The sequence below is a fragment of the Haemaphysalis longicornis genome, unplaced genomic scaffold, assembly GCF_048455015.1.
Source record: "Haemaphysalis longicornis isolate Haplotype H1 unplaced genomic scaffold, Haemaphysalis longicornis Haplotype H1 scaffold_4, whole genome shotgun sequence".
Taxonomy (NCBI): domain Eukaryota; kingdom Metazoa; phylum Arthropoda; class Arachnida; order Ixodida; family Ixodidae; genus Haemaphysalis; species Haemaphysalis longicornis.
Window position 1 is genome coordinate 26,974,497 of NW_027526361.1, and position 102,430 is coordinate 27,076,926.

Below are 102,430 nucleotides of genomic sequence, written 5' to 3' on the forward strand. Positions count from 1 at the left end.
CTATTTAGATATAGGATGTCACCCCGACAATCGCTGACCTTGGTATCTCCTCGTGCAATGTTTTCGTGTACTTCACTTTTGCTTTATGCTGGAATAAATTCAATTCACCTTCCTTACTTCCTACATCGAGATCCCTTCTTTTAGACCTGTCTCTCGCTATCCACTCTAGATCAGACCTGTCTCTCGCTATCCACTCAGGATCAGTTACCCTGGTGGTCCATGGAAAAGCTGTAATTTCCGTTAGCAGCAAGAACACCACAACCGGATTAACGCCACAATCGCTGGATCGTCGCGTCTAAAGTGGAATTTTCATGCAGCGAAGGTTGCAAGTGTTGCAAGTCTGGAGCTTTCAGTCGCTCCACCAAAGGCGGATACATCAGGTGATAATGAGACTAAAAGCGCCTAAAGCAAAGGGAAAAGCAAATTATGGCGAACTGCAGCATTACTGGCTTACATCTTAGCCCAGAGGACTAAACTGGTTATAGCACAATCTCATTGTCATTTCTCATACGGTCCATATTCATTTCTTTCTCATTTTGTCCTCCGCACCATGCCCCAGCGGGAAGTAAGCAGCAAGCTTAAGATCTGTTTCTCAGGCCAACCTCTTCTTTCAATAAACTTTTATTTTCCCTCTCTCTCTCTCTCTCTCTCTCTCTCTGGTTACAGGCTGCACAGTTCTTCCTACAACTTCAGTTCCTCCAAGTGGTCCGCGCAACAGAGGCAATGTTGGAGAGCAGAGCGATCTTCACTTGCTTTTGACACGGCCGCGCTTTTGAGGAACTCTATGCAGCTGCGGGGCGCAGCATAGCGGCGCCACGATCGCTAGGTTTCGTTTTCGTTTTCGGCGTTACAGTCAACGTTTTTAGAAATTCCGACAATTCACTTTGATTTTCTTGTGGTCTTTAGTTTTAGAACGATTAGTTTGCAACAAATGTAGCTTCGCTAAACGCTAGCAACAAAAACGCCGTCGCTATGCGCTTTGTTTATTTTTATTTTTTGTCACATGACTTCCGTTATGGTTCTCGCGGTGCACATGGGATAGCATTCTGCTTTGCTTTTCCAGCTTTTCCTTCCTCCATCGTGATTGTTGTGCGTGTGTTGACGTACGAGCTATCGTTGTGGTCTTGTTAGCTATGCGTTGATACTGATTAGCCACTTGTCGCGTTTCAAATCAACACCCCTTGTCCCACTAAAGGCGCTTTTTGCTCGAGCAGCCAACAGGTTTCGGTAGGGGTTTTTTTGGGGCATGACTGTCGAGAAAGCTGTGAAGTCGGTTTTTGTGTACAATCCGCACGGCATGAAGCAATACCCATGATTGTAATCGACTGGCTGCGACCTGGTGATTCACACAACTGCGGTTCAGCGTGCAGTTGTTTTCATTGAACTTTGGCCACACCTACCAGCGTCCATGCTTAGAACTGTGATCATGAATTAGCGACTTTAGCAACTGTGATGGATACCAGCTTCTTAGGCAAGTGTACCACCCATTTGTTTTGGCATTTGTTTTAGTCCACTTGTTTTGAAAATGTTGTCGACATAAATGCACTATGTGTATTTATATCTGCTATTGTGTATGCTTGGGTCTTACCTATTTCCTTCGGCTACTAGGATTTGAACAAAGTTTCTGTTCGGGTTCTTGGAACCGGGTCTTTTCGTAAACAAACAAACAAAAAAATAGGGGAGGAGGCGCAGCTTTCCACCGGACGCATACTTCAGTGACCGCGTAACTTCTACACATTTCACCAAAACAAAACTAGCCGAGTTGCGTTCCGCTTGCACTAAGCACAACGTACTTCCGCAGACATAAGTGAAATTCTTTCGTTGCTTCCAAGTACATTTGTCAGATGGCGGATTTCTCGTGCGCATCTTATTTGTGGTCCAGCGCTTCTAACTAGAAGCAAAACAAAAACGTTCGGACAAGTGATTAATTGGTGGAACGCAGCTGCCGAGTACTGTGTGGCCCCGTTTACGCGACGGGAGCGGGTAATTCCAGCTGCATGCTCAAATCTCGGCACCCAGGTGAGGCTACCTCTCGCAGTCTAAGGCAAAATTATGGCAATTAGCAATGTGTCAAGAAGTGCGAAGTATTCACGTGCCCGTGTGTGTGCGGTTAAAAAAGACACTTTACGTTTGAGGTTCGGAAGAAATGTATATACATTTCTGAGTCGTCAACACCGGCATCAAAAATACAGCTGCTGTGTACAGTACAGGGCAAGGGTCTTGTAAGTGTTGCGAAATCCCCCCAACCCAATCAAACCAGCATCACACCTGCTTTTTAACTCTCGGAAAAGAGCAGTCATGATTTTTGCCCAACCAGCCAAGCGGCGACGTTTCAGAGTCGCTTTCAATTATTGATACAATTCAATGGTTTTCCCGTTTTTCCATGGTTTCAGTCGGATTCCTCACTTTGGGTGGGGTTTCGACCGTACATATCCATTACTGGAGTTATGTCCGGTAATCCGTAATCATTAGTAATAACTGGCAATGAGCAGTAATTTTGGCTGGACACTAGGTGGTAGCAGTTTGGCCGGTTAAGTAAAAGTCGTGAGTTGGGAAACAGGCAGGGCACTGGGTTGCCGGGATAAGAGACACTTGGCAACTCTCACAAGACCCCACCCAAATCAGCTGGGCCCCTTCAATGCAGTTGACCAGAGTCTTTTTTGATGTACTATTGCAAGGTGTTCCTCGGCGATCCTCGGCCGAGGCAATCCTATTGCAAGGCGATCCTCGGCGATTACGGTGGCTTCCTTATTTGGGATAAGGAGTTACCTGAAACAAAGAACAGCAAAGCTCCTTGTCTTAATAGTCGTCTTAACACAATCCTTGGCACCGAAAATGTTAATATGGGCGCAGTTACCACGTACAGTTTTGTGACTGGTGTTTGTTTTTAACCGTCCCATTTTGAGCATGTACACGTCATTTTTAAAGTAGTGTAGCTGCAAAGACAATGATTTTACAACCCTTCAAGGGCTGCATTACGCATTACATTTTGGCGCACATCAATTTTCAGCAGTGCAACCGAAGTCTTGCCCAAAAATTGCATTGCGGCACAAATTATGTGCCCAGAGTGCTGTCCTTTCAGTAATCATTTTGTAAGTTAGTAAAGAGAACAGTAGAGGGGTACAATGACAGCATTTGAGCTCCGGTGTATGCACAAGCATTGTAAGCTGTCCTGTGGGGCTTCGGGGGTACAATACCAATGAGCTGTGCTCGAGCGACTTATGCCTAGCCTTGCTGGCTGTCTAATGCTGTCCAAAAACCGGTGCACGGCGGAAAGACCATAATGCACCACCAACATAGATGAGGCTTAGCGAAAAAACAGCGCAAAGAATTGGAGCAGAAACATGGACACTGGCTTCTAAGGGCATTTGTTGTGCGAGTATCAACAAGCTAGCCTGACCTTACACCTCGCAAAAGTGTCACTTAATTGCCAGAGAGGTGCAGTTAACATGCAGACATACTCCCCACAACTTGCACAGCCCCTTTTTTGGTTGCCTGGCTGTCGGTGAGGGCCAGTTGTATTCCCCCGTGCAGGCTTCCGCTCCTCATTATGCTGGGGCGCACGACCCCCTTGATCTGCCACTCAAGTGGGAAAAAAGAGGATTACGGATCAATGGGGAACACAGAAATCATGTGAGATTTGCAGAGGATTTTTTTCAAATCAGTTCTGCTAACACTCACAACAAAATGCTTGGACCGCTGTGCTCAGAAAGCTTAGCAACGGGTTTTAAAATAAACACAAAGAAATCGAAGGTAATGTTGAACAGACATGCAGGGAGGCGTCCTTTCAGTACAGCAATGAGGATGCTGAAACAAGTGTATAACTGGGAAGTCAGTGGCGGTCGAAATGGAGATAAGGAAGTTAGGTGCAGGATGGGCAAGGCTGCACTTAGTGACTACTACCCTGAAATTTTTGGCGGTAGACTACCTCTGTCCGTAAAAAGACTGGTATACAACCAGTGTGTGCTCCTGGTGAAGGCGACGGTGGTGGAAACGTATCGTCTCACTAGGCGCTTTGAAAGCAAACTTATATATCGGCCTGACGAGCCATACAAATGAATGAGATAGGGGTAAGACTTTTAGGCAAGGAAAAAATAGCATGGATTAGAAAACAGACCGGCATGGAAGACATTCTTGTTAAGATTAAGTGAAAGAAGTGGCTTTGGGCTGCCCATGCAATACGGATAAGGATGGCAGGTGGACAAGATAGGGAATAAAAATAGGGAAAAATCAGGGATCGAATGGAGGGATGAGGTAAGGAAATTCAGGCAAAGAATGGGCTCGACAAACTCGGGGTAGAAGTGGCTGAATGTCTTTGTTAGAGGCCTACGTCCTGCACTACCAGGTTGATGATGCTGGTGATGATGAACAGGGACGTAGGATGTTTCAAGTGTTTGCATTCGGTATGTCTGGGTTGGGGGGCGGGAGGGCAGTTCCACTTGTTCGCCGTGCTAATGGTGAAATACTTGTGGTACAAAAAGACGGCGAACCAAATTTGAAGCTGTGGGCAGAGTGTCATGGTATGCATGAGGGGTAAATGATAAGCTCATATTTCAGAAAAAAATTGTGGTGGTAGATTTTATGAAAAAAAACGAAAGGCGGAAACATGTATGGGGGAAAGAAAGGTCTGGCAGGTGAAGTGTTCTTTTTATTGAAAGAATGCAAGCCTACTGGGTACAGTTAGATAAAGCATGCCACTTTGTTTTGATAGCCTTAATGCTGCTGATGATGGTGATGATTAGAGGATCCGATATGTAATGCATACTGTTGGATTTATTTTACTTGAAATGTAACCCTTATATGGATAAGGTTCACCTGGAATCAAAAACTCATTGCTTGTAACCTGCATCAATTTATTGATAGATCTCGTCTTGCATTGCTGCTGTTCACTCCATTTAATGTGTCGTAAAACCATAATGAATTAGTGTGTTCCCTGCTAAAATGAAACTTGCTGAAGCCTTATTAAAGCCACTTCATTAGAAAGTGAGAAAAATGGAGAGGAAAAAGAAATCACTAGGAGAGGAGCACTTATGTTGCTCAATCACCCCTTAAGAGGTCACTAGCAGCTGTTTATTGCTGGGATCTTCCCAAGACTCTGTGCGGACATGTACTGAGAATGTCAGGATTCACTGCAAAAGAAAAAGGTAGTGTCTATTATCACGACAACTGTGAGAATTACCGTCAGAAATTTCTCACGGCAGTCGCTTCTCATTGGCTAAGAATGCGACCCGGAGATTCTATGAGATAAATATTCCCTAAACAGCCGTGTTTGCAGCTGCCCCTGTAGCGCTGTGGTATAGTACTTGGTTTTAAACGAGAAGGCTCGGGTTCGAGTCCGACATTGCATGTGTTTTTTAACCTTTTCGGAATTTCTCGGTCATCATGATTTTGTTAATACTTTTTTTTACTCTGGTTTCTATTATATCAAGAGATTGACGCACAGGACTTCTAGAATGGGTTGAATTACGTTTAATATAGGTTGTGTTCTATGTCGTTGGGCTGGGTTATATTAGGTTTGTTGCAGCTTGGCTGGATTTGGGTGGGTTATGACAGGTTTGGTTATGTTACGTTAGGACGTAATATTATTCAGCAAATTTTAGTCCAGCCAGCTTTTATGGAAACTGTTGTGACAATTTCCTGGAGGTAATTCTCACGGCTGCCTTGAGATTACACGCAGCCAAAGAAAAATTCTGAAACTGCGGCTAAAGGTGTTTCTCGCGTACTAGTAAGCTTGTCAAAATTTTGCGAGCTTGCAGAATATTTCCGGCAGGAAGCCGTGAGGTGATGCTGTGTAGAGTAGCCACATTAGAGCAAGGGTAGTGACTGTCCTCCTCTGTTCTGTATACATCTGCCCCTTGTGTTGGAGTTGGAAAGCCGCCAACCGTGCCATTGTGAAGTAGGTGGCCATCGGAAGCTCGCACATTAATGTTGACAGGCTTCCTGCTGAGCCAGTGGCCATTTTCGAGTTTCTGGCACCAACAGACCTTTCACAGCACTGTCCAATGAGCAAGAGCCAGCTTGATTGGAACCTTGTACAGGGTAGTTTGTGCCTAAGAGTGAAATTGGTGTCAGTGTGCAGTATCTAAATTACGGTCGTCTTTCAAGTGCAGTGTGCATTTTTAATTTCCGGAACACTGCTAAAATCAGTTAGGCAATTGTGTCTCACTTCGTAAGGACCATGGACCTAAGGTTTCCTCTGCTTTAAAAGTGCCGATCTGTACAAACATTTTCGATGCTAGTGTAGCGAGACGAGCCGTGTGCCTGTACGTACCACTTCTTTGTGGGCACTGTTGTTGCTCAAGTTTCTTCAGCAATGAGACAATCTCTGTGAGTTGAAACTGACTTTATTTATTTATTCAATATACCCCTAAAGGCCCTCACGCAGGAGGGTATTACATAGGGAGTGGTCAATGCAGCAAAAACAAACATACGAGCAAAGATATACACCGGGGGAAATAGAACATAAAAAGAACAGCTTAGAAAAATAGAACTTAAAAAATAGAACATAAAAAAAAAGCAACCACAAGTACTTCCCGTCTGCAAAGATATGCCTTGCATATGAAATCTGTTCTGTTAGCCATAGTTTACTGTCACCATAGTGGAACTGCTAAGTCAATGCACCTGTGCCATAAGGGGCCGTGTAATGTCACTGAGATGTCAAGTTGCATACACTTGATGGCCACACTTGCCCAAGAATGCTATGAGCCTTGTGGTGAGGGTGGTGGGCACCATAGACAGCAGTATATTTTAGAATTTTATGCTCACAGATATCTCTGTAAATTGCGTATTGTAACTGGTGTTTCAGTGTCCTGCATGTGATGATGTAATATTTCCAAAAATTTAACAAGTGTATCTATGTTAATTATCAAATTAGTAGAAAAGGTTGGCAGTGCAGTAAAAAAGTTCCTTAATTTTTGCTGGAAGCCTGCACAGAACCAAGCTTACTGGTGCATAACAATTAACAGCCAGTTGCAAGGTTTTCTTTTCATAAAAGCTTATTGCAACTTTCCTGTTATTGGGCATGTATGTTTAAGAGTATCAAGCTCATGGAATATACACTGCGAAAAATTCTTTGCTTATTACATTTAGAACAATTTTTTGAAGGACTCACACCAAATTTGTCATTTTTGTTTTCAGGATTCTCTGCTAGCCCCCATAAACTAGAGCGCATAGATTAATAGTGACCGGAGTGCTGAAAGTGATGAATTACAGCGCAAATTGTGACATCAATTTTTTGTTTTGGCTGCAGAGAGCTCAGACGCAGGTGGGGCTCTTTGTATGTCGTTTTTTTCCTGTCCAAGCAAGGTGTCCTGTCCAAGACAGGCGTTGTGCTTCTGAGCACAAGGTTGCGGGTTTAATTCCCGGCCGCAGCGGCCACTTTTCTGATGGAGGCAAAAAGCAAAAACGCCTGTGTGACGAGATTTCGGTGCACATTAAAGATCCCCAGGTGGTCAAAATTAATCCGGAGCCCTCCATTACGGCGCGCCTCGTCGCCTGCATTGCGTCGGCGTGTTAAACCCTACAATCAATCAAGTCCTGTCCAAGACATTAGCTTCAAAAGCTTTCCAAGCCCAGCCTTCATGACGACCTGCAGCCCGCTGCCCCCAGCTCATTTAAAAGATTAATTGTTTTGCATACAGGAGATCTTAACCTGCTGTATCGAAGTAGAGGAGCGAAAGGGAAGAAAGGCAGCTCCAACCAATATCTTCATTTTGTCTTGTTATTTTTGCTGTGTACCAGCTTGTCAGTTTCCATCCACGACTAATATGCGTGTCGCCAAAAGGGCAGGACCAGACAACCTCTTGAGTTTGACCGGCTTCCACGTCACGGATGTCCATCCATGTATTCAACGGCCCATTTAACGTCACACAGCGTTGGATCCAAAGCTTTCTGGCATCTCTAAGCTGTGGCAGCAATATTGTTTGAAATCGGTTCCAAGCAGCATATGAGGCCAATAATAACACGAAGACACCTTGGTGTCTTCTTGAGGTCAATTATAAGTAACTTCAATGTCTGAATTGGTTCCCTTTTAAGCATTTAATGTCACTTTTTGCGTACCTTTGGCATGGGTATGTGGTACTAAAACTGCATAGCTCAGCGTGCGAAGTCCCTGGCAAATCTGTGATGTCTAACATCTGAAATGGTGTATCAAGGGTTTTGGGCACATAGCACATTGTATTGGTGCCAGATGCTGTTTAAAAGGTAGCCACATGCAGCAATTCTAGTGAGCGATGCAAAAAGTGTAACTACTGTAAGCAGGTAGCGTGGGTGACAGTGACGAGGGAAAAAATGAAGCCCAGACTTCTTGTTTACAGCACTCATTGATTTATGCTTTTTGCATCGCTCGCCAAATTGCTACATGTGGTGTTTGTACTCGCTTTGTGTCCTAGGTGCCATGTAGCCACTAAAAGCACAGCTCTTTAAAAAGGTTTCCTTTTGTTTTTACTGTGCTGACAATGACAGATGGTAACATGAACGGGAAAGAACCCGGAAAGGTTATGCTTTGGATGGAATGCAGTGCATTTATACCTTTACATTTCTATTCCCATTGTGGGCATCTGTGGCATCTGTTTTCCATTGCAATAACGAAAACAAGACATATTGCATTTGTGGGCATTCTCATCCTCACAGCATTCTCATTCTCGTGCTCAGAATTCTTGTGGGCATCAACAGGTTCATGTGAACGCCTCCATGTTCTACGTGCAGGATTCGATGCCCTGGACTCTCTCTCGGGCCCCCAGACCAGCAACGGTCACAGGGGGCCGAACCCGGACAGTGCACAGACTTGCTCAAAGCGATACAGGTGGGCTGGGAATGCAGCGGTCACTGCGGTGCACACAAGTATCGTTTGAGAGCCAGTGTTTGAGCCAGCATTGAGCTTAGCTTTACAGTGTGCAAGTTCTTGATTACCGCAGAAGTGGTGTCTTTATTTTTTTGCTACATTTCGAAAGCTCAGTCTGGCCGTGGCAGGCTTTGCTGAAAATTTAAATTACCTCACAGGCAAGCAAGGTAATTGTAAAATTTAAATTTAAAAATTAAAGCTACCAGTGCAGTTTTTTAAATGAAAGCTACCAGTGTAATTTTTTTAAAGGCATAGTTTAGGTGCAATTTACCTTGCATGCGTCAAGCAATTAAACCTAGGATTGTGCATGCGAGCGAAGCTGTGCATCCATCCAAATATGTTTTCTATACATTGACAGATGGGTGCATATCTTGGTAGAAGCTCTGTAGGCAGGGAAGTTCGTGGGAAGCAGTAGTCTGTGCTGGCTATAAGTGTGAACTTGCGTAAAATGTGCAGGGCTGGATATTCTTCCTTGTGAAGCTGTCGTGAAGACTGAGCTCTGTAATCATGATGGCAACCCTTGTTTAAACTTTTTAGTGAGGAATGGTCTTCGCTGTTCGAAAGAGGGGACATCTCCAGAAAGCTGAAGGAGAAGGCGGTCAAGTTGGAGCTTGCTGACTGCAGATTTAGGAGCATATGTTGGAAGGCAAGTGGTGTTGACATTGCGGACACTTGCGTGCTTATCTGCGTTTATTTTTGCACTCCATTTTTGCACTCGCTCACGGGGAGGACACCTTGGGGGGAGGCACTTTGAGGCTTGGCATGCATTGTGTGAGGGAGTGTAAGCCTGGCTTGAGCATTGGCCTTGTAACGAAGAGAGCAGAGGGCATGAAGCTGTGCTCACTGGGCTTGTTGTTCTGGAGCTGTAGGCACACGGGCATGACAGGGGCCCACTTGTCTTGCAGGTAATCCTAGCCCTATGTTGCAGCAGGCCAGGCGCAGAGTGCACTGGCTGGGTGCTGGTGCGTTCACAAACTGATGCACATAGCCAGAGCTACAGGCATAACCACTGCCCAGAAAGGCACTCTTGGCATAAATAAAGCTCCACAACCGAGAAAAGAGCTGATAATATAGCCTGGAATCGCAATAGAAGTCGCCATCAGGACTTTTATTGAAAGTGGTAATCGAATTTCCGTCGCAATGGTAGGCCTTACGCCTTCAGGCATCTCAGCCGCTCAGCTCCTGTGGCAGCGCGGTTGAAACAACGCCTGCACCACCTCCGCAGTGTTCATCACAAAGTGGTGAGGTCATGCCGTGATTCTATCATATGCGCCTTCCGGGCTGGAACCACGGGAAATTGAAACAAACGATTTTTAAGCCAATCAATGTAAATAATTCTCGTGCACTCGATTATTTAAAGTGCTGTTTCGGCTTCGACAGGCCATTAAGCATCGATAAAAGCAATAAAAATGGCACATAAAATTTTGGTGTCAGTACTCCTTTAAGCAAATGCAACAGACATAGTGCACCCTTATTGTCACATAGCTGGAGTCAAAAACGCCCTCTCTGATTGACCAGTGGTTGCACATTCTTGTCACGTGTTCCTATGTACTGGTTGCCCTCACACTTACCGTAAAATACCGATCAAGCGCCCCCATCCATGCAAGTGCCCCCCAGCATTTTCCAGGAATTTCGCATTTCTGTACACAACCAGGCAAGCGCCCCCTCCCACTTTCGGCCATTCTGAAAGCTTTTCTTTTTTTTTTTCTTCTTTTTTTTTTAAGCTTTTGGATGCCACAGTGCTCAAAGCCAATGTGAATGTCAGAATGTACTTTTTTAGCATTGTCTAGTTGAAGTGTTGTAAATAAGCATCTTCCGTAATGCAGGCTACAGTGCTTTGTTCGCGGTCGCCACCATTTTGTGCCGCTGTCTTGAATTCGGGGCCCGATCCGAATAACAGCCCCCTTAGGGTTGCCATTTTTCCCCGAAAAAGAAAACCGGCCCTCGGGGGAGGGGGGTGAGGGGGTATATAGAATGTTTATTTGGGTTGAAAAAAAAAAAGACTCGATGTTTTTGACGTGCAGTGCCATTTATTGTAGCGTTTTCTTAGAGAGAAATCAACATAACATTTGTATTTAAGTGATTGAGAGCGTGGTTATTGCACTGTATGAGCTTCACTGAAATTAACCGCAATTGCTGACCGCAGCGGCATAATTTCGTTGTTTTGTTCTTTCCTTAGGTCACCCTCCGTCTCAGGCAGCGCGCTTGCCCGCGTATTTTCTCCGCTCGCATGTCTTTGCGCAGCTTGTTGACACATATTTATTGTCTTAGTTGTTGAATTGACGCTTATAAAACGCCAAAACGTACATAATCACGACACGAGGTCCAAAAACCCAGCCAATGACGGCCGGTTTTAAGTATGTACCGGAAACCGGCCAGCTGTTTAAAAAACTGGTCGGGCCGGTCCAAAACCGGGCAGGTGGCAACCCTAAGCCCCCTCTCTATCTCTAGACCAATTATCTACAAGTTTTGGAGGAGTGCTTGCTCGGTATTTTACGGTATCTTGGAAGCACGCAACTCGGTGAGGGACAAATACTGCTCTCGGTGGAACAGTATTGGTTGCTCCCCTTTTGAGAAGGGGTAATCGCTATAGGGGCCTGCAGAAAAGGGGGAACCTCCCAAGACAGTAGTAGACATTTTGAGACAAGAAGGCACGATGTACCACTGTTACCCAACATGAGCTTAGGTGCCCATGTAGGTAACAATGCTGCTACTTTTTTGCCTGCAAGTCTTACGGGGGGGAACAGTAGCATGCAGAGGGGCTTGATAACTTCACTTGCTCTCTTGTCTTCTGATCGGGCCAACATGGCTCCTCACCCAAAGGGAATTGAACTCGGTGTGCAGAAAGGTTGCCATCTGGTGATTGCATTTGGTTACCAGCATTGTCGTCATGCATGCCTCCCCCCCCCCTTCCCCTCCAGGCATTCCAGTAACGACCAGTGTGCGATAAGCTGCAATGGAAGAGAATTTTTTGTAAATGAAGCGAGCAGCACAGTCCAGTAATTTTGTTGCGTTTTCACTACATTGCAAGACTGCTGCTCATCGTTTTTGTCTTCTGAAATCAAATGTGTGGGGAAAATACCATTGTTGATTCTAGCAATGAAAAATGCATTTTACGGTGTGAATTGTTCGCAAGGTAGTTTATTGTGGCTGTTTTTTTTTTCTTTTAAATGTTTGTTTTGCAGGTATTTCTAGAATGTCTTCCCGACTCCAGAAGTGACTGGATTTTGACAACCAGAACAATGAGACAAAAATATGAGTCACTATTGGCCAAGGTATGGGTTTTTATTTTTTTATTTTTAATTTACCCACATTTTAAGTTAGCATTTTGTGTTCTTTTTCTTCTCTGCCTTTTATAGGATCTCTCAAGCACGCAACTGGTTTTGGGAAACCTAGCTGTTAGTCTGAATTTAGAGGAAGAAGGAAACCTTTAGGGGAGGTAATTTAATAGAATAAGTTCTGCTTGCAGCCTCTAGATGCTGTAATTCACACCTTTGTGATTATATTTATTAGGTTTCTAATTTCTGTGTGGAAAAGAATGCAGGAAGGAGTAGTCTTGCAGGGAAAGGGAAATAATGAGCTTGTGCACAATGTTGTAGGCGTCATTAATGCAGACCTATTGTAGGTATTTATTTCTATTCTCACCCAGAATGGTGCAAATCAGAACACAGCAGCTTTTTTTTTTTTTTTTTTTTTTCCAGGCTCGTGGAAGAAAGAGTTTTGAGCTGAGGAGCTTATCAATGTTATGTCGCATGCCTGTTACATTACTGAACTCCTCGTTATCTAAAAACAAGGCCAACCTGGAGACGTGTGTGCTCTTCTTTAAGGTCTTTGCCATGAGGTTAACGTCCCCCTCTTGCAGCTAGGTTCATTTTCTTCAGCAACCTTACGGCTGTCTTTCACATTGAGCACATTGTCTTTGTGACTGCGGTCCTGCACTTTGACAGGCTGCAGCATCGACATTAATGCCCTTTTTACGCACAAGCGTAAGTGCCCCATCTGTGAAATAGGGCAGATGTGAAGTCAAAAGCCACGGAGCTGGGACAGGGAAGCGGTCGCCAAGGCAGGAGGAGGGCACGATGGAGGAGGCATGGAGGAGGACAAAGGAGGGCTGTGTGTTAAGGTCAAAGGTCAAAGTGGACACAGCTCAGAAAGCAAACAGTCAGCAAAGCCCAGCAATGTGCCTTTCCCCACTGCCCTTCTGGGGAGGGCCACGTGAATTGCTGAAGACTGCAGAGCCAAGGCCATGCTGTGGACATGTAGCCAGTTAACGGCCGATCATGCTTGCACTGCCGGTTGGGGCACACTGGGCTAGACCTCAGCAAGGCCGGCAATGGGTGCGGACTGGGCGAGCCTTCTCACTACCCTTTGCTTTTCTAAAGATCGCTTAGCTCACTAAGATGTTGTAAACACTGGATAAATAACTGGTAAATGTGCTGCTGTCTGCGCAGGGAGTTACGGGGGATTCTCACGATTCCGGGTGCAGGGCTTTATAAGCAGATGCTCTTTGAAACTGCCCAGGTGGCTTGCAAAGAAACAGTCTGCGGTGAATGACCATTACTTGTCAACCACAGAGTTCTCACGAAATGTTTTTTAGCCACTTTCAGGATAGTTGCACACCACTATGAAGTTGGCAGGAGAGAGCTTTCAGGGTCTGCTCTGGTGATGGCTTGCAAAGCACATGGGATAGTACTCTGCCGGTTACCAATATGTTGTGACTGCTGTGGCATATGGCGAAGCACATTACTGAGTTTGTAAAGTCGACTGATAACCCTGTGCACTGGCATTCAAAGCACAGAATATAGGGCTGGCCATAGACACACAGCCTCAACACTGCACCTTGCAAGCTAAGTCTAATACATCCAAGAAATAAAAATGCAGTTGTATAGCGCGCTTGTTATGGCAGTCGTAAAGGCCATAAGAGAGGGCAACAGCACACTCTGACGTCCTATCTGACCATCATAAATGGATTATTACACGCTCTTTGCTGCTCCAATGCATCCACATTTCATTCTACTCTTTTCTTTGTATCGCAGAAGTCAGTTGTGAATCTGATAGGGAAACCCAAATTGATGATCACCACATTCTCGCCTTCGATTGCAACTTTGAACATCTCTCTCCTCTTTTATAACAACTTAATCGTAACTTGTTTTTGTGTGTGCATAAACAGTGTTGTGGCTTTTTTTTTTTTTTTTTTGCATCTACAAATGGAACATGTGTACATGAGCATTAAGGATTGTGTCACGGGACATTCCTTGCATGTACTTTGTGCCCAGACATGTCACAATCCGAGGATGGAAGACGAGAATCTTGATTTGTGCTACAACAACCCCCTCTCTCAAGAAGAAAGGAGCCCGTGGAATCGATACTTTGAAGACAGCGAGCTCCGGATTATGATCAAGCAGGATGTGATTAGGACGTATGTTTCGTATTTTCGTATGTTTTGTATGTTTCGATTAGGACGTATATTTCGTTGCTTTCTGCAGCATAGGTAGTTCTCGGGCATTTTCTGTAGATATACAATTGTACTTCTAGAACCCTGAGGCTTCCCATATTAATGTTCAACTTCAGGAGACACACAGGAAGTAAGTTGCATATACGTAAGTCTAAGTTACTAAAATACGTATTATGATATTGCCTTTATACTTTATTACAACATGATGCTACATTGTTATTTATGTGAAGGCTTGGGCTTGTTTGTGTGCCCTCATTTTCGCTAGCTGTAGTTCGTTAAATCGGAGGTGACCCCGTACCTCATGCATGTTGAAAATGAATGGTTAAGCTGTAGAGAATATGAATGACGGTGACGATGCTTTCATGCCCATAGCTTAAGCCATAAAAGCATAGATATACTCTGAAACTTAAATCAAGCTCCCCAACAGTGGCATACACACCCACAGGGGTGTTATGGATAACATTTTATAAAATGGTTAATCAATTCAGTCACTTAAATCAGTCAAGAAGTTCAATCAGTCAATAACTTAGAGCAGTATGAGTGTTTATAACAAAAAATCTGTGCATGTAGTCCTATAAATTCTGTGGACATACTCCGAAGCCTAGCAAGGTGTTCATACCTGCGTAGCCGCACATACTCGGGGTGGTGTATTGCCAAACCGTCTCATTTTTGTAGCGTAAGCTACACTGGCCGAGGTTGGGCAGTTTTGCGTGGGCTATGGAGGGCCGTTCTGTGCAAGTGCGAGGGACATTGGACTAAACTGGACTGGGCTGGATTGGATTGGAATAAAGTGGATTGTGTTGCATCATAGCCGCGGCAGACGCACTGGCGCCGGCGCGTGCCCTGGTGGGCGCCTCAGTTGCGCAGTAGCCAAGTCTGACGCTGCACCGGAGCCACTTGATAGCCGTTTCGCGTGGCTTGTGAAGAGCCGTGCTGAGCATGCGTGAGGAGCAGTGACTGGACAGTACTGGACTGGACTGCACTGGATTGGACTGGATTGGACTGGATTGCTGAACCTTAGCTCACGCTACGTATATCCTGGCGTAGCAGAGCTAAGCCACTACTAATTTTTTGTGAGTAGAATTTGCTTGGAGGTCTTTTATAAAACCATGAGGAGGAGTTCTGCGATTTAGCTTGCACGAAGTCCAAAGTTTTCTTCCTTCTGTGCATCTGTGAGGTGAGGATGCGTGGCACTGTTTATAACTTTTCACAGAAACGGGACATTTCCGATTCCTGCAGGTTTCCCGAGATAGAATTCTTCCAGACGTCAGATGTCCAGGCCATGATGGTGAATGTGTTGTTCCACTATGCGAGGCAGCACCCACAGATTTCGTACCGGCAGGTTGGTAGCGTTCTCCTCTTGCTGTTCACTTGGAGCTGCAGATTTAGGCTCACATGAATATATGTGGCCAACTTCATTTCAGGGTGCCGATAGCAGCAATTACAATAATTCTGCAACCACCATTGCTTGCGTGCATGTTTGTCCAGTTTGCGTTTTATTTGCCAAACTTCATTGATTCATATATTTATAGTATCAGGTGCTGTGCAGAAGTGTACCTCGCAGAAGTTGTATGTCATCTGGAAAATGTAAGCAGCGCATTAGGGCAATTTTTTGGAAAGTATAGAACATTATACTGAACACATCCTGGCACCCTGTGCCTTAAGTCAAACATTTGATTGTTGGTCACCTGTTGTTTAGGGCCAGGGTTAACCGTAATGTCCCAACACATTTTTCATCCCAACTTGCCACTAGCAGCAGTGCATAGAATGGACTGGGGAACACAGTTTAGTTTAAATGTGGTGGGATATGGCAAAAAAAGAAATTCGATTTATGTCTAAAGGCGCTACTTCCAGTTGCACCACCCACGCTCACTTCTTCTGGACAAGTAGTCGGAAAGTTACATTAGCTGCAGCAAAGTGTGCCATGTGGAATGTATTTTTAAGTACTAAAAGCAAGTGATCCCCTCAACGTAACTTTGTTTCCATTTTTAGATTAACTTGGGAGAGCAAACGTAATATGATCGCAGAAATTGTGTAAGACATAAGTTGCTGGATAGCCCGGCTTAGCATGATAAAAGTTGCCAGGCTACAGACTTGGCCAGACGAGTTGCTGTGTAAAGTCTTGCAGACCCACGGGAGCAGTGACACAAGAAGTACCTAGTCCACGTGACGTTATGGCGCACACTTAATTGCCAGGTGTGCAAAGAGTAACTGGCGACCAGAAGGGTGACTGTGGGAGTACATCCGACCATCTTAAGAGCATTAGGCAGAATGACACAGCACAGATGAAAGAAAGCATCTGCCACTCCCCTTCTGTGTTTCCATTATTGTGTGCTCTTTTTTCAAGATCAACACTTTTCAACTTTCCCAACTTTCTACGCTACTGCAGAGAAATGCACTAATAGTTCGCTGGGACATTCCACATCGCCGTCGTTATTTTGGGGGGGCCTGTGTCGTGTTGTGTAAGGGAAGCAGAACTGCACCCACTAGTTTAACCTGTTGTGTTACCCTCTGGCCGACGTGTCGTCTCAGCCTGTTGTCTCGAGATATGCTCCTACGTTGGCTTATTTTGGTGCCTAGCCGTTCTCTCTCCCTCTCTCGTTCCCAAGGGCATGCATGAGCTGCTGGCCCCCATCATCTTTGTGCTCCACAACGATCAGCAGGCGTTTCTACACGCCTTGGAACTAGGCTACATTAGGTGAGCCAATTGTGTGCGTCTCCTTTGATTGTGCCTCTTCTGGCAACGTTTGCACAACAAGTGTTGGGTAACGGTCACCCAGTAAAGGCATCCTAGGGCAGAACAAATAACCCACTGACCCAATTGCTCGCTGCCATTTCATATCATCTGTTTAGGATACTGTCTTACTGCCATTATTTATTTAGTGCATTTGTGTGGTATTGAATACTAACCTTGAAGCAAGCTTTCTACAACCTTTTTCACGAGAGCTCGAAGTGTCGGCCAGGTCGTCTTAGGTGCAACTAGTATGTGGATCTTCACTCTTTTCATTTGCTCATTGTTTGGAGCTGCTGAATTCATTTGAATTTTCAGTACCTGCTTTACCCCGCACCATTCTTAATTATTGTTGCCTCTTTTTCTCTCTAGGGAGTTTACTGACACGCTAAGGTAAGCTCACTGCTGACCACTGGGCACAAAGTGCTGTGTTGTCCCATGAAGTTAACTTGCCCAGTTCTTGCATAATTTTTGTTTGTATTTTTACAGAGACGACATCCGGGAGCTCCTCAATCCAGACTACACTGAGCATGATGCCTTGTAAGTAAAAACGGCCCTCATTGGCAACTTTATTGTTAGTAGTGGGGAACAGCAAGAGACTCAAGTGTAGCTCTGTTTTGTGACTGGACATGGGCTGCTCAACTGAGCAGTGCATTGCAGTATTGTTTGTGTCAGCCGTTAAAATAATCTTGAGAATGTTTGGCAGCCTCTAGGCCTAGACATTTGCACTTGTTTCGTTCTGGTGACATACTTTGAAAAACAAGGGTATGCTCTGTGTAAACAATCGGTGAGGAAAAAAATTCCCAATGTCAGCTACTAAATTTTACTAATGTCAGCTGCTAAAGCAGCTTGCAAAACTCTAGAGAAGAATAAGGTGGTGTAGTATATAAAGTTTGGCCATGTACTGGTGTAGCTAATTAAAGGTAAATTGTTATTATTTTTATCTGAATTAGCCTATTGGCCATGCACACGACTAACAAAGCTTTTCTTATTTGAATTTTCTAAAAAATGAATGAATAAATTTATCGTTATTGAAGTTAGAAAGGAAGGTCCAGCTGGCAAAGTTTGTCTTGCCTAAGGGTGGACCCTAAAAAAAAAAACTAGATGTTTTGAATTGCTTCTGTTTCAGGGAGCAGTACTAATCATTGTTACCAGCAGGGTAATCTTGAATATTTGGCCAGAATGTGGTCACACATCTCCTTTTTAATGAAGAGGTGTGTAGTATGGAGACCCTTGCAGACATTTCTTGCTGACTTAAACTTTAACAGATAAGTTTAGATATTATATTGACATGTCATCAGCCTTGCAACTACTATAAGTACACTCTTCTAACACTGAACTCCAAAACTGGCATTGTTTTGGGACAACAACTGCAATTAGTTGACTGTCAGGCTGTCGGCTAAAAAGAAAAGACTACTACCTTTAAGACCATTTGATTGCATCGGCTTTTCCAGCTTCCTGTTCTGTCAAGTCATGGACGCTGTGGAATCTTGGTACTCGTGGAATGAAAATCATGTTAGGGTGAGTCATAAGTACCACACTGCGTTCGATAGAATTCTCCTGCTTTTGAAATTTTAGATCGTTGAGACTGAGTTGGCAAAATCTGGGGCCAGAATGATGTAATGTCTCAACAGGCATACCACTAACAGTGTGGCTGTTCAAAAAACGTGCCGTTCCGCTCAAAGTGAAAGCTGTCGGAAGTGCTGAGCAGTGATTCGCCATAATGGGCTGTAGCACCGTTATCTGCTCACTGCTATCACCCAGTGCACTTCAAATTTCCCGCCTTCACAGTGCTCGCATGCCCCCTACCTGAAACTGCGCCAGTGGAAGTTCTGTTCTTTTTGTGCTTGCTTTTCCTCCCACACATGCAGGCGTTGCTCTGCCACTTCTTTTCACTTACTATCGTAAAAACCAACCCAACGAGCGTTCCTAACTAAATGAACACAGGCACTGCCGGGTAATTATGTATATTTTGCCTCAAATGTACCTGCAGTTTTCTTTTCGCTAAACAATGGGGAGATGTATGACAGGCACCAGCGGTTCGTGAGTTTCGAACACTTATGACTATATAAACCGCTTGGCTTTTGAAGCCATTACGACGGTACGCCGTTGGGCTCTACTTGGGTCCAGCGAGCGAGCTACGACAACAAGGCGAGCACCCAAAGTGCTCTGCACTTAAAAATTTTTGAAGGCTTCAGGGGATTGTGGAAAGTTTGGCGACCTGTGTGGCTACCACCAAGGCAGTGGCTGAAGGAGGTCATTGTGTGTAGAGCGGGCCGCTCCCTGTGTGGCTTCCCACCCAGGTGGACCAGTTCAGCTTCATGCCATTTGCCAAGACCAACACGCTTGGCCTGCACAACGGGCTCGGAGTGAAGCTGTGTCGGATCAACCAGTCTATGCTCAAGGCACATGACCTGGCGGTCTACACTCACCTCGAGAACATGGAGATCCCCCTGCACGTCTTCGGAATGTGCGTCCCCCTTCCTTCCTCACCTTCTCTGCACCCTGCGGCCGACACACTCCTGTTTGGCTCGGGAATCGTACAGGTCATTCCTAGTTGTGTAAAGGAAGGTGCGGGTCAAAAAATCCTCTTTAGAACAAAGCCCGGAAATGAAATATGCGATGCTGGATCGTAGCAGGGTGCCACCAAACGTGGTGAAAAATCAAACATCTCTCTCTCTTTTTTTTTTTTTTTTAACTTATTGTGACCGCTTTAAGAGGGCTGTGGCAATATAAACCACCTTCCTGTTAACTGAATCACTTGTTTCATTCTGAGGACACTGGGCGGGGCTGCTGTTGTAGGGTGCTCTTTTTTCCAAGATGGCCACCAGCTCTCCCATAGACGGCGATGGTTTCTTTATGATTTCCAAACAAACAGGTAAGTGCCATCACTATTCCTGGATTAAAATGAAATTGATTACGAAATGCAACCTTCCTGGAAAGTTTGAGCACATTAGAGGTAGTAGTTTGCACACAAAAAAAATCTACAAAGGCACTCGTTTATTGTTGCAACGCTATGCATAGCCTGTGTACCTAGTGTTACAGCATAACAATACCAGTTATGGCAATATATCGTACCTAAATTTACAGTTGTGGCACCGTCGTCATTGGCGTGTGTTATGTGGTAAAATGAACTGCTTATGACATTGCTGGTTTTTCTCACTGTCATTTTAGCAATTGAACCTGACTGCTTCAGCTAATTTTAACTCCGTTATTTGGAGGTATATGTATGAGATGTGCAGGGGTGTCATAGCTGCAGTGTGTGCATGAAACTTTTTCTTTTTAGACATGAAAGAAGTTGCACTGCTGTGTGCTGCGCCAGATCTTCTATCCTCTCAGTTCTCAGAAAAAGTTGAGGCTTTTTAAGGGGTCATGCTAGCTGTGAAGGGTTACAGCTTTGGACTGTGTATACACAGAATGGTGTGAGCATGTAATGGGACTCTGTTAGGCATCTTATCGTGACGAAACCTTCTGTTACTATTAGACAAGAACGAAGAACCTACAGATTAACGGACGTAACTTACAGAACCTAGTTCACCTTACCTAGTATTGCCAGCCCCTCGAGCGTGTTGGAATGTTGAAATGCTCGAATTTATTTCGAAGTGGTGGCCCTTGCCAGCCTTTTAACAACACGCACTGCCCGTGACACAGACGGTGGCTCCGGCTGTTGTTCGGGCGCGAGTTTGTCCTCCCCGAGCTTCTGATCCTGTGGGACGCCATCTTCGCTGACAGCCTGGCCTTCAACCTGGTGGACTACATATTCGTGGCCATGCTCATGTGCATTCGCAAGCCGCGTGAGTACGATACCCATGGCACTTCAGATGCATTTGCTTGCCAATCAGGGTGGCTCTCTGTGGCCTAGCGTGAGAAAAGAAGAGGAGTGTTCAGGCAAAACAAAACACAGGTAGGCATGTTTGTATTCGCAACACTCTAATGTACCGATACAGACCAACTTGCTTCTACAGAGTAATGTCTTTAACAAAGACCTCGCGCATTGCATGTTTGTGCGATGAGTCTTTTGACAAGCAGAAGTAAATACAGATGTGATCCCAGGCAGACGATTATTTGAATGCATCCTTTCATGTAAAATCATTGCTGGCAAATGGCACTTTGTTGAGCAGAAGGGCAAACTGCCCTCCTGCACAGCCTGTCATGCAAATACAAGAGTTGCACTGGTCACACTGTTTTATCCTGGTGGGAATACAGACGCACTTCGGAAGCTCTCGAATGTGGTGCTGGCTATTCCGAAAGGGATACCATGCACTGTAGATCGGTTTATGAGCACTTAGGCATTTCTGAGTCAACGTGGCATTTTCTGAGCCAACCACAACAAAGCATTACTTGTTGTAGAAGCGCCTTAAATGCAATGAAAAGTGGCACTGAAGTTATCGTTCAAATGAAATGATTTTGAATAGGCGCGGTAACGAACGACCTATGGCAGTGAACATTTATGCAGCTCATTACATTTGGATTGGGTGCTTTGTATTACCAGTGTATCAGGCATTCTTTATCTAGGCTGCAAATGTGGCATCCCAACACCATTTCGGCTGCAGTTGTAGTGAGTGCAGCTTGTGTATGTTCAAACCGAGCGTCAGGTGGACAGCCAGGAAAGCCCATGATGTGGCCTCCAGAATCGTCTTGGTGCTGGAATTGCCCAACTTTGCTCTTTCTCTTCGCTTCCGCCCATCTGAACCAACTTCTGTTTTGCCCTCTCTTCTCCTCTGTGCTTACCGCCCTGCCATGTACAGTCATCAAAACTTTTAACAGCAACGAAACACGAGGTTCCTGCCTACGCACAGAGGGGCAGCTCGTGATAGCTACAGCCGCATTTTTGGCGCCTGGTTATCAGCACTCACGATGCTGCCCTATCGCACTCGGGTGCTTCAGCACATGCGCACAGCTTGGCTTAGCAGCCCGAGCGCTATCATAAGCTGCCGCTCTGTGCATACGCTGGCACCTCATTCTTTGTTGTTGTTAACAGTTTTGATGACTGTACTTGGTAATGGCTGAAACTTAGCTGGCCGCTACCCTCCTCTGTTCCGGTTTGGCTGCGCCACTTCTGGTGCAGACATGTGTGCACCAGGACAGGCTTGCTTAGTACCAGACCCTCCTGGCTGTCGTGGTGTTTCATGTTGCAATTGCTCAGGGTGTGCAAGGTGCAATGTTTGATTGAACTGGCCGGAAATGCTAGCTGCGTGGATCATAGCAGGACAAGGTCTGCTCTTGCCAGCTCTGTGAGAGCTCGCTTCCTTCTATACTTGCAGTCTTGAACTCTGACTATGCCAAGTGCCTGAGCTACTTGATGAAGTTTCCAGCAGGCCGGAAGGTCACGTACATTCTTCAGCTGGCTCTGCACCTCAAGGATCCCAAGGTACGTTGACTGCAAACGAAGTGTGTGTGTGTGGCAGTGGAGAGGGGGGCACACACTGCAGTAGAGCCTTGCAAGCAAGGTCCATCAAGCAGAAGCATGGACTGCCGCTTCTCAATTGTGTCAGGTAGCATTCTAGAGCGAACAGGGAAGACGCAACTTCCCTCCCCTCTGTCGCATAACAAACGCTACTGCTTGTGTTTACAGCCAGGTCGCCAGTTTGTTTGTTTGCCTTGTTTTCACTTTACAAGGCCCAGATTGTGGCAGAGGCCCCATCGTAGGCTGCTCTTGCACTGAGGACCGAAATTCCCTCTCACTAATGCATTTTAACTTGGGCTTAGAAAGACCACGATCTCCTGTTCTTTGGGCATTCTAGTGGACAGGCTTTTGTGCATTTTGTTGTCTTGTTTATCAGTGAAGGTATTGTTCTTGTGCCTCAAGGAGTAGAGCAGAAGCCCTTTAAGCTTTAATGTTCTCAAACTTTTTTGCCATCCGTACACTGCACATTGAAGTGTGGGCAGGCTAAGATGATGCAGTAACCCAGTGCATATTGAACATTTCTTCATGCAGCAGGGCACTCGATGTGACATTCCTCGAACCTCCTACAATTGTCAGTACCATATTTTCACGCGTATAACCCACCCCTGCATATAATCCGCACCGCCGCTTTTAGCCCGCCAGAAAGGGAAGAAAAATATTCTCGCATAATGTCTGCAGATTTGATACAGGAGAGGCTGCACCAAAACTACTGCTCAAGCAACACATCACATACTATATAGATAGAAAAAGCTTATATTTAGCAAGTAGAATATGGTTGCAAGGTGAAAGCCCCAATTCACTCATTGTCACTGCTCTTGTTAGAGCTTTCAATTGAGCTGTAGTCCTCAGTGTTGTACACAATGTCGTCCTCGGTTCCATCCATGTTGTGTGTGATGCAGCATTTTTTGACGCTTTTTTGCACCATCTCGCCTGGAATCGCCCTCCATGCCTTGGCAATCCACTTGCAGAATAGTGCAATATCACTTCTTCCTTGTCCTTGTATGTTTCGCGCAATCGCTGCCATGGAAGGCTTAGTCAGTGTTACTGTGTAGGAGCTTCACGGCACAATGCGCATTGCCAACAAGCTGCACTAAAGGGAAAGACCCTGCATATTATCCACACCACTACTTTTCCACTGAAATTTTCACATTTTTGGTGCAGGCTATACGCGCCAAAATACGGTAATTTTTTTGCTGACTCGCGGTTGTTTCAAGGTCTTGCACAACCACGCCCTAGGTGCCAAGCTTGCAGGCGTGTGGGAGCTGATCAGGGAATCCCTGCGCGCGGTTCTGAAACCCCCACCTTACATTTACCGGGAAGACAGTATGAAATGTCTTGAATGGCGCTGTGTCCGTGCCTGCAAGTGTAGCTTGAAGTCCTTGTTGCCTGCTGTTTGTTCGCTTCAAAACGCGTCAGTATGAGGTGCCCGGCTTCCTTCATTGGTAGTCCTTTCAGCACTTGGCTTTCCAAGTTCTGAAAGGACTACCAATGAAGGAAGCCAGTGAAAGGACTACCAGTGAAAGGACAGGAGGCTCAGGATGCATACAAGGGTATTTTCAATAAACAGTTGGATGCCACTTGCTTGCAAGGAATAGAAAAGGTGCAGTGGCTGACATCAGATGTACTCAACTCCAGTTAGAAGTTTGGAGCAGTTCTTTTTTGTTGGTCAGGAAAGTACAGCTCACTAAGGTGCACTAGCTGCCATACCCTTTGGGCCATAAATACAGTAAAACCTCATTCATTCAGCCCCCAATAATTTGGAAATTCAGATAATTTGGCGTTCCTACTTCCTCCCTTCAAAAATGTACATTGCCCTATGGCCTCGGACCTTCATTATTTTGGCTCAAATTTATGCACACACCACTTCATTCAAACCAATGCCTCCAAAATTCAGCTTACTGGCTACGTTGCAGGTTGATTATGGCATTGTTTTCGCCGGCCAGTTTAGCGATGATGAGATCGTCAATGATGCCCTCAGTGTGGCGGATGAGGCATCCTATGGAGAGGACACGTGTAGTGACCTATTCCTTGCAGGTCGTACTGCAAAAGAAGCAGTTCTAAAAGAATTCTGCTATGATGCTCCCTGCAGCACTCTCGCTCTGCACAGATTGTTGCATTCTGAAAATTTGCTCTTTCTGCCTAGCTATCTGTCAGAAAACAAACTAACATCGCTGACTTCTTTGCAAAGTAAAGGGACACATAAAAGAATTGTAAATGTGCTGTTTTTGTCGAGTTGAAATTTGATATTCAGATCATTTGTATGTTTTTTTAACTCACTTTGGATCCGAATTAAGGAGCTTTCACTGTAATTGCAAGAAATTATTGTATTTTTATTTAGGAAAAGCTCTTGTAATTTGTTGAGTGCATTAGATCTTAAGGCACAGCAAAGAAAAAAATGCACTATTGCGGGAATGTTTGCCTAGAAGCGTGCCTGCAAAATTGGATTTTGAGAATAAAACATACACTGTGAAAGGGGGCACATATGAAATATGTATAATGCAGTCTTTGTGCTTTTTTTTGTTCGTTTGTTTCAGAAATATCTGAAGCCAGTGGAGCAAGAGTTCGATGCATTCAGCCCTAGCTTGGTTACAAAAATATCTGGAAGAACCTTGGTAGCCTCCGATGCCACGAGGTCTTTTGGCAGGTAAGATGAGCATCTGTATTGCAACTTCTTCCTGCTTAAATTTCATGTCTCAGAAGTGTTTTTAAAGCTCTGGGCGTGCCTGTGAAACTTGGGAAGATTTAAATAGGGAAGAGTCTTTTTTTAACAGCGAACCTGTTGTTGCTGGCTGTAATGTGTGCGGCGTCATCAGAAAACTGGGTCATAGTTACTGCCGCCTTTTACTGCACACTTGAGCACATGCCTTACGAGGAGTGCCCAGTGTCGTCTAGGCTTGCGCATGGAACTGGCAAAAAAAAATACCAAGAAAACAGTTCACGTGTGTCCGTGCCTCAAGGGTGGAGCACAAGACAGCTCGCGCTACAAATGCCCAGTTTGCGAAGCTGGTTGCCGCCGGGTCTAACGCATGATGATGTGTTCCACTTTGGGAGAAATGCGAAAGCCTGCAGACAAAACGATCCGGGCCTGCCAGTTATGCATGAGGAAGACTACAATATAGATGGATATGACGACGACTACCTACTACTACCACAGTGAAAAGCGATGACGGAACATATAAATAAACAATTTCAGACATAATGTAATGCGTGGTGGTGTGTCCTTCAATGCTTACTTAGAAAGAAATCCTCCAGCTTCGCTATGGGTCAAGCCTTGTGCGGCTTACTGCAAGCTTTGCTTCTTTTTTTTTTTTTTTGCAGGCTTTTGGTTGAAAATAGGGCAACCACAGTGTGATGAATTTGTTAAATGTTCAACTAATTCTCCACATTTACCGTAAAATACCGAGCAAGTGCCCCCCTCAAAGTGCAGATAGTTCAGGGAATTTTTGGGGGGGGGGGGGGGCCTTGTTAGGAACTTCCCCATAATTCAAAATGGCGGTGTGTAAATGTTCACCAACCTTACCTCCCCCCCCCCCCCCCCCTTCCTGAAAAAGAAAAAAATAATGCAATTCATTCAAGAGAAACATTTTTAGTAAAGATGCAGTCTGTGAAGCCCCTCTTGGCACAACTAGTGTTAGCAATTCATTCAGTGTTCCCGTCAACCGCGTTGTTGGTCCTTTTAGCCAGAGAATCCATTCTTGCCTCTTGCCATCATCTGTCCATTTTTGAGATGTTGAAAAAGTTGTACTCATGATGTGTTCGGAGTTTGTTCACGGTGGAGCAAAAAGGCCTAGGTGCATCTCTAAAATCTTCAAGTATCTTCTGGCTTTCGTTACGAATGCATGTCATGAACCAATGCTGTGACAAAGTCACAAGCACATTCAATTATGTCAGATGACAATAACAAAATTGCGAGCATGTGCGGAGTTGATGGCTACCCTGAGTTCTTATACCCCTGTCAAACATGCCTATTTAAGTGCACTTCCGCCGAGTGCACTCGGGCTTCCCAAGTGACACTTAGGCTGCGCGCTGCTAAACGACGAAATAAACTGCCCTTGGCCGTGATGTCAGTTACGATAGCCGGCGTAAATATTACCAGAGTCCTTCAATGCTTTACTGGTCACGAAACTTCGGCGCTCGTTTCATATAGGGACCGCGCGCGCCACTGCAGGCGCCACCGCCGCACAAAGGTCATCCAGCCGCCGCTTTCGCGGCGTATTGGTATGTATGTATTGGCCTGCTCTTGGCGTGCAAACGCTCGCTGCTTTTGGTGTCTGTGCGCTGATTAAGTGTGTTTTTTTCGTAGTAGTTAGCAATGAATAGTCAAGTCATCAGCTGCCTTCAATGGGGTTTTATTTTTCGTAGTAAATTACCGTAGGCTTCGGTCGCGAACGGCAACGGCTTCTGCGTGCTCTGGCACAAGCGCTGCGCCGTTGTGTTTTCGGATTTTTAAATCTCTATTTCTTCTTTTCTTAAAGCAAATGTTGTAAATACCACACATACGGTAGCTGCGTAGTCACGGACTGCTGCGGGCCGATCGATAATACAATAAAAAAACTGAAAGAAACCAAGTACGCGTCGTTCATATACGCTTAATGAATCGGTTGATTGCTCTGGAATGCACAGAACACTAAAAGAGATAGCCCAATAGTATTGTCGTTTCACTGAGTGGGTACATACCTGAGAACATCTAAAACCCTGCAGGAACGCGAAGGATCAAAACACGAAGAGATATTTGTTGCACCATGTGTGTTTCCGCTTCCACGCTTTGCAATTTGCAAAAACAGGAAGCGAAAAAAGGACAATAAAACTGATTTTATCACGCGCAACAAAAATTCAATGTTACGAAGGGAGACAAAAGAGCGTGGTCCAGCGTACAAAAATTTATTTTTTCGCGGTGCGATGTGGAGCACACGGAGGAAACAGAATATTGCCACGTAGCCAAGAACGACGCAAAGCTTTTCTGAACGCTGCGAGCTAGCGAGCTCCTGTTCTACAGAAGACTAGAATGAAACACAAACATCGAAGAAGCAGTCCGCAGTCTGACGTGCACAGATGAACGTCAATAAAGTGAGTTGCGCGGTGTTTGCTATGCATGCATTACTCTCGGAACGTTATTAATTTCAGATCCATGGAAATGGGATCGAGAACATTGTCGAAGAAACAAAAAAATCAAATTGGCGACAAGGTGGCACCCTTTTCATATCAAACAATATTGCCCGACGGGACGTACGACAAAAAAAGCAAACGGGCGCTCCGGTTGAAACGCCAGATAAGAAACCGGAATCGGCCACGCGCGGTTACAAGACGAACCCTATGGGATAATTCGCGGAAATATGAAAAGTAAAAGCACAAGGACGTCCCAAAGCTTTTTTTACACGCGTGCCTGAGCGCAAGATAATACAAGTTTGCAAACAGGTAATGAAGCACCGCTAAAAACTGACTGATATGACAAAAAACCGGCTTTAAGTTAGCCTTGTACAATTCTAGGTCCACAATGCTCTCAAAAGGGTACATTGCTTTTTCCATTCTCACACACAGTGCATTTCCACGCACTGTCACACACTTATAATCGAAGCTGAAATCTCCCGTTTCTTTCCTTGGGATGGCGCGCCTCCATTTCTCTCGCAGCTCCCCGTCGCTCGGTCAACAGAACAAGGAAACATTTTCTGTGGTATCGTTGTACAAGGAACGACATCCCGGGACGCAACACATGTTAGGCATCGTCGTTGCACTACTTAAGTCGCATCACAAGAGCGCGAGATGCACGTTACATTTGTTTTCCCGCACAAAACAAACACAACTCGCCGCGGCTCCGCCGTTCGGGCCAGCGCAACGCCGCCCGAGGAGTGACCTCAGTGAGAGGGTGGCGCCACCGCGCGGCGGCCAAACGCAGCATATGAAGCTCTCCCATTGAGTTACGGAGCAGTTTCGTGACCAGTAAAGCATTGAAGGACTCTGATATTACGCAAAATTACTTGAAATTCCCCCTCTTTATCACGTGAGGAATAATGTAAACATTTCGTTGTGTTTGCATTGTTTAAAATCGCAATCGGTGCCTCGCACAAGACCACAAAAAACAGAGTTGGGACGGCGACTGAACACCAGCGCTGATATCTTAAAACTGTTATTCACTGTGCAGTGAATGACAGCAGCATTATTGTTTGGAGGAAATTATCTGAAAACGTTGAATACAACAAAAATAGGCTGAAGCAGGAACACAATCACAGGGCCACGAGAAACCACCTACAAGAAGTCTGAGAAGGCCACAGAGAACGGCTGCCATGGAGCAAAACACCCACTAGGCGGCGCTGGCACGTTGTTGAGAGAGAGGTTATTTCCTTATTTTTTGTCGCTGCTTCAATTTTTGTAAAAGTAAATAAGCAATATATCTATAATTAACTTTTAACGTTACTTATTATCATCTAAACGCTCGCGGTTTTATGTTACTTTTTCGAATTTTCGGACTTCTGTTCACGTGATTACTCACTCGGCGAGCTGGCCCCGGTAAAGTGTGTTTGGGGACCACACTCAGCTTAAAGGGACACTGAAGTGATTTGTAAACAATGCGGGATTACGAGCGCAAATTGTAGTCCGGAGTCCCTAGGCCCTGTTTCGACCACTCTGAGCGCGTTTACGCGAATTTATTTAGTAGAAAAATCAATTAAAAAATGCTGTCCTCCTCTCTGCACCCTCGCTCATTTTCTTTGGCGTTTTCGTGTGACGTCAGCAGGAGAGGAGCTGGCAATTGGCTGCGCTACTGCACGGCTCGCCGACCTTCCGCGACCAAGTCAGTCGGCCCAACGTTTAGTCCGCCGGCCGCCAACGGGTCATGGCAATTCGCTCGATCAGTTGAAACTAAGCCACAACACGTTTGTGAATGGAAGAATGTGCCTTTCTTTACTTCGTTAGTTTATCTAGCTCCAAGTCAAGGTCGCTTCACACAAGCGCTGCACAAGCGCACATGCGACGCTTCGCTGACTGGTACGCCAGTAGGAAAATATAAGGCCTCTTGAAGGGGTAGAAGAGTCAGCGAAGTCAATATAGGTAATAAGTAGGGATGGGCGAATATTCGGAATTGTCGAATATTCGATCGAATAGCTCTCTATTCGTTATTCGCTTCGATCCGAATGCAGGTATTCGATATTTTCGAATTATTCGATGCTCCCGAATAGGCAGCTGAAAGCCAAGCTTTTCGGTCAAGCTTTCCAAGAGTTACCCCAGGCTTGGCTCAAGACCCAGCGACGCGGACATTTCTATTATCAGTGCCGGCACTGCCGAGTTGCTGCCTTGCCTAGAGGTTCGACGAAGCTCTCGGCCGCCAGCACACTTTAGGTTAAAAAAAAAAAAAGGCGGCACTGAAACGACACCGCTCCGAACATCGCGGCACCAAGCCAGCAGACTTGTACAGGCCGCCATTTTGAATAGGCTCGCACAGCGCGGCAGTACGCCGCACTAAGCGAGCCTATTCAAAATGGCGGCCAGCCACTTGCGCTTTGCTTGGCTACGGCCGAGGATACTAGTGGCTACAATACTTCTTTTTTTAAGGGGGCTCACTGGTCTTAAACCAAAAAAGTTTATTTTTGCAGTTATGATGATGAAAATTGGGGGGCACATGTAGTTTCTCATTCTGATTGTAGATATCAAGCTTGTTTTTGAGTAAAATGATTATATTCAAATTTATTTGGATTTTTATATTCAATTTTATGACAGCCTTTGTAATAAAACTGCTGGAGGGATGCAGCTAAACAGGGAACCAGTGAACTGCGCACAAATCAAAGAGTGCAATAAGACTAACATTATCATTCTATCTGGTCTGTAGCAGAAGTTACGACCATTTGAAGTTTGGGCCTGGAAGATGGCAACCAGAAAAACCGGTTTTGCCTTCCAGGCCCAAACTTCAAGTGTTCGTAACTTCTGCTACAGACCAGATATAATGATAATGTTAGTCTTATTGCACTCTTTGATTTGTGCGCAGTTTACTGGTTCCCTGTTTAGCTGCATCCCTCCAGCAGTTCTTTTACAAAGGCTGTCAAAAAATTGAATATAAAAATCCAAATAAATTTGAACATAATCATTTTACTCAAAAACAAATTTGATATCTACAATTAGAATGAGAAACTACATGTGCCCCCCCAATTTTCATCATCATAACTGCAAAAATAAAGTTTTTGATCAAAGACCCTTGTGCCCCCTTACTTCTAGGCGGCGCTTAACTCTGCGAGTTTCTAGGCGGCGCTTAAACTTGTGAATGAGCAGCCGGCGGAAACTGCTGCACCTAGAGCATGTGGCGCAACAGGCATTTCTTCATGAAAACTTGTGAATACAGCAAAGGAAAGCTGTGTGTAAGATTTCGCAATAAATGTTCAACTGGTAATAGTTTTACACAATGCTGTGCCTACGTGAGTTCTAATTATTAGAAAAAAATGTGTACATTAGTCAGGTCACAAGTTGCTCATTTGTCTTTGTGATTTGCAATTTGCACTATTCGAACTATTCGATTCGAAATTATTCGACCAAATCACTATTCACTTCGAATTCGCTTCGAACCTCAAAATCTATATTCGCCCATCCCTAGTAATAAGGAAATGAAATCAACTGATATTTTTACCGTACAGCGTAAACTAGGGTGCGGAAAGCACTTTCTTGCGCTGGGCGAACAAGCACAGCGGTCAGCAGCACGACTACGCATCTGCGAACGCTTTTCCATCTAAGAAATGCAATTGCTAGACGTGAGCTATTGTGGAAACTCGGGGGACGCTTACTGCACGAGCGCAATACAACAAATAGTCACCTGAGCTGCTTGAAACACTAAAAGTAAATAAAAGTGTAAACTGGTTATACATTAAATACCTTATATTTCTATTGTTGGCAGCGCTCTCGCCCGTGTGGTTTGGAGCGCTACGTATATCATCACAAGTGTCTTGCCCGTCACAAGTTTGAATCCCCGCGGTTACAAGCTTTTTTTTTTTTATATATATATAAGGTAATTTTTTTGTTTTTCGCCGATGTTTTCTATACTGAGTTCACCTTTTTTTGGGCCGCAACGTTCACTGCTCCACAAACTAGTCCGCAGAACTCGCGCAGCCTGGCACTGGCGCGCTAGCGAGTTCTCGTTGGCGTGCTGTTGCCATAAGCACCGACTGCTTGCGGGCAGTGGGCACAGGCCAGAATCAACAGACCCTTGGCCTGGTGCGAACATGCTTTTTACGATATAGGCATGAGTGAGGCAAGCTCCAAATATGGGGGGAAAAGCGCATGCATTTGTGCGTCTGCGGGGACGCGGAGGGCGTTCATGCACGCGTAGGCCTCCGCTAGTGAATGCTACGATTCCAAGCCGTCCTGCAGGAGGCTTATGTTATGCAGTTTACAGCCGACAACATGGCAGAAGCGTGGTGCTACGATTACTGGGATATTGAGAATGCCCATCCAACGACGCCATCGGATGTCAAACATGTTGTTTTACAGAACCGAAACCGAAACTTGTTTGATTGCTAACCTTGGGCATCGTCCAATCACGGTGCCCCCTCCTCCCAACGCCACAGCTTAGTTGGTGTGGCCGCCGCAAACCGCGCATGGTAGTTTTTCTTCTTTCGCGCTTTGTAAAATAATTACCTATTTGTCAACCGGATAAACGATGAAGAGTGTGCTAATTTGAGCCAGTCTACGCAGTGCAAGCAAAAACGGGTGCTTGACAAAGTCACTTCAGTGTCCCTTTAAAGTGCGTTCCTTGTAAAGTGTCATTCGCGTTTGCAGTTTAGCTGCTCCCGAATGACATTTTGGCCGAGTGCACTCTGTGTAAGTGCACTTAAATAGGCACGTTTGACAGGGGTATTAGATTGCATTCTGGTTTAGCCAAGAGCGCAGTCAAAAGTGTTCCTGGGCAGTTTCAGTTTCATTGGTTTGGGCCATCAACGGTGGTTGGGGTAGGGGGGGCGCTTGTTCGGTAATGCGTGAAAACTCAAAATGCTCAGGTAATGACAGGGGGGCGCTTGTACGGGTGGGGCGCTTGATCGGTATTTTACGGTAGGGGCATTTGAATTTCTCTCTCTTAGTGGAAACAGTATAGGAAGGACTGCTTTGCAGGGTTTCCAATACATAAGCCATGGTTTCCATAAAGGCTGTGGCACCCAAGATATTCCCCAGTTTTATCTGTAATACCCAAGGCACGGCACTGCTATGCACAAGGTCACAGATCCGATTCCCGACTGTGGAAAGTTTTTTTTGCACAGCTGAAATGTGAAAGAGCTAGAAAGCATGAAATTTTGTCCCAGTGGGTCGAAATTAACCTGCAGTCTTCCACTGTGGTGCCCTGTGTAACCAGGGGGCAGCTGTGGCACGTGACACCCTGATTGGAACCTGCCATTGATTTTTCAGGATAATCAGCGTTCGAAGTGTTTCTAACTTGTTTTCCAGCAATGTGTACTGTCTCGTCACTTAGGGAGTGCAGGGTTACTGTTGTTGAAAGAGCAAAAAATTGGGGAAATGCTTGCAACAGCATTTTATTTTAGTTAAGCCCCACTTTGCGTTCTCTGTTTTGTTCAGGTCCACAGCCAGGCCGACCACTTTGGGGGTCCACCCGCCGAATTCCAGAGCCAACAGTGAACCTACAACCCTAGAGTCTGGCTCCGAAGTCTCAGACGGTGAGCGCAGAATGGTCCAATGATGAATGTCGACGTGCAATGTTAAGAGAAGAGCTGTATATGCATGCACACATGCACAAGCAAAACAAATAATCAAAGATCAGGGGGGCCACATGGGTCATTGGGACAGAAAATTTTTTTCATAATTCCCTGCTTCTTCGCCACGAGTGGTATCACAGTGATAGGAAATTATCAAGAGGTACATCCCAGCATGTAGCGCAGCTAGAAAGATCATTTATTTTGCACTGTGAAGTTGAATGTTTAAACCATCCAATAACGGAAGCAATAACGGAAGCAGAAGTTAGAATTGATGTAAACTTGTATGTTATTGCAAAACAAAAAAACTGCTTCCTACATTTCATTCTCCTCAACTTCCGGTATCTATTCATGCCTTGCTGGAAATTTTTTGTTGAATAGTTTTTTTGCTATTGTTCTCAAGAACAATCAAGGAAGATTTTTAATTAACTTGGAAACTAATTACCTCACATCAAAACTAATTGGATATTTGACATCAGCTAACTGAACAAGCCCATGAAGATTCATCAAAATTGGTTGGAAAGCAAAAGAAAAAAAGTTTCTAAGACCAATGTAGGCTGGCAGCACTAGAAGTAACAACCGTTTTGAAGCCTGGGAGACGTTTGCAGATGTCAGCGCGTTGATCTTGATGATTCACCAAGGCCGTACAGGTGTCCTTGTATGGATGCAGGCTGACTTGTATGCTCCTTAGAAGTGCCACTTCTGGGGATTGTTTTTGACTGGCATGAGCTCTGCAGACCTACCATCCTTTGAAAGAGGAATTAGAATGCATAAACTTCCATCTGGGGTAGTTTGCCTTGGCTGGTTTGGAATAGTGCAACGCAAAGAAGGGCCATTCTTGTCAAAATGTTCCCTTGGTTTTTTTTGCTATCCCTTTGTCATGCGCAAACGTAGAGCGCACATTCTTGGGACTTCTTTTCCCAAGCTGCAAGGAGCAAGCTCCTATGGCTGTCAAGTCTTTCATATTGTGCATGTCTACTTTGTTTGGCATGTTCAGATGTTAAGGCCGTGCTCCTGAAAACATCGTGCTTTAGCTACTGTTATCACTGATTGGTGCATTAATTCATTGCATTAATGCTTGGTATGTGTTCAATGAAGGTGTGTAATGTCGAGGGCATTACATTTTCTCCAGTAATTATGCAGTTGCCTTGCAGCTTGAGCCCTGAGGAAAACTGATTTCTCTCTCACATTGAAATTAGACACCAAAAAACACTGAATCAAAGAAAAAATAAATATATTGCAAAATTAAAAAATATATATATTTGAAATACATGCACACACATGCACAGAGAGATAGATATAGAGAAATTGTCAGTTACATTTTCAAAGAATTTTTGGGCTTCAAAAATCCCCTCCTGTGCAACATTTGCAATTGCATTATTTATGCTGTCTAATTGCGGTATTCTTCAAGCACAGAAATCTTCTCATGGGTTCCTCCTTACTGTTTGTTTCGGTAGAGCATGGTTACATAGCTTGTTAAGGCGAAAGCCTTAGAAAGTGTCTCATCAGATGAGAAAGTGATTGTAGCAGTGCCAGTTCGGACACGTCTGAGCGTGAAGCCATAGATGTCGTCATCGGCATCAGTACGAATGATACCAAAATGGCTGCCACTATAACGACAAAATAAACGAAAAAAAATCACATTTGGGTTCGTGCAGAATTTGAACTTTGGTAACAAGAGCAGGTGGCAAGTGTGCTAACCATAGTGCTGATCTGGCACCCTGGCAGATAGCAACGAAAATTGGCCTGGAGTGTGCCCCGTGACAGATGCACGTGGTGGCACGTGTGTAGAACGACTGCATGCAGAGGAGAGCTCTGACTGTGGGGAGGCCGCCGTGTAAAATGCGGTCGTCTGCTTGTTGGAGTAGTTTGCATCAAAAGATGAAGAAACGAAAGCGAAGAAAGGGACGCCAACACAGCGTAGCAATAAAAAAAGCCTCCAAGAATCCCAGGCTTCCACCTTCAAGGCACGTGAGCCAACTTACCTCTTTCCGTACGGCGCCATAGGCCATCAGACACGGAGGTCCGATAATTTCAAAGGTCCCGCGAAAGCTAAAAACGGCACCTGGCGGACAACTTACGCCATCTGGCGTATTTATTGACAACTCATTTTTCTATTTTATTATGTTTTGTTGATATTTTGCACGCAGAGACCGCGCCAAGAGTGAAATTTGAACCCGCGGTAGCGGTGAGTTGTGTGAAAACGGCGTCCGCTGTATTTGGGCTGTATTTATAAACAAAACGGGCTTCCTATCTGACGACTGCGGCTTTCACATTGATGCGTAGGGTCTGGACAACGTAGGTAGGGATATTTTCCCAAATGCGCCGCATCATATCACGTTATCACCTTCATGATAGCCTTGCACTCGTGTCAGATTACCGCTACGGAGCGATGCGCGACACTTCTCAAGGTCGCCGGATTTTAGATGCGACGCATCGCTTTAACTCGCCTTGTCCCACGTCGTTGTCGCGGCGTAGTCCGCATCCTCGGTGCGGCAGCTGTGTGCTCTGCCGCTCTCACCGCAGCGCCATCTGTGCGTCAGCGCGGTCAGCTCGCTCCCATCGCCGTGCCAGCTGTGCGTTAGCGCGCAGCTTGCGCTTGCGCTTGCGCTCAGTTAACACATGCGCATGCGCTGCTATGCGCTGCTCTGTCTCATTCCGCTGTCGTTCCGCCGCCGGTGCTCCGATGACATCGTCCGATGATTTGAATAACGCAACGGCAACCCCCGATGCGTCGCATCTACCCCATGGTTCCCCTCGCGGGAAGATGGTGTAAATTTTTTTTTCTGGTTTTTTACCCCTAAAGTGAAAAGGATTTTGTGTCAGAACACAAAAAAGTGTGCTTGGATGCATGACCGACTTACACTCAAGTGGCTTCAAGGAGTGGCACATCTGTCAGTTCCGCTAGGTTGACGGGCCCACAAAAATACAAAACTTGGTGTACAGCGTTGATGTATATATTGAATCATAGCCAAGAAATGTAGGAACAATTTGTATATCTTAGAATTCCTAAAATAATTTTTAGGCTCATTACAATCACCTATATACGTTGCGTGTATACTTTTCTGTGCATTTTTTCTGATAATTTAACTAATAAACTGTAAGTAATTGTACCTTTCACAAAACTGCTGGTATGTGTTTGTAAGAGCAATCTATAAGCTACAATTACATGCATAGCAATGCTAAATGTGTCAGCTAGCTCAAGGGAAAAAAATAGTTTTGTGGAAGCACTCAAAATTGACCGTTTTTCCGCCGTAACGAAAAGTTTTAAGGGGGGATGTGGCAAGTAGAACAACTTTTTTTTATCGACCGAATTTGATCAAATTTGGAGTACTATTTATGTAACTAACCATCCTAACTAAAAAACTGTTACCTCTGTACATTTTAAGTTAGAAGACTAATTACCTCAAACTTGCATTCAGCATAATTAACTAATTAGGCGAGAACTCAACAGGATCTTTATGTCTGTGTGATCAGGAATGTCTATTCTGTGCAAAGAAGCTGTTAGATTATTGCATTATATTCTTTAGGTATGAAAAAAGGACAAGAAAGGTTTCACTTTCAAAATCGGAAATAGTTTCATGTCAAAAAGAAAGTGAAACTTGTCTCTATTCTTGTTCTGGATATCTAAAGGAAATAAAGCAATAAGCTTCCTTACACAAAACAGACCTTCCTGATCACACTGACATAAGCATCTTGTTGAATTCTTGCCTTATTAGTTAATTAATGTTGGGGCGGCTTTGTGAAGGTAATTAGTCTGGTAACTCAAAAAGTATAAAAGTATTTTTAAGCTGAATTCAGTTTTGCTGTTAAGATAGTTAACTACATAAATGCTCGTAATTTGATCACGTTTCGTCCATAAGTAACAAAAATAGTTTTACTTGCCACGTCCCCCCTTAAAGGAGCCATGAAGAGAAAACACAAGTTTGGTTCATTCGAAAGATTGCCTCGTTAGAACCATAACGACACCACTTATAACGCAAACTTCGCTCAAATAAGCTACATAATTAGGAAAAAAGGAAATGACCATGCGACCCACCAGCTCATTTTCCGCAACAGAACCTGTGATGTCACTTGGGAATGCTCTGCGATTGGCGGAGGCCGGCAAAAGCAAACGCATGTTAGGCAGGGCTTACAGTTTGCATAGCGAGCTAAATGCCCGCGAAACATACTGCACATTCTTTTTATGGCAAAGAACGGTGGAGTAAACGGTTGAAGTTCCGAACGAACACGCAAGCGTGTGCGCCAATGCGTACGAAACTACCGCCTGGCCGAGCTCGACATCTCGCCGTCGCGCAGACGAATTTTCGGGTTCGAGGCGCTCTGACCTTGGGGGAAAAATGCCGTAAACACCGCACATTGACGCTCGTATCTTTCTGGTCGAAGCAGAGAGCTCGCGCGAACGGCTTTCCATACACGACACTGGCCAACTGGCATAAGCGATACTGCTACTGAAATTGAACTATTATTAACTGTAATAAAAATACGGCACATACGTACCAGTCTGTATTCGTCCGTCGCGACGGGGCTGACGAGGCAGCGGTGCCGACGGCAGGCCGTTCGTCTGTTGTGGCTATCGCGGAATGGTCGCTTTCCCGTCCACCGCGTATCCCACAACTCTTGCCGCTCGTGCACTAAGAAGCATTGAGCGTTCAAGTGGTGTGAGGTTGTTAAATGAAAGCCCGAGCTCCTCGGCGAGAGTTTTGTTCTCCGGATCAGGCGATTCCATGACTAGGGCTGCGGGTGCACTAGGTTTTACTAGCATTTTTAAAATGGCCGCCGTCTCGGTCGACTCCCGCGTGTGGGTGCTATATGGAGTCGACATACTAAGTATCTGTTTCATGGACCGGCTCTATGACGCCATTGTACACGTCACGGAATGTTCAATTTTAGCGGGAGATTTAAAATTTTGGCTTAAATTGCCTTATTTCTCAGTGAATAAAGCATCATTTGCTTCCGGGAAAGCGCTTGGGGTACTATGAAACACCTAATCTTTCGAATAAAACAAACTTTTGTTTTCTCTTCATGGCTCCTTTAAAGGAGTACTGACACAAATTTTGACGCCTAAAAAATGGTATAATTTGCTTCATTAGTTTGTACAGATGCCTCACAGAAATTTTTGAAGCGATCCGAGGCAGGGATCACATCTAAAATCGATTTTGATTGTCCCAGCCGCGAGCTTCCACAAATTGGCAGCACTAGCGAAATCGCTTTCGGCGTGACAAAACATCGGCCGGCGTGTCTGGCCGGTTCAGGGTGACGTCACATAGTCGTTTTCGGAACCGGAAACGATATCCTGCGCTGCTGTTGTCGGTGGTATTCGTTTGGGCAGGAGACGTGCGGGTGTAGCTGTGTGAGCAATGCTTGTAAACTTTGCGCACTTTGCGTGTTCGACGTCTTTGCTCTTCACTTCGTTGCTGGCGCATGGTGTTCCCTTGCCCTGGTGCCGAAAACTCCGCGGTGCCGGCACCCGCGGCGGCGCGGCAGTGCGCGTCGCCGAGCTCGCCCAAGTTGTGCTATGGCAAGCTCGCGGAATGCGAGGTACTGCTCGTGGAAGCCTGTCCGAGCAAATCGACGACGACGCCAAGATGCATTATTTTCCACGCGACGACATGCAGCACTAAATGTGGACTGAGTTCGGGCGCGGCGGCGGCCGCAAGAACTGTCGCCCAAGCCAGCGGGCTCGGCGTTGCTCGGGTCGGCTTGGGTGTTGGGAACTTCAGGCTTAGTATCGTGGCGAATATTTGATCGCCGGTATCTGTACAACTGCGAATGACCATCCCTTACACAACTTTTCACCACACTATCATCCCCTTTTTCACATACAGAGCTTTATTTTGGCAATAATTTCCGTTTCAGCGATCGGTGACCAAGACATCTGCCGCGGCCTGTTTTGATTCTAGCGCGCAGGTGGCGCCATCTTTCGGCCGCTCGCCGCACCGCAGTGCCGGCAGTGCTGGGTCGGAGCGCCGAACCTCCGCTGCCGGTCAGCGTAGGCTTACCATCGCGGCAAATATCTGAACGCCGCTTTTAAATTCAGCGCTGGTAACAATTTTTCACCACACTAACATCTACTTTCTCACATGTGGAACTTCTTTTTCGCGATCAGATTGATTATAAGAGTGGCGACAAGCTGTTGCTATCACGGTCTGCACCGGTTCAAGCCGCCGCAGTGATATTAAAAAATGGAAGACGGCGAAGACATCGCCGGCCTAATCGCCTGGCCAAATAAAGTTGCTCTGTCTGTCGGGTGGCAGCGACTCATCCGAGTCTGGCGATTCAGAAGACATGTCGACTGCTCGGGCGAGTGCGGACCATGTGCAATCGTAGCAGACGATGCGGCGAACGTCCCTGACGTCACGGGTGAGACCGTGACGTCAGACTGGCCCGCTTGCAGGCTGGCCTTCGAACGGCCGTTCTCCTGCGCGGCGACCGAATTTGAAACTGGTTGCAATAAACGTGCTATAATTAATTCTGTGTTGGCGGCTGACAGCTTTCGGTTCGATTTTCGTAATTTCTGGGCCAATAGGTATTCTTTACAGCATAAAAACTGAAAGTGAGAAATTTAGTGCCAGTACACCTTTAAGTGCTGTGAGGAATTTTAGTGTGCGGCACTTTGGCGGCCACTACTATGGTTTGGCAGCGGCGATGGCAACGGTGATGTAACCAAGCGAGCGAAGACAGAAATAAAATGGCGGGAGAAAGTGGGGCAAAAGTCTGAGGGGGAGGGCAGTATGCTGACTGCCCACGAGATGCTCATCGGAGTGTCTGGCAAAATGTGAGGGGGGAGGGTGGCAAGCACTGCTATGGCATCATCTCTCTCACTGCCTCCCCCTCGCACTTTTGCCAGACACACCTCCTCCATTCGTGGCTCATCTGAACCACGGGACATTTGCAAACCAACACGATTTGCAACAACATGCTTGGTGGCAGCGACGCGCCGTGAGGTAATGGCAGAGTATTGAGTGCTGCTGTGTGTTCACTGATCACACGATCACTTCCTGAGATGCAGAAGATATGCGCCGTGACCGAGAAGACTGCAGTTTGCACTGTGCACAAAATTCGCATTAGGGAGTATAGTAATTGTCAGTGGTTTTTTCTTCTGCTGTCTGCTAGATGACACGCAGTGTTATTCTTCACTGGTACGGTTTGATTGAAGGTTGTCTTGTTTCTTTTCTTCTCCTCCCGCCAGAGGAGACGGGTGTGCCAGGCGGCAGAGGGCGGGCCCCTACCCAGCGAGCCCAGCCGAAGGGCAGCAACCAGGCGTGGTCCTTCCGGGGCATCAAGAAGAATGCCATCACGCAGAGCCTGAACCTGCTGGCCCCCGGCAGCAGCGGCGGCAGCCGGCACGACAAGGAGATGGTGCAGCTGAGCCAGACGCTCGTCCCACGTCGACCCAGCACCGAGTCGACTGAGATGCCGCCCTGGCAGAGGCATGACAACGGTCCCAGGGGACACCAGGTGCGGGGCTTGTGCTTCACTCTAAGGCCATGGCGGAACGGAGTGCTGCCGAATAACTTGCATTGCCCGGGCAGCTGTAACATGCACCGAAACCTCGTACGAGGGGGCATTTTTGTACCTCTCTTCTCATCTAAAATGCAGCCTGTACAACTTGGGTGTCTGCATTTGAGGCCCCGAGAAAGCTGAGGATGAGTGGGTTGCTTTTTAATATCTCCTTTAGCTCCAAAAAAATTCATTTCTCTATGCTTGTTGGGTTAGTCCAGAAACTGGATGCATAAAATATAGTTCAGAACATCTTGAAGCCCTTAGTTCAGAAAGTGTGGAGTGCCTATGGCAATTACTGTTTTCTAGGCTTGTGCGAATAGTAATATTTTAGTTCGGAGCAAATTCGAAGTGAATAGTCCTTGGGGTTGAATACTTTCAAAACGAATTCAAATAGTTGTCATGTGTCACTGAGCTTCCAAGCCTGGTGGGACCTTCATAAAAAGTTCTATATCGGGTTGGCACCCATGGATGCATTGGCCATGCCACTTGACTGATTGAAGCAACTGATGTCCAGTGAAGTTCAAGCGTGGAGTGCAATCAACACCTGCTCACTGCACGCGTCACACGGTAACCAAACAAATTGTTTCGTTACCGTTTCATTGTTTGAAGCCATGAAACGGAAGCCTTAACTACCTTTACGAACATGCGCATGTAAGATGGCCACGACATAGAGTTTCTTACAATATACACTAGAGAGGAACCTGGCGCTAGCGTCATGCGGCTCACATCAAAGCCGTCTGTGTCGTCATGGACAGCCATTAGATCATGCACTCGCCTTAGTTTCATCTTTGGCTTGGATTGAAACCTTTTTGTGACTGCAAATTTAAACAAAGTGTAACAAAAACGCAAAGAATAGTGTGCAATTATGTACTAGGTGGAAAATAAAACAGGCTGTTTTAAAACTAAGGGAAAAGGAAGTAAAGCGTATTTTTTCCGGAACGTTTGTGCCTGCTGTTTTGCTGGCCAAGGTGGTAGTTACGAGCAACGTTAATATTTGGGGGAAACTCATTAGGGACTCTTATATCATTAATTTTACCATTATTTCAAATAATAAGTCGTTTGAAGAGTTCGGAACGTTTTTTGAGTGAGCCTATGAAAACGTCGCCTTCGTGGTGAACCGGTGCACCGACCGTCATCTACAGTTTAACAAGAAAAAGGAAAACATGGCGTTAAACAATAGTGGATGATGACAAGATAGGACAGATTCAGGTGCCCGTATTTGTCGTGTCTTGTCTTCGTTAAAGTACGTTTTGTTTCTTTTTTTCGTCGGCTACAAATTTCGTGGTGGCATATTACCCGCTCAGTCACACGTCCTTGGACTGCGGCATGACCAACGTCAGGTGCAATCACGCACTGCCTGCTGTTTCACCGAACACGGCTAGCACAGAACAGGAAGGGTTTCGGCTTCCTCCTAGCTCGTAGACATGTTATTGCATAGTGAAGAAAGCAAATCCCCGAAACCGCTTAAGAATCCAATTGTCATGCCAAGTCCAAGCCAAAACGAGGGGTCTTCCCATAAACTCCCACGACGACATGGATTACCAGGCGCAGTTTCCTCTCCAGTATACTTACTAAGAAACTCTGTGGGCCACGACAACGCTCTGAGTGTGGCTTAGCTTGTCTTGGCTCCACATGTAGTCAAGATGTAGGCCTGATGTCAGTGGCACTGCGGTTTGCCAAACAAAACCGAAACTCCTCATAGAACTTGAATGCAGTTATGATATTCGTTCACCTTGAATACTTCAAAATATTGGAAATTTTAAAATCTGGTCGGAGAAAATTTGAATACTGTAATATTCGTGTAATACTGTAGTAAGATTTGAAGCGTTCAAATGTTCGCACAAGCCTACTGTTTTCTTTTTCTTTTAAGAAAGCATTAATTTTGCAATATTTTCTTTTTCTTCTTAAGCCTTTCCCTGAAAACACCTATGAACTCAGCACTGAGTTTCAGTTGCACGAATCAACTCTCGCGCCTCTGCGTTTCTTCTCTGTCAAGTGCCAGGCTCTAACAGTGTGTCGGTTAAATGGGGGGGGCTCTCCTCCTCCTCCCCCGCCTTCCCCTGTGCAGCAGCAGCCGCAGCAGCAGAGGGCTCTGGAGGAGGAAGTGGGGCTGCTGCGCCGGCAGCTGTGCGAGCTGCAGCAGGTGATGGAGTCGTGCTGCCACCAGATGAGCGGCCACCTGCTGCTGCTCCAGGAGGCCCTGGTCTCCCAGAGGCGGCTGCAGCGCGAGGACGACATCATGCTGGCCCTGGCCCGGCTCAAGAGGGTGAGTGAGGGGGGGGCGGTGCATGTTTCCCCTGAGCCCACTTCCGTAGGAGTCACTTTGGCTCTGAGAGTCTTGCGTGGCCTGTGCACATTGTGGAGAAGGAAATCTAGTTCTCTGATGATTGCACTCGTGCTTTAGTCATCAAAATTACGAAAAGTGTATATGTTGACGGACAAATGTGGTCACACCCTGCTTATGAAATCAAGTACCAGGTGAACCCATTTGCATCTGCATTACTGTGCTCTTACTGCGTTAGATATAGGTGGAATTCTAGTGCATATTGTCCATAAAGCTGGTTGTAAAATATTTCTGTTTGTGCCACAAAGCTGTCTGGCTTCCTTTCCTTACTGCCTGGTTTGATTTCATGCGAAGTCAATTTTTCTTCTGCAGGGAGCTTGCTCGTGGTGACCTTGTTCCCAATGGAACCAGTGACTGCGTATAGGCAGCCTTGTTGTAACCACGCCCGGCAGTGGGCCAAACGGTGTAGCCCAAACGGTGTAGCCTGACGTTGAGTGTGTCCAGGTGTATGGGTCGCATCCCAGCGTAGCCCGTGTGCGTGCAGGTGCGGGACACCCTGAAGGGTGCCGTGGAGTGCGTCGACTCCGGGCAGGAAGACGAGGAGAACCCGGGCGAGTACCTGACGGAAGGCTGGACGTTGCTGAACAGTGCCGACGACCAGCCCGGGGGAGGCGACCCGGGGCCGCAGCCGCCACCGCCCTCCTCCCCCCCGCCTGGCCCCCACAGCCCGGAAGCGGACGGCGACTCGCTCACCTCGTGGGGCAGCCAGGAGAGGGGCAGGGAGGCAGACGGCCACCACGCTTTGGAGGCCAAGAAGAAGCTGTTCCAGGCCCTGGTGCACATCCAGAGGGCGCCCTCGACAGCGTCCTCGGGTAGTCCGGAAGGCGGCGGCGGGCCAGCTGCCACAGCAGGGGGGCAGGCGAGCTGATGCGATTGGCAGGACTCTGTTGGCCCAAGGTATGCACTCAGGCCCTGTGCAGTGCACTCGCTTTGGTCTCTTCGGAAACGGAACAAAGGAGGACCTTTTATTTGTGCTACAAACTGGAGCCGGATTAGACAGAAACCAAAGACCAAAGCCCTGTTCTTGTAGGGACACATCAGTGGCACGATAACCACACTGCCTGCTGAAGGCGCTGCTCCGAGCTGCTGCTCAGAGAGAGATGTGGGGAAGAGGGCACTTAGTAGTATTGCAGAGGCTTGTTTTATTTTGCTCATCTCTCCTTCTTCCTTTCTAGCTGAAGCTAACAGTAGTTGGTGTGTCGCAGAACATTACTGCTTTGCTTTAGAAGTGACCGAGACTAGATAAACGTCGCAAGCATTGTGTTTTCAAAATACTGCGTTAGTGGGGCTCTTTTTCACCTTGTAAATTGTAAACAGCATGTCTACTTGACATTGGTCTGGCTACAGATAGTACATGAAAAAAAAATTATTTTTGTCGGTGGTTCATTTAGAAGTAGAGCAGATAAAATAAACTAAAATTTGTGCAAGCTTTTCTAAATGCTTTTTTTTTTGGCACCATTTTGTAGGAATAGATTAAAAATGACTATAAAGCAAGCGTATGCAATAGCAGTACTTTCAATACCTTTGGTGCGTGCAGCAGTTCAAGTCTATAGGAGCTGCAGACTTTATTTCACAGTCCTTGTCATCACTTTGTATGCCTCTACAGGAAAAGTTGATGCAAGGGTATAAACAGGAGATGTGAGGTCAGCTTGTGTGCTACGTTTTTTTATTGCAGTGCTATATTATCATGAGAAAAATTTGTCACGAATAACCTTTTGTTTTTCCTCTTCATTCTAAAACGTTACAGCGGCATTTCAGCGGTCTTTTATTGCAGTGCCTTTCTCTTCTAACCACAATATTTGTCACTAGAAAGATCTACACTGCGTTCTAATCCTGAAATTTTACGCTGTGGGTGCCTGATTTTACGGCTTCATATCCTCATTTATTGCCGCTGCGTAGCCCAAATTTACGTGTAGTTCTTACCTAACCTCTCATTGGCTGTGGAAAATTAAAGAGCTTAACAGAGAAATGTAAAAAGCTGTGGATGTTTAGAAAACCAGAAGCAACCCTCAAGAAGCAAAATGAAAAGTGGGTCAATGAGTTGTTGTTTGTTCGTTTCGTTTCCTTTCTTTGGTTTCTTTCTTGCCTAACTATTTTCAGTCGTGTCTAGTCTAACTTACGTTCACTCACCCGTTCCGAGGTTCAGTATGTCACCATAGTTTGATTGAGTTTGATCTCACAGGGTCAGATTTTGCCTAAGTTGTCCATGCGTAAAAATAGATTGCGAATGTTGCCCTGCATGCATTACTTCTGCCTCACTAGCTGCAAGCACTCTTAAAATTTTGGAAAATCTGGTACTTTTAGTGGCCACAATAACAACTGTAGTTTTGTCAAACTTCCAACATTACTGTTGTGCTGGATCACGCAGAGTTTGGAGTTGGGCTTACATGCTCCTGATCGCTCTTTGCTTGTACTCCTAAGAGTGCTGACTGTTGACGACTGTAATTGTTGGCAGCACAAAGTAAATGCAAAATTTGTGTGCCAGAGTTAGTGAAACGCTAGTGGTTATATCTATATTTTTCGGCCGTCATTTTCTAAATTTGTGCTACTACTGATTCTGTGTGCTTGCTTTACACATTTGTATTTTAGACAGAGAAGTGAGAATGTTGTGATTGGGGCTGAGGCAAGGGCGTTTTTGTATATGCAATGCCTTATTGTGTGTAAGCATCGTTGGACGTTTGAGTGTGTAGGTCTCGTGTGATTGGTTCGGTGCCTTATTGGCTTGTCACATTGTTTTGTGCCTTAGCTGTCCTATTTTGGAGCAGAATCACCGGAGGTAATGTAATACTAGCACTGCTTCCTTGAATTCTCATTTAAACATTCCTTAACAAATGTGGATGAGTACTTTTTTTCAGTCTATGGCGTGAAAGTTGGTTAGAGTGCATTCTGGGCTGGGTGGAATCTCAATACCGGGCTCAGCGAGTGTAATAAAATAACCTTCTAGTAACCAAGTGTGCTGCAGCATGTTGTTATAGTTTCTTATTTGGGTCGTGTAACCTTATTTTTGTACAGTTAATTAAGTCTCTTGACGGCGACGGCTTTGAGTTCTTGACACTCTTGTTGGTTAAAATATACGACTAGTTTATGCATATTTTTTTTTCTGGTCCACTGAGTATGCTGTAATAAATTGTCGCTTTCCCCTCTATGTATTAGCAGCATGCTCTTATTGTTTAGCAGCATGCTCTTATTGTTGTTATACGAACAGCTGGTTGAAGCAGCAAAAGGAGGCAGACTTTGCTAAAAGTCACAGAACCGCATATCTGTAGGAGCAGTGCCGACTTGCACATACACAGCGGGCATGCGATATGGATTGTAGATCTAAGTTGCGGATTGAAATTGGCAGATCTGTTTCGTATTAATTGCATTCCAACCGTTCCAATAAATGAGCATTTGATTTTGTCTGTGGAGGGTGCCTTGAGGCTTCTGGGTGCACTGTATTGTAGTTACAAATGGTGACTTGCCTCATTTACACAACAGTGACAATAGCCTAAGGACATGACTGCCTGCAAATGCGAAACAATGCCCCCTTTCCCAGAATAAATCAGCAATTTGCCAGTACTTAGAGCTGCTTTCAGTAATTCCTTAGCTTCATGGTTACAAGTTGATTCCACATGGCCAATGTCAGGTGGGTTGTGGAAAACAGTGTTAATGGACAGCGGTATCACAGTAGGTGTTTCGTTTTTATGAGTAGTTCTTGTATGAGTGTATGAATGTGTGTTTGCCATTTTTTTTGTGTTTGGAAAGCGTGGTTTTGAACGTGCATGTGAAGTTTTTGCGGTTTTCCGCTGAATGCCTCTGAGTGATGGGCGGTGTGTCGCCCTGTGATGGCCTGCTGGGACGTGGTGATCTTGTTAGTTGGGACGCATTGCACACCATACGGCCACATGAAATGTATCTTTCGTTAGTGTATAAAGCTTGTGGCTTGACGCGTACTCATACAACTATGAAACTGTGCAAGAAACTTGCAGGCTGTAGTTCCAAGTGTGTGCTTTACTGGGCCAAGCCACATCAAATAAAAAGTATCGATGGTTGGCTTGCAGTTTGTTTTCCACATCTCTTTGCAACTGCAGTTCTACCTCCAGTCTCTCCCAGTTTTTAAGTCTAATGTAAATAATGGCTGCAATTATGACACCGTTCAGCTTTTTCAGCATAGAAATTTGTTAATCGCCAAAAACAGTAGAAAACTGTTCCACTACAAGGTATGCTAAAGTATGAGCTGTGGACACTGATCACTTTGGCTTTTAACATTTGCTAGGGCATTTAGAGCATTAGACACAGTAAAAGTTTGTCAGTAGTTAGTAACTAAATTTAAAGGTGAGTTCAAACTTTTTTTTTCCAGTAGAAAATATAGTGCTTTGCTAATTCATTTGAATGAAGGTAAAATTTGAAAGTGCACATGTTAACTTTTGCATGCGTTTCATGCTTTTTTACTTTTTTTTTTTTTTTTTTTTTTTGAGGTTTGCCAGTTTGACTGCCTGCAAAGAAAGCCACATAAAACCCCCACGAAATCACCAGGACCCCCTTGTCATACTTTGTGCAACTCGCAAGCAAGCCTTGATCATGGGCATGCATCAGCAGCAGTGACACAGGTCGCGCACAGCTCGTGCATCTCGTAAAATCTTCTCTTCAACCGTTAATCAACCGTTAATCACAAGCTGGGGAAGCATTTCGCCCAAGTTTCCACTTTGCCCACCTTAGTCAACTAGATCCACCAAGCTGTGGTGGTCTTGAAGGTGCTTGCCAGCCTCACATTCCGGAGGTTGCTGGTTCAAATCCCACGCTGACGCAACTTTTTTTTTTTTTTTTCAACTCGATTACCTTGTTTTTTGTTCTTTCCGCCATTGACCCTTTGGGTGTGCCATCCATCAGCACCTCTGTGAGTTGGTTGTGTCCCAGTGATGGTGGATTTTCAATCTTTGGAGTTGGAGATTTTCAATCTTTGAACGAATGCTTTCAAACTAAAAAAAAAAGTTTGCTGGTGTCAAGCTGAAAACTTACTTTACAGCAAGTTGCTGACATTTTCACAAAGCAGGGGGGGGGCATTGCGCCTTTAGTGAAGGGCCGGTGCAGTTTGGTGGCCAATCTGCCAAACCAATGGGGTAGCGCTTGTGCGAGAGAAAGCTGCACCAAAAAGGTGGAGGAAAAAAAAGAAGCACTTCGGCCCAGGCGGTAGCAAGATTTATCCCTCGTGGTGGAGGCCCTAGGACCGTCACCGACGCTGTCAATGAAAGGACGGCCACCCGTCATGGTGTTGACCCGACGACCGTCCTTGATCCTGCTTGGAAAAGCCAGTGTCTGCCCTACAAGAGAGCAGTGTTCTGGGGGCACAGAGCGCGGGCAGCGAGACCTCGGCCTCGTTTTGATGTAGGCCTAAGCTTCCTCCCCCCGCCACTATCCATCGGCCACCACCATGTTCCTCGACGTGGGACAGTCATCCCGGTGTGGAGCTTCTCTACGCACAGAGCTCGTCAGCCCCGTGGACAAAGTGTGACCAGACATCGGCCAACCAGAGCCAACAGCTCACCTCTGCTCTTCTGGAACGTTCCCAATGCCTGCCTCGGTACTATTGTAGGACCACAGTTTCCTGTCTATCTTAGCACCAATGCACATAGTCCTTTTCATTATAATTCCTTATCTTCCCATCGCTAAGCTACCTTTGGTCTTATGAATATAGCTTGAGTGTGTGCTCTGTAACCACGGTGACTCCGTGATCATGACTCTCCCAGCACGATCCAGCCCATCATTCCTTCCCAACAAAAAGTCGTAACAGCGCCCACCTCACTCCCTTATGGCGTTGCCTCTGCATTCTAACTGAAAAAGGGAAGCAAAGGGTGAATGATGACTTTATTGATGCACGTGATGATTTTCTTGCAGCACGGCCGTGCATGCCGCTTGTGATATGTACATGCAGTTTGGTTGTCCCACGACAGGAGACAGACCCTACCCTGTGGGCCAGCCAACAAGCGATACTGCCACTGCCAGTGCCAGCAGTAAGAGGGGTGCGGAGTTGCCGCTTGTTGACTTGGCGACCCCGCTGCCCGTGCGGTTGAGTGTCCTCTCTGGCTGAAGTGCTGCGTGTACGGGATTTGGTGTCGGTGCCTGCGTGCTTTTCGCTATTGCGTTTGCCTCTTCCAGCTCTTCCTCTTCCATGTGGTCTTCCTCCTCCGTGTCCTTGTCCTCCTCCTGCTTTGCAACAACTACCTCTGCTTTCTCCTCTTCCGGGTCCCTGCAAATGGAGAGGGTTTAGAGACTGGGCAGCAGGGCCTTTCGCACCCACTTGCTCGTGGGACGCGTGGGACAAACTTTGCACACGGGCTCGAGTCCATTAGGTGGGGTGTGCAAGTAGTAATGCAGTGTGGCTTAATGCAGTGCTTGCTTGCTATGGCTGTGAAAACAGTCTTTGTGCACCTATGATACGTGCCCTACTTAAAGAGTGCACATATCAGGGATGCAAACTAAAATACTACATGTGATGCAGGTGAACATGTCTGCTTGTTTTGTTGCCAAGGGGTTACCAGCAGTGTGGTACTATAGTACCAGAAAAGGAACCCGCACATCATGCGTTATTTTATATAGATATAGACGTAATGCTTGTAACAGCACAGAAAAAAGCAGGACACTGACATTGCATTGAGGTTTGTCAGGTTTTTCTTGTGTTGATGTACCTCCTTTCTCACAGCAAACCGTTTTAATGCTCTTAAAATTGTGTTTGATCGTTCCGGGTTTGTTTCAGTTAGCGTTTTTGTGTGTAAGTGTTGTAACTTCTCGCATACTGATAACTACTGAAAGGAAAAGGAATGCCTGCAACCTTGTGCATTGGCAGATGTTTATTTCAAGGTTGAGGGGTGAGCAAACCACACGTGGGACAGCCATTGCTGTTGTGGGAGTGGGAACCACACATGTGCATGGTTCAGGGAAATAAATAGATGAATCATACCGTAACTGTACACATCTAATGTTGAACTCTAGTGGCAGATCCGGAGCAGTCGCTGAGCTCCACCACAGAGCATACAGCTCCCTCAAAGAGCAGGTGGTCCGAAACTGCCTTTGGAACGCACCCGCTCCCACCAGAGGAAATGCCAAAGGAAATGTTCCCATCATGCCGAAGCATGACGGGAACAGGAATTTTTTGCAGCCTCTACATTGGGCCCTCTCAGCAGCGTCTGCTTCCCTGCAAGTGTTTTTGCCTTTACTGGCCTCGGCTACATTGCCCTTTCGCCGACAAAGGAACTTTAGTCTCAACGGCAACCAACGCGGCCTGTAACGAAAGTTACGTGGCCCTTTTCACAATGAGGCAAAAAAAAAAAGAAAAAAGAAACTCCGAAGGTGCGTTTATGCACCATGACCATCAAGTTGTCGGTTGGGCTTTGCTGCTCGCCACTTGATTCCGAGTTTTAGCTGTTTGAGTCAAACTCTTATTATTTCCCATATCTATTTCCCCTCGTGGCTGTGGCCATTACGCGAATTTGCCGGAGCGGGCGCCATGGCGGTTCAAAGAGGGGAGTAGAGGGGAAGCAGACAGGGACAGCATCATGAGAAAATTGAAGGCAACCTGCAAGTTCTAGCCAACTCTGTCGATTTCGGGGGGGGGGGGGGGGGGGGGGGGGGGGCAACTTTTCTTGCTTCATGGAACTACCTAGGTTGCGACAGCACTCTCGGTCTGCAATTGGAACGTGTTTGCTCCAAACCGAGCAAAAAAGTTGCTCTGAAAGTGCTCCGGATCTGCCATTGGAATTAACGTTGTCTTCCAGGAGCACATACCTTCTGCATTAAACATTTTTGTGTGTGTGTATATACACAGGCATGTTTATATGCATACATACTTTCTTTTTCCCCTTTACTTGGTGCCATGCCCACAAGCGTGCTTTTATCAGTGCATGGCACAAAATCTTTAGCATTTGAGGCCTACTGGTCAATATTATCCTCTTGCTGCTACCACAAATTACTCATTGTTCCCCCCCCCCCCCCCTCCCCGTTTTTTTTCCTTTGTCCTGAAGCAGTCTCACACTTGAAAGCAACTAACTTTGGTTCTTATGCAAAATCGTAGTATTGATCTGTTTTAGCCCCAGTGAAATACTGTAACTAGTGATACCACGTACACCATATGCACGTTAAGTCTGCCCAGAGCTGATGCACACGGAGTCTTGCAAGGGCTTCACGCAGGCTTTGGTCTGTCCAAGTGTTTTGCTGAAGGCACTGTTGTCGCATGAAGCAAATGAGAGTGAACTGCCGTAGGCGCTGTGGGTAGGGGGGTCGGTCCACTGGGTGGGCTCAGTCAAAGTCGTAGACGTCTTCGTCGGCCAGCCCCTCGCCCTCGCCGAGTGTGACAGCAGGGCGTATTTTGAGTGAGGCTAGCACGCACAGGGTTGCTATGAGTGTCCCCCTGGTCGGTAATTCCGAAGACTCCTGCTGGCTGTGTCGGTCATGGCTGCTAGGGAAAAAGACATGCATTAGTAGTGCACACACTAAGATGCTCAACTATCGATGAATTGACTATTGATACCATTGGTACTGCTGTCTCCTGGGTTGGAAATAGTCAGCTATTAGCATACATAGTTTTTTATTGTAATTTCATAGTGACGGGTTTGCATCACTTCCCCACTGATTGCCTCATGGTGGTTTGGAGTAAATGATAGGTAGCTCCACAGCCTTCCTTGCTAGTGTAGCGACAGCCTCTGTTAGGCTTGCTCCGTAACGTTGTCTGTGCCTGGTGTAGCAGGACTCTGCATTTTATGCCACTCCTTGTGCACGTTAGCAGCGACAGGTGCATGAAGAAGCCACTTGCTTATGGAGGAGCAGGACCCTTGTCATGAATCGTGCTGAGATGCTGTCACCTCTGACAGGGAATGGAATTATTCCCACGAAGCGGCAGTGCCTCTCTTTGTGGCAGGGGCAATGGTAGTACAGGGTGCGTGCTCCCGAGTATGACACACTTGAAATGGGTTAGCTATCGGTGCATTGCTCCTTTCCTCTGAGGCTTTCAGGTGCCACCTCAGAAAGCAAATTTATTCATGGAGGAAGGACTCTTCTTGCCTCTGTAGACTTGAGCGACAAAGCATCATCTTGAACTCACCAGAATTCTTGATGCCCCACTATTCCTGGTTGCGTATTACTCGTTTAGAATTGTTTCTGTGTTCGATTCTGGTGCAATTTACAGTTATAGAGGTTTGAAATTAATCGAATGAAAATGCATTAGCAAACGTATAGCTTCATTAAATTCTCTACACATCTCTTAAAGAAACACTGAAGTGAATTCATCGGCGCCTTAGCTGTGGCTGGACTGTACGGTTAAACTAGAGTAATTCATTATTTCATTTCTTAGCACTAGTTGGAAGTGTTCACTCGCACTCACCTCAAGACAAGCCAAACCTCCACAAAACTTTTCAGACACCTTCTCCACAGAATATTGTTCTGCTCGGCACTGAACAGTCTCTGATGTCACCGGCAGAGCTCATTCACATTCTAGAGAGCTTCACTAAAGTAGCAGTAGTAGTATAAAGGTTCACTAAACTGTGGACGCTTCTCCGCGGCATATACAGTATTTACTCGCATAATCCTCGCACTTTTTTTTTTCGGAAAAGTCAATGCGAAGATAGGAATGCGAGAATTATGCGGGAAAAAAAAAAAAAATCCGGTGCACAGTGTTGCCAATTTGCCTTCTGCCAGTCCCGCTAAATGTACGGTCGTTTTTTGTATATGTAAGCTCAGTGTTGCCAACAGCAGCTATTTCTTTTTATTTTATTATATACAACGTAAACAGTCTCCCGTCGATCAGCGATCATGAAATTGCCGCCTTTGCTTTCTGGCGCATGCCCTATCTCGTCGTCGTCATGTGCGTGCTCTACCCGAGTAACGCACGTTGAAGTCGGTGACGCCGAAGTGCCTGCCTGCGGCGCGGTTGCCGTGTTCGATCGCGTACTCTATCGCTTTCAATTTGAAAGCGGCAGTGTAGCTGGCGTTCTTCCCCATGGCGAAGCGGCACCAAGCACAAAACAAAGAGATCAAAAAGTTCTCAAAATGGCAGCGAGCTATCCACCACTGACGCGAGTGACTCACTGACTGCTGCTGCTCAACGACGGGACCACGACGGCGACACGACGACACGACAGTGGGCTGCGCGAACGCCGTCTATAAGTTCATATCACAAGATAGCTGCAGCACTGTGGAGGCTACATTGTTGTCCCCCTCAGGGCACCTAACTCACCCCGAAGGAAGCGACAAAAGGCGCCGGGGCCGTGCGGTGCCACTTGCCGAGAGGGGAGAAGGGAGTGTCCTTTCAGGACCCCCTTCACGGCGGATTAGGCGCCCTCAGTGGGCGCACTATTGATAGCAATGTAGCCTCCACAGTGCTGCAGCTAGCTTCTGAGATGAACTATAGTTGCGCACACGCGAAACCGGCTCAAGGACGTGTGAGTAGTGTATTAGGGCGCCTTTTAGGGAGTAGCCATGCAGGTTGTTAAGGCGCCTGGATGGCCTTGGATACACAGCGCTCTCCGCCGAACGCAGAGGCGGCGGGGGAGGGCGCGCGTTGGACGGCGCGTGCACCATGCGGGTTTCGCGAGCAGGCACCTTCGCCGGTGCAAAGTTGGGGGTGCGATGATTATGCGAGGAACCAAAAAATCCAAGTTTTTGTGGCTCACATTAGGCTCACATTAGGCGTGCGAGGATTACGCGAGTAAATACGGTACGGAATGAGCGCTGGGTGGCTACCTGAAGGACATCGGCGTCGCTGAGCTGGTATAGGACCAGACCATCCTTGCCCTGTACAACCGTCCATAGACTTTTCACGTGTCGCACTGACCGTCCCCAACGCACACGCTTCCTCCTTTTTTTTTTCACTTCTATTATTTTCTTCTTTCGTCTCTCCCTTCCACCTTTCTTCCTACTGCAACTTTTTTCCCTCCTCCCGTACCCCGCAGAGTAGCATGTCGGCGTTAACATGCCGGCAGACCTCTCTGCTTTCCTCTAATAAAGAGCTCTCTCTCTCTCTCTCTCTCTCTCTCTCTCTCTCTCTCTCTCTCTCTCTCTCTCTCTCTCTCTCTCTCGCTGGGTGGCTGATAGGGGCTCATGCAGTGTTTTTGTTCTCTTTCGCTTTTTGCTTTTCCGTGCCCTAAACAACCTGTTGTAGTCACGTCTGTGAGCAAATAGTACGTTTAGGGCACTTCAAAAAACAGCTTTGGCTTGATAGAGTGCTCAAAAGCCAACAAAAGCTATCTGGGGACGCAGTTCTGCGTGCTTCCTGACCGTTATTACGGGTGTTGGTGATTGCAGCAGCATACTATCACCACTGTAACCTCCGAACACGTCAGGCACAAGTGAATTCTATTGTTGCGTCATTTAGGCATGATACTGGCACATTGAGAGGTTGGTGTCGTCTTGCAGTGTGTACAGCGAATGCGGCTTCGTTTCGAATATATACGTCGTATAAGAATCTGTCTTGGGGATGTGAAATGTGATTATCCCAATACTTGACAACACCTGACAATATAAGCCACACGAAAATATTAAGCATAGTGCAAGACTCTGGGTCGTTAAATAAGTATGTGCAAACTCACACCATATACCGAGAACCAAGCCTAAGTTAATGAAATCATGGAATCATACATGGTCTGCACGTTGGGAAGAAACTTGTACGGGAATGAAAAAGCCCAGTGCAGCTTTGAAAATGCTGAAGGTGTTCGCCTAAACTGAAGCCAGGTAGGACTCGCCAAACCAAAATGTGAAATGCACTGCTATTTCGCAGGATATGGGGGAGGGGGGCAAGCGTGTCAAGCGGAAAAGCGTGCGAAGCGTGTCCGAAATGCGGAACGAAATCAAGGAATGAACGTTTTAGTAATTGCACACACAAGCTGCGCATTCAGTTTCCTTTTGTTTTTCAACTTCAATGACCAGCTGATCTTTCAGCATACGCATTTTTTGAAGTACAGGGTGGGCATTTCACAAAGGATTAAAGGTGTTGTTGGAAGAGTGTCTGATAAGGCCCTCTGATTTAGTTTGTGCTAGTTTCTGCAGGCTCCCTATGTCATATGGTGATGTTTCGAAGAAGCGTTTAGTTGCAGACACGGCTTAATCTATAAGCCTGTCACCGCGCTGCTCACGGAAAGCGTAGCAGATGACAAATGTTTGCGAGCCCTCAACTCGGGACAAGACGACCCAGCATTAAATTTTTTGTTGTGTGCTAATCCCCGGGTGTAATTTTGTCTTATCCAATGTTCTTCTTTCGTAGAATGTTTATGAAATTTATGCCACATTGCTCTCCACGGTAGTCATCAATATGGGAGTTACGAAAGTGCAAGCATAACTGGCATGCTGTCAGGTATGAACGCAACGCAGCGGAGGCTGTTGGAGCCCTGGAACAAGGGTACCACACCTGCTGACTTAGTCGGGAACTGTCGCACATGGCACAAGACCCCGGTGGTGTGCTGCCCAACCACTAAAAAAAATAACACATTTTCCCTCCTTCTGCTAGATTATATAAGCGCACGAAGCCGATGTACATCATAGTGTATAGCCGTAGCGTGGCAGCCTGAGGAGACACTGTCAGTAAATTTCAGGGCAGTGGAATTGGAATCGCATCCATGCATATGCTGGCTTCGCGACGCTGGTCCGTGACGCACACCTGGCGCTCATGCAGACCAAATGCACCGCACTAAGATCGCGTAAGTAACATTTACACACTCGTCAATACACAGCACTTGTCAGCAGAGTGACTGCTCCACATTAATATGTATTTCGAATGCACACAAACGGTAAATTTCAGTCGTGAACGTACCCGAAAAGCAGCAGCGACAGTAGGGAGCGGGGCAGAGCGTTGTGCGGATGCTTTCGAAACGGGCCGCTAGGGCGATTTCAGTGGCGCCCCAACTAAGGCCCCTAAAAGAGCTAATTTTAGGGGCCTTGGTCCCGACAGGCAGCGCTCAAGGTGTATAGTAAAGTGTCATGAATACAAGTATACCACTCTCAGCAGCACCAGTTGCTTATTAACACAGAAAATGGCAAAAATGCGAAAATGGGTGTTGAACCCCCTGCCCCCCACACACACGCACGTCTTCTCTCTATAGTTTATGATACTGTATCGCCAATTGCGAATACGTGGTGAAACAGCATGTTTTTATAAAGTGCCGTTCACACTTGCGACGAAAGCGAGCGAAAGTGATTTAAATTGTGTCACTTTATCATGTGACGATTGTTTTTGTCAAATGGGTGGGAGCAATTTTCGTCGCCCTGCGACAAAGTGACAGAATTCCCATCGCTTTCGTCGCAAGTGTGAACGGGCCTTAAAACAAACGCTGAGGCAGCAGAAACATGTAAATGTAAAATAAATGTATGTGGTAACTTTTGCTAGTCATGCGCTTTTTAAAATACATGAACCTTAGCTAGCCAACATTATGAAATGTGATGGCCCAAGCCGGCTTTGTTTATGTTTTGATTTCTTTGAAATTTTTCGTCTTGCATACGAGCACAGTCAAAAGATTCTTGCTTGTGTGTGAATGCAAGGGCCTACCATAGTGCATATATGTGCAACAGCCTGTAATAAAAGCAGGTATTAGTGCAATCGACTTGAAACAACACCTGATTTCTGGTGGCAGCGCATCCTGGGCATTCCTGTCAAGCTTCGCTGGCATCGCCAAGCAAAGCGCCAGAACAGCATTGGGTTTGGTGGCCGAATTGGCCTGTACGCACCGGCACCAAGATAGTGTTAAAGATACCCTTCTTGATTGGCAGCGGCGAAAGTGACAGCCAATGACAGGCTTTCAGAAATAAGGCAGCGATCAAGTAAATCTGGCTCCTCCCACTCTGGACTCTTTGTGGTGTCTTTCCAAACCACAAAGGTGTCTCAAAAAAAAAAAAAGGAAGGTAAATGATAGAGAGAAATGCCGGCTTTCATTATTTCTTGGGTACAAGGCATCAACGGTCATCAAACGAAAGCCAGAGAGCTACACCGCACGTGATCTTTCAGTTAAAACAAAAAGTTGCTCAGCCTGTGGTGTAACTTCAATGTGGAAAATGATTCAGGTACGTTGAATGGTTTGGTTAGGAAAAGGGGGGAAGTGTGAATAATTAAAGGGAAGAACACACGAGCTGCTTCAGGGAGAGCTCTTCCTAGGCACTCTGAAGGTGTCCTTTTTGTGTGTATGCGTGTGTATGTCATGGTGTGCTATGGCCGCAAAGGCTGTGCGGCCTCCCTGCTCGGCAAGGCTTTACGAAGTTCGATGGGCTTACCTCCTAACCAAGTAGCGCTTCCAGAGCTTGCAGATTTCGTGGCCTGGCCCATGCAGCATCGTAGGCCTGTCCAGCTCGATGTTCACATACTTGGGGTTTGCAGCCGTGTAGCGTGGCCAGCTAGCATTTGAGAGTGGCACGGTGGGCACCCTGCAGAATTTTGCAACCAAAGAAAGGAGCTTGCCTAAGTGACCACTTTCGATGCCTAACTCGCACTATTATTCACTCACGCAAGAGGGCACCGAGTGCTTTCAAAGCCTGGCAAATGTCCCTACCCACGGCGGTGCAAGCCAGGATGGCGGTTACAAGCAATCCCTGTCTACGCGCTGGGCATATAGGGATCTTTACAAGCGTTTTGCGGTAGCTTAGCTCGCTTTGTGCGAAATACCTTCAGGTAAACATTTTCGGATGTAATCACTTCAATCGCATATGCTACAGGTGTGCTGCAGGGAAAATGTTTCTGAGTATATCATCCAAGCTGTCGCACCGTCATCATGTTCAAGATTCTGATAAGGTTTCTGTGCCTTCCAAAAATCAACCCTGCTTACAAATACAAAATTGCTTTTCTAAGATGTGACCACTGCCTTGTTACTGTGACTGGCCACAGAGGGTACCGCACTTGCATACTCATTTAAATGGAGTCGGTTAAGGGCCCAGCATGTAGTTTCTTGGCGACTCCAAGAAACAAGCCTATCGCAGTCCTTCGATCCTTCTCAGTGACTTCAACACTCCACATCACTGTTGAGGTTACGCACAAGCCTCCAATGGAGGCACTGCCCTAAGCTTCTTCACACAACGCACCATGCCCTCACTCCGTACACAACTCACCACCTCCACCTCATCACCCCCACCTGGCTGGTTACGAGTGTCTTCTACCTCTCTGCCATTCCTGACACTCAAAAAGTTTTAGATTGCCAGGCACATCGACAGCATCTCCACGTGCTACGTGCTAGCAGGCAGTGTTTTCCAGGGGCGGTATTCCCATGTTTTGTCCCTTTTGTGTCCCTTTTGAGCGAGCCCTGATTGGCTAAAAGCGAACACCTGGATGTGATGTCATGCAAGCACGGCGGAGCTATGAGCCGTGGCTACTCTGAGCAGACGATTTGGAACAGACGATTTTTCGTCGCCTTATTGTTGGTTCACTCGCGGAACAATAAACGCATAAAAGATACTCTGATACGGTTTCAGTTCTTTAAAATGCATTTGCAAGAACAGTTACGGTATTTGAATCAAAGGCCCACTGCTTAACCGGAAGTACGTCACGATGAAAGGGACGCAAAAGGGACAGTCATGAGAATACTGCCCCAGTACTCCACCTCTCCTATCCCAAGACGCGGAATTTATGGTGCGGCAAGCACAACCTTACCACACCCCATATCCACTATAGACATGGGATGTTCTCCTGCCCCACTTGTCCTATGCCCAACTGCCCTTTCCACCTATCAGTGCAACACCTTTTCTGGCAGTGCCATCTACCAGGCCTACCGCCCCACCTTGGCTCCCGAATCGCTTCCTGGGAGGACTCGATGAACCTGGGCTATGGCATATGCATACGTCAAGTCGATGCAAGAACTGGCGGCCCGTGTCTTCAGGTTAGTGAGGGACTCTGGGGGAGCTATGGGCCAGCCGTCTTCCAATGAAAAGACTGCAATAAAGAGAAAACAATACAGTTTTCTCTTCCTCTCCCTGTATTTCATCGTTTTAAATAGGGTCGCCATTCTGGAGTGCGGCGAACACCCAAGGCACCTGTCTCGTCACGTTGCCATCCTTGTCTTCCTTGCACTAAGTCTCCCTTGTGGCCTGCCTTCACCAGGACCCGCCTTATCTAGGACCCAACCGCACTTCCTCCATATCACAGATTCTAACTTTGAAGATTGGAAAACAAACCCACAATAATGGTGCAACTCGCCAATGAGCACCCGGAGGCTGATACCATCTCCTACATTTATAGCAGCCTCCAAAGCCTCCAAGCAGCCTCCAAAGGCCTGATTAAACAGTAACAGAAACAAGCGCACTGGAAACATCAAAAACGTATCGCCAACGTAATGCTCCTATTAACCTGTGCAATATGCACCCGTTCACAGTGCAAAATTGGCATCCCTTCTACTATGAACTGAAAGGAATCCTTAGCGCGAATTGCTGGCATACTATTTACTAGCTCATCGGAGACGAAACCTACACGAACCCCACCACTCATCCGAAACAGCGATATCTTCCCTCCACGCCCCCTAACTAAGGTGGCTTACCCTAACTTTCCCACTCGCTAAGTCGGGCATGAACGTCCAAGATGGCCGCCGTTTTCCCATTGGCGAAAATCGTGTTTATTTATTCTCTGGATAAACGGATCAGTGCCGTCCTTGTTCTTGGTGTGAAACGAAATAGACCACAAAATGAGACCCTCGTGTAATGTTTGTGCATGAACGGTGCAGCGGTATTCGCAGTAAATTTTTTTTAAAGACGCTCATTCATCGGTGTACCCCCTGGATGCATTTAGTCCCCGTGTACGGAGGCAAGACAGCAGGTACAAATTCAGCTACTCAATCCCTGCTACTGCTTTCTAGCAACTTGCAGTGTAGGTAAGCAGGGCGTAATGATATAACTACGTCGCGGTTGTATACCCTTTCGTGGCGAAAGCCGCGATGGAGCCGACCATGTCGCGCATGAGTCGCTCCTCCTGGGCCGTGTGCCTGACGCCGGCGTACATGGGCCGATCCTCGGGCCGGATGGCGTCCGTGAAGCGGCTCTGGTCCCCGAAGAAGGGCAGCGAGCCGAGGACGTAGGGCACGTCGTCCCCGTGGGCGGCGCCGAACCAGCGCGGCCACAGGCTATACGAGGGCCGGTGCGAGAACACGTAGCGGTACACGGGCAGGCCCTGGTCGGCCGCAACCTCGGCGAAGAAGTTGGACGCGCACACGAACAGGCCGTCGCTGGCCACCTCGTTGAGCTTGCGCAGCACCTGCTCCGTTTCGCCTTCCGCCTGGTCATCGGGAAAGTAGGCCTCCACGATCGCTCGGGCCGAGGACCCCGGGATCTGCGGGACAGACGCGTCCACGGGCACGAAAGTCGTTTTTAACAAAAAACAAAAAGCGAGAAACATTGGAAAACTTTCAGCTTTCGTGCTCCAGTGGCGTAGTATGGGCAGGAGTGATCTGTTATGGACCAGAACTAAAAACATAGCGAGAGCATTCAAGTGAAACGATCGACGGAGCTAGAGGACCCACTGCAATCGCTCAGTCGTGTTTCGTGGCGGTGGCCCTCCGCGGTGGCTTACCCCGGTATTCTGAATCCTTCCTCCACTCGAACCACTACTGGACGAGGTCCTTGAAATCGATTTCCCCATGCATAAGCATTAGGGAATCCTCCCGTTCAGCCGAGTGGAGGGAGTCCGCGGCCGCGGTTTCAATGCCGGCTGCGGCGGCTGCTTTTCAGACGGAGACGAAAAGCGAAAACGCCCGTGTGTCCAGACTAGGCCTCCACTGCGGCCCACCGCGTAGCCCAGGTGCAGCCTCGGAAGTAGCCTAGCCAGAAATATTTCTGGGGGTGTTATACGCCGCCGGCAAAAGAAAAACGATACGGACTCGGAAACATCATTTCCTTTCAATTTTCTCATCGAATTTCTTATTTTATTTTTGCATATTCAGCCCAAGCAACCACCGGACGTCCGTCGGCCGTCCACCGTACGGCCATTCCGGCTCTAGCGGACACACGTAGGACGTCCGTTTCAGGGCCGATTGACGTACCATGTTCGTCCGTGGGACGTCCGGATTTAACGCTTCCGTACGTCCAGACGGACGTCCAAAATTAGTTTATTTTGGATGTTCAGTAAAAATTTCCAATCACATAACGAGAAGCTTATGTTCCTACGATGGGTACTACACCACACAAGACCAACGCACTAACGGGCAGACAGGCATGCATGAACACAGTAAACTTGCTTTACATGTTTCGTTAGCGGTTCTCAATGTATACCCTTCCCCAAAGAGATCATCGTTGGAGTCGGTGAGCTGTTTGAAAAAAAATTGGCTACAATCCACGCTGTGAAGGTGGTTGGAAAGCAAAGCTGTAAACGACACCACAACAATTGCCCGTGCGACTTCACTTGAATTCACACACGTGGCTCTACAGAGTGAAACCAGAGATTCTGCCCGCCGTTACCTAGAATTCGCAAGGGCGGCGTCCCGAAAGCAGAAGCGTCGGCCACGGCCGGGCTAGAGCGGCGGACGCCGCCGCTGTTGCCCGGACGTGCGTCGGCAGAAAGAAAACGGCGAGGAGCTTCATTCGAAGTGTGACACAGCGGAACCTAGCCATCCTGATGTGCTTGCTTGGGGCTACATCACCGCGCGACACAAGCGCGGACACCTAAACAATTCGGCATGTGAGCTTAGTGATTCCCATTTAAACCGATTTAAACTAGTTGAGTAAGTTTGAGAATTGTGAGAAAGCTGAGGGAACGCTTAGAATCGCTATTTATCAGAACTGGTTGGTCAGAACCGAATTGGTATTCCCCAATTTAGAAAACGGAGTCTCCCATTCGTGGCGAGCAGTGCGCAAAATGTAGTGTTTGTTTAGTGGTCTCTACATTTTGTTTTCCCGCCCTGCAAACCAATGCTTAACGTATCTTTGCCGTACGACCACTTAATTCCGTCGTGTCTGGGTTACCCAGGAGGTGCTGTCGAACAATTTGATAAAGCCGCGCGACGGAAGCGCGCAATGGACGCGAAGCTGCGCTTAAACAGGCCCAAAACAACCGTCGCTCAAGCAGACGACAAAGCCGGGTCGTGCCGATGCGCCCGCCGGCGTGGGTTGCCGTCTTGCAATCAGACACAATAATTTGGCTTCCGTGCTAGTTATTGCGAGCGCAATAGCCGCTTCTTCCGCCACCTCAGGGTGCGCCGTCAGGATTGTGCCCGAGGTCATTGAGTTTCCTTGCTGGTCTACCACGGCTACGGCCGCAGCCGTTCGGTCGTGATAATCCGCAGGTAAAACGCAGCGCTGGGTAAATGCGCCGCGCCATCTACACTGTGCTCCGTGAGTGAAAACCGGCTCTCCCTCCGCAGCCGCTTTGGTAGTTTCTTGTCCCGCACGCCACGAAAGAACCGTTGGCTGGTAGAGGTAGAAAGCTTTGCTTTAAAAAGTAAAAAAATTAGGCTTAATTTTAGAACTATGCAGATGAAACTTGCAATAGACAAATCAGGGGGCTGATGTACATTTTTTTAATTGAAAAGAAAGTAGCTTTCTCGCTTCTGCTTTTGCATTCAATTTAAGCCATTATTTTATGCTTCATGGTATTGTATTGTTTATAATATTGTATTGTTTATAAACTGTATTGTTTATAATAATTTGTTCACATTTAATTGTGCACCCTCACAACGTATTTGTTGCCCCCCCCCCCTTATGTAATGCCCTCGGGCCTTTAAGGATGCAATAAATGAAATGAAATAGTAACTTTGTATGTCCACTGGAGGATGTCATTTGGACTTATACATCCGTTTCTGGATGTCGACTGTGCGTCCGAAAATGTACAGCCGTGAGCTGAAGTAAACGGACCGCGGGAGCGGTGGCCAAAACTAATCGCTGCGCCGTCTAGTTGCGCGGCGCCTGTTGTCGAGACCGCGCACAGCGCAGGCGCGGCCTATAGCAGTACAGCACACATGCCGCTATCGCTCGCTGCTTCGCGATTGTCTCACGCTCCGATAAATTGACGCCAGGGGAGCCGCGCTGCCCTTTTACTGCCTGCGGGTCACACCTTCAGTGGAAATGGCGCGCTGGCGCAATCGGCGGCAACGCGGCTCCGCTGGCAGAGTTGGCGCGCTGGTGATTATCTCGGGCTTCAAGCTTTTTTTTTTTATTATTTGCAATCCCCCCCCCCCCCCCCTCCGTCATATATTGAAGCAGAAAATGAAGCAGAAAAAAATCACTGGACAGTCGAAGAAAATAAAACACAACACCATCTTTGTCGGTTTTGAGGATAGATGCGAAATCACAGCCTTCCGAGAATATCAGCGAACTGGGAAAATTATTGATGCTAACCTTACATGCCAAGGTTTTGACAAATACTGCTGTGTTTAGGTATGTACTGCATTGTTTTATGAAACTTCGTTTGTCGCATGCGGCATATGTGCCATTTCGCAATCGCTCGGGAAAATCCAGCTTCGCAATTTTTCAAGTTCGAGGCACCGACACATACATTTTATGTTCAAAAACTATATTGCGATATGAGATACCATTGAACCACGCCTTCAATTTCCAGCGACTATCGAACTGCATGCAAACTACATTTTTCGATTAGATTTATTTGCACTTGAAAACATTATTGACAGTTCTTGCGCACTTCTGTGCCATGAGTTGAAATGGAAGGATTTGATCCAAAGAGGGTCGTTCAGTCTACGATTGAAGATAAAAAGATTACTAGCTTATGGTCGACGGCATGCGGCAAACAAACGACGGTATACTTCAAAACAGCCAAGTTTATTTACACGTAATATTTTACAAAGCATTGCACAGGGCTGTCGTTCATAGATGGGGGTCCGCAGACAAAAAGAAGAACGTGGGAGAAGAGGAACTCCGTGGGTCCCTCCTCGATACTCCCAACTTCCTTTTTTTTTTCCAAACCCTGCCACGAACTAAAAAAGTGGATTTGCCGCATGACGTGTTAGAATAACGCCTCCGCACAGCACAAATTTTAAAGCTAGTAAGGGCGCGTGCGATTACTAGTAAGGGCGCGTGCGATTACAAAAGGATGCAAAGAGGTCCTGGCTGCATTCAACTTCACGTTCTCGCTTAGGCCGGCGACATGCGCCGTAACAAAACTTGTTGCTGAGCTAGTTGGTACATAGTTCAAACAAAGTTAAAAACGTGGCGCAAACTAGACGGGACAAGAGAGACAAGAAACACAGATACAGGCGCCAACTCAGACTTCAGGACCCGGCAAATCCTTCGTGCATGGCCCCATGATGGTTCTTGTACCCCGACGCCGAGCCGCGTCTGTGTTTTGTCGTGTGGTGCGATTGTGCGCGTTGACCGCGCGCTCTCGGTGCCCAAACCGCGCTGTCGCTCGGTAAACTTGGTTTAGACGCGTTCAATCACGGCAAATTTTTCAAGGGGAAAGCCTTAGAGCTCGATGTTTCGTGCAACGCGTGAAGTACAAGAAATCAGAGCCCTTCTACCCTGGGAAGAGACAATTCCGCAAAGCCGGCGGTCTGATTTGATTTGTCATGTTGATGTTTAGCCGTATTAGAGATTTGCTATATTAAATTTTAAGATTGGTGTCCCGACCTCTACATCACAGACTGGGCGCACACGAATTTTGAGTGGAGACAATGATGTTTTATTATAGCGCGGCTACGCAAATCACAGCTCTTTCTTTTTACTGTGGCGCACAGGTGGTCGCCGAAGAGCGCGTGGCATTGCGCGATGGCTTTGGGGATATCAGTATATACACGTCTCGGGAGTGAGGCGGCAGCTGCGAATAGGAGTATGAAGTGTGCTGTAACGTTAACCATCCTCCCGCCATAGATGGTAATGCTTCACTGCCCAACTCACAATGTGGGAAAACCAGCTTACAAAAACCAAGTCCCTCCGATCTTTTTAAGGTCGGCTTCACCTCTAACACAATTGTATTGCTGTGAAGAGATTTTTGCAATGGCAATTTAAGACATCTTGTATCAAAATATAGAGGCCCTAGACCTTTTATATTTTAATAGCAGAGCTGTTTAAGCTCTTGGTTGCGTCGTTAATGAACATAAAAAAAACGCTGTGTCTAAAGGTACGTCGGACGTACCCGCAGCATTTCTTAAAGATACGTCGGACGTACTCGTAAAATTTCTTAAAGATACGTCGGACGTACCCGCAAGATTTCTTAAAGATACGTCGGACGTTCCCGCAAAATTTTTTAAAGATACTTCGGACGTATCCGCGAAACTTTTTTAAGTACGTCGGTGTATTCGGTCTCACTCGGCCCAAACATGCAGCGTATACTATACGTTCAGCGTTTTCTCGCGTCGACGTCGCGTCGCCAGAAATGCATGGCGACGCGAGCTGAAACTCGAGCGACGCCGATGTCGACGCCCGCCAGATATCGGCGTCGACGCAGCGCGAGAGAGCATCGGAAAGCGAGCGGCAGCGTCCGTCTTCGCGTGGTTTGGGGTCGTTCCTTTCAGCAAAAAACAATCAATTTCTTTTTAACTTACGGTAATCGGTAGCCTTGAGACAAATTGCAAGCTATTTCTGTTCGCAAGCGCTCATCCATTTGTGGCTTGTTCGGCTTTCATCGGGAAGAACGGGGATCTGCGATAGCTTTGTGTGAGTTAAATGAGGGAGCTCTGGTTACATCGCATCCAGTATTAGCATAATGTGGCGTGTCAGGAAGATCGGTGCGTGACGAGCAAGAGTTATCAACGCCAGAATTCTGGCGCATTCCATTCCATTCGTAGCTCCCGTGGCTTGCGCAGGGGAGGCCGGGGATGTGCGATAGCTTTTTTTTTTTTTTTTTTTTCTCAAATAAGGGAGCTGTGGTTACATCGCTTGTAGCACTAGCATTATTGTCCTCGGCTCCAAGATCAGTGCGCAAGAAGCAAGCGTTACCACTGCTCAAATCTCTCAAATACGACCAAAAGAAAGTACACCCGACACTATTCGTGGGCAGCCTCAGTTGGTACACCGAATTCTTCAAAACTCCTCCTCTCCTCGCGTGGTCGAGCGGTTGAGAGCCGGGCTTTTGTTTTGAAAGTCCGTGGTTCGAATCCTAGCAAAGACAGTATTATTATTAATATTTTTTTTTTGCGGCGAGGGTTTGATCAGTTTTTTTTTTACAGGGTACAGACAGGGTGCCAGAGTACCCTGCCTGTCAACCTACAAATGACGTTCGACAACCTCAGTATCAAGGCAGCGCTAAAATTTGTTTTGCTTACAATTTGAATTCATGAACGTGCATGTACACAACAAGTAGCAACTGAAGCAGTTGTGCGAGGTGCGTCTTCGTTTATCATTCTATCTTATTTTGTTCTGATTTGACCGTGATGGCTGGAGATACATTTCGCAGCATTTCAATATTTGCCCGCCAACACACTTAGCAATAAATAAAGACGCCGAGTGATTTTTTTTTTTTTTTGCTAAAGCTAAAATCTTGATAATTGCAGTTCAAGAAGCGATAATAACTGCTCATAAACGACTTCAACAGGATGGCATACGCGTCCAGCAACGCCCGCCGACGCAGCGACTGGCGTGCGACTTCGCCGGTCTCCTGTGGGCCCGCGCGTTGACGCCGAACGACGCCGACGCTCGCGCGACGCGTGATTTCGCGTCCATGTGGTTAGGGCTTTAAACAGAAACATATGAGGAAGAAAAAAAGAAAGATACTCGGGTCGCACACGATTTTGTTTCCTTCTTGCGAGAACCCGTAGTGGTCCGCATTCGATCTCTGACCTCAGCGAAGGCTCTAACCGCCCCTTCAGATAAGGTCCAACTAGAGAACACGAGGGAAAAAAATACATTCTGCGTCAGGTTAGGCATCGTTAGATTCTTGGCTTATATACAGCAAACGCGTGATGGTTTTGCCGTCGATGGTTCGAGATAACCACGCTAGTTTCGAGCAACGCCGCTATCGAGCCACTCTGGGCCCTGTACGTCCGACGTATCTTTAAGAAATATTGTGGGTACGTCCGACGTACCTTTAGACACAGCGTAAAAAAAAAACGCCAAGAAAATGCCGAGCGCACGTGAGCGTGCGGCTCATGATGTTCCTTGTAACACGGCACGCACCCGCGTGGCGGATTGGAATCGGTCGTAAGGAGGGCTAATGCGGCCGCTACACAGAACTGTAAATTATTAACTTAAAGGGACCCTGCAACACTTTTTTTCAAGTTTATTCTAAATCTTAAATGCTTGCACAACGTAGTCAACCAGCACTCCAGTAGTTGGATTGGGGGGTCGCGAACTACTTAAGCCAAAAGTTACTGCTTTATGCCCATCAGATAACTTTTAAACTTGCTAAAAAGATTTCTTTCTCTTTCCCGGCCTTTGCGTGCTTCGACCGCTGGAATTACGTCATTACAGCGGTGTAGCGGCCATTGCCCGACTTTCCTTCAGTTGCAGCAAAGCATCCCAAAGCCACTTGAAAAAGAAAGTAACAAAAGCATAGCAGAAACGGAAGGCGTGCCTGCTGCGACGAGTAAATCGCGCAGTGCCGATCCGTGCTGGCGATAACTACAAGACGCGATGGAAAGAATGAAAGCGATTATCGGAAGGGAAGAAAGAGCACACAATCACAAGCGAGAACTGGTTGCGCTGTTAAGGATGATGATGATTATGATGTTCTTGCGGTTATACCCTTTACAGCGGGCGGGTGAAAGGTCTGTACCCTAACCATATTTTAAAACGTTAATAAAATACAAAAGTGAAAACTACGCATGCACTCTATACACAGAGCTACGGACGCATGAAAGCCCAGTGGCCGAAGAACCAAAGCCCATCATCCCAGTCGTACGCCATAGGCCCCCAACTACTACCTAAGGTCCCTATGGGGCACCCTCTTCCACCATTCAAGACAGCGCGCATGTTCGCTGCGCCGCCCTCTTCGAAGCCTACAGCAACATTCGTGCAGCGGACCCGCCGTGGTGGCTCAGTGGCTAAGGCGTTGCGCTGCTGAGCACGAGGTCGCGGGTTCGATTCCCGGCCGCGGCGGCCGCTTTTCTGATGGAGGCGAAAAGCAAAAACGCCCGTGTGTACGAGATTTCAGCGCACGTTAAAGATCCCCAGGTGGTCAAAATGAATCCGGAGCCTCGCCTGCGTTGCGTCGGCGCGTTAAACCCTATAATCAATCAATCAATCAATCAATCGTGCAGCGGAGTGTGGCCTTCACTACCCGTGTCCTTGCTGTGCGGCCCAAGCCGAGCACACTTAAGGACCATATGTTCCACAGTTCCCTCCTCATGCACACACGCTCGACACAGCACATCGCCTGCACCGAGTTCTCCAGCCCCTTTTGCCGCATTAGCGTGCGAATCGCCCCTGCCCGAGCCAAAGCTGTTGTCATACAGCTGCGCTGAGCTGATTGCGGTTTTGTGGGCTCTGTACAGGAGTAGAGGAGATTTTTCGCAGCACCCACGACGCCACTCCTCTTCTGCCTCACAAACCCTCTCCCGCACTTCTCGCGTCTACGAGGTTGCCGAGTTCACCTCCACGGACTCTCGGCATAGACCATACTTTTGCTCGAGCCTGTAGATTCTACGCATCCCCCTGGTGCGCCGGCGCGTTGCCGGCAGGTACTCGAAGACACTGCGCGCCCGGCGCTCACGGTCCATGAACAGCAGGCGGCGCTTGAATACAAGCTTGCTGGAGGCTTCCCTCGCTTCAAACGTCGACCAGCCAGCATCGCCCTGCACAAATATCGTTGGCTACGGTTCCATGGCATCCAACTGCCGTGCGACCCACCCCCCGTTGCCGTCGTTCTAACCATTCCCTGGTCTCCGATTTCAGGTAGATCACGGCGTTGGCGAGCGTCACTAGCTTTCTCAATCCGTGTACCACAGCGAGCGGTTGCAGCCCCGCAGCGCACGACGTCTAATGATTACCTGAGTCCGCAGCGCAGACTGCCGGAGCTCCTCTTCCTGTTCGCCGCACAAGTTCTCGTCCGCCGCAAGCCACACCCGCTGGTACACTTATACGATGCTCGAGTGGTGAGGTGTTCTCCAGCCAGTGTTAACGTACTGTCCATGTTTTCCCCATCAGCAAGGCAGACAACTTCCGTCGTTCTGGTGTTGAACCGCAGGCCGAGTTTCGTCACCTCGGTATAGGAAATGTTTAGCAACACCTGAAGCTCCGATGAGCTTTCTGCTGTTAAAACCAAGTCATCGGCGACGGCCAGACCCGGAAGCCTGCAACTGTCATCTATACCCCTGGTGCTAAATCTCAAGCCAAAGCCAGGACCTGATTTGAGGAGCTCCCGCTGAATGCCTGCTGCATGTACAGCAGTGGCGAAAGTGGACATCCCTGCCGGAGTCCCTTAGCCACTTGGATCCGTGCACATTGCGCTGCCAAACTTCACCACAACCGAATTTTCCTCATACAGGCGTTGTACGGTGTCCAGTAGGGCCCCGGGGAGGCCCAGAGGTGCCAATCGCTTGAAGAGAAGGACATGTGATACAGTCATACGCCCTCTCTACGTCAAAGCAGCAGCACAACATGGGTCATCCTTCCTTTCTGGCTATCTCTGCATACTGCGTAAGCACAAACAGGTTGTCATCCTGTCTGCGACCCCGTCGAAATCCATTCTGCGGTTCTGTTGGGAGGTTGTGTGCCTCTGCCCAGCCGTTGAGCCTAAGAATGCTCGCGAACAGGCGGTACACAACACTTGTAACGGTGAGTGGCCGTTGGTCGCCTAAGTGTGCAGCATTGCCACACCCTGCTTAGGGACAAGGGTGATCCTGCCCAATAGCCAATCCCCGGGGATTGGACTTCCTGTATGACGCCTGTAAACAGGTATCCGCCAACGAAGAGAAATGCGCGCGCCACCTATCGTCTGCTCCTGACGTCGCATGCCACACTAATACTGCCGGGACATCGCTAGTTGGTACCGCTGCCAAGCCGATCTTTCTGTTTAAAATGCGAGTGTCTCGGCCTGCTTTGCTGTGTGGGCTTCTTCCTTCTGGTGCTCCTACGTGCAGATTAAGGAGAAGTGGCGCAGGCCTTCAACGGCGAGGGAGCACTCAACGAAGACTTTGTGGCAGTGGGCAATGAAGTATACGAGGACTGAAGAGGACAATATACAAATAAAGCACTTATATACTTTACTTTGCGCTTGATTTGGTCTTCTGCGCACGAGTGTCTACAGGGTAAATGTTTCTCAGTGATGTATGCTGCTCGTCGAGTTTAGCTCGCTGAGACGAACACAGCTTTGCTGTGACATCAGGCTTGCACCATTGCGCGAGCTGGCTTAGTTTTTTTTTTATGATTTCTTTTCATACGCTGAGCACACGCCGCTGATTAAACTGTGGCGCGCCCGAGACGGAGCCGGCATTTATCGACGAGCTGCGTAGCCCGCCTGCAAAAGGAAATTGTAATGCCCATCAGATGGCAAACCAAGTCACCGAGTTTTCGTTCTACACGGGCGCGGAAACTGGGGTGTTAGATATATACAGCTTTGCTGTAAAAATGGTTGTGACGTACACAGAATCGTCCAAGAAAGTTGGAGTTATGCAAGCCGGGGATCGGGCGCCAGGAAAGGGCCACCCCAACCAGACTGGGGAACAGTGCATCACGCGACACATCCCCAGTCCTCACATTCGCAGCCAAAGTTGGGAATTTAATGTGGCAAAGGACTCGACGCATCCTCTGCGGTGACCACTATGTACTCATCCGAATCGTGCTTTCCCAACTGCAGACAGTCCGAAAAATTGTTCCCACGAAGATCACACTAATTGGTCCGCATTCCGCAAAGAGCCCACCACCCTCCCTCCCATCACCGACGACCTAGACGAGTGGACATTGGCCCTAGAAGATCTCGTCCAGAAGCATACTGAAACGATCCCCCTCGCAGACGACAACCCTGCCGCTGACGCCCATTTGCTCATCTCTGGGCACCCGGCCGAGGGCTAGCAAAACGGTCACAACGACAGAAGCATCACACTAAACGTTTTACACCCTTTTAGCCAAAAAGGGTGCATAAGTGGAAAAAGGGTGTTGGGAGGCCTTTAAACCCTTTTTTTTAATCTCAACACCATTTTCCTAGCTCTACACCCTTTTCGTGTGAAGAAAAGGGTATTGATCAACTTCGACACCCTTGGTTTTTCTTAGGGTGTTGAAAGGGTGTGGAAAAGGTGTTCAGCTGTTCATTAAATAAGGCCATGCTTGGATTCATAATAGCGCTGTAAAGAAGAAGACACCCCTCATATACCCCTCTACTCGCAAGAAATTTTCAAACGCAAAAAAAAATAATTGCGCGTATGCAATGATCTCTCGTTTCCATATGCGGTGCACCTCATGCCCCAAGTTTAGATTTGGCACTTGAAACACCAATTTGAACCTTCAAAATTATATATAGTCGTGTGGAGAAACGGGTGTTTACCGACTGCAACACGCTTGGCTTTCTGTAGGTTGTTGAAACGGTGTGAAATAGGTGTTCAGCTGCAAAAAAAAAAAAAAGAACAGCTGAGGTGGGGATCGACCTAGTTACTTTCGGTGTTGCTAAGTTTTGTAATGTTTGCTAAGCTTTGCAATGTTCTTGCTAAGCTAGGATGACCGCTGAGGGGGCCAAGTTTAAGCGGATTTTACAAGGCTGTTCCAGTGTGTGTCCCCCCCTCCCCCTTCACTGCCAGGGGATCCAAGGGGGAAACTAGGTCGGCCCCCAGATATATGCTGTTTCTCCAGTCTTGCACCACTATTGCGAGCCGCGCCAATTTTTTTGCCTTTTAGAATCCAAAAAAGACTAGAACCTTTGAAATGGTACAGTAAGAGGTGCGCATACGCATACGCCCCTTGTGCTCACACTCTAACAAGCTCGAAAGCCGACTTCACTGTTATAATACCCTATCTGTGGTGGTGAACCCTTTACATGTGCCGCAGTTCTTTTTCTTTGCATTTTTTATTTGATTTGATTGATTGTAGGGTTTTAACGCGCCGACGCAACGCAAGCGATGAGGCGCGCCGTAGTGGAGGGCTCCGGATTAATTTTGACCACCTGGGGATCTTTAACGTGCGCCGAAATCTCGTACACACGGGCGTTTTTGCTTTTCGCCTCCATCAGAAAAGCGGCCGCCGCGGCCGGGAATCGAACCCGCGACCTCGTGCTCAGTAGCGCAACGCCTTAGCCACTGAGCCACCGCGGCGGGTTCTTAGCTTTTTTTTTTTTTTGCTAGCGCCACCGAAACCAGTTGAAGCTTAAAGAGCTTCACTGGTAATAATAAATTATGCCAGTTCATATTGCTTTAAACATCGTTAGGTACAAAACACCACCCGCTTGTAGAAAATGTTCAGTCCACCCGTGTAAACAGGTACAAAATTCCTCCAAAGTTGGAGGTCTCTTCACCTTTTTTCCTAGTTGGCGGTCTTTTCTTGCACCCTTTTTCTTACACCCTTTTTCTTTGCGCCCTTTCTCTTAGTTTCGAACACCCTAATTTGTAGCTTTACACCCTTCTGGGAAAAAGGGCGTTGAAATAATGAACACCCTTTTTGAAGGGTGTGAGGTGGCGGGGAAGATTTGTTTGGTATTTAATAAAATTCTATAAGTTATGGAACACAAAAGCTACCTCGTGATTAAAAAAGTTTTGCAAATCCGCGTGCTGATTTCCATATTCTCATAATGAAATCCACAGTTCCAAAATTAGCGCTAAAATATCTGTTTTTTGCGACAAGCCCACCGACTCGATCGGAGGACTTTCATCTGCTGGCTATAAAAGCAAGAACTGAGACCCTTTTTTAGCGTGTTGAGCATCCTCAACACCCCTTTTTCATCCGTACACCCTTTTTTTGCCAAAACACCTTTTAAGGGTGTTAGCCATTGGACAAGATTTTCACACCCTTTTCGGCCAAAAAGGGTGTAAAAAAGTATAGTGCGTATTGTGGAAATCACTTTAGAAGCAGCGTATACGACGGCTGTAGCGACCTTTTTCCGACTTAAAACAAGGAGGGAAGCGCTGTTTAGAACGCTTAGCTAAGCCTACAGTGACGTAGAGGGATGTACTCAGAATTTCATTATCTCTTTTTTTTTCGGGGCGGGGGGCGGGAGGGAGGCTCTTTTTTCTAAAGGGGAGAGTTATGTTAAAAAATTTACACCATCTTCCCGCGAGGGGAACCATGGGTAGATGCGACGCATCGTGGGGTTTCCGTTGCGTTTCCGTTATGTTGTTTCCATTTGGCGTGTAAATTTGTTGTTGTTTCCATTATATTACGTACGGTTGCGCCGACAATCGCGATAGCAGGCCTGTTAGTCTCCATTCAAATCATTGGTGGTCATCGGATGTCATCAGAGCGGCGGAACGACTGAGCGGAGCGGCGCAGTTACCGCGTTTATATGTACCGCGCTGTAAGTGAGGGGAATGAGAGAGAGCAGCGCATGCGCATGTGTTCGATGTTTAACCGAGCGCTAACGCGCGCTGACGCACAGCTGGCACGGCGCGGGAGCGAGCGCTAACACGCAGATGGCGCTGCGGTGAGAGAGGCGTTAGCGCGCAGCTGGCGCGGCGAGGAGAATGGGGGAGGGATGCGAACTACGGACGACGGAAGACGCCGGAGGGACAAGGCGAGTTAAAGAGATGCGTCGCATCTAAAAGAGCCAAAGGAAACAACCTAAGCAAGGGATATATTAATACATGCCAGCAGACCGCTCTGTTTTCTTCTAGTAAAGAGCTTTCTCTCTATCGCTCTCTCTCTCAAAATGACAAGTAAAGAACTCGGTACAGCAGTGGGCGTACTGTTGGGATATTTCTGTGTATTTTTTATCAGAAACATTGTAAAATGGCTGGTGATAAAGGCAGAAATCTAGGCCCCGTAAGGCTGGTATACATATATATAGCCTGCGACATACAGAAACATAATTATCCATGGTCGTTAGTGAAGGATAGGCTGAGTTAGTGGCCTCGTTTAACCATTGCGTACGTCAGTGGCGAAATCACTCAGGAATGTTTTCCAAAATTTTGCCTCAACTGACGTTGCATAACATAAGCAGTATGTAAAAATTATGTGTATATCTTTATTTTGCTTCAACTATTTCTCTGCTTTAACTAGATTCACAGTGATTCTCAAATGGGGATCCACGACGGACATTCAAGGGTCCTTAAAGGCCGCCTCGAAGCTCTCGCACCACCACCTATACCCATTAATTTCTCCTTCTTGCTAAACCTTGGTGGAAATGCAAAAAAGGTGGCTTCGCTACATGACTTCTACATTTAATTTCTCCACGTAGGTGATGTTTTAACGTTGGCTTTTTGCGCGACAAGTCAGGCATGCGGAAAGCCAGACCACAAAAGGCTGGGTGACTTTTAGCTGCAAGAGCAAATTATTTGACAACAGAACACGCAAAGCATAAAAGTCAGACATAAAACGCGGGCATTTGAATAAGTACATATGTTGGCAAATTTAACTGGAAGCGCAAATTGTTTAATGTTATGACATGATCAACATAGGTCATCGTGGAATCCCCCTTCACATTTGCAAGCCCGAAAGGGTTCCCTCGCACACTCCTAGTTGAGAGTCACAGAACTAGAGCGTACGCATACTGGACAGGATGTTTACCTTGAGCAGGGCGCTGATGATGAGCGTGGCGGTGGTGCGGTAGTCGACGTCGATGTAGCTCCTGATGTACGGGGCCAGGTGGAAGCCGTTGTACATGAAGAGGGAGCCCTCGTTCCGCATGGTCCCCACCATCACCTCGGTGCTGCGGATTTTGCCTAGCCAGCTGGCCAAGTTGGTCGAGTCGTTGGGCAGGTACTCGTCCCCGCTGATGGGCGCGTAGATGGTCTTGCGCGGGTCTACGCCGTTCAGCTGCCCCACCAGCTCCTGCTTGTCCACGCGCCGAAGGCAGTCCATGACCTCGTCCAAGTCCGTGGTCCTCCAACTGGCGCATCCCACGTAGCGCGCGATACTGGTGATGCTGTCGACGCCTTTCGCCGCTACGGTGAACACCGAGTTCAGTGGGCTTCCGCTCAACATGACGATTCTCTTGAAGAGACCCTCGCTGTGCGGCGACACTGCGTGAAGAGCGGCGGAAATGGCGCCGGCGCTCTGGCCGAGCAGCGTCACTTGGCTCGGGTCGCCGCCGAAGGACGCGATGTTCGCGCGGACCCATTTGAGGACGAGGTTCTGGTCCCAGAGGCCGAAATTACCCGGCACTTGGTCCGTGCCAGAGGACAGGAAGCCGAAGACGTTTAGTCTGTAGTTGAAGCTCACGAAGACGAGGCCGGAAAGCGCCGCGAAGTTTGCTCCGTCATGAAGGAAGATGGCCGAGTCGCCCCACTGGAACGCTCCGCCGTGGATGAACAGCACCACAGGAAGCTTGGCCCTGCAGGAAAGCGCGCCCTTGCAGGGCGCACTGGGCCGCCACACGTTCAGGTACAGACAGTCCTCCGAGTTGATCTCGTAGAAGAGAGTTACGTTGACGGTGTGGAAATGGTTCGTTTGAGCGCACGGTGATGGCTTCGTTAGAGCTCTCAACGTTCCGTTCCAGCGCCTCACCGGGACTGGCTTGCGGAAGCGCAAGGTGTCTACAGGAGGTTCGGCGTAGGGAATTCCGTAAAAAGCGTCCACTTGTCGTTCGCTAACGGTCAGCGTTTGTCCGGAAACTAGCCCGCTCTCCGTTCGCACGGTCGGCACGCTCTCGGCGAGCGCGGACAAGCAAGAGGCGGACAGGAGCAGAATGTAGAAGGGGCCGGTGGCCAGCACCGCGTCGCTGAGGCCGTTCATCGCTCCCGTCAAGTTCGTTGTGCTTCCTTGACTGTCCGTGTGTCTCTTGCCCGTAGTAAGCGTGTGCGCGCCAAAAACAGAAGCGAGCCGTCTATAAGCGCGCAGACTCTCCACTTTCTTGGCCCTTGTTGCAAGTGTTTGCCCGTAATACAACTCCCTCCCTGAGCGGTGCACTGCAACTCCTCGCCATTGGGCTCTGTAACGCTGCAGGAGCTCGCGTATGCTGTAACAGCTGGCATCGGTTCGAACCTTGGCGATGAGCGGGGGAGCCAGCCAAGTTTTTCTCCGCCGACGGGATTGTGGTGTCGCGTACGACGTAACAGCGCGCTATCGGTTCGTTTGATCGATCTGCCGGTAGAGATATGGAATCTTGCACTGCCCGGTGCAGTCGCAGGCCGGTTTTGTTGTCAGCACACGTCTGCCAGTAAATTCGATCAAACTAAATACCAAAGGGGAACGTGTCGCGTTATACGTGCAGTACCGCTCTTTCATACTACACGCACAAATCTGGGTTTCTTTGCGATATTCGGAAGATGACCCCGCTTAGATTTGCTATATTTGCTACGGTAGTGGCACTCAAATCGGTGTCCACGGTTCTCAGGGGGTCCTCGAAGTGCCGATTTTGGGATCCGTGATCCCCTAGCCCGCAAAGATATATATATATATATATATATATATATATATATATATATAGAGAGAGAGAGAGAGAGAAATAACTGCTGTTGAGGGCGCTACTAGAGCCCTTAGGCTCTAGCAGCGGCCTCGGCTAGCTGGATGGCCCAGACTTAATCCGCTGGGACGGATCTGAGCAACACGGTCTCCCACTGCTCTGCCTGGGTGATCCTGCAAAAAAAAAAGTTTTTGGAACTCGCCCACTCTTCGGTGTCCAGTCCGACCGTGACACATTCACAGTTTAACAACAATGCGCGAATATTGTTTCGATTAACGCCTTTCCGTCTTCCCCCATAATCGGCATAAAAAGCTTCAAATTGGTTGAGATGGATGAGCAGGGACTCTTCTTTCAAGCTGCTCAGTGATGATGAAGCCGCTGAGCAGTATCTGCTAGCTCGGGGCCACAATCATGGCTCATCTGATCACATTCAGTTACCACGTCAAGGACTACTTTCAAGAACCTGCGTTTGACACATGGCTTGTGGCCTATTTTGAAGCTGGCGTAAATTGACTTGGACACGAACGTGTCGAAATTAAAAATCCCGGGCCATTTCCACTAACGTGAAACCAAGGGAGGGGCGAAGCATGCAATGCATAAGTTTATTCTTAGCGCCTTGGCGTTTTTGCCAACGGAGATGAAACCGTTAGGGGGTAGAGCGATACAGCTTTACTGCAAAAGTCTCTTGTCTTTGAACACGAAGCCTTCTAGCGCGACGCTCAAATGAGTGTCCCGGTGTTTAGTACTCTTTACAAGGAGTTCCAGCGCGAGGCGTGAAGGAGCGTCCCGGTATTCTTTTTTTTAGTGCGCGTGACGTTCTTGCGCGAGGCTTAAACGAGTGTCCCGGTGTTTTAGTACCGTGACTACGTGAGGGGACGATTACGACGACGACAGGCGACGCCGACATCCCGAGCCCCTAAGGGGCTTCGCCCCTAAAATGAGTTGATGGAGCTCCCACAAAGCACCGTGATGAATTCAAAGTTTACCACTGCGAGCCTTGAAGCATTTTGGTTGAAACTGCAGAAATGCTCCCCCTTGTCCATAGGATGGCTGTAAACCTTCTATTGGTTTTCTTCAACGCATGAATGTGAGTGCTTGTTCCACGCTTGCATACTTGAAGAGAAAACACCGAAACAGGATGAATGGGGACGCAGATATGCAGCTCTGCTTAAGTGCGACTGCGCTACGTGTTTATGAGCTTTCTAAAATTAAGTGCTGTCGAAATTTTGTAAATCAAAGAGGCTTGTTTCACGCACCAGTTGTGTTAGTTACTTACGTACGCCGCCCCCCACTTCGCCCTTTGCAAGGGGGGTTCCCCGTCCCTTTCCCCGGTTCACACATATAGCTGAGAACCAGTGTCCTAAGGTATGTTTGAATGCTACTCGTTTTAACAATTTCTTTTGCCTTTTGATGAAGTCTCCAGATTTTTTTTTTTTTGCTTCTCAATGAAATCTTCACGAACAGAAGGTGAACCCTAGTTCATTGAAAAGCCGGAACTGTAATAAGCTACCTCAGTATGCGTATCTGTGTGAAAGCCGAAGTGTTAATACGCGCTAGCAGGACTAATAATGCCGTGAGATTTTTTGTATACCGTATGTGACGCTTCGTAGTGTCTGAAACAAACGTGTAAAGAATTGATGAGTCTAAAAATGAATTCATTATTTCAGATTAAGGAAGCCGTAGCTCGCTCCTTCCTTCCTTCCTTCCTTCCTTCCTTCCTTCCTTCCTTCCTTCCTTCCTTCCTTCCTTCCTTCCTTCCTTCCTTCCTCCCTCGGCAATTCTTCCGCGAGTAGCGCGAGTTGCTCGGCCTCCTTGCCCGGAGGATTGCCACGATAGTTAGCTATTTTTGTGAACAAGGGAAACAGAAATAGTAGAGATCAAGGTCAGACTTTATTTTTAAACATTAGGACCTCTGAGCAGTGGGAGACCGTGCTGCTCAGCTCGTACCCGGGAGAGAAGGTCCGTCTGGTCCAGATGGCAGAGGCCGCCGCCAAGGAAGAAGTACTCTTGACAGCCGACTGAGGGTGGAAAGGGCTCTCTTCAAGACTTTACCTCCCTGACTCCCACCTATGGACAAGTAAACGAGTTACTCACTCTGGGCTTGGAAGACGGAGTCTGTCGCGCGCGCTCTGCTCCGTCTACCGCGCGACATGGGTGGGTTTGGCTTTTCCTTATAGCCGCGCGATTTGCAGGCCTCTCAAAACTGCGGCAATAATATCGATTTAAAATTGGCTCCAATCGGCGTTTGTCGCCTATACTCACCGGAAGGCATCTTGGCAACTTCATGAAGCGAACCATGTCAGTTGTTATAAATCGAACTTTCGTGTCAGTACTCCTTGAAGGCGCGTAGTTTGAACCTGGGGCCAACAAACCACGTATGTAGTGTGTATGTTTGAGGGAGTACAAATGTACTCCCTCAAACCGACCTAAAAACTACCAAACCATTCTTATTTACGAAAAGAATGTGTAGAGTTGAGCCAAGGGAACATTTTACCGTTGAAAGAAATCACGGTTCTTGCAAAAATTTCTCCACTTTTGGGACTCTATCCCGGCCGGTAACACCGTAACCCGTGGTTCTGCCCATTTGGTTCGAACGTTGATTTGATTGATTGATTGTAGGGTTTAACGCGCCGACGCAACGCAATCGATAAGGCGCGCCGTAGTGGAGTGCTCCGGAGTAATTTTGACCACCTGGGGATCTTTAACGTGCGCCGAAATCTCGTACACACGGGCGTTTTTGCTTTTCGCCTCCATCAGAAAACCGGCCGCCGCGGCCGGGAATCGAACCCGCGACCTCGTGCTCAGCAGCAGAACGCCTTCGAACGTTCGAAGTGAGCCAGTATGCAGGGTGCGTACAGGAAGGGGAAGGCTCGCACCCGCGAGGGAACGGAATCTCGCCCCATAATAATATCCTTCCGTATCTTCTACAATGTCGCTTATTTTGGAGCGTCCGGCGACATATCTTGTGTTGGCTCTGGTCAGGTGATGCCAAGTCGGTGGCAAGAAGGCACTTTCGAACCTCCCGCACTCTTTACTTTCATTGTTATCACTTTTTTATATGGCAGAGGGGTATTTCCTTCTGCTGCACGCACTCTCTCACTTGGTCGATGGGAGTTTAACTCATCTTTCTCCATGAGTGCCTTCGGGGCTTATACATAGTCAGCCGCCACAGAGTAACTGTTGCACTTATTCGGTAAGAGGCTAATACCTGGTGATTACCGTTCCTAATGATTGATGTGACTAACGAGGTTTGTCCCAAATGGAGACCGATATGCACAAAGTGGAAAGCGTACCGTCACGGTTGCAGTTAGGGAAATTAACGAGTGTGCCGCGATCGTCACATCGACAGGAATCAGCCCCGCCGTAAGCGCGACGCACGTGCTTTGGCGCTCGTCCAACTCGCCCTTCGGGCAGCACGCAGTTACATAATAGAGGCAACTACAGAAGCGCGTGCTTTCTGCGCCAGCGAAACTGGAACAGCGATAAGCCAGAGGGAGAGGCAGCGATTGACTACAGATAGCCATGCATCGAAGGCGCATATTTGCTTGCGTCGTGGTTTCTTGCGCATTGCACTTCCCGTGCATGCAGTAACCAACGAAGATGTCTCGGAAACGGGATTCGTGGTTTGTTTATTTATTTATTTATTTATTTATTTATTTATTTAGTTTAACGCACCGTAGTGGAGGGCTCTGGATTAATTTCGACCACCTGGGGATATTTAGGGTGCGCCGAAATGTCGACACACGGGCGTTTTCGCTTTTCGCCTACATCTGAAAAGCAGCCACCGCGGCCGAAATCGAACCCATGACCTTCGACTCAGTAGCACACCGCTATGCCACGGAGCCATCGCAGCGCGTGAATCCGATTCATATGCGTTTGAGACAGTTTTCACGGAAATCATTGAACAGGTGTTAGTGCATTAATAAAACTACGGTGACCATATATATTACATTATATAGTGACCTGCGAGAAAGTACGCAGCACCAGCGCGTACTTTCCCGCGCTGTGCTTCATTATTTGTTTTTTTCGCCTAGTCTTCTTTCAGTTAACTTGGTATTAATAGCGCCAAGCGTTGTTTCTCCGAACACGTACTAAGAACGCTCGTGTTGTTAACTGATGTTCCCCCGCTTCTTGCCCTCCTTGGGTTCTCGTACTATCTTGATCACAGTTAGGGTGAACACGGGAGCGCGTGTCATTCCGTGCGCGGGAGCCGCCTGTCGGCGTTTCGGGTAACTTCGCCCGCATGCGCAGTTCGTTTGCAACGAGGCTATAGTGATGCGCGTGCGAAGTTACCCGGAACGCCGATGAACCGAACAAACTAAATTTTTCCCTGGTTGCATGCCTACAGCGTACTTTATTGACCGAATGAAGACACATTCAGGTACTTTCCTTAGAACTAATTCTGAATTATTTATCGCATAGTTTGCCTCGGGATATTTTCGACAAAACAAGAGTTACAGTCGTTTTACGTAATCGTATAGACAGCCATGTATCGACAGCAGACGGGAATTCCGTAACGTTTACAACTTCGCTGCAAACTAACTAATTGTCGCAAGTAGATAAAACTCGGCGTAATGTTACAGTCGTCCTGGTGGCCAATTTCAGTATGCCTTAGTTTTCCCAAGATACCTACACATTACACTGAGCGAGCGGGTGCGATTCTTTGTCCACGCGATCCGATATACGCGCTAAGTTTTGGTCAGAACCTGGCGCAAGACAGATTCGCCGGAAAAACTGCGCAAAAACGCCCATATATCTCTTCCCTGAGAACTTCTCAGTATGCCATCACCAGCCTATCTACGCCCACTGCAGGGCAAAGGCCTCTCCCATTGTTCTCCAATTGCCCCGGTCCTGTGCTAACTGTGACCAATTTATCCCCGCCAACTTCTTGATCTCATCTGCCCATCTAACTTTCTCTCGCCCCTATAGGGATGCACTCTGTTACCCTTAATGACCAACGGTTATCTTGCCTTCACATTACATGCCCTGCCCACGTCCATTTCTTCTTCTTAATTTCTACTAATAAATCCTTAACATGCGTTTGTTCCCTGACCCAATCCGCTCTCTTCTTGTCCCTTAATGTTACACCTATCATCTTCCGTTCCATTGCACGCTGAGTCGTCCTCAATATAAGTTGAACCCTCTTAGTGAGCTTCCAGGTTTCTGCCCCGTAGGTGAATACCGGTAAGATGCAGCTGTCATACACTTTCTTCTTCAGGGACAATGGTAGGCTGCCATTCATTATCAGAGAATGTCTGCCGTATGCACTCCACCACATTCTTATCCTTCTAATTATCTCTGCCTCATGGTTGGGATCCGGGGTCACAACTTGGCCTAAGTAGATATATCCGCTTACCACGTCCACTGCCTCGCCCCCTATCCCAAACCGCTGTGCTGTCCCGAGGTTATTGATCATTACTTTGGTTTTCTGCATATTAATTTTCAGGCCCACGGTTCTACTCTGTTCGTCCAGTGCGGAAAGCATGCTTTGCAATTCCTCCCCCGAGTTACTTAGCAAGGCAACGTCATCAGCAAATCTGAGGTTACTGAGGTATTCTTTATTAACTCTTAATCCCACCTGTTCCCAATTCAACGTTCTGAATACTTCTTGTAAACATGGTGTGAATAACATTGGAGAGATTGTGTCTCCTTGTCTGACGCCCTTCCTTATAGGTATTTTACTGCTCTCCTTATGGAGGATCATGGTAGCTGTGGACCCATTGTAGATAGTCCGTAGTATTCTTACATAATGCTCATCTACCCCCTGGTTCCGTAATGCCTGAATGACTGCTGAGGTTTCGACCGAGTTAAATGCTTTCTCATAATCTATGAAGGCTTTATATAGGGGTTCAGTATACTCAGCGCACTTCTCTATCACCTGATTGATAATGTGAATATGGTCCATTGTTGAATAACCTTTACGGAACCCTGATTGTTCTTTAGGTTGACTGAAATATAAGGTTGCAAAAATTCTGTTAGCGATTACCTTGTATACGACTGACAGTAAGCTGATCGGCCTGAAATTGTTCAAGTCCTTCATGTCACCTTTCTTATGAATTAGGATGTTGTTCGCGTTCTTCCAATATTCCGGTACACTTGCGGTCATTAGACATTGCGTATACAGGTTTGCCAGTTTTAAGTACAATTTCTCCGCCATCCTTCAAGAGGTCTGCTGTTATCTGATCCTCACCAGGTGCTTTGCCCCCTTTCATTTCTTTCAAATTCCTTACTTCTTCGGTCGTTACTGGTGGGATGTCTATCCCCTCTGAACTACTTTCTCGTTCAGCATTATCCTGGATGTCCCGGCTACTGTACAGATCCCTATAGAACTCCTTGGCTACTGTGACTATTTTATCCCTATTTATGATGACATTGCCTTGCATGTCTTTAAGTGCTTACATCTGATTTTCCCCCACGCGAAGACGCCTCTTCACTGCTTTCAGGTTAGCTCCGTTCTTTACAGCGTATTCGATCCTCTCCATATTATACTTCCGTATGTCAGCTGTCCTACGCTTATTGATTAACTTCGAAAGCTCCGCTAGTTCTATTCTGTCAGCTGGGGTGGAGATTGTCATGGTTTGCAGGTTCCTAATTAGATATTTCGTCTCCTGGGAAAGTTTACCAGTATCCTGTCTAGCGATCGTGCCCCCGACTTCTACTGCACCTTCCGTGATAATGCGTGTAAGGTTGTCGCTGGCTTCCTGTGTCGTAAGCTCGGCTTCCTCAGTAAGAGCTGAATATCGGTTCTGCAGCGCGATCCTGAATTCTTCTACTTTACGTCTTACTGTTAGCTCATTAATCAGCTTCTTTCGTACTAGCTTGTTACGGTCCCTCCTCAAATCTAGCCTAACCCGAGATCTTACCATACGGTGGTCACTACACTTTACCCTTCCAAGCACTTCCACATTATTCACAATGCCAGGGTTATCGCATAATATGAAGTCTATTTCATTTTTATGGTCCCCATTCGGGCTCGTCCACGTCCACTTCCGGCTCTCCCGTTTACAGAAGAAGGTATTCATTATGCGTAAGTTATTCCGTTCTGCAAACTCGAATAGTAGGTCCCCCCTGCTATTTCTACAGCCCAGACCATAGTTCCCAACTGCCTTGTCTCCAGCCTGATTCTTGCCTACTTTAGCATTGAAGTCCCCCATAACTACGGTGTACTGTGTTTTTACTTTAGTCATTGCCGATTCCACATCTTCATGGAAGCGTTCCACTACCTGGTCGTCGTGGCTGGATGTGGGCGCGTAGCCCTGTACCACCTTGAGCAATTGTACCTCTTATTGAGCCTAATTACAAGACCTGCTGCCTTTTCGTTAATGCTACACATAGTGCTCTTCTATGTGGCCAGCTATGCTTTTATTGACTAGAAATCCCACTCCCAGTTCTCTTCTGTCCACTAGACCACGGTAACATAGGGCGTGTCCATTTTTCAGCACCGTGAAGGCTTCGCCTGTCCTCCTAGCCTCACTAAGCCCTATTGCATCCCATTTAATGCCCTCTAATTCCTCGAACAACACCTCTAGACTCGCTTCGCTAGATAAGGTTCGCGCGTTAGACGTTGCCAGGTTAAACATTGGCCGCCTGTCCGGATCCAGGGATTCTTAGCACCCTCTGCTGCGTCACAGGTCTGACCGCCGCCGTGGTCAGTTGCTTCGCAGCCGCTGGGGACTGAGGGCCGTGGGTTAATTGGCGTATTCATGGGAGGTTGTGGCCGTACGTTACTACACCAGGGTGGCCAATCCTGCTGTGGTGAGATAGTGCGTTACCGGCAGTGGTCGCCGGGGTCAGGCCGCACCCCAAGCCCCATTGTGCAATTCCATCAATGCGCGGATTTTTTTTAATCCGGTGGGAGTTGTCCGGCACCGGGATTCAAGCCACGGTCCTTCTGCACGCGAGGCGGATGCTTTACCTATACGCCACCGCTGCTTCTGAACGCTCCGTATGCATCGCCCGGGAAGGTGGAAAGTTCACTCCGCTGATTATCATCAGCACAGCATTTGTTTTCGCACGCGCCGTTCAAAAGGCCTTGGCCTCCTAAAGCGTTCGGCCAAGTAGGACGGCGACCGCGCGATGCGCGATTTACATACGGAAAAAAGTGCAATGGGACATTGTGGGTTTGGTAGGACACCAAATGAGCGTCACTCGGGTTACTCGGTTAGCCATCCCCGAAGACTTTATCAGCGGAGTGTCTAACCGCTTTTTAGCGCGGTACTGCACTTCTAATCTGCAGGTTGGGGCAGCTCTCGGGGATGCCATCGAGACCACGTCATTGCTTTTTACTTTTGCTCCGCTGCTTGTCGTTATAGTTTGCATAGGTGTACGTAACAGCAGTTCCTTGACTTTGTTTCGTTTTTTTAGTACGCGAGCACTGGGAGGATCAGAACAACCACGTATCCGCTTGTAACTGGGGGGCATGATAACGTCAGCGGCGGAGCGGCGCGCGCGGGCGTCTCGAGAACAACGCGGAGCGACATGGGCATGAGCAGTCGAGCCGGGGCTACCGACAGGAAACCGCGGCGTGTCATAGAAAAGCGACATTAACACAGTTGCCTCAACACAACTCCAGAAATGGATATATGCTCACGCACCACAACGGATCTGCAACAGACCCTCCCATATTCAGAGAGACTCCTCACGTGAGTTACACGCGGTTACCTTGTTGACGCCTGTGAGCTTGGCTTCACCCTCGCGTTGTCCTAATTCCTCGTCAGCCTGTAGCCGTGCGCGTTGTAAATCCACGTCCCTTGACGTCGTGCTAGTGTAGAGGTATAGTTGTAGGTTTAGGTGTGGCCAGCGCTTGCTTCTTACTGAACTCTTGTGTTCCCTTATTCCTAGGCGTATACTTTCGTGAGCGTCCACGTGTCCTGCAGGTGTCGTTGAGGTAGACGGTACACAGCAGTCAATCACACCCGTACACAAATTTTTACGCGGGCGGCAATGCCCGCGACACGATTCACTAATTCGTGTCACAGCCGAACACGAATTAGTGAATCGGCCGTGACCTTCTGGCCGGTGTTGCAATCATCGCTGGCCAACCCCCTTTAACGGGTACGTGAGAATTAGCCGGTCAGCCAGCGGCGTTTTTGGTACCACCGTAGGTACACCGTACACCGGACTTCGGCTGTGTTCGGCTGTGACACGATTCACTAATTCGTGTCACAGCCGAACACGAATTAGTGAATCGGCCGTGACCTTCTGGCCGGTGTTGCAATCATCGCTGGCCAACCCCCTTTAACGGGTACGTGAGAATTAGCCGGTCAGCCAGCGGCGTTTTTGGTACCACCGTAGGTACACCGTACACCGGACTTCGCAGAACAGGACACATATAAGGATTGCGCTTTCAAATTGTTCCCCCTTTGAGCATATCGGCAGTCACGGTTTGACTATACGAACTTGGCATGAACTTGGCATGAACTTTGACTATATGAACTTCGAAACAAAGACACAAAAAGACGACGGGACTACAGCGCTCGTCCCGTCGTCTTTCTGTGTTCTTGTTTCTATTCGCGCTGTGCCTATTTTTATTCAGTATGTTCAGCCAACTATTCAGCATGATACTTAGCTTGTCCAACGATATCATTTTCTTTGAGGATGCTGATCAAGTTTGCTCTGAGCCTCGCATGAGGGTACACCTTCTTGGAGAGCTGCCGTTCGAAAAAAGGCTACTGCCCGTTGCACGCCGCTGTATTAGGCTGTGGCGGTGACGCTGCAGGTAATGACGAAAAAAATAAATAAATTTACTTCAGTTTTAGTGCACTATATATGCATAGACAGCAGTTCTCACTTCCTTTTCTGTTGTAGCGAAACTCGAGAAATTATGAAAAAAGTTTTAGTAATCATCAAGAATGTCAGCCATCAATACGATCACCTCAAGCTCCGCAAGTCACCCAGAAACCTAAAAAACGGGGAACACGCAAAGAAAAAAAAAAACGAAAAACGCCAAGCGGTGAAATGACGAAAGTGACCGTGATGTGACCTAAATCTTGAGTTAGTCTCACTGGTCGCTATTTACTGAAACCTTCAGCCAAATACCTTTTCCAGTTTGTGTTGACTCAATTTACGTAATGCTCGAGATAGTCTTTATGCGCATTCAAATAGGCGCAAACAACAGAGATGTGGGTCAGGCGATGTTGGTAACGGACGTGCTAAATGTGAGTCAAGGTGAAGCGGGTATCCGCGCTTTTCGCGGCATTGCAGCAAACTACATTTATTCTCCACACGGGGCGGCCGCAGATAGTAGCACTGCAGCTTTTCCTTTTTGGCAGCCCTGCATGCATCCGCCGCATCTACTGCTCTCGTTCGCTCTTTCCTCCCGTTCGCAGTGAAAAGGGGTCAAGAGCGCGCTCGGCAGCCAAGTGTGTCAGGGTGCGCGCGCATCGATAAATACCTGTACAAAGCAAGGAACAGTCCCCTGTGCAGCCAACAGAGAAGAGAACACTGTAAGGAGGCAAGACCAGGCAGCGCCGCCGGGTGAACGCAAGGCCCGAGCAAGGCCAGGCACCTCCGCGCAAGTCAGCGGCGCCTTCCTTTGAACCTATGGTGGTCTGCTGACATCAATACGAATAAATTCCGTTCGAAAGGCATAGAAAAGTAAGGCCCCGAATGAACACACTAAACATTTCGTAGAACGGGCCAAAACGCAGAACTTATTTGCTCCCAGTACTTAACTATACCAGCGTCACCGCACTAAAGGAATCATTGCACCTACGGGTCACTTAAATCACGTCGATTAGTTTGTCGACTCTGCCTAATCCGCACCTTTTTCTACGCCCACAATCACGGCGCGTCCTCTTAAAACCATCACACAGAACTTCATCCCGCATAAACCACAGCCACCCTATAGCACCAATCAACGGCCGCACCTCAGCCATGAACAGCCCTTTTTTTTCCCGATGGAATAACACTGTGGAACCTGCCTGATCACATACATATATCACGTGCGGCAAACGCCAAACCTTTCGAAATAAACTCAACAGTCACAAAAGCTTGATGTGGGCGAGTTGGTACATACTGCTAAAAAAATTAATCGGCGCTAAAACAGGGACGAAGAAGAAACACGTAACACACAACACGGTGCCGAACTTCCAACTAGAATTTATTGAAAAAGATGCTGCTTATATACCCAAAACTAAAATACTAAAAGCATCAGACAGGCAGGGGCTAACTGCGTTAGTACTCCGTCCATATCACTGACAGATAGAGAAGTAGCGTTTTTAGAAATGTGATGCATAATTGTCGTCACAATGCTTTTAGTATTTTAGTTTTGGGTATATAAGCAGCATCTTTTTCAATAAATTCTAGTTGGAAGTTCGGCACCGTGTTGTGTGTTACGTGTTTCTTCTTCGTCCCTGTTTTAGCGCCGATTAATTTTTTTGGCTCAACAGTCACATGTCACAATCTGAGTGAATGCAGCAAACGTATGCCCTTGTAGATTACTTTGTTGGAGCCCTGTTTTTTGCCTTTATTTTTACTGCAACACTTTTTGTACCATTCTGTTTTTCTCTTTTTTCCCCCTTTTTTTCTGCTGTTTGTGTTCATGGTTGAGCTGTAAATCATACCTTGTATACGCCCCCCTTTAAAGTGGAAATAAATGAAATAAATAAAATTTTGCATCCTCTAATCCTCTCCAAAAGGTGGTGAAGGTATTGCAAGGTGGTTACACCTTTTTTTCTTGGGTCGGTCCCAACACCATTACTTAAGTTATGGGCGTGATATCACCCATTCTGTGAGCGCAAATGGTGGTGGCCGACTGAACACCCCCGGTTTTTCGTTAGCTTCTGAAAGGATGTGAAATGGGTGTTAAGTTGTAAATAAATTAGGCCCACACATATTGTTTAAAACAGTGTGCGTAACCAACAACCCCCCCCCCCCCCCTCTCAGAAAATGTTCAAGTCCAGTGTCCACCTCCGTAGCTCCTCATTTCGGAGAAGTACAGCTCCTTAATATCTGAATAAAATTATTGTTATGCTATTAACAGTAGCTACGCAATAATTATACAACGCATCAATCGTTGTTAGTCGCCCCAGGGCCGCCGGGCGTCCCCCACCTGCGCCGACTGCCCAGAGCCCGAGACGCTCGAGCACTTACTCTGCTCTTGCCGCCAGCACGACACCGCGAGAGAGGAACTCCGGACCGCATTCCAGCGACTCGGTGTACCAAGCCACAAGTTAGAAGACTTCCTGTTCTCCACGGGATCGGACGCTTTACGAAGGGAGGTCTTCCAGCACCTCCTCAACTTCCTAGTTGTGACAGGACTATAGTGCAGCGTTTGTAGCCGTCGCGCCTTGGACGAAACGAACGCTACATAGACTGTGCCCCACTCTCTTCCTTCCTTCCTCCTTCTCTCTTCCTATCCTTTTAAACCACCCTTCCCTTCCCTGGACTGGGTTGTATGAGGGTGAACTCCCCGACTGAGTTCAACAATATCCCCAGCTCTTTTCTCTTCCCTTCTTTCTTAATAAATCATCACCACCACCGACCTAAGTCCAGGTCAGCTAAACGATGGATCCTGAGGCGTCACTGCCTTCATAGTAGTCCAGAATGTCCTTGGAGATCTTCTGGATATGAATGCAGAGCCTCCTGGGCGGCCCGAACGTCTGTTCCGGGCGGGGAAGCCAGCCAAGTGTCCCACGAGGTGATGCGGGAGAGGGGGGAAGCTTCGGGGGGTGGCAGTCCCAGTATACGAGTGGGGGATAGAGGGATATGTGCCGCAAGAAGGGCAGGTTGGGGGACCGGAGCACTTACGTGTGCGATGTAGAATGTGATGAGATGGGAGGGAGCGGGTGTGAGCCTGGCGGAGAAGAACGGCTTGGGCGCGAGTGAGTCGCCGGTCTGGAGAAGGGTAGACTTGGCGGGCGAGGCGATAGGTAAGTAAATTGAATTTACGGTTCGCTCGATCGTGAAGACGAGTGGAAGGAGGATGGTATGAGGTTGGCCAGAGCATAGACGGACCCGGGAATAGATCTCGGGAAAGCGCGTTTACTCTTGCGTTGCCGTTGCGTGTTTAGGTACCCATACCAGGACAAAGAGGTGAGAAGGATGTCTATTGAGAGCGTCAGTCACTAGGTTAGAAGAAAAGGGGTTGTCGGTGTAGCGTAAATAATTGCGGATTGCGAAGAATCTGTAAAGATGTAAGTGGGGTGTTCGGTGGAGGTTGTGAGAGCAGCATGCTCTATGGCAAGAGCGATGGAGTACTCTTCTAGGGAGGTGGCATCCGGGGGGGGGGGGGGGGGGGGGGGGGCGAAAAAAATGCGTTTGTGCGGAAACCAGCGACGAGTGACGTAAAAAGGCTGCGGTTCCTGTTTGCGTAGCAAATATACCGCCGATCCCTGCTTTTCTATGAAGGAGACACGTTTGGTGAGGGCTGTATACAGCGTAGAAAGCGGCGGGTTGCATGCCTGGAGGGGTTCGTATTCATAGGCAGGGGTTTTATGCGAATACGAGGGAACGTGGCCCAAGGAGGGGGTGTTGTGGGGATTGGAGGAAGTGACGCAGTAGGGTAGGTCACCGTCTGCAAGAGTGCCCGACCCTGGTGAGATGTCTGAAGGCGCCGAAGTTGGGCTTGTTTGTGTATCTGAATCCGTTCTTCGATAGTGTTATATGTGCCGGACTCGATAAAATTGTTAGTAGGAGCGTAGTGGGGCACGCCGAGGGCTATGCGGTAGAGCTTACGGAGAGCTGCCTCTATTATAGTTTGGTTAGTTGGGTGAGCGTGGGATGCAGGTATGGCACTGTGTACAGTATACGGGACATATTAAAAGCATCTATAATACGTAGGAGGTGTTGTTCGTGTAAGCCAGACTGGCGATTTGTGACGCGGTGCAGGAGATGAATCATTTGCTCGATCTGAGAGAGTATATTTCGAAATGTAGGGTAGGAACTACCGGAGTAGTGATACGTTAGACCGAGACTTTTTAGTGAATCGATCGGTTTTGGGAATTGGGGTATTATCAATGGAGATGTTAATTAGGTCACGATCAGGGGCTCTGCTTTTCTTGTTCGTTATGATCATGAAAGCCGATTTGGAAGGGGAGATAGAGAGACCTATGGTGCGAACATGGTTGTTTATTACAACACATGCTTGTTGAAGAGTTTCTTCGATTTGGGCTGGGCTAGCATATGGGAGGACCAGAGTGAGATATCATCGGCATAGATGGAGTAGGAGAGGTGGGGGATAGAGTCAAGGAGGGGAGACAGTTGGGCTAGTGCCAGGTTGAAAAGGGTTGGAGACAGGACTGAGCCCTGTGGGGTGCCAGAGGTTAAATAAAAAGGTGGAGCCGATGATCCCGGGATGCGTAAAGTCTGAGAGAAATTATTTGATATAGTTGTACATTCGGCTCCCGCAGTTTGTTCGGGCAAGGTTAGCGAGAATGGCCTCGTGTGAAGCTGTATCAAATGCTTTGTAAATGTCTACGGCTAGAAGGCCGCGAAGTTGGGAGTAGCTCGGGAATTCGTAAAAATCGTTAGAGATGCGGAACAGTGTGTCCTGTGTCGAAATGTCGTGGCGGAAGCCAGTTTGGGTGTAAGAGAGGGGGCAGTGGTGTTCCATGTGCCATTTGAGGCGAGTAAGCACCACGCGTTCTAGAAGTTTGCCAACGCACGAGGTAAGAGAAATGGGTCTAAGATTGTCTAAGATGCAGGTTTTCCGGGTTTTGGGATAAGAACGATGTCAGAATGTTTCCAGGATGAGGGGATCGTGCCAGTGTCCCACATGGTTAAAAAGAGTGAGGAGAGATTGTTGAGAGTCTGAGTTAAGATTTGTCAAGATCTTGTACGTGATTTTATACGGGCCGGGGGTGGTGTTGCGGTGCAGGGAGTCTAGTGCTCGTCGTAGCTCCTGAAAAGTGAAGGCGGTGTCCATGGGCGACGCTGGAAACGACTGATCGCAAAGCCTGCTTGTAGGGTGGTCTGCACTATTGTGAAACAGTAAGCTGCGGATAGAGTTGGCGAGATCGGTAGGGGACTTTTGTGCAGTAAGTAAGAGCTTTGGAATCGGATTCATGCGTTGTGTTGGCTGAATGAGAGTTTAAGGAGGGACCAAGCGCGCTTTGTGCTCATGAATCGCAGAGTGTCCACCAGTTCGTGCTGGCCAATCGGTTAGCATATTCCTCTGCCTCCTGAGTGAGTATATTTATGCGGCGCCGAAGACGGCGGTTAAATTTATTTCGGCACCAGCGCCGCATATAGGAGATCGGCGAGCGTCCCATATGTGAAGTAAATGTGGGTCTGCGTAGGGGGCTCCGAGTGTATGGAGCAATGAGTTTGGTGTGTTTTTTTATAGCTTTCACGAAGGGAGGACAGCCAAGCGTCAGGATTCCTGGTGTCCAGAGTGGGAGTGTCTTAGTCGCCAAACCTTATCCAGTTAGTGAGTGAAATTCGGGCGTGTGATCGCGGAGATGACTTATGAGAGGTGAGGGTGGTTGAAATGATTGCGTGGTCGCTCCCTAGGTTTTCATGCAAGTGCCCCCATAAGGGTGTGAGAGCACCCTGGTAAAATAGTAAAATACAAGGTCAGGGTTTGCATCACGCTCGACAGAGTTGCCTATACGCGTAGGATAGGAAGTGTCGTTGAGGAGAGAGTAGCGGCCGTGGAGAAATGCGTGAGCTTTCGGCCCTGTGGAAGTATGGATGAACAGCCCCACATAGTGTGATGACAGTTGAAGTCACCAATGATGAGGGAGTCCTGGTGGGAATCGTGAGAGCGAGTAAAGATGGATTTAAGAGGAGGTGTTGGTTTCCGAGGGTGGTGGTATACGTTGATAACTCGGAGGGTAGCAGATGAGTGAAGGTTGGGTTTCACAAGAATGCCATGAGAGCGAAAATAGGGTGTGTTAATCTGCGAGGTGTCAAGTACCGTGTACGTGAGGAGTTTGGCTATTAAAATGACAAGATTAATGGAATGTGGGTCTTCAGGGTCACCTGTGTGATACGTGTTGTAGCCCGATACAGCTGGGGCATGAAAGGCTTCCTGAAGGAGGATGATTTCGGGCGGTTTATCGTGAGCTTTGATATACGCTTTCAGGGAGTCAAGTTTCTTGCGGAGGCCGCGACAGTTCCATTGCCAGATTATTAAAGGTATCGGCGTGTTCGTGGTTTGTGAGTTGCACGGGAGGAGCTTGCATTGCGAGGGCGGGGCCTAGCTGATAGGGAACGGGCGCGTTTGTTAGGGTTGCGGAAGGAGTGACCTAGTGCTTCTTCTAGGACGCCAACTCGCCGTTCGAGAGCATCGAATTTGGCACTTATATAGAGGAAGAGATCTTGAATGGTGGTGGCGTGGGTGCAGTGGGTTGGTTAGTTGTATTTGTGAGTAGAGGTGGGGCAAGCGCATCGCGTTATGAAGCTGATGCAGTGATAGGAGTAGAAGCAGGCTTCAGGCCTCGGGGAGGAGGGGAGGGGGAGAGTGGCTGGCTCACGGCTTGATGTCGCGGGGCCTTTGCTGCTGGTGAGTGCGCTGCGTCTTGACGTTCGGTAGGCCTGGTCTCGTTGTGCTTCAAATTTTGTCGATGGTTGATTCTGATTGTGGTGCTTGGATGGCGATGGCGAGACCGGGATCTGGAACGGTGGTTGTCCGGTGCTTGCGAAGCAGGAGATGACCGGTTGTCTGTTTTGCGGGTAGCGAGTCGGCGGCGGTAGGCTTGTTGGGTGACCTTGGCGTCGGCTTTAAGTTTCGGGGCACTCTGTCCAGGTGCTGGGATGAGAGCCTTTGCAGTGGCGGCAGGTACCGTAGCAATCATGCTCTTGGCCGGGCGGAAGCTTGGTAAGGTCTTGGGAGCAAGTCTGGCCTGACTCCGTAGAAGGGGGCAAAGTGCGCGCATCCTTGCGGTGGCCTATCTTATGGCACCGTTGGCAGAACTTAGCTTTCGGGCGTTCTGGGTGGCATCGGTATTCGGCCTGCAGTAGTACGGGACGTAGCGGGGGACGAAGGATCCTTCGGAAGTGATGAGGGCTGTTTCCGTGCTGCCCATCATGCCATCATGCGAGCCTTGATGATGGGAGCCCCAGTGAAGATGAGATGGGATAGTAGTAGTTCTTGTGTGGAGGTTCCAGCTGGGACGCCGTGAATGACACCCCGGCAGGAGTCATGTGGGAGCTGCTTCGTACGTTGTGACAGGGACTTCCGTTGTTCTTCTGTTGAGCTGATGGGCGGAAGGTTTTGACGGCGATCAAATTTTGCTGTGTTCTTGGTTGAAGAATTGAGTCGTAAATTTCGCTTGGGGTAAGGCGGGTGGCGGCCGCAAGGGCTTGCATGAGTTCAGTGGGTTTGATCTTCCCAAGTGGGGTGCCCGAAGGGTGGATTACAATTCTTGCGAGGTCTTGGCTGCGTCGGCGGGAGTGGTATACGGTTGGCCAGCGCGAACCGGTCTCGGAGGACATGGCTGCTTGTTGTGGGAGGGCTGGGTGGGCAATCCCGGGGCACGCTACCGTTGCCACGGCGCTCGGGTTCGCCGAAGCGCCAGTTAGGCCTAGCTGGCCGTGCTGGCGTGGTCAATGTTTGGGGTGAGGTTCATAGAAAACGTGGGCTCACCGGAGGTTGAAACTTGGATTGGAGGGTCCCTGCGTGCTTCGGCGTCGGTGGCCGTGCTTGTATAGCTGCTGAGGGGGGCACTGACGGTTCTAGAAGGAAAGAAACGCGAGAGCTCAGCGGAGGTGCGACCGTCGGCGTTCGAGAGAGAGAGAGAGATGAAACGTTTATTTGAACTGAAAGGCCTTGATTGAACTAGGGTAGGTTCCCTCCTTCCAGGGCCCCTGTTTCCTCTGCCCCAGTCTTGGCCCTAAAGATCAGATACTTCTGGACCCCAGGGTCAGAGCTGGCCAGAGCTGCCTCCCATAGCTCATATAACTTGGTGTTGGTGTTTACTGAGGGCCATATAGTACGACAACCCAGGATGCATGGAATAGGGTGGATATTTCACCGCACTTATTACATGCGTTTGTGAATTTCTCGGGGAACATCTTCGATAGCCTGAGGATGTTGGGATAGGTGTTCGTCTGTATTTGTCTAAGAGACTGATGCTCTGCAGCTGTTAAGCTTTTATCTGGTGGAGGAAAGAGAGCTCTGGCTTTTCTTTGAATGTTGAGTCGCTCACCGAAGGTATTTGGGAGAGGGGTGAGTAAGCTAAGACTACTGGCTGAGCGGTTGGTAAGTTCTCGCGCAGCTTGCTCTGCTCTCTCATTACCCTCAAGCTCCTCATGTCCCGGTGTCCAAATGATATTTTGGAACTTTGTGATATTTACAGGTAAAATTTTTGTGAGCCTTTTGTGGATTCGGCCATTTATAATGTTTTGTACGGCTTTCTTAGAGTCCGTAATTATTTGGAGGCTTTTTCCTTGGAATTCTCCATACCTTACGGCCAATAGAAGGGCGCCAGTTTCGGCCTCCTCTGTGCTGGTGTTCGTTAATGTGAGACAGTCCCTGATTACTCCTTCTTAGTCGACGATGACTAGGGAAGCATTGGTCTTGTCGTAAAAGCCAGCGTCTGTATATACAACGTTTGGGTTTTTTTTCCAACTTTCTGCGTAGGAAATTGACCCTGGCTTTCCTTCAGTCTTCATGTAAGTGGGGGTCCATGTTTCTTGGAATGGGGAGCGCTTTCAATTTCTCTCTGGCGGCGTTGCTTAGGTCTTCTTTGTCGATAATTGATTGTACATCTAACCTGGAGCCTACTCTTTGTAGAATGGCCCTGCCAGTTCTTGTCTTTTGCAGCCTTTCCTTTTGTGAAACAAGGGTAGCTTCACAAATTTCTTCAAAAGTGTTAGACACGCCGAGATTCATGAGTTTTTCATTTGCCGTGTAGTTGGGAAGACCGAGAGCCGCTTTGTATGCAGTACGCAATATAACGTTGGCCTGTTCCTTTTCCTGCCTGTTTAGATAGTGAAAAGGCAGACTGTAAGCAACCCTGCTTACTACTAAGGCCTGCATGATACGCAAGGTTTCTTCTTCTTTCAGCCCTGCTCTCTTTTTGGTTATCCTCCTAACTATCTTGGCAATTTGCAGCGTTGATTTTTTAATTTTTGCAATTGTGAAGTTTGCTCTGCCATTGCTTTGAACAATCATCCCAAGGATTCTTAATTTATCTGTCTCTGCTACTTCGTGGTCCCCAACCTTGATTTTTACCTCCCCTGGGCTCCTATATCTGGCGTCGTGGACTCTGATAACTTCGGATTTTTCTGGTGCGCACTCTAGGCCGTTATCCCTTGCCAACTTTTCCACCCAGTTCGTGGCTTCTTGGAGTGCCTGTTCCTTTTGAGCCAGGGAGCCTTTAGTGGCCCAGATGGTTATGTCGTCGGCGTACAATATGGAACCTATGTCGGGGATGTCTTGGAGTTTCTTTGCTATGTTAATTATTGTAATATTAAAAAGCAAGGGGGAGATAATAGATCCTTGTGGTGTTCCTTTGTTTGGCATTTTGAAGGCGTCGGAGCGAACGTCTCCGATCCCAATGGATGCTGTGCGGTCTGATAAGAAGGCTTTGACGTAGTTGTATGTCCTCACTCCGCAATGTAATTCGTTAAGTGCTTGTAGAATGGCCCTGTGGGACACATGATCAAAGGCTCCCTTTAAATCTAAAGCCAAGATAAGGTGTTCGCCTCCTCTTGGGATGTTATGTAGCACTTCTTCTTTGAGGATTAGAAATGCATCCTGCGTGGAGATGCCCTTTCTGAAGCCCAACATGGTGTGTGGTACAAGGTTGTTGTCCTCGATGAAGTTTGAGTCTGTTCATAACGACTCTTTCGAATATTTTTCCCACACATGATGTCAAAGATATAGGTCTCAGTGCGTCGATTCCTGGCTTTTTTCCTCGTTTCGGTATTGTTATGACATCTGAGTGCTTCCAATCGGGAGGGACTTCGCCCTTGATCCACAGATTATTGTTAATATATTCTGTTAGTTCTTCTACTTGTCTGTCACCGAGGTTCCTGATCATCGCATTTGTTATACCATCGGATCCTGGGGCGCTGTTCTTTTTGGCAGCCATAATGGCGCTGTAAACCTCCTCCTTGGTGATGTCTTGGTCCAGAATTTGGTTTGGTTTTCCCCTGTACACTTCACTGTAGGGCTCTGGGACCTGTTTGCCTTTGAGTTTTTTCTTTAAGGCTTCAATGAGGTCCTCGTTGCTACCTTCAAATGTATGGGCTATCCTTTTGAGCATGTGGTTGCTTTCCATCCTTGTTGCAAGGGGGTCTAGCATGCTTCTAAGGATCGCCCATGTTTTTGAGGTGCTCAACGTTCCTTGCAGTGATTCACAAAAATGGTTCCAATTTTGTCTTGCTAAGACATCGGCATATTCTCTCGCTTTCTTAGTGATTTCTGCAATCCTTCTTTTTAGCTTTCGGTTTCTCTTTTGCCTCTTCCACCTTCTCGTCAGGCTATTTCTTGCTTCCCATAGGTGCGCCAAATGGGAGTCGATATTTGGAGTCTGCGTTGAAGTTTGTAAAAATGCTGTGGAACGTTTGTACTTTTCTTTCACGTTGGCACACCATTCCCTGATGGAAGTCACTTCCTCCGGATTGCTGTCACCACTCAAGTATTCCCTGAACTTTTTCCAATCGGTAATCCTAACTGTCTCGAGACGCCTCCGAAATTGGACAGTCCGGATTGAGATACTAATTATCGAGTGATCACTGCCCAAATTCTCTCCTAAATTTGTCCACACGACGTCTTCTTCCTCCTTTACGAAGGTTAAATCGGGGCATGTATCCCTTGCATTTTCTCCGCCAGTTCTGGTTGGTTGATTAGGGTCACTGACGAGAGTTAGGTTGCAGATCTCCGCTGCGGTAATAATATTGTTTCCCTTTCTCGAGTTACGTTTATAGCCCCATTCTCTATGGGGAGCATTGAAGTCACCTAGTACGATGACCTGATTGCCCTTTGATTTCTTGATAGCTTCCTGGAATAGATCCTCGAATCTTTCATCACTTTTTCGCGGGGGGCTGTAAATGTTCAGCACAAAAGTGCTTTTCTTCCCTCTTTTCGTTGGGACTATCTCTATGAGAATGGCGTGAGAAGTGGCTGTCTCGAGCGCGTGTTGTATGGTTGTTAGGTCCTTTCTGACGAGAGTAGCTATGCGGGTTTCTTCTTGTCCTTTAATTGTATTGTAGCCCAGCAGCCTGGTGTTGTTGCCTGCTTCCTGAAGACATATGACATCAGGTTGGATTGGTGCTGTTTCTATGTATTTTTCTAAACTGTGTTGTTTACGTAGTAGACTTCTGCAATTCCACTGCCAGATTTCAAGGTGATTCTTAGTAGTGGACATCCCTTTATTCTTCATCGTAAAGCTGAAATCAGAGTCACTTTCATCCTTTTCTAGGATCTGCTGTTTTTCTTTCCTTGGATGTCCCGGCATTTCTAGTTTTCTCTTACCGTCAGTGTTTCTTATTTTATTTGCATCTACTTGTCTCTGTAGTATGTCGAAACGGTTGTTCATTACCTCGAGCATTTGAACTAGGAAGAGCCCAATACCACTGGGGTCATTTAAGAGACCTTCCGGGACCGAGGGCTGAGGTATGGGTGGGGGCTGAGTTTGAGGGAAGGGCATGCGGTTTTTGGATTGTGACTGATGGTTCTCGCGTACTATTTGCCTGGGGAGTTGCCGTAGTTGTTTTTTGAGGTCTGCAATCTCTGCGTTCTGTTTGTGAATTTGTGCTTTGAGCTCCTCAATTATTCGATCTTGCTCTGATTTGTGTGTGTCAACTTTCGTATTGGTGTTAGCCAGGGAGGCAGCGACCGTAGACCAGCTCACCTTGGGGGGTTTCTTGGTTTCTGCGCCTCTGGAGTCTTTAGGCTTAACCGTCTTTGTATCCTCTTTCTTCTTTGAGGTGCTGGGGGACTTGTGTTGGGACGTCACCCTGGACTGGGATCTGTCTCTTCCCTCTTTCTGCTCGTCCAAGTCCGGCCACTCGGTGCTGAACCACCTGCGACGTTGTTGTTTGCGGTCCTTGGTGTCGTCTCTTCTTGACTTCCTTTGATTTTGGTTACCCTGCGGTATCCTTGCTTTCCTGAGCTTCAGTGGACATTCTTTCGAGCCAGTAGGATGTTGTTCGTTGCACAGCACGCACCTGGGCTGACACGGGTGACAGCCTTCTGGGTTTTCAACAGCACAGTTCGGGCACTTCTTGACTGCTGGGGTGGGGCAGAAACTCAGGTAAGGGCGACGACGCGACTGCGTTCAGCGGAGTGTTACCCCATCTGCACGACTTACTTGGTGACAATTTGCAATTAAAAAAAAAGTCACACTAGCGCGACAAGAACAGGTAGAGATCACTCTAGAACGCGTGCTACTAATCTGGGCACCTCTAATAAATTCCTTGACGAAATGTGCCAGGCGGCGTTGCTAGCGAAGGGCTGGTGACGGCAGTGCTGCTGTCCCTCCGGGACATACGTTGCACCCATTAAAGATATCGTCCTGATTGAGGTGGGGGAAGCCAGCAACAATGGTGTGGCCAAGCGATTGCGGCTGCAGGAACAAACGAGACGATCCAGCGCGTTGACAGGTGCCAACTGCCAAAGAACGACATAGACTATTGGAGGGCGCCGGATATGGCGCCACCGAGCCAAGCACGTTGCATAAACGGCAGGATATCTTCTATGTGCACGCTTTAGCATGCTAAAGCCGCCGCCGCCCGCGGTGCATGCTGAGCGGGAAATCTGAAATCGGTGAAAACCAAAACCTGTAGAAGTGACAACTGGGCTGGTTGGTAATGCACATGGGACATCTTGAAGGCAGCGCACTTAGGAAAGGCATGCGCGGCTGTAGACAAAAACTTCAGAGTAACGGATCTAAAAGCGCCAAAGGTGAAGTAAACCGCCATTTCCTTGTTTCAGAAACATAATCTGGATAAGTTAGTGTCAAGTGTTAAGAAGGCGAAGGCCTTGCATCTGGATGTGTTCTTTGCGGCAAAAACACATAAATTGGAAATCTCGTTCCGTGCGATAGTAACAGAAAGAGACACGTGGCAGAGTGCAGTTTCCAGTTACCTGCAAAATCACTTGCAAAAGTTATGCATGAGTGATCCATTTGTTCTACGCAATTCTGATGAGCTCGTCGAGTGGCTTGCCAGTTGTAACCCTGGTTCGTGCAATGTTTTCAGTGTTGATGTACGCGACTTTATATTCCACATGATAAATTGATGAAAAGTGTTAAACTTTCGATCACAGAAGACAATGATGAGCTCAAATTTTGTAATAGTGTGGGTATTTCTGTCAGTAGTTTTCTGGAAATTTTGTCGTTCCACCTGAACTCTACGTTTGTGGACTGGAAAGGAAGGTTGTTCCTTCAACGCTCCGGCGTGTGTATCGGCTCAAAAGTTGCACCTGTTCTGAGCAACATTTTCCTAGGAAGAGTAGACAAATGCATCCAAGGAAACGTCAGCAGTGTAGTCACAAACGTGTTCAGATAGATGATTTTCTTGTTTTCGTTCAACCCTGTGATAGCGAAACTGTTGGGGATATCGTTCAGGTGTTCAGATTGGGGTCTGCAATTAGAGTTTACGCATGAGGTACCCCGAGACAATAAGCTGCAGTTCCTTGACATCAAGTTAGCAGTCAAACCTGATCACGTGTGTTGGATGTATAGTCCTCACTCTAAGAAGCCGCTTTAATTCAGGACACTCAAAAGTGATCAAGAACGACATTGCCTTGTCTTGTTAGCGGTCGGCACTCTTTAAGTCCTGTGTTGAAGCGATTGGCACTAGTTTTTCCAAACAGTTACAAACGTTAAAAGATGCCGGGTTTCCAAGTGACGTCATTCGTCTCACGGTACAGAAGCTTATAAAACGGGTAAAGATGGGCACATGCACAATGCGTGACGATATAGCACCGGCGGAGAAATTTTCTGCGGTACTCCCATATATTCACAGATTCCCCCACGGGTTGAAAAATGTTGCGGGTCGCTTCGGTGTGAGGGTTGTGGGGATCCTGGCGCCCGAGCCATTGCGTCATCGCTAGGTTTGTGCCGTTGCCCGGCGCTTTTCCCCTCTCTCGCCTAAATGCCGGCTCGTCTCGGCGCCACTGTGTAGAGACGAACTGAATTCTCAAATTCCTGCCTGAAATGAAGGCTGCAGCGACCATGCGGCGATAAAAAACTGTCACGCAGCGGGCGCTCCGCCCTGGTAGTGGAGCTAACCTCACCTCATTGGCCCGTTTGAACGATTACCGAACCCCACTCTCGCCGGGACGCGAACGCGCGCCTTGCGCGAGGGTCCGTTCGGGGAGACGCTTCCAGGGGTCCAATTCTCCAAAACGACGGGCCGTCGCTTTGAAACGACGGGGTAGCGCCATCGAAATGTATGTGTTCTGGGGTTGGGGCCGTCGCTTTGAGGTGCTCAGCTGGAAGTAGGAGCTGCAAGAAAAGCACTGTGGCAAGGACGCGAAGCGACAAGTGAAATGACGGAGGGCAGTGGGTGTCGCTTCGCGTCCTTGCCACAGTGCTGTTCTTGCAGCTCCTACTTCCAGCTGAGCACCTCAAAGCGACGGCCCCAGCCCCAGAACACACACATTTCAATGGCGCTACCCCGTCGTTTCAAAGTGACGCCCGTTTTTTAGAGAATTCGGCCCCAGGACGACGAAGGCGTTGGCCGAAGGTATGTGACGCTTTCTTTATCAGCCGGCTGCAACTCTGTTGCGCCGGCGAAAGCCCACCAGCCCTTCCGGCTGCCGGCCCGTGCCTTAGGCTGCTCCTGTTGTCCCTGCGCTCGCATATAGTAAGGTCGTACCTACCACTAGACGATCACCTACCACTAGACGATCACGCCGTTCGGTACGCGCCTGTCAGCGAACGGGCCGTGTCTCCCTCGCCGGTCGCCGCTGCGAGCCGATCGGGCCAGCACGGATGCGCGCCAACAACGGTTGCGCCGCGACCCGGATTTGTCCTGACCGAAGAGCCCGCTGGCTCTGCGCCGACGACGCGCACACTTGCGCGTGGCGCCCTATCGCCCCTTTCAACTAATTGGAAGTACGTACCTGTACCTTAGATCATGTAATTGGGACGTTGGTGTAAAATAAACGTCTTCCCTCCGTACCCTGGGCATATTCCTTTGTCGCCCCTACTCCACCTGCCCAATAGAGGCGGTGCACGTTGAATTGGCGCAACGGCGCTTCAGTATCGTGAGCGTGCTCAGTTAGCTCGAATCCACGGTGGTTCCTCGCAGTGTGCATGGGTGCATGCCTTGTGCAATGCTGGGGTTATGCATATTGTGAGTTAGAGAGATCACAGGGTTGTATTTTCAGCACCTAATAAACTTAGCAAAATTTGTGGATATGTTGACAGAAAGCTTAAAGGCATGTCGAGTGGCACCGGAAAGAGTTGCAGGGTGAAACATGTCTCCTTTTGTTCCATGCAAAAAGTGTGTTTTCTACCTTATACCATTTCCTTGTGGTTGTGTGTATATTGGTCAGACAAGTCGATGTATCAATGTCAGGTTGCTAGAGCATAAAAGGTCTTTAGGAGGGGACACCTACTCGCACGTGGCTCAACACGTATCCAAGTGCAAATGCGAGCCTGCGTTCCAGGAAACGGTGATATCTGTGTACAGGGATAAGTTGGCACGCGAGAATATTGAGGCATATAATATAAGAAAAAAGGGGGTGTGGTGCTTTAGTGTGCCGTCGTTTCATTTACATGAGAGTGAGTTTAAATTTTTAAATCGCTCTGTAACGTAAATATAACACGTGCCTTCATCCACACAGTCTGTTTCATGCCTGTCATGTTTTGGAAATGATACGCTGGAATGTGACGTATGGTGTGGTCACATGGGTTTAGGTAGTAGTATGTGTGTCTGTTCTAATAAAAATCAGTTGTGAGTCAGCGCTGTGGTTTATCGTTTCTTTCGCTAGTGTCCGTGTTTAAGTGCGCTACCTTCAAGATGTCCCATAAAACCAAAACCTTGCCCTTAACAAAAAAAATCAAACCAATCCACCATGTGAATGTGGTTGGAAAGCAAAGCTGTAAACGGCACCTACAACGATTACCCTAGCGGCGTCACTTAAATTCCCTCACGTCGCTCTACAAATAGTGAAACCAGAGAAAAGTGAACTGCACTTAACCACACCCGTTGTTACTTCAAAGAGATATTCTTGGTAAGGGTTAAATCAATGCATGGTGTATGAACGGTGGTTGGATGAGTTGTATTGGTGTAGCACATGAGTGGAAACTGTTTTTTTTTTATAAAATTAAAGGAAG

The 102,430-nt window shown here is 47.6% G+C and overlaps 2 protein-coding genes across 4 annotated transcripts; one reads left to right on the top strand and one right to left on the bottom strand.

Moving 5' to 3' along the window:
- The first annotated feature begins 1,020 nt into the window (after window positions 1–1,020).
- On the top strand, window positions 1,021–47,000 carry Tbc1d5 (TBC1 domain family member 5). 3 transcript variants are annotated; one of them, XM_077706212.1, is made up of 18 exons: window positions 1,021–1,471; window positions 8,707–8,803; window positions 9,380–9,488; window positions 12,028–12,117; window positions 14,119–14,261; window positions 15,537–15,639; window positions 16,907–16,995; window positions 17,401–17,421; window positions 17,518–17,568; window positions 18,483–18,549; window positions 19,332–19,498; window positions 20,680–20,822; window positions 22,293–22,399; window positions 24,970–25,079; window positions 32,978–33,075; window positions 40,304–40,572; window positions 42,686–42,883; window positions 43,446–47,000. In XM_077706212.1, the coding sequence occupies exons 1-18, from the start codon at window positions 1,453–1,455 to the stop codon at window positions 43,827–43,829; spliced, it is 2,265 nt and encodes a 754-aa protein (XP_077562338.1). In that variant the 5' UTR covers window positions 1,021–1,452; the 3' UTR covers window positions 43,830–47,000. The 3 variants fall into 3 exon arrangements, with proteins under 3 accessions (XP_077562338.1, XP_077562339.1, XP_077562337.1); XM_077706213.1 differs by lacking the exon at window positions 1,021–1,471 and adding an exon at window positions 1,865–2,019 and having other exon boundaries at window positions 42,689–42,883; XM_077706211.1 differs by lacking the exon at window positions 1,021–1,471 and adding an exon at window positions 1,868–2,019.
- A 1,823-nt stretch (window positions 47,001–48,823) lies between these two features.
- Window positions 48,824–76,036, bottom strand: LOC144178396 (acetylcholinesterase-1-like). The gene is made up of 4 exons (XM_077706214.1): window positions 74,411–76,036; window positions 59,803–60,215; window positions 57,185–57,334; window positions 48,824–49,187 (listed from the first exon to the last, which is right to left on the bottom strand). The coding sequence occupies exons 1-4, from the start codon at window positions 75,575–75,577 to the stop codon at window positions 48,902–48,904; spliced, it is 2,016 nt and encodes a 671-aa protein (XP_077562340.1). The 5' UTR covers window positions 75,578–76,036; the 3' UTR covers window positions 48,824–48,901.
- Between the last annotated feature and the right edge of the window lie 26,394 nt (window positions 76,037–102,430).

Bases quoted from the DNA above. Each gene is read 5' to 3' on its own strand.
- Tbc1d5 (XM_077706211.1), top strand. From the start codon at position 1,998: ATGCTCAAATCTCGGCACCCAG. The intron at 22,400-24,969 runs GTACGTTGACTG...CGTTTGTTTCAG, and splicing joins TGCACCTCAAGGATCCCAAG to AAATATCTGAAGCCAGTGGA. The intron at 25,080-32,977 runs GTAAGATGAGCA...TGTTTTGTTCAG, and splicing joins GCCACGAGGTCTTTTGGCAG to GTCCACAGCCAGGCCGACCA.
- LOC144178396 (XM_077706214.1), bottom strand. From the start codon at position 75,577: ATGAACGGCCTCAGCGACGCGGTGCTGGCCACCGGCCCCTTCTACATT. The intron at 60,216-74,410 runs GTAAACATCCTG...TCTGTCCCGCAG, and splicing joins TCATCAGCGCCCTGCTCAAG to ATCCCGGGGTCCTCGGCCCG. The intron at 57,335-59,802 runs GTATACAACCGC...AAAATTCTGCAG, and splicing joins GCGGCTTTCGCCACGAAAGG to GGTGCCCACCGTGCCACTCT.